Consider the following 139,048-nt stretch of genomic DNA (forward strand, 5'->3'; position numbering starts at 1 on the left):
TGTACTTTCCTTAAAAAGCTTATAGTTTAGCAATGGGAATAACAAATGTTAAATGTGTCATTAGGGTACAATGCTGTGTGCTATTAAGAGGCCCAACAGGAGGGCAAAGGGAAGCCGTTTAAGAAAATCAGAAAAGACTTCTCAAAGTACAACAGAGATATACAGGTAGAAAGAGGATAAAGGCAGAGGGAATAGCATTTATAAAGGTACATATTCATTAATGGATAAATTAACTTATTAATCACATCTGTATTGAGTGACTATGTACTTAAAACTTGGGATATATCAGTGAACAAAATAGATTTTTAAAAATTTCTGCCCTTTTGGGGTTTGCATTTTTTAGCCAGGTAAATCAATAAACATAACAAACCAGTAAATCATGTGGAATGTTAGAAGTTGAAATTTTTGGAAAAAGGCAGGGCAGGAGAGGGGTATTTGGAGGGAGGTTTCTGGCAATTTTAATTAGGATGTTTGGGGAAGCTCACACTGAAAATACTGAGTGAGGTGAGGAAGCCAGCCCTGGGAATACCTTGAGGGAGAGCATTTCAAGCTAAGTAATCAGTAGTGCTAAGGCAGGAGTTGCCTGGAGTGTTTAAAGAAGCGCAAGGGGGCCAGTGGAGCAGCATGAGAAAGAAGGTGGAGGGAGGTGAAAGCTAGATCTTGTTGGGCCTTGTAGCCTACTGTAAGCCTACTCAGATTTAGCTTTGAATCTGAGCAAGGCAGGAACCACTGAAGTGTTCTGAGCAGAGGAGTGACATAATCTGACTTACCTTTTGATAAGATCACTTTGACTGAAGTAAAGAATGGACCACAGACAGGAATCTTGGAAGTGGGAGGCCATGTATAAGGGCATTTCAGCAATCCCCATGAGAGGTCAGCACTTTGGTGTTAGCAGTGGAGGTTGTAAGAGATAGTCATATTTTGAAGGTAGGACTTCTTGAAGGATTGATGTGGAACATCAAAGACAGGAATCAGGGATGACTCCAAAGGTCTTTAGCCTGGGCAACCAGAAGGACAGAGCTGCCATCAGCTAAGAGGGAGAAAACTGTGGAGCTGGTTTGGGCTGGGAATGGGGAAGAAAATCAGGAGTTCAGTTTGGATATATTGAGTGTCTATTAAATACCCAAATGGAGGCAGAGAGGCATATAAGCCTAGAGTTCAGAGGAGAGGTATAGGCTAGAGCTATAAATTGGGGAGTTGTCAGTTAACATGTGTCAAACCCTAAGCTTAAATGAGATCTCCCTTTAAGGGAAGTTTTTAATGGAATGATTGCCGGGGGCGGGGGCAGAACTGAGCCTTATGTTTGGAATAGTTCAAAGGAAAGGAGACCAGAAAAGGAACCTAAGAAGTGAACAAAAAGCAAGGAAGGAGGAAGGCCAAAGGAAAGCTCTGGAAGTCTATCAGAGAGTGCATCAAGTAGGAGGAAATAGCTGAGGCCAATTTTACTGAAAGATCAAATGAAGTGAGGATTGAGAAGTGACCCATTTAATGTGTCAGAGCTGTTTCAGTGGAGTGGTAGGAATGAGTGCTGGATTGGAATGGGTTGAAGGGAGAAAAGGATTTGGAGACATTGAGTACTGATAACTCTTGAGGTGTTTTGCTGCAAAAGGGGGCTAATTTTGTAAAAAAAAAAAATGGGTTGGATAATATGTATATACACTCTTAGGAACAACAGAATAGGGGGAGAAACTAATGATGTAGGAAAAGGGCAGACATGATAGCAGCACAGACCTTGAATAGAGGGACTAGCTTTAAAAAGGAGCATGATCTAGGCAAGGTGGAGAATATGAGTGCAGATAGCAGTACGTGAGATGATGCTGTGGGAGTCAGTGGAAGTTCTCCAGATGTTTCGGTTTTCTTAGTTAAGAAGCAAGCCAGGTCATCAGCTGACACAAATCGTAGCCCAGAGAAACAGTGTGGTTGTCAGGTAGCGCTTAGCACTAAGCGCCTTCTCAAGGTTTTGATCATGAATATAGTGAGACTAGCCACCTTGGCTGTTTCCGCCAGCTGCACTCAGCTACATGGGTGCAAGTACAGACTAAGACTAAGCGGATTTGGCCAAGGATGTGGTTTTGGCAAATGAATACAACAAAATGAGAGGCAAAGCAGTTCAGGGTTTAAGACAGTGATCCTGATAGACTACGGAATATAAACAAACTGGGTAAGGAAGGAAAAGAGGACATCAGGTGTAAGGGAGGTGTCTGATGGTCATGGTGCCTCCAAATTAATAGTTGGGCTATTAGAGGGAATGGGCTGGAAAGATAAGGAACAGGTCGTCAGAGAAAGGGATGTGTGAAACAGAAACTGTGGAGTGGCTGAATTTCTCGGTAACGACAGGAATGAGTGCCCAAGGAAGGTGAAGACACAACCGCTGGACTTTCTAAGGGAACTGAGGATAGTTAGTTGGAAGCATCAGTTGCGTCAACAGTTCTAACTTCAGCATGCATCAGAAATTAGATCGCCAGTTGAAACAGACTGCCAGATCCCACACCTAGGTTCTAGGTAGGGCCTGAGAATTTTAAATGTTCCCTTTCTCTGAAAACTACTGATCCGTGTATATGTTGAAATTATGCAGAATTGAGACAGAAATAGTTTTGTAGAGTGACATAAAGTCAGGAGGAAAAATTTACCAAGAAATATAGAGCAGCCCGGTGAGTGGTAGAAAACTGACCATCAGGGGCAGTGGGGTACATAATCTGAAAATTAAAGCTTTGAGCCTTATGGGGACTGGTTAGAAACTGTGGCTGAAACCCTGCTTGGTGCCAGAATGAGATTAAAGCAAGGCTAAGGCATACTGTCAAGGCTAAAGGCCTGGCATGTATTTTATCAGTATTTTAATAGCATCAGGGCCTTTCATTTCGCAAACAGGCCTGGTAAGGGAATCTCTGGTGGAATTGCTATTGTATTCATCTGAAAAGTGATCATGGTCATACCAATTTATATTTCAGTAGAAATGAAAACCACACTAATTAGGAAATATTAAGTCTCATAAAACTAGGTATCACTTTACGTAAGATTAGGTAGCCTGATATCTAATGGGACAAGAAAGCTTAAGAGCTTGATAGCAGGGCAAAGGACTGGGAATATACAATACAGAATGGAACTGTGATTCAATGGAAGGAAGTATGTAAGGAGTAAAGGAGGGGCAGACTATGTGGGATCACCCCTGGAGCCCAACTGTGGTCCCACTGATTATGAGATCCTAGTCAAATCACCAACTGTTTCTGATGCTTAGTTCCTAACTTCTTAAGTGGGTCTACCATTTATGCCACATGCCTCAGAGGAAAGCTGAGGGCTAAATGAGATAGTGCTATACAAATATGAACTATTTAAAAAAGGCAAGCTATACTGAGCTATCCTTAGAAATTTGGGAAGCATATATACTTCCTTCAATGCGTTTTCATTTCCTGTCCTTAACACAGCCCAATCCTTAATGTGGCATAAAGACACTTTTTGATCTGGTCCCCACTATCTCTGTTCTCACCTCACTACTCTCCTCTGTAATTGGAGTCAGCTGTACTGTGCTCTCAGAACCCCAAATGCACCAGATCTTCTCACTCACTAGTTTTGCAAGACTGTTTTTCCTGCTCAGTATACTTGTTCCATTCTTGGTTCTTATTCTTCTGTTTTTTTTTTTAAAAATTTTAACTTCACATCTCTTTTTCTTTCTTTCTAGGTTGTTTTATCTTGAAGTCGCACAGTTGTGTCTGACTCTTTGTGACCCCATGGACTGTAGCCTACCAGGCTCCTCCGGCCATGGGATTTTCCAGGCAAGAGTACTGGAGTGGGTTGCCACTTCCTTCTCCTAGTTTACTTTAGATATTAGGTCCTCTGACAGCCTCCCTTTGTTTGGGACTCTGGGTTGAACTCTTCCATTCATACCTTGTACTTTCTTCATTACAAAACACCACGTTACCCCAACTGTATGCTTAGAGTAACCAGACCAAGCTCTGTGAAACAGTTAACAGTCTTGTTCATGAATGTTTCTACCATTTAGCATACCTGGATTTAGGAAGTGCACCATAAATATCTGAGGTACACTGAAGTTGCCAATGGCAAAAACCTGACACAAAAAACTTCAGTCAAAGACAGCCTGAACAGCTCTGTGCTAGGAGGGAAGACATTTGGGGTTTAGGAGGTCAAAATTAACAGGCCTGCAGAAATGGCTGCTTCATGGAGTCCACTGCTATTTTAACACAAGAGAATGCTCTACATACACTGTTAGCCACCATACACCAGAGGTGTGCCAGATGGCAAAGGAGGAGGAAGTAGCAGTGAAGTGAGTAGTCAATATTTATTTTGAGGACTTTCTGGTGTGACCATGTGGTCAAAATAAAATCACATTACATACCATGAATCAACTATGCTCTGTAGGTTCTTACTAGTGCCAGTGGACCACATAATACCTTTAAATTAAAAAAAGTTAATTGCACTACTCACTCACACATGCAAGAGAAACTCACGAAAATCACCGTTATTGTAGTAGGGTTTTCTCAGTCTTCTGCTATGCATATTTTAAGTTACTGAATGCTTTTGAAAAGAGGTAGTTTCAGTTTTGACCACCTGCAGTAAGCTAGGCATTATCTCACAGTTCAGAGTAGCAGTGTCTCCGTGGAGAGTTCTTGCCTATTATGAAGAAAAGCTCTGCCCTTTACTGGCTGAAGCAGCAGTGTTCTGAACCAGCTGGTGAATTTGGGATTGACTGGATAAAGGTTCAATACTGTTAAAGGATTAATACTAAATTGTGAGCCATGCTTTTCCAACATGCAATCGTTTTTTGGTTATCAACAGCTGCTATTCCATGTTGTGCAGTGGCTGCAAGAGAGTCACCACAGATGCAGAAATGTACCAGTGAGCTATTCATAGATGGTAAGAACCCTAGGAAATGCCAATGAATGATTAAACCACTCCCAATCCTCAATAAAATGGCTCCAAGATAACAGACTTATACCAATCACTTACATTTATTTCAGGACATAATATACTATTTAGGCCCAAGGAGAGTACTAAATCATAACCCTGTTAAATATCTATAGGATGTTTTATTTTTGCAAAGATAGGTCCTTAAAAACTGGACAGATTAATAATACAACAAATATCAAAATCAGATGAAAAATACGTTATTGCTTTCATTCACTCTGTCCTAATGTTAAAGATGTTACAAAGATACACAGATTATCATCATGCTGTTCTTTTGGGAGGCTATATTCAAGCTGACAAGGTGTTGTCAAAGGGATCTTTCTCTGATTTTTGCAAAGAAAAACTGCCCAAATTGTATTCTTAATGCTACGTGATTTAACTGTATCATGCTTGGCACATGGTATTATTATTTCTCCTACTGGAGCAAGTTCTCATTTTCTCAAAGCCTTCCCCCCAGCTTTTCTAGAAATAAAGCTTAAATATAATTTATTTCAAGCTTTCAGAATAAAGTTAACCTCATTTATATAGGTACCAGGTTGGTATACTCATGTATATCTTTTCCAATTGCAGGCTAAGCAAAGGCATGCATTTAGAACTGTATTAATACATTAAAGCAAAAGACAACCCGACTTAATTTCAAGACAAATTATGACCTTCCATGTAGTGTTTGATAGAGAAAACACTGATTCTGACACATTGTCTTATTTTATTCAAATAGCAGTCTGTTCACACATGGTCCAAGAACACTTGAATAATAAAGCAAATATAATCACACGTTAAAAATTGGTCTTCAAACATCATAGCCAATGATGCCACGCTTGCCTATGATCTCGCCAACATAAAACCACATCCACACCTCAGTGGCCACCAAACCATTCAGTAGAGCTTCCTGAAAAAAGAAGCACAAATTTTAATGTACTTTTTTTTTCTTATATATTTAAAACTATTCTTTTCCAGGATTAAGTGACAGAGAATATAAGGATGCTATTCAAATTAGAGGGCAGTTTTAGCCAAAGTCAAGAATTACTGATGTTAACTTTAACTGCTGAGAACCCTTGAACTTTCAATTATGTAAGGTAAGTAGTCCAGAGCTTATAAATTCTTTCAAAGCATTCTTTGAAGACCTGAACTGACTTAACCCTTTCATTATTAGTTTATGAGACACTTTATGAGCCCTGAAACAACCCACATCCTGGAAATAGCTGCCACATTTAGAAAGGGCATTCATATGAAAGGATGGCTATAGGAAGGCAAGTCTCTGAACAGACATTTCTGTCTGGCCAAAGAAAATCTGCTGCAAGATGAAGTATTCTATTTTTCCCTTTAGACATCATTTTTATTCATTTATTATTTGGTTTAATTCTTTTCAAGTATTCAGCAGTTACTCAGTTTCACAGATGAGTATTTTAATGCCATAAAAGAAAATGTACTGAGTTACAGAAAACAGTGTTTCATACAAGCACAAATATGGATCTTGAAACTCAAGTTGAAAAACAAAACCTTTCCACAACAAAATTGGGCCTTTTTCTTTTAGCACCTGGAAGTAAATTTTCCCCTTCAAATGAAACCAGAAATACTGGAAATCTCTTGAAAAACAAATATATTTTCTAGAACGCAGGTTCTAAAGCCAGCAATAATTTATTTAGGCTTTTTGTATCCTGTGCTTAGATCAAGCAAACATAAAATCCAAGTTCTAATTCTCTTTTGGCGGGGGGGTGGGGGGTCAGTCGTGGTGGGGGGGGAGTGTGCCGAGAGGCATATGGGATCTTAGTTCCCTGATCAGGAATCGACCCTGTGCATCTGACACTGGGAGTATGGAGTTTTAACCACCAGTCTGCCAGGGAAGTCTGCAGATTCTAATTTTATAGTCTTTAGGTTTTATCTCCACCCTTCATATCATATTATATGCTTCTAGGTTTTGGTGTTTTTATGTCCCATGAGTGTTAGTTACCTGATTGTGATATAGTCCAAGAAATCTTTTGGCCAAATTGGGGAAAGTTTTAGGACTACAGACAAAAAAGTACAGAATCAACAAAGCAAGTCATCCTATTTTAATGCACCAACCCCAAATAGGAAACAAAAAAAAGCTACCCAGTAAAAAAACCACTTCTTCATTATAAAATTATTAAGAATATAAGACATACAACAGTCCAATTATTTCAACCCAGATGACAAAGTTAGAAAGGTGAATATCTTTCTCCGCAGTCAAAAAAGAGATCATCTCTCATTATGCTGGTTCCAGCCTCACTGAAAAATACATATATTAATCAAAACAATCAGAGAAATCCCAAGGGAAGACATTTTCTATATGCACATACGTTTTCATTTAGCCCATAGTTACCTTAACAGTGAGCTGTTTGAAGCTACCAGTTTTAGCACTGTTGATAATTTTTTTCAAGCTCTGAATTGCTGTAGGGATCTCAGCAGGGGTTGGAGGAACCAGCTCAACCTTGGCATAGTACCAAAACGTGGCCAATCGAGGCTTCGAGTAAGTCACAGCAGCTGGAAAACAAAACAAAACAAAAAACCAGGATGAACTCACTAGAGACCGAAAGAAGCAGATGTGTGGGCTGGACACAAATATTTATTCATGCATCACATTCATTCACCGCTTATACCAAATGTGCACCCGGTGTGAAAAGTCAAAGCTGCTCCGTGGTAACCAGAGGCTTTTAAAGATACAGAACACCTGTGTCACAAGCCAGTTCAGTCAGGCAGGAAGCTATAAGCACATCCAATTATGCCAGGACCTCACCAGTGGCCAGTACCAGAGTACTGGTACTTCATTTATTAATGGCAAATCTAGTTAACTACAAAGTTACTAGAAGTTGGATTCAAAAACAAGAAAACAGCAGCAATGTAACTGTATTTTCCTGTAGAGACAAGAAATTGGGGGGGAAGTGGTGAAGGGGAGGAAAGAAACTAAGTAGAATGGCATCCTTAGGAATAAGATTAAAACTTGTCACAATATTGGCCACAAATCCAGATGGAATTATACCAATTAGTACCCATTTTGGGTATCCTCATCAATATGTGCTGGATTAACAAAAGCACAGCTGCTGTTCCTTCAAAATACCACAAATAATAAAAATAAAACCTACATGTATTGTCAGGAGCAGCCAAAACTTGAATCTGTTATTAAGCTGAAATTCTTCAGTAATAGTAAATAGTATTTACTATTGCAGGAAAAAAAAGATTTTTAATGAGGTTAGATGGGAGACTATGGTAGTGATTCAGCAGGAGAAAGGTATTTTACATAAAAAATTACAAGACAGCATAATAAAAATTGCACAAATACATAAGCATCCATCAAGTGTCTGCTGTTCAAAGACTGATAATCCAAAGCTCCTGGCACTTCCCCTGTTATTAACTGCCTGTATTTAGGTATTTCACTACTCTTAAAATTACTATCTCCATCATCCCCTGGCTTAGGGCCATGGGTAAATCTTTAAGCAGATACAAAGCTGTAATAGAGAATTCTAAATAGAACTGCCAATACCAGTAAGATGGTGTTATCAAGGAGAACAAAGTCTTAACAGTCAACAAACTGTCTTTTAAAATTATCTTCAACACACAGATATAATACTCTTAAAAATACAAACAAATCAGTACAATATATAGAAACGCTATACTTAAGTTAGTAAATTTGCTTCTCAGGGAGCACAGGTTAAAAAGTTTGAGACTGCTTTTACATGTATACAAGGGATGAACAAAGAATAAGTGAATGAGTGGTGGATGATGGCAGCTAGGTTTCTTACTAAAATAGAGGGGTTTTAGATGGGGGAAAAACATATCCAGTGGTACTGGATTAGAGTTGGAGACATTCAGTATGAATTCATGTTTAGTTGACATACAGGTGGATCGATATAGAAACTACAGTAGACCCTTCAACAACATGTGTTTGAACTGTGTGGGTCCACTTATATGTGGATGTTTTTCAATAAATATGTACTACGGTACTTCATAATCTGAGGTTAGTTGAATGAATGGATGTGCAACTGTGGATATGGAGGGCCAATTGTAAAGTTATATTAGGATTTTCAATTCCATGGGGGTCAGTGTCCCTAACCCCCACATTGTTCAATGATCAACTGGCGTTGTCTACACACCCATGGGTGAGTATACAGATGGTCCCCAATCTCCAATGGTTCAATTTACAATGAAAGTGATACACAGTCAGTAAAAATGAATCTTGAATTTTGATCTTTTCCCAGGCTAGCCACAGTGGGTACCATACTTTCTTGTAATGCTATTTCAATGGTGGGTACTGGTAGCAAGCTGCAGTTGACAAGCAGTCATGTGTCATGAGGGTAAACAACCAACACACAACCATTCTGTTTTTTCACTTTCAATACAGTACTCAATAAATTACATGAGATAATCAGATTTAAAAAAATAAAAATAAAAACAGGCCTTATGGTAGGGGATTCTGCTTAACTTTAGGCTAATGTAAGTATTCTGAGATCAAGGTAGGCTAGGCTAAGTTATGATGTTTGGTGGAATAGGTGTAACACATGCATTTTCAACTTACAATATTCTGAACTTGTGATAATTTTACTGGCATGTAATTTTCTTATTAGTAGAGGAATACCTATATACAGATACCTCCTTGTCCACTGTCAGGGCCTACAGGCAATGATATTCTAGTACAGCCATACCCCCTTATCTGTGATTTTGCTTTCTAGTTTTACTGTCTGTAAAACTTACATGGAAAATTTCAGAAATAATCTCTAAGTTTCAAATTGTATGCCTTAGTAGTATGATGAAATCTCATGCTGTCCCTGCTCCATTCTAATGTGACATCACAATGCCTACATCATGCTCCCCACCTCATCCCATCACATACACATTATAACATCTCACTCACAAGAAGGATGAGTACAGCACAGAAAGATTATTTTGAGAGAGCAAGCCCATGTCCACACTTTTATGGCAGTGTTGGTCGCTCAGTCATGTTTGACTCTTTTGCGACCCTATGCACTGTAGCCCGCCATGCTCCTCTTTCCATGCGATTTCCCAGCAATACTGGAATGGATTGCCATTTCCTTCTCCAGGGGATAATCCCGATCTAGGGATCGAACCCAGGTCTCCCACATTGCAGGTGGATTCTTTACCTCCTGTGCCACGAGGGAATTCCTGTGGCTTGAAGTCCTGAAACCCTTTATCAGAGTATTTTATTATAATTGTTCTAGTTTATTATTGTTGTTAATCTCTTACTGTGCCTAATTTATAGATTAAAATTTATCATAGGTATTCTGTGAGTAAAGGGTGATTAACACAGTCGAGTAGCAAGGAACATACCCAGTATCTAGATCTTAGCCTCAAAATGCAATTGTCAAATAAAAGGAACTAGGGGTCCTTGGAGAAAGGGCAAATTCTAAGGCTGGGGCAGGAAATACACAAGTCTGGGAAATTTCCTGGCAATCCAGATGTCAGGACCCAGTGCTTGATGGGGCCCAGGTTCAATCCCTGCAGGGGAATTAAGATCCTGCAGGTCATTTGGCATGGCAGGAGAAAAAGTCACAATTATCTCACAATACTGGAAAAGTACAGGGGGATGTCAAAGGGGCAGAGGTGCCAAACTGACAGGGTTCTCAATGGCCAAAGCTGGAACAATCTGAGCAACAAAATAAACAATGTACTACTGGAGGTACAAGGTATGAAATAAATGTACATGAGTCCATACAGTATGGACTGAACAAATATTAACAAATGGGGAACAGACATATCTTTCTCACAGAAGAAATTCTATTTAAATATATGTAAATATTCCCTCCTATAGGAGAAAGAATCCTGACTCTGCCTCCCCCAATTTAGCTACTTTCTTCTAAAGAACAGAGTATGGAAAGGAAAAAATAGTATCTTTAGGAGAAACCTAGTGAAACTGCCTTAAGTGATGAGAGCTAACTGTACTAGTGAGCACGCATGGATATCACTTGTTGATGTATCCTGATATGTGATTAGGAGGCTTCACGTCCGTGGTATTCCTTCTCAAAATCCATAGCTCCATGGAGCTTCCCTGGGGGCTCAGTGATCAAGATGCCATGTTTCCTCTGCAGGGGGCACAGATTCCCCCAGGCCACCAGGTACAGCCAAAAAAAGAAAAAGAGAAAAAAGAAAAAAATGTCCATAGCTCCAGACTCATCATGACAAAAACACCAGACAAATCCAAATCGTGGAACATCCTTATAGGATAGATACCTAGACAGAGACCTACATAAATACCTTGAGACTGTCAAGGTCATGAAAGGTAAGGAAAGACCGGGAAAGTGTCACATACACAGGAGACTAGGGAGACTGACAACTCATTGCACTGCAGTACCCTGGATTGGCTCCTGGAACATAAAGAGATTAACTGGAAAAGCTGGTGAAATCCAAATAAAGTCTCCAGTTTAGTTAAGTAGGAAAAAAAATAAAAACAAAAATCCCCAGACTCTACGATCTTTTTGGGGGAAGTCTGATGAAAAAAATCACTTATTTTTGTAAGCTTCTTTGTCCTCCAGGAGAATTAACAGATAAAATCAGTAATTTTTTTTAGATATTTAACATTGATACCACAGAGTTAAGTGACAAAGCAAAATGCAGCTCCACTTTAACATTCTGGCCCAGCTGAGTTCTCCTGAGAACTTCTGAAAGGATAACAACGTTTATCTTTACATTATTCATAATAATAGAGGAAATGGTTGATATAGTTCACAATTGAAGTTATCTTCACATTACTTTTCTTTTTGTAAATTATTATTAAAATTAGTTTGCAATTCCCCAAGACGCTCCACCAAAAAGATGTGAAAGCCATGGAAAGTGAAAGTGATGTCGCTCACTCCTGTGCGACTCTTTGGGAACCCGTGGACTGTAGCTTACCAGGCTCCTCCGTCCATGGGATTCTCCAGGCAAGAATACTGGAGTGGGTTGCCATTTCCTTCTCCAGTGAAAGCCATGGAAGGAGGGTAAAAAAATCCATCTGAAATCTGTGATTATAAATATTAGCCTCAAATCATCCATAAAGTCAAAATAATGAAGCCACTACTACTTCTTGTATTATGTAAAAAAGTAGAGCTTTATGTCAGTCAAGTTGCAAACGTAAGTTCTTTGGTAAAGTGTGTAAAATGACAGTAATAGTAGTGGACCATGGGTTTCTGTAGGAGAGGATCAAGTATTTATAGCATCTGACACTGTCAGGCCTTCGGTAACTCACTGTTCCACTGCTGATGAAGAAAAGGGAGGAGACAATGAATAAGAAAATACCGACCGCAGTAAAACAGGTTCAAAAATTTACACGTATTAAGAAATTCATTCTATTCACTTTCATAATCAAATCTGAGCGAAAGCCATTCAGAGATGTGCTTCAACCGCTTACTAGAATACAGCACTTACAGCACATCTAGCGAAGAAGCTTCCGTCTGCTTAACTGATCTCATTTGGGGGATAAAATGAATAGCTTGCAGACAAAAGAAACATTTACTGAGAAGACTACTATTCTGGGCTGTGACTATTCAGGGTTGTTCTCCAATACAGCGTTCCACCAGTGAAGGACGCATTCAGCTTTTTCAGAGTATCCCCACGAGCGCTAAGCAGTGATAATAAGTATTACTGTTTACACATATCGCTTTCTGTGTTTACCGGAGCAGGAATACTCGACCGTAATGCTCAGTTCCACCTAAAATTTTCCTTAAAGGGGAAGCATTTCAGTATCTGGTCAAAATAAAAAGCAAAGGCAATGTTTCGAAGGTCATCCATCCTTAGAAATTCTGCAGCCTTCCAAATACTCCAATGAGAAGCAGGCAAGCGGATGGGACCGTATTTCCATGCTTTCACGCGTTTCTGCCCGCCGTCTCCCTCGCTCTCGCAAAAAAGCCATCCCTTCCGTATTCCTCCTCCTGGAGGTCGAAGGGCGTCATGGCGGCTGCAGCCGGGCAACTCCGGCAGTCTGCACATTCCCTCCCCTCACGGTCGCGGTCAGAGTTCAGAACCTCTGGGTAGCAGAGAGAACCCAAGCCGCAGGCCTGGCCAGCGGAAGGGTAGAAAGAACCGCAAATCTGTCTTCTCCCTCACTCCGCCCCCCCACCCCCGCCCCAACCCCTCCACTTCAGGCCCGGCCAGCGGCGGCTCCCTCCGGTCGCTTGAGTCCTCTCCTCGGGCCCTCGCAGGCCTCCCCGCCCGCCCGGCTACCCGCGCCGGCTGGCTGACGTCTCGCTCACCGTTGACCAGCGCCGGGGCCTTCTCCGCGAGGTTACGGACAAACTGGGCCATGGTCCTAGGACGGAGAGCCCGTCACCCCGACTGGCCGGCTGAATGTCACCCGCCTGGAAGGACCTGCCACAGGACCCCGGTCCGCTTCCAAGGTCAGGCCTCTCCTTTCCGCGCCGGTCCGAGATATTTAGGTGTCCCACTGTCTTTCCAGCATCCAGTGGGCCAGTTTCTTTTCTTTAGTCACAGAGGAGAAAGTGGGTACGAAAAGATGAGATCAGAGAGCACGTAAAATACAACGGAGTTCCGCGAAGACGCAGGCATTTCTCTGGGCAGCCGCTCGCAGAGGTCCGGAAGGCCGGCGTGAGCAGGGAATGCGCATGCGCCATGCACCTCCCGGGCAGCCCGAGGCGCAGACCTGGGGTTTTTGGGGTGGGTTTGCAGCTTTTTTGAGAGAACGAGACAAGTTAGGGCCGGAAGGCATCGCTGCAGTTTTTCTAGGCCAACGTACTCGTCTTACAAAGGCAGAGAGGGTCCTAAACCAGACACGTAAAGTTAGGGGCGGAGCAGGCGCCACAACTTGCCACCTCAGCCCATTGCCTTTAGTTGACCTTTTGTAATCCCTGTCTCCCTTGACTCCCGTATCAGGATTGGAATCCAGTTCCCCTCATTCCCTAACCAGCTGCAAGGAACTGTGCAGATACAAGGGACAAAATCACATTTACTGAGGGCCTCCAGTCTGTCAGCCTTTTTGGAATTTAAAGAAAGCCTCTGTGTTAGGTAGTGACCTCACTTAAGACGGGCATTGGTAAATAAATGGCTACAGAGCTAGTGAGTGGCAGCGTTGGGATTTGAAAAGGTGGCAATGGAAACAGAAGAGGCATTAGTACAGGATTATGTGTAGTGCTGATGTGGGAAGGTTTCTTACAGAAGGGGATCCTTGGGTTGATATACAATGGAACAGCTATGTACTACAGAGCTGAACTTTGTGGTTAATATGACCGGAAGAAAAGATATACGTAGGGATGTGGCCTTCGATGAAGAAAACAATAAGTAATATACCCGGGGAAGCGTAAATAGAAGTAAAACTCTGATGGAATAGTTAGAGGTGAAATGAAAAATCACAATGAATCAGGACAGTGCTTCAGCAAAGGAGTGATTCAGTTGCCTGGTACTCCAGAGAGGTAAAATTAAGAATTAGAAAATTAATGTAGCTATATAGAAACATTAACTAAAGCAGGTTCAAACAATTAGGACAGAAGCCAGAGTGAATGAGTGAAGAAATATGGCCATAAAAGGATAATGGTCAGAAAACCAAATATGAGTGATAGGAAAATCAATGGAGATTGAAGATGGAGAAGTGGGATTGACAAGATTCTGAATGAGACCGGAAATAAAGTTGGAGTGATTAGCCTTGGAGTCTTGGGGCCTTTTCCGCAGATGGGATGATGAAGTTTGAAAGTGGAAATTCTGCAGGCTATGAAGTAGAGGCAAGGTCATCTGAGTGTGAAGGGCAAGTGGGAGGGTGGGAGAAAATTTAAGAGGTTGAAATTTGGACTAGCTGTTTAAGTTAAGGACACATAGAAGGGTTGTTAGGGAACATTAGGGACAAGTCTGCAGTTGTACCACTCCAAAGATGGTGTTATTTTTCTCCAATAGTAGTCTGTGGCTGGGATCCTGGAGCAGAGGTGAATGCTTGGGTTAATCTGGGCTGAGGTTTTGCATAGCAGGGGTACAGAAACAAGGGGCAAGAAAGTGGAACTTGATAGTGAATGATTAGAATGAAGGACCTGGGGGACTTCCCTGGTAGTCCAGTGGTTGACTCTGAGCTTCCAATCCAAGGGGCAAGGGTTCAATCCCTGGTTAGGGAGCTGAGATCCCACATGCTGCAGTGTGGCCAAGGCAAAAAAAAAAAAAGAAAAAAAAAAGACCTGGGCTTTAAGCCAGATGAAAAAAAGTGAAGCCAAAAGTGATCTGCTTAGGAAAAAACATGCCCCAAGACTCATCTGAAGATAACTCCAGGGTCCAGAGGCCTGGTAAGGCAGGTTAGGTCAGCCAGCCAGACATTTGCTACCACCTTTTTTAAAAAAGTGATGTTCAGAGCCCTGTAAGTTTTCAGAGGGATTTCTGAAACTGCTCCTAGGTTTTTAATACTATAATAAAGGAAATGATAACAAAGGTTTTAAGTCAGATGTTCATTTATTAAATACAGGCTTTGAACAAACACCCCCAGGCAAGTTTGACAAGAAGTAACCTTCCTGGAATGTTTCAAAATAGTTATGTTGATCAAGTTTTATTTCAATCAATCTTTTTGTCATTTTGTTCATTTTCTTTGTTTCCAGGTTCTTTTTCTTTTCCTGTTTACCAGTTAGAGCATGTGCATTATTTCCTCACATGACATCAACAGTGCAGCATCAGCCTCTGGCTTGTAAAGGCACCCAGTAGACTTATGCTCTGTGCAATGGCTGCTTAGCAACCAGCATCAAATAAAGTAATGAAGCTTTTGTAGAGTGTGATACCAAATAGCAACTGGCACCTTCACCTGCACCATTAAAAAAAAAAAAACCTTTGAAGTTTCTTTCGGTTTTCACATATCCATTAAAAACTATATTAAAAACAAACAAATCCAGATTGCTTGATAAAGCCTACTTAAATAATTTTCCAAGTTTAGTATTACCCTCTTAGTAAGCAATACTAGAGCTGATTAAAGAGTCTTCATTTTTCTATCATACTCTAGCAAAGTCAACACATAAAGCCAGGTATGTCAGAAAGTCTGCTCTAATAGATTTAGAGCTTGCTTCTGAGTTCTAGACACCACCACCCCTCTTTAAGCTTCCAAGTGTCCATATGCACCATGTTGTACCAAGAGAATTTTTTAGTCTCATTTTTGGGATGTTCTTGAATTATGTCAAGGAAAGGAAAAAGGCACAGAGGACACTTGGTTTCCTTACCCATAGTGGCCTTAAGCTATGCACTTGCCTTTGTGATGAGTTTAAAGATATTCAGCAGCATTCATGGTGCTATAGCCACTCATAGAAAGTTTCAGGAAAAGAGCTTTAAAAAAAAACTGCCAGAAAAGACTTACAATCTGAAGACTTAATACAGAAGTGGAATACAGACACAGATACAAGAGGCAGCATAAGGTTGTTAACTGGAAAGCTGCTGGGAACAGCTGCCTTCTGAGGTTTTGTGCCCACTTTTTCCTTCCTTTCTTCTATAAAACTCTGGTCTTTTCCTCACTTCTTTTAAAAGTAAAAATATCCTATTTGATTGGGTTTGGAAGATAAATGCAAGCAGATTGAAGCTTATTTTATACAGTTCATTCTCAGAGAAGTAGAAGATAATAAATAGGAAATGAAGCTCATTTTCAGAAAATAAATCCTGTCAACCTGTGCCTTAGAAGCCCAGGGAACACACTGAATTACTATCATACGTTCTGGTATTTTTGAGAGTCCTGGACTGCCTTTTTCACTTATAAGCACAGTGACAGGCAACATCTACTTTTTATCTAGTGTGGGATGCCCTCTAACTTCAGAGTTTCCTGCTGGAACCATCAAAAACACATCAAGGACTGCTTGTAACAACTTGAATTGGATTACCATAAAACTACCATCTTATTTCAGAGAGGCTATGGTTAACAATACTGTCCTTGAAGTGAAGCAATGACCTCTACTTCTAGATCATATCACTCTTGTTAGTTGTATTTTTGAGTTTAGAGGGATACTGGTATAGACAGTCCACAGGGGAATGAGACTTACTCAGCATGTTAAGCTGCACGATTTAGTAGGGAGCTCAAGCTCAACTTGTAAAGTGAGGGGCCCATCCACCTGCTAAATAACTATATAGGGCTAAGTGGATATTTAAAATGGCTTGTGGACACGGTTGTGCTCAAATTCCTATTCTGTTAATTGATGACCTAAGGCTGAGTTAGAAGCAGCTCTTATCAGGTCATAAGCCCAAACGAACATGAACTATATACATTTTTTGTCTAGAGTAAGTGTTAGTAAACACGGCCACATACTGCATATATCTTACCACGGAAGAGACAATATAAAGTGGTTCTCTGTATTACACTAGGCCAATATAAAAAAGTACATGGTGTGTATGTATATATATATATATATATATATACACACATACACACTGAGATACACTGCTGATATTAGTGTCTTGAAATGACATGTCTCATGGTTACAATATTTGTTGCCTAACTTTTCTACACAAGCCTGGTCCTTGATTTCCAGTAGATAAAAAGGGCCCCAACAGCCTTTTTTCACCTTGAAGTTTTCTGAATAAAGTGTCGAAACTGCAAATTTGTTCTACCAATCCTCCTAAAAATATTATAGGGCTAAGTTTTCTGTGTAATGACAACTCCATGGAGGAGTGTTTGCCCTCCAAGGTATCTCTGAGTTACAAGAGAACACAAAACTGAGAGCTACCCACCGAAGTTGCATAAGATTCCTATTTCCATCTCATCGGTCATCTTATTAAAAAAATCTACTCAAACATCAAGGTATCTGCTTTTATATAAAAAGTTATTCTGTAACAGTGTAGAGCTGTAACAAGGAAAAGGGCTGGGTCATGAAGACTAACTAGTAAAAGTACCTTGATAACACAGGACTTTCTGATATCAGCTGTCACTGAAATATGTGATATCATATACTTAAAAGCAGTGCTCACCAAAGATGCTTGAGCAGTTTTTGGAGAAGAAATAGTAAGGAGGCGGGAGGTTTTAATAGCTGAAGTTAATATAATTTAAGGTAGGAAAAGGGAGAAGGAACAGGAAGAGAGAAAAAAAGGTAAAAATTAGTGATGATTTCTAAATGTGGTGATGCTATAAGAAGTATAATTTCCTGTAAGCTAGGTGCGCTGTAAAGTTCTTAGGAATTTTAATTATCATAATTTGAGCAAGAGCAGTTCTCTAATTCAGTAAAGGGAAAAAAAATAAATAAATAAAAGGCAAGAAAAAGGAAAGGAACAGAACCAGAAAGAGAGAAACCACAATTGTTTATCTACACTCTGGGGTTGGTTTTTGGTTTGCTTAGGTCACAGTATTTATTCAAGTTGCTCCTTCTGTTGTTGTTTCCTCTCTGCGAGCCACCGTTGGATTTTTTCTTTCAGTTCTGTGTTTGGCCGGATCTGGTCCATGGTGAGGGGACTACGGTTAAAGGGATCTGTTTGGTCACTGGGACAAAGAGAAAAAGGGAGATGGGGTTATTTCTGTAAGTTCTCACATCCTCAGCCCAAAACAGAACCTCTGGGCATCTCACCCTGAGACTGAAGCTAGAGGGTATTATTATGATTCTGAATCGAGTGCTAGCTTGAGGTTAGAAAGAATGAGATAAGAGAGAGTGTGATTTAGGAGAGGTTTCTTTGCAGATTATTTACTTACTTTGTCTCTCTGCTTAACAAACATTATCTCAACATTGCTCTTCAGATGGTGTGTGTGTGTGAATGTTAGCTGCTCAGTTGTGTCTGACTCTTTGTGACCCCATGAACTGTAGCCTGTCAGGCTCCTTTGTCCATGGAATTCTCTAGGCAAGAATACTGGAGTGGGTAGCCATTCCCTTCTCCAGGGGATCCTCCTGACCCAGGGATCGAATTTGTGGCTCCTGCATTGTAGGCAAATGCTTTACCATCTGAGCCACCAGGGAAGCCCTGCTCTTCAGATGGTATTTGAGTCCATTTCCCTAAGACAGAGACCCTGGACAATCATGTCAGCATAAAGAGCTGTTTGGAGTTTTAGTGACAGACTCCTGCAACAGTATAGGATGTTAAAGGATAAAGCTTTGTAGACTGACACTTGGTTTAGTTAACTGACTGCTCTTTAACTAATGCAGATTATGGCTTCCTCCCAGGTAAGATGATTTATAACATATTTTAAAGGCTAATATATCTTCTTTCTATATTCTGAAGCCACAATAAAAATATAAATTCTCAGTGACACTTTGGAAAAGACATACTGCCCAGCACAGCATCATGCATATAGTGAGTGCTTAATCACAGACCATCAAGCAAAACATCCTTTTTTCCAATATTTAAAAAATATTATTTCCCTAGATCTGGGTCAGCTTATATAACTTCATTTTAAATAGGCAGAGTCTCCCAGTACCCATTTCTATCTAATGTACTTAGAGGAGACAGGCTGAGGAAAACTTGAAGTCACCATGGCTGAGTCTTAACAGCTGGAGCAGAATGTCGGAAAACCCATATGATGAGTGTAAAACCTGAATTAAAAAAAAAAAAAACAACAAAAAACCCCAACAATCTGTCTTTTATATTTTTACAACTAAAAGTGAAAGTGAAAGTTGCTCAGTCGTGCCTGACTCTTCGCGATCCCATGGGCTATGTAGTCCATGGAATTCTCCAGGCCAGAATACTGGAGTGGGTAGCCTTTCCCTTCTCCAGGGTAGCTTCCCAATCCAGGGATTGAACCCAGGTCTCCCACATTGCAGGAGGATTCTTTACTAGCTGAGCCACAATTTCAGGTCAACTTATACTCCAGGTTGATATATTTTATAATAAATATTGATAGGAATCATTTCCTTGAGGAAGAAGAGGTAAGGTTAGTGCCAGCATTTAACAGAGTGTCTTATATCAGATGCTGACATCCTTAACAATCATGTGATAGGCTTCTACCAAAATGCCTCCTCCACACAGCACATTAATAAACTAACAATCTGGGGTACCTACTGGGTGCACAGTACTGTAGTGGGAGAAAAAGATGACAGCAGACAAAGGTACATGTTTACTCCTGAGGCTGCTTTTGGGGGCTGGCTCACCTGAGCAAATGTCTGGCAATGGTGGATCTGTCCACAGTCACTCTGGAGGACGGCAGCACCACAGGGTCAGACATCAGTGTGCTCATGATGGGGTCCAGGAACTCATCGCAGGCATCAGCATAGGTCTCCTCTTCCTGCTGTTGGAGGTCTGCTAGGGACTGAGCATAAGAACCAGCCAGTTAGGGGGAATTAACAGAAGCAGCTGAGTTCAAAATGCTCCGTGACGATTCCCTAGTCTTAAGGGGTCATTAATAATCCTGTACAGAGACAGGAATCATTTTCAGCTTTATGGGCTAAACAAGCCAAGATGGATATTACAGGAGCGAATTTAACATTTAGCCCCAACTCTGAAACTTCAGTCAGTTTGGCTCAGCTGCTAGTGGTCATGACTGGAAAGGAGTTTAAGTGTTAACAGGGAACAAAACAAAACAAAACACCACAGACAACATCCATACTTCTGACAACAGCTCTGTTGTAAGGGGATGCGAGGTTGCAGGGGTTCTTATTTGCATAATTACAGAGTCATTCATGCAGTCTGTGTATGAAAAGCAGTTTCCAGTTTTAGGTACAAACAGGTATAGGAGTTTAAAAGTGGCTTCAGCATTTGATTCCTTCATGACTCTACGTCCTCAGGGATCCATCTGCCTAAGCTCTAGGCAAAGATGAAGCCCAATTCAATAAAAAAGTAACTCAATGAAGGGAAGACTGTTATCAATTAGGAAGGTTTTCCATTAGACTCTGCCACAATTTTTTCTTTTTCATAATTGTTAATGAAGCTGCTCCCACCAAAGGGATTAGCTGAGTACAATATAGTATTATAATCTTTAAAATGTATGGCCATTCCTATATAACCCAATTACAAGAGAACAGAGAAAAATCAACAAAAATCAATGACTAGAAGCTACTAATCCTGAATTTTATTCGAAAAAGTTGTTAATATCACAGATTTTCAAATCTATTGGTAACCCTGTACAGAATTTTCATAAAAACAACCTATTAAAAATCTGTTAATTCTTTTAGCAGAAGCTTCTTATTTTTCTGTTCTCACCTTCATATTGAAAAGAATATTACTATTAAAGAATGTGGTCGTTTTACTTATTGACTGGCCAGGAGGATTCATTATTTATATTTTCTCAACACAATGCACTTTTCCCCCATGCTGCTAAGTCGCTTCAGTCATGTCCGACTCTGTGCGACCCCAGAGATGGCAGCCCACCAGGCTCCCCTGTCCCTGGGATTCTCCAGGCAAGAACACTGGAGTGGATTGCCATTTCCTTCTCCAATGCATGAAAGTGAAAAGTGAAAGTGAAGTCGCTCAGTCATGTCTGACTCTTAGGGACCCCATGGACTGCAGCCTACCAGGGTCCTCTGTCCATGGGATTTTCCAGGCAAGAGTACTGGAGTGGGTTGCCATTGCCTTCTCCATTTCCCCCATAAAGTTGAGTAAAAAAGCAAAACAGCTGAGTTGACAATATGATTTTTATTGAACATGTTAATAAGCAAATTATCGTCCTCACCTTGATTCTCTCTGCTAAGTTGCTGAAAGCCACAATCATATTCCCAGGCTTATTTATTTTCTTCAGGACTCGGACTGTCTGTGCAAAGAGAGTTGGGGAGTAGGAACGGCCATCTTTGGGCACAGTGGCACAGAAATTCTCCTCGTCCCTGGAAGGTCAGCATCAGAGAGAAACTAAGCATCAGAGGGTAGATCAAAGAGGGCAGTAACAGAGGGCTTGAGGAACAAAGTACCCCATCACTTAGGTATCATGAATGTTCTTTTGTTATGGAATGATCTCTTCTAATTTTTAGGAAGGAAGTCTTATCAAGTATCTGGTGACCATAAAAATATACTGGTTAAAAAAAAAAAAAACTACTGCTTTTCCAAACAATGAAACAATCAGTAAAGTTTACCTTTGAACAGATTAAGGCAGAATGCTGGAAATTCTAAATAACATCCCACAGGTCACACGAAATCTAATGATTTAAAACTGCAGAAGACTACTTTGTCAGCCAACTTGAAACAAATCTTTTCTACTTCCACATAATTATCAGCTAGTTATTTCATTCTATTAGCAAAACCCCCAGTTAAAACATGAGCAACCCCTCTGGCCTGCCCCATTTAAATCTCAGGTACCCAAGATTTAAGTAGATGGTGCAGATATCTGAAACGAGCTGCTGGGGTTTGAAGTCAAATTCACTGAAATCCTTGACTTTTAAGGCCCCCATCTTGGGGCCAACCAGGTGCTGCAGGAAGTAGTTCAGCATGGAGATGATGCGCTCGGCCAGGAAAGGATGCACAAAGAGGGACTTGATCTCTGGAAAAAAGCCAAAGCCTGTGAAAACCCAATCCACTAGAAATCTTCAACTTACTGTGTCCTAGAGTTTTACTTAGAGACCTCTGGGGTCTGCTTTCTTTGAAATACATTTTCACTGCAGTAATATTAGAAAATATTAGATAAGCAAAGCAAACAAAATACAAAAACAACCACTCAGAGTAAACACTAGTTACATTTTGCTAATATGTCCTAGCTTTTCTCTCCTTATTTACACACACATACATTTTTAAAACACAGTGATTATCACATTATATATACTCTATAACTTTTCTCGTTAACAGTATCATAAATATCTTACCATTTATAGGTTCCGGTGCTGCCCAACATGGCAGCCACAGGCCACATGTGGCTATTTAAATGAACTAAAATTAAGTAGAAGACTCCAGTCTCTCGGGTACACTAGCCACACAGCAAGTGGCCACTCAGTGGCCAGTGCGGCCGACAGTGATAGTACTGGACAGTACAGATTCACTATTTCTGTCCCATAAAGTCGGCTTCCCAGGTGGCTCAGTGGAAAAGAATCTGCCTCCTAAGCAGGAGAGGTGAGTTTGATCCCTGGGTTGGGAAGATCCCCTGAAAAAGGAAATGGCAACCCACTCTAGTATTCTTGGCTGGGAAATTCCATGGACAGAGGAGCCTTGTTGGCTACACTGGGGTTAAAGAGTTGGATATGACATAGCAAGTAAACAACAATCATATACAGCACTATAGGACAGTGATGATTTATACCCTTTTTAACAACCACATATGACTGCACCATGAATTATTTATTTACTCTATCTTTGTTGTTGGATATTATGATTGTTTTAAATTTTTTCCTGTTAAAAGTATTATACTAATTGATGAACTTCAATGTGTATACATACACCTTTTAGACTTATTATATCCTATAACAAATTTGTAAGAAACTGACTGCTAGGTCACTAATTCCAAAATACACATATATGCCAAGTGCAACAAGCCAAGTAGAATACAGCTTGTTTAGCATTGCTGGTTCTTAATTTTTCCATTTTAGTCATTATATATTGACTCTACTACTGGTGACAGTTTAGTTCATATTCTTGTCCCTCTTCTCCTAATATGAATTTCCCTAATATATAAGCAGATCTTTGGAGAAATAATTTAGATTTTTTATTAAGAGCATGAAAGTATCACTTACAGCAGAGCCACACAGTATTCTAAAAATTATAAAAAGTAATAATAATAATTATATATATATCTATATACACACACACATACCTTTTTAGGGCTGACATAGCAAGATACTTTATTGGAAAGGGGTGCATGGGCGGAGAGCAGGAGTGTAAGGGAACCCAGGACGACTGCCCTGCCATGTGGCTCACAGTCTCAGGTTTTATGGTGATGAGATTAGTTCCTGGGTTTTCTCTGGCCCATCATTCTAACTCAGGGTCCTTCCTGGTGGCACATGCATTGCTGAGCCAAGATGGATGCTAGGGAGAAGGATTCTTGGAGGGGGTAGAGCAAGTGGCATCTCCTTTTGACCTTTCTCAAATTCTTCCGATTGGTGGTAGTTTAGTTCCGTGCTCCTTACCAGGACCTCCTGTCATAAAATAACTCACGCTAACTCCTACTATGGTGCCTGGACAAGGTAGGCAGATTCAGTCAATGTGTTTCCCCTAAGAACTCCCAACTCAGAGACTTCATGCTCAAGATACTTCTTGGGAATGGGGCAGAGGTCTCTTTGTTCTGTAACTGATTTCAGCTGACTGCTGCTGCTGCTAAGTCGCTGGAGTTGTGTCCGACTCTGTGCGACCCCATAGACGGCAGCCCACCAGGCTCCTCTGTCCACAGGATTCTCTAGGAAAGAATACTGGAGTGGAGTGGGTTGCCATTTCCTTCTCCAGTGAGCTGAGAGTGGGTATACTTTTAATGAAAATTTTAATCATTTTTTTGCTTACTTTCAGAGTACCTATCATTAAATCTTTCTAAATTCTCCACCAGAAATGTAGAACTCTCAAAAACAGTTTTTAGAGATGTTTTTTGGAAGTTTCCATTCATCACTGCAATCTGGACTCCAATTTTGTAGGCCTATAGTGTGGTGGTCACACAAGCTACCTCCACCATCAGCCCGGGAACTACCTTTGCATCTCTCTTATGGGATTCCACTTTCCTCCTTCATTTTGACGGAGTATGTTTATCTCTCTGTAGCTTCTCAAGAAAGCGTAAATTGGAAGTAAATTTGATACCGTCACCTCTGAAAATTCCCTTACATTTACCCTCAAACAGGATTGACAGTTTGGCTGGCTATAGAATTCTAGGCTGAAAAGATAATTTTCCATCAGAACTGTGTTACAGCTTCAAATGTCACTGTTGTGATATTTGAAGACATTTTGATGCTTAAACCATTGCACATTACCTGATTTTTCTCGGGGACCTTTTAAGATCTCTTTACCCTGATTTTCTAAAATACCTCAATGATATACCTTAGTGTGGGGTCTTGAAGATTCCCTGTGCTGGGCACTTGGGGGCTCCTTTTGATTTAGAACCTCTTAGTTTTGGGGAAATTGGAGGGTTTTATTTCTTTGCTCCCTTTCATTGTTCTGAGACTTTCTAGATTGATATTTTCTTCTTCTTTCTCTTCTAATTTCCATCTTTTTTTTTTTTTCTGTTCTGCTTTCGTTTAAGAGTTCCTTGAATTTATTTTCTAACTGTCCTACTGACTTTTCAAAATTTCTGAAGTTGTATTTTCAATATTCAAGAGCTCTTGTTCTTTGGATAATCTCTGGTATTGCCTCTTTGTTCTTGTCTTATGTATGTTGTATCTTTTTTTCATTCCTCTGAGACTTATAAAGATATTTGAAGGTGTTTTCGGCTATTATTTGTGTTAAGAGGATTTTCTCAAATTCCTGGTGATCCTTGGTTATCATTTCATGTGTGTATGTGCGTGCTTAGTCACTCAGTTGTGTCTAACTCTGTTGACCTCATGGACTGTAGCCCGCCAGGCTCCTCTGTCCACAATTTTCCAGGCAAGAATACTGGAGTGGGATTCTCCAGGGGATATTCCCAACCCAGGTCTTCTGCATTGCAGGGAGATTCTTTACCATCAGAGCCACCAGGGATGCCCCCATTTCATATATAACCAATATAAATTATTAATGGAAGTTTTTACTTTTAGATACAAAGTCTTGCAGTGTGTATTTTCTACTTACAGCACATCTCATTTCTGACTAGTTGCAGTTTAAATGCTTGACAGACTCATGTTGTGAGTGGCTACTGAACTGGACAGTGGAGCTACAGAGGGAGTAGAGATAAATGTCTCTGATCTACCGCATTTAACCAGAGTTCAAGGATATTTTTTCAAGTCAACACAAACACCCCCAAATATATTTATATGGATATGTTGTCCTCAAGAAAAATGACAGTAACTTATGCTTTCTGGCAGCTGTGTGAGGGTGACCATTTCCTCATTCCCATGTCAACAATGGGCAACATTCTTTCTGAAGCTTCTCTAGTGATTCACTTCCTCTCAGACTGTGGAGGAGGATACTGTCACCAGAGCCTTAGTGGGGCTGATCCCTCAACTGAAGCAGATCTTAACCACTGCATTTTTGGGGAAAGTAGTGTGTTGTGTCTTTACCTGATGTCAGAAATGCAAGGGTACCGATTGTTTCATTGGACATGATGTTATGGAAACGTGCTAACTGTCCAAACATCTGTAGGCCAGCCTCCTTCTCTCGGCGGGCTTCTGGAGTCAGACTATCCCATTCACCTCGGTCCTTCTCAATTTGCTGAATCTTTATCTTGCTCAAATACTACAGAAAGCAGAGGTGGAATGGATCAGAGGACAAAGTGTATTGAAAGGAAGATGATATTTAAGAGGTCCTATTTAAAATCTAGTCCACTACGCTGGGAAAGCCAAGGACTACATAAGGGACAGGAGGCTTTATTAAGTTTAAAAAGAAATTGTGGAGAGATTTCCCTGGTGGTCCATTGTTTAAGGCTCTGTGCTTCCAATGCAGGGGGCATGGGTTCCTGGTTTGGGAACTAAGATCCTACATGCAGCATGGTACAGCCTTTAAAGAACTTTTTAAAAAAGAAACTGTGGAAACATTGTTTCAGTCTGGGGAGAGTAATAGGCTATTCCCCTGGAAATATTATAGTCTATGAAAGAGAAAGGAGGATAAACAGTATATGAAACATTGATAAAAGCAAATAGGCTACAGGGAAAAAAGGCTGACCCCTTCCTGAGAGAAGGAAAACAAAACCACCCCCCAAAACTGCTTATCTAAAAACAAAGCTCTATCAAATATGCAAGATGTCTGGAAGGAGAACCATAAATATTTAAAGCCCTCTATTTCTCATCACTCTTGCTGTTGCAGCAAGCATGTTATGCTTATAGCCCATGGAGATGCCATCTGTGTCATTCATTCTGTCATACAGCTTTTGCTGAGAAAGGTCTATTTATTACAGGACTTGTTTTCTAAGGCAACAGATCTAAAAATCTTCAAGTATGGGATTATGATCAAAGCAGAAGCATTTTTTTACAAATTAAATACAAGTTACTGGGAGACTGCTAATCAACACGAGGTGTGTGGGGGCTATCTGACAGGCTACCCTCATGACTTACCTGCTCTGTCTCCCTCTGGGTCACTGCCCTGTCTTATATCTGTTGCAGATAAAGGGAATTTTTATAGGAGCAAGAAGCAGCTCCACAAGAGATGGTTAAGCTGAAGGAGCTGAGTGGCCTCTGGTGTATGTAGTAAAACTCATGTTTCAGATAGAGCTAAAGATTCGGGAAGCAGTGCACAAATGAAAAATACTGATGATCTGGAGTCTCTATGTGAAAAAAATTACCCAAACCAGATACTTTTTTCAAATAGTGGCATAAAAGTCAGTCTTTTAGGAAAGAGGGGTAAGGATCATTGCTTTGGTTGGTCACTGTTACCAATGTCTTGCAATGGAAGAAAGCTGAAAGTCACTAACTGAATGACAATTCTCTGATTTCTTTTTGTAGTGCTAGACTGATTAGTTGAGCCAGTCTGGCCTTTCTTTCACACTTCGTTTTCCACTCTGCCAAAATCTCATCCTAGCTCATAAGGCTTCAGTGACCCTTGATCTTGGTCTCTAATGGAAGAATATCTATCAAATTAAAACGGCAAGGTTGGCAGTACATTACTACTTGCAAAATTTTGGTGTCTAAGACAGGTACTTGGGGCATATGGATTGCTCTGTCATGACTAAGAGGTAAAAAGTATGTATGATGGTATAAGAGCAGTTAAATCTGTTTGTTTTACCTGTATGGCTTCATCCAGAAGGAAAATGGCATCATTCATTAGCAGGTTAAGAAAACGGAGGAAAAGCGGGGGATTCATGGCTTCTAAATTCTTAGAGGCATAGTCAGCCAAATCCTGTAAGACCCAACCCAAGAGAAAACCAGTTTAGTCTTGAATCACAACCCACTGGGGCTTATCTGCAGTGAAGATAACTCAGTTTTGGTTTCACCAAAAACATTCTCACCTTAATGCTCTCTCGATAGGTATCTGTTCCCCACATGTACTTGAGGATGGGATACATGGGACGGCGGTAATTAAACTTCTGCTCAAACTGATGGGGGTCTCCTGGAGTAAGGCAGAGCAAAGAATCAGCAAAGCCAGTGGCGTTAGAGAAAGAATATGAGCTTGTGTCCATCTGCAGACAGATGGCTATCAATCCTGTCTAACTCTTTGTGACCCCACAGACTGTAGCCCACCAGGCTCTTCTGTCCATGGGATTTCCCAGGCAAGAAAGATGGAGTGGGTTGACATTTCTCTCTCCAAGGGATCTTCCTGACCCAGGGATTGAACCTGTGTATCCTGCATTGGCAGGTGGATTCTTTATCTCTGAGCCACTGGGGAAGCCCAATGTCTATGTGTAGCCATTTTTAGAAAATTCTGAATGTGTTAAGGATACTGGTAAAGCCAGTCCTGGGAGTTTATAAAGATCTAGAGTTGTAGCCAAGTGTTTACTTATTTCCTTATCGACAGAACAAGAGGGAGACAGATATAAAGGATACAGACCTCAGAAAAGGATGAGGTCTGAGCTGCAAAATAAAAGCCAAGGGAAACAAATGCTTTCACATCCAAACATAGAGTGCTTATCTGACTCTGAATGAGGCCTCTGAGCTAGCCATTGTGGCAGTGACAGCCACGTGCAGCATCGGCCACTAAGTAATCCCCACATTCTTCACGGATAACATCCCAACTGTGGGGCCAACTGGGTCCTGATTACTCTGAAAAATCAGGCCAGGAGCTGAAAACCTGAGGCTTGTACAGCTTTTGACATGCCAAAGGTACCACTAGAGCTCTATAGGTTGGGTCATATAATAAAGGAGGAGTGTGGGATTTGGAGTCAGAAGACTTTGGTTTTCCTTCTGGGTCCATTTAATCCAAGTCTCTTAAATCTTTTTCAACTTCTACTTTCTCAGAAAATAAAAATTATTATAATTCACCCTTGGGACTTCCCTGGTGGCCCACTGCTAAGACTCTGCATTCCCAAGGCAGGGGGCCCAAGTTCATCCCCTGGTCAGGGAACTAGATCCCACATGTCTCAATTAAGAGTTTGCATGTTGCAACTAAAGATTCCACACACCACAACAAAGACTGAAGATCCTGAAAGCCACAACTAAGACCCTGAGCAGCCAAATAAATAATTATTTTATAATTCAAACTGTAGGAGAATTAAGACTGTCTGGACAAGATAAAAGAATATGTCAATCAGCACACTGTCTTACTCTTCACCATTCTATAATTTTGAGGCAAGAAAAATATAAAGACGCAGGTTTTAATTGGACAGCCTAATTTATTTGAATATGAGTCTATCAAAAAATATAGTAAAGTTATTAAGAGTATATGTCTTTCTTTTTTAAAGTGAGATAGATCTGATTCTCCCACTTAGTTGTATGACATAAACAAATAATCTTTTTTGAGCATCCACGTCTTCACAGGGAAACGGGAATAATACAGTAAAACTTTCCTGTACTTTTGACAAGGAAATTTTGACAAGGTGGTGACCAGGAAACAATGTGAAAAACGCACTTAGCATCAAGGTAGCACATGGTAGATATTCAGTAAATGATGGCTTATGGTATTTTCCATTTAAAAACTGATTAAGCGATGCATTAACTTCTTGGTTCTAGATTGCTTTACCTGTAAACTCAATGTCCACAAAGACCTTGATGAGAGCTTCTGCAAGGTGGGATGCATAGGGAAAGTTGCAGAACACACGTTTCCGGTGGAAGACACTGGATACTAAAGGATTTGGGGTCTGATCCATGTGGGGCATCACTGCTTCCAACACCTCAGCCAGTTTGGCCCTTAGGTGGGGATTCTTCATCCTATGAATAGGGCAGAAAGCAAACTGAGCAAGCAGAAAACTTTACTCCCAAATTTGTAACTGTTTTTCTCCACATGAGGAATCAAAACAGCATATCATCAATAATATCTGTACAGAGAGTTATAGGAGAAAACACTACTGAGCAGTTTTGAGTCTGTCAATTTCTTGGGGATATGCAGAGTATATCATTCAGTTCTTAAGATCACAGCTTATCAATAATGAGGGTGAGCATTTAAGTTTCTATTTAATGCTCTGCCATTCTGTTTATTTCTCTTTAATAATGCATTACTTACTGTTTACTATTCTCTGACAGCTTCACCTGGAATAAACTTGCCTTTCCAGGCTTTCTGGGGTAAGGACCAGGATATAATTAATTATTCTACATTACTTACAATGCATCCCAGGTGTGCCTAACACTTGTTGGTTCAGAACTTCTCACTAGGCCCATGCAGTTCAGTGGAGGAGTGGGTTCTGTCTACGTCTCAGTGACATATCTCAGGGGACTGTGGCTCTGCAGAAAATTCTCACTTACGTACACATTGCTTCCTTTGGTCTACTACCACCAGGAGATCAGAGGAGCAACGCTACAGGTCAGTGAGCAACTCCCTCTGGGAAAGAGGACTAGAAGCTGTGAATGGTAAGCCTTGAGATCATAGAGCATTTACCCAAGTTTACTGCTCATCCAATTCAGGACCGTACAGCAAACTTTGTTATCAGACATTAGAAGATCATTAGCACCTGGCAAGTTCTCTGGCATGAAGGTTAAGTATTTTAACCAGGGACTAGCAGGGGAATTCCCATCTGGTACCTTATATGCAGGTTCAAATTCTCTGTGGGCAAAGTCCTTTGTTTATTATGCCTCTCAAGTATGGGATTTTGGGCTACTCATAAGGATAGTCAGGTGATTCATTAATGTTAACACACTTCTGAAGGCAACCCCTTATGATTCAGGCTTGTTTATTTCTTGGCTTAGAAGTCTTCTGAATGTTTCACAGTTCTGTACTGTGACAGAACCATGCTTTCAGCACTTCACCTTTCTATGCTTCCAGTGAAAATGGTGATAAAATGAAGGACATGTTCCAAGGAATCTGCCGATGTCTCCAAGATGTCATCGGCAAAGCGACGAAGAAAAATGAGGAAATCGCCCAAGTTATCTGCAAAAAATTCTGAGAAAGAAAATTTTCACTGGAATTAGCCAAACATCTGACTCTCTGTATTAAGCAATATTTAAATTCTTCTCTTTTTCTCTACTTAGTGAAGGTTTACAAGAACCCCAAATGTCTTGCAGGTACTAGGAAGGATGACAAGTTTAAAAAATGCAGAACCTCCTTTGAATGTAAGGCAATTTTTAGTTTTATCCAAGTAAATGGAAGAACAGTAGAGATATAAAATGCTGTTAACACACCAGTGCAGTTTAAGTACACCGATGGATATAGATCCACACTCAAGGTTAACTGTGAGTTAAAATAACCCTTTAGGTGAAGAATCTTGAATAAAGATGAAAACATTAGATGACTATGGTCATCAGTCTCTGGGGTGCTCCACTGATCCTAGCCCTCTTGTATTTATGCCCTTGTATATCTCCTCCTCCACTACTCCAGAGATGATGGCATGTCATTTCCATAATTAGGTTATAAAAGCCTACAGCTTCCATTTTTGTCCCCTGATCTGAGAGACGCCAGCTGCCATACCATGAATAGTTACTAAAGAGAGTCCTGTGTGGCCTGGAAAAGAAGCCAGCAAGCAACTGTGATCTGCCAGCAACCACATGACTAGGCTTGTAAGCAGATCCTCCAGCCCTGGTCGAGTCTTCAGATTCCTATGGCCCTGGTGGATAGCCTGACTGCAACTTCATGAGAGACCAAAGTCAGGACCATGCAGCTAAGCTGATCCTGGATTGCTGACCTGAGGGAATTGTGTGTAATAATGTTTGTTGTTTGAAGTTGCTATGTTTGGGGTAATCTGTTACTCAGCAATCAATGACTAGTACAGGGATTAAGAGCATGTAACCTGTACCAAGGGGAAAAGAAGTACAGGGGGATAAATTAGGAGTTTGGGATTAACACATACATACTACTATATATAAAATAGGTAATCAACAAGGACCTATTGTATAGCACAGGAAATTTCTCAAATTTCCCAATTATATGGAAAAAAAAATCTGAAAAAGAATGTATGTATGTATATATATAACTGAATCACTTTGCTGTACACCTGGAACCAACATAATATTGTAAATCAACTCTATTCCAAGATAAAATAAAAATTAAAGAAAAAAAATGTAACCTAAATTTGATGGAGAGTATCTGCTGACCCCGCAACCAATATAACAGACATACACACTCTCCGTTCTGGGTTAACCAAGAAGAGATGACTTTTTTCCCCTAAGGACTAGCACAGGGGGAGGGTTAGACAGATAAACTTATAAGTTGAATGACAAACTATATTAATGATAGAAACTAACAGCTCTGAAAACCCTGACTGCACTTCACCCTCTTAAGACTATTTTCTGATCTGCAGAGCAGTGGCAACATAACTGAGGAACCAGCTGTCAGTTCTCCCAGGCTCTGACCAACAGACATTATCTACGAGTTTGAGTTGTTTCTCCAAAAACAGCTGAATGATAGCTAAGGTAGGTTATTTTGCGTATTATACTTCCAGAATGACCCAGTTAAACTCAGATGCCTATAAATAGGAAGTTCCTAAGGGAGAGCCAGCTCACCTGGCACGTAAGCCAAAGAACTATAGCCATCTGGCAAAGGAAAAGTCAGCTCCATCAGCTGTGAGCCCTCGTTGCCTATGGCCAGCTGAACCAGGAGAACAGCCACGGACACCTGCAAGTTTAGGCAGTTTTGTAGCATCTGTGGCTCACTCATGGCCGTCTTGGTAGAAAGATAGATGGTCATCAGTCGTTCAAACTGCTCCCGGAGGTTGTCAGCAGCAGGGCTGGAACTTTGCTGAGCGTCCCGCCAGGCTACCTGCAGCCGATGCAGATTCTGATTGATTTTTACCATCTGATCATGCAACCTGCCCTCAAGAAAGCAGAAGAGACTGGGTCAGAAGGCTCACATACAGATGGTTTGAGTACAGACTGTTTCTGAAAAACAAATCCTCATATATTTAGGATGTAGGGCTGCAGTTGTGATGACACAGATATCACAAAAGTTACTGACAGGATGGGGCTGGGAGCAGAGCACCGGGAAAATGTTATTCAACATATAGTTAGTTGCCTTTGGCCGAAATGCACTATCGAAAGAACAGTGGCTTGGCTGAGCAGGGTGTAGACTGGGCTTTTATTATGTACGCTATATAATGATTAGGCAAAGTACAAGATAGTCTGACACCACCCAAGGGCAATGATTGTACTTGGATGTGGGTATATGGACAGTCTTTTCATGGTTAGTAGAGAACTAAAGCTGGTGAGAATGGAGTCCAGATTAGCAATGGTGGTGATGGTAGTGGTGGTTTAGTCACTAAGTTGTGTCCGACTTCTGCAACCCCATGGAATGAGGCCTGCAGGGCTTCTCTGTCCTTGGGATTTCCCAGGCAAGAATACTGGAGCGGGTTACCATTTCCTTCTCCAGGGGATCTTTCTAACCCAGGGATCAAACCCAGGTCTCCTGCACTGCAGGCAGATTCTTGACAGAATCTGGGCACTTCCCAGATTAGCAATGACCACATATAAACCAGAAGCCACCTGGAATGCAACCTAACAGCAGCTTTCAGTCCTCGGATGGTCAATAAAAATTAAATGATTCTTCAAAAAGGGTCATCCAAATGTTCTCAATGAAAGGAAGACCCAGAGTTCAATGTCATGGAGAGTTGTGTCTGTGTGTACAGTCCAAACTCATTCTCTCTTGCCCTGTGGACGATGTCTAGTGTTAACTAGCCAATAATGAGAAACTAGATGACTTTCATTTTGTGTTTTAATAGGTTAATAAATACATTGTAAGTTGTTATCTACTGTCTCATTTAAAATATCAATGACAGAGAAAGTATCTCTTGTAAAGATGTAATTTCATTTTTTGAAAAATCTGATGAGCTTTGAAAAATGCTGTGTCATTTTAAGTTTCCCAAAAAGGCATTAAAAATTGCTGTCCTCAATATGCCTTCCTATAATATGAGTGAGTAGCTATTTTCCCCCTTATTTATAAAATGCTTCTCACAATCAGCTAAATCAGAGGGGGAGAAAAATCATAGAATGACATGTGGTTAGCCAGAACCAAAACATTTTTGGAAGTTACACACCTTAGCTTTCAAATTTTCACACATCCAGAATCCTCTTTGATACACAGATTTTTATGATCGTTCTGAAATCTCTTAAAACATTTCTTTTTGTCAATTTTGTCTCTCTATACCATAGAATAAAGCTTTCTCTTTTTTCATCAGGCATAATAAGTAATGAAAATTGAAGAGCAGAATGTGAAATATTAAATGAAAATTCCACTTGTGTGGAAGACAAAAGGAAGATAGTGATTTAAAAAATGTGCAGATCAAGAGAAATATATAGTGTATCTTTACACTATATTTATATAATATAGTGTATCTTTAATTTTTAAAAAAGTTTAAGAGGTCAAAAATGCAAAATAAATTCAAGGTACATGGATAAAGCCAGTTGATCTAGACACAGATTAATGCGTGTAATGCCCTTTTCCTATTAGATCCTAATGTAAGCCTTCACAATAAAGTGAGATTGTTATGCTTCTAAGTCGCTTCAGTTGTGTTCGACTCTGTGTGACCCCAGAGATGGCAGTCCACCAGACTCCCCTATCCCTGGGATTCTCCAGGCAAGAACACTGGAGTGGGTTGCCATTTCCTTCTCCAATGAGATTGTTATAATACTCACTTTTAACCTTCTGATATCAACACAAGCAAACAGTTCTTTCCTAATGACATCAGAGGAGCTACCTGTGAAATCCCAAGTACAAGGTGTACTCTGTCAGGACAAGGTTCTCTGTTACAAGGTTGTAGTTCTGGGGAAACTTTGGCTCCTGTACAGCTGGAATCAAACAGGTCTCTTTGTCCAAACCTCAAAGAAATGAAAAGGAAGAGTAAATGTCTTGCCATAGACATCTATCTTGGCTCCAGTGTCCCCTTATTTTAGTTCAACTTCCATCCTGCTTCCAGGTAATTGAGTAATATCTTCTAAAAAACAGATCTTGTAACATTCCTACTCTATTGGTCTAAAAATGTCTTTTAGCTTCTGTCTATAGAAATGCAGTTAAATCTCTTTAGCTTGGTCATGAAATCACCAAAAATGAAAAGGAATGATAGACAGCACTGTAGAATTTTCCAGGAGATAGGTAATCATTTGTTACTATTCTGTGCTTTTCTGTATATAAGATTATTTGCTTTTGAGCATGTGTTACTTTTATAATTAGAAGAGTTAAAAAACTGGGAGAAAGTACATAATAATTAAGAGTGATTCATTTTGAGTGGTAGAACTAAGAGTGGTTTATTTCCTTGTTTTCACTTCTCTGTATTGAGTTTTCTCCAACTTGGCTTCAACATTCTCCCTCCCTAGGCTTATTTTCTGCCAGTTTCCATACCCTTTCCCCCAGCTACCCCATGTTTTAGCCATGTGGAGCGTCCCACTGCTCCTTAGTTGTTTCACAGCTCTGTACCTTCATAGTTATTTCCTCTATAAAAGGGACTCCTTTGCTTGATAAACCCAACACATTTTTCAAGACTCAGCTATGAAGACCTCCACCTTCTGCAGAATTCATCATTTACTCACTTCTCTGGATTCCTATAGCTTAGCCCTAGACCGTATTATGATGATCTGTTAACATATCTGCCTCCTTTTGGAGCCTTTGAGTTCAAAAAGGACAGGGACTGTCCTTTATTCATTTTCCTAAGAATGAATGAATGAGTGAATATCCAAGTCTGCCAAATTCAGAGAGAAGGTCTCAGTAAAGCATAACATCTAAAACTATCAGTTTTTAAAAGTCTGTCTTTTAAAAATTTATAATAGCTTTTCCTTTTGCCTTATCTTCTTTGAGAAAGAGGGACCTCTGTGGAACAGGATATGGAAGTGAAGGCCTTATGTTACACACACACAGTTTTGAGAGACCAGCTTCCCCCTACCTCTCATGTGTACATTTTTTATTTTTCGTTCTTCATCATTCAACTCCTTCAGGGCACAGTAAGTAGGATTAAAGGTGAGGATCCGAGAGGATCTGGGTTTGCAAAATGGCTGGCATAGCTTCAGGAGAGCAGCACCCAGATTCAGAAAGAAGGCATCCGAGGCATACATTTGGAAGAAGATTTCTGGCATCTGATTGGCCCAAATCTTGGTGCGGCCTGCGTTTGCATGCAAACAGTTTCCGAGCCAGGACAAGATACAGTGTTTGGTTTCTGGAGAGAGCTGGAGTAGGTTCTTCAGCATCTGGTAGATCTTTTCATGGAACCGAGCCATGAACTGTTTAACCAGAAAACACAACCACAGAACATTCCAGTTGCACAATCCTAATATTTGTTACTCTCAAACCTTAGCCACGGGTGATTTCCAAAAATACATGAATCCTGATCTTTCCCTTACTCTCCCTGTGCCTTACCCTGCCCCCCTATTTCTGATTTAAAAAAATAATAACAATTCTGGGCACGTGTAAGTCTTCCAGATGAGCTGCCAAACTACAGCTAGCATTTACATAGCTTTAGAGTAGGGGCAGTAGCAGCAGCAGAGTCGGGGCTGGTCAAGTTTCTCTTCTGAAGGCCAGATGGTAATTATTTTTGGCTTTGCATGCCATATGGTTTCTGTTGCACCTATTCAGCTCTACCACTGTGGCATAAAGTCAAGCCATAAACAATACACAGAAGTATGGCTAGGTTCAATACAACTACTTACAAAATAGGGCAGCAGGCTGGATTTGACCACTGCTATAATTTGCCAACCTCTGCTTTAGAAAGGTGTGATGATGGGAGATTTAAACTGCCCCCAATTCAACCACTGATTGCCGTATGTTGGCCAGACTTCTACCATATAATTTATGCTAGGAAGCCCAAACAGAGATGACATAGGGGAAAGGAGGAAAAGGAAAACAATTTGGCTTTTAAGCTGGAGTTCATTCAGAAGATTTTAGGAGCTGAAGTTTTAAGAAATACCTTGGTGAGGAAAATGAGAATTGAGAGCAGGTGACTGTGCTACAACACGGGGCAAAGAATAGTAGCAGCTTATTCTGAACCAAACAAGGGTCTGTCCTCTGCTCTTAGCACATGCTAAAAAGAGGACCATTGTTTTACACAATTACGGTAGAGAGTCACCCAGATCAATATGCTGTCCCAAAAGGCTCAAGCAGCCTTGTCTGCATTTGCTTCCTGAGGAAGCAATACTTAAGAGATTGGGGACAGGAATGCACCAGGAAACAGCTCCACCTGATGAATGTTGGCCTCTTGTACTTTGATCTCCTGGGGACTGGAACGAGATGGGTTCAGGAAGTAGCCATGATTTTCTATGACTCCCGGTGTCTTTAATAAGCAGGAGATATTCAAGATTACTCCTAGCAAGGTCTTCTGGTACATCTGTCCATTACTTGGATCCTTGGGCTGAATGTAGTCTACAAAAACCTGTAGGAAAAGACAAGTCCTAGTCAATTGTCTGTATGATGAGGTAAGTGATCGGGTGAGAGAGCTTCAAAGAGTTAAGACTATACAACAACCGGGACTTCCCTAGTGGTCCAGTGGTTAAGGATCTACCAATGCAGGGGATGTGGGTTCGATCCCTGATTGGGGAACCAAGATCCCACAAGCCACACAGCATAGTCAAAAAAACAAAACAGAACAAAAAAAGACTATGTAATAACCAATGTACCTTTCTTATACAATAGGTAATGTTACACTGCCCTCAGGACAGGGAAGCATAAGCTTCCAACTCAACTGAACACATGTGAACTTTCAGACCTACCTTGGCCATATCCTTCTGCTTAGTGAAATAGAGAAGAATGTCCAGATACGCGTACAGCAGAATCTGGCAGAGTTCTAGATCTTTGATTCGGCCCAATAAAATGTCAAACACTGGAATCATGACTTCTGGAAATGTTCGAACTTCCTCATCTAATATCAAGGCTCCAATGACCTCATCCAGAAACTCAGCTACACCTTCAAAATCTGATGGAAGACAAACGAGACAAGGCCAAAGGAATTTCTATATGCCTTTACACACAGCTCTTTACTTTGCTGAACTTTTGATAATTCTACTGGTATTGAAACCCATTTTATTCATTTATGCTGGAACCATAGTGGCTCTGAGGCCTTTTAATGCAATCAGAGGAATGTTACAGAAATCAAATGCAGATGCTCACAGATCTTGCTTATATACTCACGGCCTCCTAGGGTGGCTTCTACCATCAAATCTACCAGCTGCTCGTGGATGTTTTGGTCAACATAGATCTCTGGGGTGAGAAGGACTGTTCGGGTATTGGACACAGTGAGGTTCCTGCACTGTACTGCAAAGGGTAGTAGGTTCTCTGGAACTTTGGTAATCTGGAAACAGCAACAAAGAGAGGGAAGATGCTAGCTCTGTGACCTGGCACAAGGGCAGATACAGCAAACAGAAGGGGAAAGACACTGTGTCTCAAAACAGTAGGGCTTTGCTATGGATGCTTGGAAAGCCATGAGTTCATTCCTTGGGTTAAGGAATCACCTCTTAGAAATTCTATTGCTGGAAGTGATCAAGCTTAGTCTACTCTGTTATACACACCTCAGTAGAAATGAATTTATCAGATCTTTTTTTTTTATAAAGGTGTGATTTTTTTTTAAGACGTTTGTAGAAAGAATAAGAGGCATCTGTTAACTGGGGAAGGGGAAGACCCCAAGCCACAGAAAAGGAGAGATTAAAACTTCAGAAAACAAACTTAACAGGACCTCTGATACCCAGTTCCAGATACACTATGATGTATACATCATAGTACATCATAGTGTATACATCATATATTAAACTAATATAACAGACACTGATCCAATCCTCTGGGTTACGTCATAGCCAAGAGTACTTAATGGCAATGATTTCTTTACCTCCTCCTTGGCTCTTTGAAAGCAGGAATAAAGGTAACAAAAACTGTGCCTCTCCCCTGCATCTCGATCAGCAGAGAGATTCAATGTTGTAGAAGAAGTCATGTTAATCAAGTGGTTGCCTGGATCTTGAAGTAATAAGCGAGTGAAGACAGCCTATTAGGAAAAACAAAGAACCAAGAATACTAAATCACTGCAAAGTTAATGTAACTTTGCATGACATTTTTATTTATTTTACATAAATAAATACATTTAAAAATTTTAACTTATTTTTACATTTTATTTTTTTTACTGAAGTATAGTTGATTTACAATGTTGTGTTAGTTTCAGGTGTACAGGAAAGTGATTTAGGTACACACACACACACACACACACATCTATTCTTTTTCAGATTCTTTTCTATTATAGGTATTATAAGATATTGAATGTAGTTCCCTGTGCTATGCAGTTGGTCTCTGTTGTTTATCTATTTTGTATACAGTAGTGTGTATCTGTTAATTCCAAACTCCTGATTTATCTACCTCCATCCCTGTCCACTGCAAAGTTAGTTTTAGAGCATCAAGACATAAAAGATAATTTTGACGCAGGTAATTACGAGAATCACAGAATGTAAAAGGGAAAAAAGCGCAGGAATATAGATGCAGACACAGAGAATGAACTTGTGGACACAGAGAAGGGAAGGGGAAAGCGGGGTGAATTGACAGAGTAGCACTCACATATATACTACCATGTGAGAAATAAAACACCAGTGGGAAGTTGCTGTATAACACAGGCAGTTCAGCTCAGTTTCAGAGAGGTGGGATGGGGAGGGTTGGTGAGAAGGCTCAAGAGGAAGGGGATTTATGTATATTAATACTTACAGATGATTCATACTGTTGTATAGCAGAAACCAACGCAACATTGTAAGGCAATTATCCCTCAATTAAAAAAAATTATGTATACAAATTTAATTGTTTATATTGTTATCCTAAAGCAAGCTTAAGTGTCTAGCATAGTCCCAAGCACAGAGTAAGCATTAAAAGAATATTTGTTGAATAGTGTGGAGAATGAGAGATTAAACTTATTTGTGAAATCTACTACTCTTCATGACTGCTGATTTCACTCCGACTTTATATAGACAGTTTAAATGTATGAAGTTAAACTACAAGTTGTCAAGTGTCTTCCCTACCAAACTTTCATCCGTTTAATATTAATTAAGCACTTGTAAGGTAGAATGTAGTTTTGATTTTGAAAAAGATATAAAGAAAGAGAGGGGCCTTGGCCTCAATAAGTTAAATGTCTATGGGAGAGAGAAGAGAGGTACACAGAAAAGCCACTACATGGGATGGAAAGAGACAACTCTTGTAAGAGATGCAAGAGATTACTGTAAGTGCCCAGAGAGAAAATAACAACTTTCACCTGGTGAAACTTTGTAAATGGGATGACTTGTTAACTGTGTCTTGCAGGATGGGTAGATTTGGACATGGGACCATGGGTAGATGAGCAGATCCAAAAGAGGGACAACACAGACGGTTTAAGAGACAGAGCTACGAAAGCCATGGTTGGAGAATGGGGAGCAGAATTCAGCTGCATGGCTGATTTTTACTGAAGGCACATGTAAGGAATGGAAGAATGGTACCTGCTCTACGTTGTTCATATCAAGCCAGTCTTGATCTTCCAGGTCTACTGCCATTTCTTCCAAATACACACACCGGCTGGGGATGCCATTCCCACTTTTCAGGCTCGGGTCACCTGAGAAATGGTTTTAGTCTGATAGGTTAAGAATAATGCTTCTGCCTTACACAGACAACTGATCTTGACAGCACTTCTCTCGAATCCGAAGTTTGACTCAGGTAATATCAGAGTGATCTTGACACACAGAACAGTATCTACAGATTTAAACCCCCCACCCCCACCCCAAAGAGCACGTGCTTTGTTATAAACCTAACATCATAACATTTTAAGCGTAAATCCCAGACATCAGCAGTAGTTTGGGGGTTTAACTACAGACAGGGCACAGAGGGGAAACACTATCTAATTCTTCTTGGGGCTTGCATCAAAATGTTTAGATCACCTCTGAGAAGAAAACAGACTTGGCTACCACTCCCACAGCCCTTTCAAAGTAGAAAAGGCAGCAGAAGCTACACAGTCCAGTCAGAATCAAAACAGAAATGAAAGTTGAATGTGTGTCAAAATACTGCTTTAACAAAAGCTTCCTTGAAAATATAAAATAACCCTGTGTTCCTGGGAGTTTGGTGGGTTTGTTTAACCATCAGATACAGTAAGTTTCTAAGAGTCAATCCTTAGCCCAAGCAGGAAAGACAGAGTAGTGAATCCATTGGCTGCAAATCTGTAACTCACTGTTGTCCAGAGTGATGAGGAAGATCCTTTGGATCATGTGATTGATGTTGAGTTGCTCACATATTTCCTGCTGTGAACGGAATGAGCGGCTGATCTCAGCCACAGAGTAATCAAATTCATCCAGGCTCTCTGACACACTATTATCCGAGTCATCTGGGCTGGCTGGGAGTTCATCTGTCAGAAAATGTAAGTCATTAACAGTTACAATCCTCTCTTTAAGAGAAAACCAAGTATGCATGATAAACGTCACCAAGTGGGGGAGGTTAATTTTGGATGTTAACTTATTAGTGAACATCTCAAGTCAGTGAACATCTTGTTTTTTTTTAAATTAAGGTATCATTGGCATATATTTGTTTCAGGTGTACAACATGACAATATTTGTATATATTGTTAAATGATCACCACAATAAATCAGGTTAACATCTGTCACGGTACGTGTGTGTGCTAAGTCACTTCAGTTGTGTCCAACTCTTTGCGACCCCATGGACTGTGTAGCCCGTCAGGCTCCTCTGTCTATGTGATTCTGCAGACAAGAATACTGGAGTGGGTTGCTATGCCCTCCCTCAGGAGATCTTCCCAACCCAGGGACTGACCCACACGCTCTTCTATCTCCTGAGTTGGCAGGTAGATTTTTTACCACTAGCGCCACCTGGGAAGCCCCTATGTCACCATAAATAGCTACAATTCTTTTTCTTGTGGTAAGAACTTTTAAGGGCTACTTTCTTAGCAACATTCAAATACACATGCAACACAGTGTTGTTAACTACAGTCACCATGCTGTTCACTGCATCCTTATGCCTATTACTGGAAGTTTGTACCTTTTGGAACTCTTCACCCATTTTGTCACCCCCAACCCCTGCCTCTGGCAACTCCAAATCTAGTCTGCTTGTTTTTTTTGTTTTTTTTTTTAAATATTCCAGTGTAGGTGAGATCATATGGTATTTGTCTTTCTCTGACTTATTTGCCTCAGCACAGTGCCCTCAAGGCCCATCTACTGTCCACCTGAATAATGCTGCAATGAACATGGGGGTGCATATATCTTCTCCAATTAGTGTTTCTGTTTTCTTTGGATAAATACCCAGAGGTAGAATTGCTGGATCATATGGTAGCTTTATATTTAATTTTTTTAGGAACCTCCATGCTGATATTTTCCATAGTGGCTGAACCAACTTACAATCCCACCAACAGTGCACAAGAGTGCCCTTTGCTCCACATCCACAACCCTGCCAACACTTATTATTTCTTGTCTTTTTGATAATAACCATTCTAACAAGCATGTAGTGGTTTTGATTTATATTGCTCCAATTAATGATGTTGAGCACTTTTTCATGCAGATGTTGACCATCTATATGTCATCTTTGGAAAAATATTAATTCAGATCCTCTGCCCATTTTTAAATTGATTTGGGGTTTTTTGTTATTGAGTTATATCAGGAAACATCTTAAGTACAGAATTCTGAAATCCCTGGTTATAAAATCTACCATATTTCAAAAACAAAGTTTTATTTTTTCTACTCATAATTAATTGTATTCCATAATGCCAAAAGTAGCAACACTATCTTCCCTACAGAATCCTAGTGAGCAAAGAATTATCTAATAGATCAACAGGCCTTTAATTATATTAAATACATGGCTTTTCCCTGATTTTAAGAGAACACATTTTTGTTACTTTTAAATTTTTATTTATTTATTTTTGGCTTTTATTTATTTATTTTATTTATTTTGTTACTTTTAAATTTTTATTTATTTATTTTTGGCTTTTATTTATTTATTTTATTTATTTTGTTACTTTTAAATTTTTATTTATTTATTTTTGGCTTTTATTTATTTATTTTTGGCTGTGATGCTTGGGCAAAATTCTGTGATTTATTTTTGGCTGTGATGCAGAGTTGCTTCAGTGTGGTGAACTGAGCAAAAGTGAAGCTCAATACAGGAGGTCAAAGGTTTTGTGACAGTACTAACTGCTGGAGGAAAACAGGTTAGACCTGGTGACCTGGCAAACTCAGTGTAAACAAACTAAGACGATGAGGTGCCAAAATAGTAACAGAAGGGCATGCACCTGACTTGTTCCCACTGCAATGCTCCCAGTCCTAGCCAGCCTTATGTCTGTTTATGGCCAGAGGGATGAGTGTTCAGTTGCTCTATTCCTATACCATTAAGGTCTCCTCTGAACTCCAAGAGTGACAGGTGCTGATTAGCAAAATTTCCCTCAACCACATACTCAAAAATTTTTTTCTCATTTCCTTATTTTTCCAATTCTACACTCTTCAATCTCCTACAATCTCCTAATCCAAGGGTTCCCATTCTGAGCCTATATTTTAGAAATCTGGGAAAGTTTTCAGAGACTGAGACTCAGAGCTTCCTCTTTCCATCATGTTAAGAAGGTCAGCATTACATGTGTTTCTTCTGTTTCATCTGTCTCTGTCTACTACTCATCTGTCTTGCTCTCACTTCTTTTTTATTCAATCCTAATCAGAGAGTAAGGCCATATGTACACAGAAGTGTACATATCTGAACGCTTCTGAAATAAACAAAATAAAGGCAAAGTATAACTGTTTCTCCTTTCCTAAAAATAAAAACACATTTTTTTGGAGGGAGGAGAAAGGGAGCAATTTCTGGCTTGAAAGTTTGTGCATATGCTCAGAAAACTAATATATTTGGGAAACAGCATCCTAATTCTTCTAATTCATATATTACCTATAGGGAGGAAGCTAGACTTGATCTTTACTTTGGTCCCAGATGAGGAAAATCACTTTTCTGATTAGTAAGATGTCCTAATTTTTTTCACATGAAGGATAAGGGTCAGATTTTCCTAGAACTCTGTTCTAAAAGCAGTAAGCTATGAAAGAAGCATTTTGCTTGAGATAAGGCTCTGAAGCACTGGGCTTAAGAACAAATCTCATTTCTCTATAGGCTGGAAGGCTCTAAGTCTTCCTTTAACACACCTGCTGTCTACAGCTGCATGTGACTTGTTTCCCGCACCTACCACTATAACCTCAGTTTCCTATGTTTTTAGCATCTTTGTTAAGTATCTTTCGCTAGATGATTTGTAAAACAAGAAAGCTTGACAGCTTTGGGAGCATGATGGGCATCTGTTACTCCAGAACCACCTGTTCTCTGGTCTTTTTAAGCCAGGGATAGGACAAGAAGTCCCCCAAACCAAACAAACAACAAATACGAACAAAATACCAACTTCTGCCCTAAATATAAATGCCAGTTGCAATTAAGGACCCAAAGAATACTTAATTTGGGAAGACCCCATTCTAGGTCATCTCATCCGCTGCTATTGGCTCCTCCACTTACCAGATTGCTGCTTCAGCTGCTCTTTTTGGATTGCTGCAAACTGTTTGGCATCAGCCAAGGAGCCAAAAAGAGCAGCAAAGGGGTTACTTGAGATGTTGTTGTTATTCTCCTGGTCTGTCATTTCACTTTAAAGTATCCTCCATCCAGACCTAGGGGGAGGGGCTATAGAAAGGACAGGTATTAAGACGTGGAAGGGCAGATAACACAACAGTTGTGATAAAATCATAGTTGTTTCTTTTCCCATTCCTTGACTATGGTGTATTTTAAAAGGCTTTGAGTAAGACTTGCCAACTTTTGTTCCAAGATTAAGGCGTTTTTGGCAAAATGGTTACAAACTGACCAACTGGAGAAGCTGGCCTGATTTGGGGGTGGTTAAAACCAAGAAACTTAAAAGATGCTCAGGAATGCATTTATCTGTTGACATGTTCTATTTGCTATACCTTTTTAAAAAATAGGTTAAATAGGATTATTTAAGTCAAAGAGGAAACTGAGCTACTAGTGTAACAACAAAGTGGCACTTAAACATGACAGAAACTATGGATTTCTCACAAATCTCTAGGCTGGTTGACTAGTTCTCATTCAGGATGAGCATAAAGTGGTGCTTGTGCTTGCTCAGGCTTCTGTGACTTGCGGGTTGGAGCCAGGAACTCTTCAGCTACACAGAAACTAAATGGAAGCCTATATGTCAGAGGTGGAATTGCAAACCAGGATAGGAATCAGATTAGGAGCATACCATGGGTTTTAAATCTATATTAAGCCATCCATCTCTACTTCCTGGCTTATGACTACTGATGTTTCTTCCTCCAAGAACGAAATGGTCTTTGCTTAATTCTACATTTAATCTTCCCTGTTTTTCTGGTTTTTACAATACTGAAGAAACACAATTCCTGGTGTGTAATATGAAATAGATATATACCTCAAAGGTATTTAGAGGAGCTGACTGAGCCTGCATTTGCACTCTTCTGATAACATTTCCTCATCCAAGCGCCAAGGGGACTCAGGGGTATAGCGGGATGAGCAGAGCTCCCTGAAAGGCTTTCTCCCCTTTTGAAATTTTAAGGCCACAGCATAGAAATACAACCCTGAAAAGGGTGAGAAGAGACAAAGGGTATGAATATTCTGCTTACGAGGATGCTGAACTGCTACAAGGACAGAGGTTCTTAGAAGCAGTGGGGTCAGGGATACAAGACAGGAGGCAAAAAGAACATTTGGTTTACCTTTAATTGAGGTAAGACTCCTTATGGAATCACACTAACAAAAGCTAATACAAGTCAGAAAAGTTACTCTTTTTTGGAGAGAGACTATAACACTTCTTGACAGTTCTGAGGCATCTCTACCTGTTGCTTCGTGCTCCTCTGTTGAGCTTTCTGCCTAAAAGCTAATGATTACTGAGCTGTAATGACAGTCTAGTCTCGTCTCAGCATGCTGCTGGCCTTGACTACTTCAAAGAACTGAAAGGTTAGATGTTGCTCTATGTATTTTACTTTTTATTATGTATAGTTTAATTTAGCTTAATCATGCAAAAAAGAAAGATAGCATACTTAAAGTTGGAATTAACAATCCTTACGAGGTCTTTCCTTCTCTTTAAACATTGTACTGTTGTTCAGTCGCTAGGTTGTGTCTGATTCTGTGACTCCAGGGACTGCAGCACACCAGGCTTCCCTGTCCATCACTATCTCCTGGTGTTTGCTCAAACTCATGTCCATTGATTCCATGACGCCGTCCATCCAGATCGTCCTCTGTTGCACCCTTATCCTCCTGTTCTTAATCTTTCCTAGCAACAGAGTGTTTTCCAATGAGTTGATTCTTTCCATCAGGTGGCCAAAGTATTGGAGTTTCAGCTTCAGCATCAACCCTTCCAATGAAAATTCAGGGATGAACTCGTTTAAGGTTGCCTGGTTTATCTCCCTGTTATCCAAGAGACCCTCAAGAGTCTTCTCCAGCACCACAGTTTGAAAACATCAATTCTTTGGTGCTCAGCCTTCTTTATAGTCTAACTCTCACATCCATACATTGCTACTGGAATAATCACAGCTTTGAGTATATGGACCTTTGTCAGCAAAGTGATATCTCTGCTTTTTAATATGCTGTCTAGGTTTGTCATAGTTTTTCTTCCAAGGAGCAAGTGTCATTTAATTTCACGGCTGCAGTCACCATCCACAGTGATTTTGGAGCCCAGGAAAATAAAATCTGTCACTGTTTCCAATTTTCCCTCATCTATTTGCCATGAAGTAGTGGGATCAGATGCCATGATCTTCGTTTTTTGAATGCTGAGTTTTAAGCCAGCTTTCTTACCCTCCTTGTTCACCTTAATCAAGACGCTCTTCAATTCCCCTTCACTTTCTGCCATTAGGGTGGTGTCATCTGCATATCTGAGGTTCCTGATATTTCTCCCGGCAATCTTGATTCCAGCTTGTGGTTCATCCAGCCTGGTGTTTCCCATGATGTGCTCTGCATAGCAGTAAAATAAGCAGGGTGACAATATACAGCTTTCATGTACTCCTTTCCCAATCTTGACGTCCTTTGTTCCACGTCTGGTTCTAACTGTTGCTTCTTGACCTGCACACAGGTTTTGCAGGAGACAGGTAAGGTCGTCTGGTATTCCCATCTCTTGAAGACTTTTCCACAGTTTGTTGTGATCCACACAGTCAAAGGCTTTAGCACAGTCAATGAAACAGATGTTTTTCTGGAATTCCCTTGCTTCTTCTATGATCCAAAGCAAGTTGGCAATTTGATCTGTTTCCTCTGCCTTTTCTAAATCCAGCTTGTACTTCTGGAAGTTCTCGGTTCACATTCTGTTGAAGCCTAGCTTGAAGGATTTGAGCATTACCTTGCTAGCATGTGAAATGAGCGCAACTGTATGACAGTTTGAACATTCTTTGGCATTGCCCTTACTTACTTCCCTTAATTCATGTAGAAGCACCAAGAATTGTGTCACTGTTAGCTAACCACCACCCTACCTCTATCCTGAGGTACCCAGAGGAATGCAAAAAGTGTAATGAGCTCTTTTTATTTTTCTGTCTCCAAAATATCAATTTCTTTTTTCAACATGACACCCCCAGTTTTCCTTTGAGGATCCACTCTGCTCCCAGTTCATGTGTTCAGAAGGGATGACCTCACCCACTAGCTCTAGGAATGGGCATATGAATCTGGCTTGGCCAAAAAGAATACAGCAGTCTCTAGCCAAAGGGACTGATTCAGGAGTGGGCAATGATTCTCTAGCAAGGCCTGTTGTTAGATTGGTGCAAACCTAATTGTGGTTTCAGACCATGAATTTTGTATCATTATAACTAGGCTCTAATACATCTTTATTAATTGAAATAGGAACCATTACAATCAACACATTTTTGCCAACAAGAAATAAATGTTTGTTCCTATGGCATAAACGCTTCAGGATTTGATGAACTCTTGGAAAGCATTTTCTGCATCCTGCAGGTTGTGGACATATTTTCCTTGCAAAAAGTTGTTGAGATGCTTGAAGAAGTGCTAGTAGGTTGGTGTGAGGTCAGGTGAATACGGTGGATGAGGCAAAACTTCTTGCAATGTTGATGGGAATGTAAATTGATACAGCTACTACAGAAGACAGTATGGAGATTCCTTAAAAAGCTAGGAATAAAACCACCCTATGACCCAGCAATCCCACTCCTAGGCATATACCCTGAGGAAACCAAAACTGAAAAAGACACATGTACCCCAATGTTCACTGCAGCACTATTTACAATAGCTAGAACATGGAAGCAACCTAGATGTCCACTGACAGATGAATGGGTAAAGAAGTTGTTATACATATACACAATGGACTATTACTCAGCCATAAAAAAGAACACATTGGAGTCAGTTCCAATGAGGTGAATGAACCTAGAGCCTATTATACAGAGTGAAGTAAATCAGAAAAAGAAAGATAAATATTGTATACTAATGCATATATATGGAATCTAGAAGGATGGTCAGAGAAGGCAATGGCACCCCACTCCAGTACTCTTGCCTGGAAAATTCCATGGATGGAGGAGCCTGGTAGGCTGCAGTCCATGAGGTTGCTAAGAGTCAGACATGACTGAGCAACTTCACTTTCCCTTTTATGCATTGGAGAAGGAAATGGCAACCCACTCCAATGTTCTTGCCTGGAGAATCCCAGGGACGGGGGAGCCTGATGGGAGGCTGTCTATGTCGCAGAGTCGGACATGACTGAAGTGACTTAGCAGCAGCAGCAGGATGGTACCGAATAATTTATTTGCAGGGCAGCAATGGAGAAACAGACATAGAGAACAGACTTTTGGACATGGGGAGAAGGGAAGAGAGAGTAACGTGGAAACTTAATTACCATATGTAAAATAAGATGGCCAATGGGAAATTGCTGTATGTCTCAGGGAACTCAAACAGGGGCTCTGCATCAACCTAGAAGGGTGGGATAGGAAGGGAGATGGGAGGGAGGTTCAAGAGGGAGGGGACATATGTATACCTATGGCTGATTCATGTTAAGGTTTGACAGAAAACAACACAATTCTGTAAAGCAATTATCCTTCAATTAAAAAAACAAAACAAAAACTTCATAGCCCAGTTCATTTAACTCTCGAATCGTTGGTTGTGTGATGTGTTGTTGGGAGCTATTGTGGAGAATTGGGCCCTTTCTGTTGACCAATGCCAGCTGCAGGCATTGCAGGTTTTGGTGTATCTCATCAATTTGCTGAGCATACTTCTCAGATGTAATGGTTTCTCCAGAATTCAAAAAGCTGTAGTGGATCAGGCTGGCAGCAGACCACCAGACCACAGTGACCATGACCTTTTTTGGGGTGCAGGTTTGGCTTTGGGAAGTGCTTTGGAGCTTCTTCTCAGTGCAACCCCTGAGCTGGATGTCACTGGTTGTCATATAAAATCCACTTTTTGTTGCATGTCACAATCTGATCGAGAAATGGTTCGTTTTTGTTGCATAGAATAAGAGAAGACGACATTCCAAAAGGACGACTTTTTTGATTTGCGGTCAGTGCATGAGGCACCTACTTATCGAGCCTTTTCAACTTTCCAATTTGTTTCAAATGCCGAATGAAAATAGTCAGCACTGAGCTCTTTGGCAACTTCTTAAAACATGCAGTTGTAAGAGGATCAGCTTTGATGATTCTCTCAATAGGCTGCTGTCAACTTCTGATGGCTGGCCACTACGCTCATCTTCAAGGCTCTCAATTCCTTTGCAAAACTTGAACCACCACTGTATTGTACATTCATTAGTTCCTGGGCCAAATGAGTTTGATGTTTCGAGTTGTCTCCACTGCTTTACGACCTATTTTGAACTTGCATAAGAAAATCGCTCAAATTTGCTTTTGTCTAACATCATTTACATAGTCTAAAATAAATATAAAATAAATAGCAAGTAATAAGTCATTAGCAAAAAAAATTAAGGGAGAAATGCACATTAAAATGATGTATAACGTAACCATATTTAAGAATGTATTCCAATATCAAGTGGTAAACTTCAACAATGCAGAAACCGCAATTACTTTTGCACCAACCTAAAAGAATCAGTGAACACTAGCTTCAGGCCTTTGGCTAAACCAACAAAAAAGGAAACTTTTTTTTCTCCTGCTTTGGTCACTAGGCTGGTAAGACAGGAACCTGGAGTTGCCGTCTTTCCACCATCTAGTGAAGGCCTAGCCTAAAACTAAACCAACATGTAGGAAAAGACATGTGAGATGGAAAGAGAGCCTTCTCAGGTATAAAAAAGCCAATAGATTTCCCTACACTGTGGGAGCCAGTTCAAATGAGTTTTTAAAAATACAACTGAAAAGAGTTCAGATTAGTACAAAGGAGATGCATCACTTGCACCATCTATGCAAAAAGGAAGGAAATCAAAAGCCAAGAATTGGAACATAGAACATATATGGGCTCTAAGACTATCAAGAAACATAAAGAGGATTTATCATCATAAATGGCATTATTTCCTCCTTTCTCAATAATACACTGTCACATTACATAAAGCTAGCTTAAGACTTCCCTGGTAACCCAGTGGTTAGGACTTCACCTCCCAGTGCAGGGGGTGTAGGTTCAATTCCTTGTCCTCCCTGGTCTGGGAGCTAAGACCCCACATGCCTCACAGTAAAACACAAAAAACAAAACATAAAACAGAAGCAATATTGCAACAAATTCCATAAAGACTTGAAATGGTCCACAAAAAGTTAGCTTCCCATGACATTTTATCTATATCAACAGGACTTATAACTTTCTACATTGTATTCCTAATGTAGATCTTCTTTCTTACTAGAAGGTAAGCAGTATGAGTACAGGCTCATACCTAATTATTTTTTTTCTTGTGTCTGGTATATTCCATAAACACAAAATCCAAAACATGCATCAAATGAGTCAATCTTACATGTAATTACTCCTGACCTTCTTGTAATCAATAGCAGCACCCACAGTCCTACTTTAAGGTAAGGGTTTTACTGTTTGTCTTGGGTTGCAGTGGAAGGTCAAGGTATCAGGCCAGACACTTGTGGCCCTTTGGTATCTCAGTATGTGTAGAACAGAGAATGGAAATAAAGCTCTGTTGTCATCCATGATGAAAGACAAAAAGGGCTTTGCCTACCTCATTAAGCTCATCTTTCTCATATGTACTTCAAATCTGTGCAACAACTATTTTCATGGACAAAGAGCTAACTGTGCAACCAGGAAAATTTTACATGAAAAGGGAGGATCATTTGATGAAACCTTTGTAGGGATGTCAGTTTAGATTTGGTCAAGGATCTCACAAATGTAAAAAGAGCACCCAGATGTGACCCACTCCAAAAGAAAAGTCTGATAAAATGGAACCTTGATATTGTTTAATATTCAGTATCACTGGGAATTTATAATCTCCTTTCAACTACCATACCATAAAGCACTATCCTGTCATCAGCCTTTGGCATGACACATCTGCCAATTCTTAGAAGTTTTTGGATTTGATTTTTAAAATGCATCCTCTTTATTTATTTACTTTTGGCCGTGAGGCTTGCAGGATCTTAATTCTCCAACCAGGGATTGAATCTGGGCCCTTGGCAATGAAAGTGCAGAGTCCTAATACGGGACTGCCAGGGAATTCCCCCAGTACATCCCCTTTAAAAACACATTTCTGATAGATGTGCTGCAAGGCTCTATATTTATAAAAGTTGTCTACCTCCAGTCCTATACAATCTTCTTGCCCTCCCGTGAGTTAATCTTTTGTTTATAAAGAATATGGCTAATCCTCTTAAGGGGGCACTTTCAGCCTTTAAAGACATGACCACATAAATGTTTTAACATCAAACTTGGTATTGCTTTTAAACAGAAATACTTGGAATACTTCACAAAAATGAGACTGTCATAATCAAGCTTTATTAAATCATACTCCACAAGGTTTCTTTCCTGGAGAGTAATACGTGTGTGTGCATGCACCCGCACGGTTGCCCAGCTGTGTCTCACTCTGGGACCCCGTGGCCTGTAGCCCACCCAGATCCTCTGTCCATGGAACTTCCCAGGCAAGAATATTGGAGTGGGTTGCCATTTCCTACTCCAGAAGACCTTCCCAAGGCACGGATGGAACCCGAGTCTTCTGAGCCTGCCTGCATTAGCAGGTGGGTTCTTTACCATGGCACCACTTGGGAAGCCCAGAGTAATACATAGATCAAACAGAAAAAGAAATTAAAAAAATTATTTCACTGTTACATTCTCCACCCAATAACCCTTTCAGGCCTCTACATGCCAACAGATCCTTCCATTACATCAAACTAGAAGGATCTCATCAAGTTGCAAAGCAGACAGCATTCCTTCCTGGGTCCCATTTTATATGAGGGCTCCCATGTGAGACCAAAACAGCCTATGGCAGTGAGACTAAACGTACATATCCTTGTTCTTGGAGTGAAAAGCTGATTCCAAAGAGAATACCCATCAAACAAGCTTCTGAGCTCGGTTACTTAATTTTAGAAGTGTCCTCTAAACCCAAATGCTGAGGGAGCAAGAAGCAGAGTAACAGGAGAGTTTTGAGGGGTGAATGATCACTTGCCTTAACAAATGTCAACACCTTGCCATATGGATTCAACTGGTTTGACTACAGGGACCCAAGTTTAATTTTCTCTTCTTTGGCACCAGGGTGTCTGTTGTCTACTCTTTATATTTTATCGCCCCAGGTTCCATAAGGGATTCGCGGCACACAGGGAGACCTACCCACTAGGGGCACGTTCTAGAGAAGGAAAGCCAAAGATAATGCAAGGCCAGGATTCTGGCCTTTTCCAGGAGCGGAATGGCAAAGAGGGGCAGAAATGCCAGAAACAGGAGCACTGTAAGGGGTTCCCAAACCAGACAGGGTCGAAGTTCTTGAAGGAGAGCCAGTGTTCAGGAAAGGACAGGAGAATTTGGAGGAGGTAAGCGTGCAAAGATTTGGACTGGCATCCGACTAGGAGAAAAAAAAAAAAATCACACTGCAGACTCAACGATCCCCTCCCCTCCAGCTATATCCTCTCTTACCAGAGCCTGAAAGGCCAGCAGCGACGACACGACAGAGTCTCAGTGGCCGAAGAGCTCCCACTTCCGAGTCAGCAAGGCAACCGGAACTGACGTCATGACTAGGCGCCAAGCCGTGTGCAATTTCATCCGGGCGCCGGAAGCTGGGTGTGTCGCCCTGTGCTGGGAGCGGGCGCGCAAACATTCCCACAGCGCATGCACTAACTGGCTGCGGACGGGCGGAAGTGGCCGGAAGCGGCCTAGGGGTTGGTTGTGTTGGGGGCGGGTCGCGTTGAGCAGGGAGAGCGGTGTTTCGGAGGTCGGTAGGAGTAAACGGGCCTGGGAAACCCATGTATCGGCAGTAGCTATGAGGGGGTGAACACTGGCGCTGCTTAGGCATCTACGGACTTATGCTTTCTATTTTTCCCACCGATGTGCCTTACTGAAACAGCTTCTATGATTCTTCATAGATCATTTTTGTCTGTGAAGCAACAGTAGCATTAACAATAACTGAAACTTGTGAGCTCTTATTAGGTGCCAGGCAGTGTGTTCAAATATGCTGTCTTTGATTGGGTTGCAGTTTTTTTGTCAGGTGAAGAGGATGCAGATCCTCAAGGGTACTCTGAAGTTACACAGAGGGAAAAAATGGAGCATACTTTTCAAGTGCAAGTGAAAAGACAATACCTAGAGTGATGGAAAGTATTTGTAAATCACATTACTGATTTAAAAAATTATATCGTTATATTAAAAAGTCTATAACTCAATAAAACCTCAAACAACTTGATTAAAGAATGCACAATGGGCTTGAATAAATAGTGTTCTATAGAAGATATGCAAATAGCCAATAAGCGCATGAAGAGGTGCTCAATGTCACTAATCATGAGAGAAGTGCAAGTCAAGACTACAATGAAGTACCACCTCATCCCTCTTAGGAAGGTGATTATGAAAAAGTAAAAAGAAAATAAGTCTTGGTGGGACGTGGTGAGATAGGGGCCCTTGTGAATGTAAACTACTGGAGTACTTCAGAAAAAGTTTAGTGTTCCTTAAAGAGCTAAACGGAATTATCATATGATGCTGCAATTCTACTTCTGGCTAAATACGTCAAAGAAATAGTTATTTGTACAGCACTGTTCGTAGCAACATCATTTGTAGTAGGCAGAAGGTGCTGCTGCTGCTGCTCCTGCTGCTAAGTCGCTTCAGTCGTGTCTGACTGTGTGACTCCCATAGACGGCAGCCCACCAGGCTCCCCCGTCCCTGGGATTCTCCAGGCAAGAACACTGGAGTGGGTGGGAGAAGGTGGAAACAACCCAAATGTCCATTGACAGATGAATGGACATACAGAATGTGGCATATACATACAGAAGGTTATTATTAAACCTTAAAAGGGAAGGAAATTTTGATACATGCTACAACATGAATGAACCTTGAGAACATCATGCCAAGTGAAATAAGCCAGACACAAAAGGACAAATACTATATGCCTCTACTTATATGTGGTACCTAGAGTAGGCAAATTCATAAAGACAGAAAGTTAAATAGAGGTTACCAGGGACTGGGGCGGAGAAGGCAATGGCACCCCACTCCAGTACTCTTGCCTGGAAAATCCCATGGACGGAGGAGCCTGATAGGCTGCAGTCCATGGGGTCGCTGAGGGTTGGACACAACCTAGCGACTTCACTTTCACTTTTCACTTTCATGCATTGGAGAAGGAAATGGCAACCCACTCCAGTGTTCTTGCCTGGAGAATCTCAGGGACGGGGGAGCCTGGTGGGCTGCCGTCTATGAGGTCACACAGAGTCGGACATGACTGAAGTGACTTAGCAGCAGCAGCAGCAGGGACTGGGGAGAGGGAGGAATAGGGAATTATCTTTTAATAGGTAGAGTGTTTCTTCAGAATAATGAAAAAGTTATGCAAATGAGAGTGCTGATGGTTGCGCAACATTGTGGGTGTATTTAATGCCACTGAATAGTACACTTAAAAATGGTTAAAATGGTGTTTTACTTTATTTTAACGCACACACACAGACATGAATATGTACATACCAAATGCTGAGCAATCTTAGAGTGCCTATTATGTTCTAGCATTGTTTTAGCTCCTCAAGCTACAGTAGTGGAAAAAAAAATACAAGTCTTCCTTTTTGGAGTTTACAATCTGGTGAGAGTGGAGCATTTAAAATCAATGTGCATAAGGTGGGTTTTTCAATAAATAGTTCCAGATTAAGTGGGTAGCTGTGTGATTTAAAAGTTAGCCAATATATTAGACCTTTACACCTTGGATTAAATTAGTCTAAGATGGATCAGAGATTTAAATATATAAACCAGGAAAATGCTAGAGGAATTAATGGAAGAAAAGTTTTAAAAGAATAATCTTAGAATGGGAGAAGGCATTTTAAAATATGAAACAACCTAGAAACCGTAAAAGAACAGTGAATTCTACTACATGCAAATGTTTGTAAAATGTGTGTAGAAAACCAACCATAAGTAAAGTCAAAACCCAAAACTGAAAATATTTGCAGTTAATATTGTAAACAAAAGATATAGTTTCCCAAATATGTAAAGGATTGTTGCAAGTCAATAAGACAATCAAAGGATATGAGCCTATATTTCATGAGCAGGAAAAGTAAATGATTCACTCTCATTTTTAATTAGGAAAATGCAAATTAAAATTAAGCCAAGATGCCATTTTAACTTATCTGATTTACAAAGTTGAAAAAGCTTAGTAGTGCACTTTTGGATTGTGTATGAAACAATAGGCACTCGTTAGAATTATGTATTGGTCCAAGCTCTATGAAGTGCAATTTGGCAATATTTCATTAAATGACAGGTGAAAATACATTATGGTCCTGCAATTGCATTTATTTGTATTTTTACAAATAGTCTTAATTTTCAAAATAACATTTATCGTTAGAACTAAAACTATAAAAACATCTTTGTGATCTTGGGTTTGGCAAGGATTTCTTAGTCATGACACCAAGAGCACAATCCATAAAAGAAAAAAAAAGAGTAAAACAGATTTCAGCAAAATTAAAAACCTTTGCATTTCAAAAGACACCATTAAGAAAATGAAAAGACAAATCACAAACTGGTAGATATATTTGCAAATCATATATCTGCTAAAAGACTTGTATTTGAAAATATATAAAAATGTTTACAATTCAATAGTAAGAAGAAAAACAAATAACTGAATTTTAAAAGTTGTGAATACACACATCACTAAAGATATGATGAGAATAGCCAATAAGCACATGAAAAGATGTTCAACATCATTAGTCATTTGAGAATGCAAATTAAAGCCATAATAAGATACTGTTTTACATCCCCTAGAATGGCTATACTAAAAAAGATAGTAACGAACTTTTGTGAGGATGAGGAGAAAGAGGAACCCCAATCACTTATTGCTGCTGGGAATGTAAAATGGAACAGCCAGTTTTGGCAAACACTTTGGCAGTTTCTTAAACTGATATAAATTTACCATACCACCCAGCAATCCTTCCCTCCTAGGTAGCAACCCAGAGAAATGAAAACATATGTCCACATGAAGACTTGGCACGAGAATGTCCAGAACATCCATATGATTCCATTTTTCCAGAAAAGGCAAATCTAAAGGGACAGAAAAGAGATTAGTGATTGCCGACTGAGCTATGAGGGAAGCCCCCCAAAACAGCACAAGAAACTTTAAGAGACTGATGGAAGTAGTCTAAATCTGGATTATGGTGATGGTTGTACAACTGGGAAAATTTGATAAAAATTACTGAGAACAGGTGAAATCCTGTAAGGTGAGTGATTTTATAGCATGTAAATTATACCTCAATACAATTTTTAAGAGCTTCCTTGGTGGCTCAGATGGTAAAGAATCTGCCTGCAAAGAAGGAGACCCTATTTGATCCCTGGGTCTGGAAGATACCCTGGAGAAGGGAATGGCTACCCATTCCAATATTCTTGCCTGGAGAATTCCATGGACAGAGGAGCCTGGAGGGCTGGAGTCTATGGGATCACAAAGAGTTGGACATGACTGAGCAACTACAACTACTACAATTTAAAAAAATAACATTTCTACAGTCATTGTGGCATTGTAAGAGCAAAAGAACCAGCTTAAACATCCATTAGTAAAGGACTAGTTGAGAAAATTATAGGTGATCTGTACAAAGTGTCTATATTTTTTAAAAAGGAGCTCCTTTATATGTTGGTATGAAGTATTCAGATTTTATTGAATAGAATAAAATCTTGAAAAGTGCGAGATGTATAAGACAACATTTGTGTTAAAAATATGGGGAGAATAATGCACACTTGGAATTTGCTTATATATGCCGAGAATATCTCCAACATAGAGTATTTTATATATCTTGTAAGACTGTATTGTTATTGTTCAGATGCTCAGTCACGTCTGACTCTTTGCAACTCCATGGACTGCAGCACGCCAGGCTTCCCTGTCCTTCACCATCTCTCAGAGCTTGTTCAAAATCATGTCTGTTGATTCCATGAAGCCATCCAACCATCTCATCCTCTGTCATCTCATTCTCCTCCTGCCTTCAATCTTTCCCAGCATAGGGTCTTTTCTAATGAGTTGGCTCTTTGCATCAGGTGCCAAACTATTGGAACTTCAGCTTCAGCATCAGTCCTTCCAATGAATATTCAGGATTGATTTCCTTTAAGATTGACTGGTTTGATCTCCATGCAGGCCAAGGGACTCTCAAAGTCTTCTTCAACATCACAATTCAAAAGCATCAATTCTTTGGTGCTCAGCCTTCTTTATGGTCCAACTCTCACATCCATACTTGACTACTGGAAAAACCATAGCTTTGCTGGACCTTTGTTGGTAAAGGTCTTTGCTTTGTCTCTGCTTTTTAACATGCTGTCTAGGTTTGTCATAGCTTTCCTTCTAAGGAGCTAGTGTCTTTTAATTTCATGGCCTTAGTCAACATCTACAGTGATTTTGGAGCCCAAGAAAATACAGTCTATCACTGTTTCCATTGTTTCTCCATCTATTTGCCACGAAGTGATGGGATTGGATGCCATGATCTTAATTTTTTGAATGTTGAGTTCTAAGCCAGTTTTTTTGCTCTCCTCTTTCACTTTCATCAAGAGGCTCTTCAATTCCTCTTGCTTTCTGCCACAAGGGTGGTGTCATCTGCATATCTGAGGTTATTGATATCTCCTTGCAATCATGAATTCTGGCTTGTACTTCATCCAGCCCAGCTTTTCATATGATGTACTCTGCATAGAAGTTAAATAAACAGGGTGACAATATTCAGCCTTGACGTACTCCTTCCTAATTTTGAACCAGTCCTTTGTTCCATGTCTGGTTCTAACTGTTGCTTCTTGACCTGCATACAGGTTTTGCAGGAGGCAGGTAAGGTCGTCTGGTATTCCCATCTCTTGAAGAGTTTTCCACAGTTTGTTGTGATCCACACAGTCAAAGGCTTTAGCAAAGTCAATGAAGCAGAAGTAGATTTTTTTTTTTTCTGGAACTCTCTTGCTTTTTCTATGATCTACTGGAAGCTGGCAATTTGATCTCTGTTTCCTCTGCCTTGTCTAAATCCAGCTTGAACATCTGGAAGTTCTCAGTTCATGTACAGTTGAAGCCTTGCTTGGAGAATTTTGAGCATTACTTCAATAGCATATGAAATGAGTGCAGTTGTGCTGTATTTTGAACATTCTTTGGCATTACCTTTCTTTGGGATTGGAATGAACACTGATCTTTTCCAGTCCTGTGACCACTGCTGAGTTTTCCATATTTTCTGGCATACTGAGTGCAGTACTTTAACAGCGTCATCTTCTAGGATTTGAAATAGCTCAACTGGAATTCCATCACCTCCACTAGCTTTGTTCATAGTGATGCTTCCTTAGGACCACTTGAGTTCACATTCCAAGATGTCTGGCTCTAGGTGAGTGATCACACCATCGTGATTATCTGAATCATGAAGATCTTTTTTGTATAGTTCTTCTGCATATTCTTGCCACCTCTTCTTAATATCTTCTGCTTCTGTTAGGTCCACACTAATTTCTGGAAACTAGTATTATTGTTTGCCTCTGGAGAAGGCAACTGGGTGGCTGGGTAGAGAGTGAGAGGGAGACCTTTCACTGCGTATTTAAACTATGTGAATTATGACTTACACCGAAAGTAAATAAAAATGTAAAAAAGATATTCAAATAAAGGAGGTTGTTTGCCCTTTCCATTTTTCTTTTCTAGAAAAATTACTTCCAATAGGTGGCGCTCCTGAAACACCATACGAGTTTTGTTGTTCAGTCGCTGAGTTGTGTCCGACTCTATGGACTGCAGCAAGGCAGGCTTCCCTGTCCTCCACCATCTCCCCCAGAGTTTGCTCAAGTTCATGTCCATTGAGTTGGAGATGCTATCTAACCATCTTATCCTCTGCTGCCTTCTCCAGGCACCTAGTTACCCAGTTAATACAAGTTTTGCTTTATTTTGAGAGAAACACAAATTTGCTCTGATGGCCTTTCTTCTCCATTTGTCACCTTTGTGAAGTCTAGATTTAGGGCTGAAAATTTCTCTGCTAGGTTTGCTCCAAAATGTATTGCTTTGTTTCTGAGAACTGGATAGAAGGGAAAGCACCTGGATTTTAAAAAATGCAACTGGTTCAGAAAATCAAATATTGCTTGGGCCCTGTTTCCCTGACTGGAGTTTCTGTTTGATTGAATCAGAACTTCGGATCAATTGGAAGATTAATATAGGTCAGTGATTCTTTTTTTTCCCCTAATATATATATATTTCACTGAAGTATAGTTGCCTTGCAATGTTTAAGGTGCACAGCAAGGTGATTCAGTTATACATATACACAAACATTACTTTTGAAATTATTTTCCATTATAGCTTATTACTATTACTTGGGCTTCCCTTGTGGCTCAGACGGTAAAGAATCTGCCTGCAGTGTGGGAGACCTGGGTTCAATCCCTGGGTTGGGAAGATCCTCTGGAGGAGGGCATGGCAACCCACTCCAGTATTTTTGTCTGGAGAATCCATTGGACAGAGAAGCCAGGTGGGCTACAGTCTACGGGGTTGCAAAGAGTTGGACACGACTGAGCAACTAAGCACCTACAGCACAAACATATTATTTATATATATGTATACAAAAGTTTTCTACTATGCTTAATAAAGGCTTGAGAATTATAGATCAGTGATTCTTAACTAAGGGCGACTTTGCTCCCGAGGGGATATTTGCAGTATGTGGAGATATTTTTGTTGTCAGACTTGGGGGTGCTACTGGCATCTGGTGGAGAGAGGCCAGGGATGCTGCTATAAATCCTACAATGCGCAGGAGAGTCATCCCCCTCCCCCCACGGAATGATCAATCAACTCTCCTTACCCTCCCGTCCTTATAGCTGCTTGGGGAAAGGAGATAGGCTTGGCAGTAGTTGGGAGGGCAGGTAGTGCAAAGGCACTTCCTTAGAATTAGTGTAGAAAGACATACCTAGTCTGAGTCTTAGGTTCACTTCTTCCTCAGGTGGCTGTATTGGTCATCTTCCCGTTCCTTAAGGGGCTACAAAGGACATTTTATCATCATCCTCTATGAATTAATTTATAGGTATTTATTTTTTAACTTAAAAAATTTATAAAATTTTTTAGCTTTTACTTCCAATGTCTTTAATTTTTTTCACCTTTCTTCAGGTATATATATTTATGCTTTTGTCACTTCTATATATTTAAGTTTTATTGGAGTATAGTTGATTTGCAATGTTGTGTTAGTTTCAGGCATCAGCAAAGTGAGTCAGTTATGCACATATCCACTTTTCTTTTTTTAAGATTCTTTCCCATTTGGCCATCGCAGAGTACTGAGTAGAGTTCCCTGTGTTATACAGGAAGTTCTTATTAGTTGTCTATTTGAGATACAGCAGTGTGTAAATGTCAATCCCAATATTCCAGTTTATTCCGCCCCACTTTACTCCCTGGTAACCATAAGTTGTTTTCTACTGATGCATACTTATTGAGCGCTTTTTATGTTCAAGGTTTTGGAGTCGTTTCCTCATGGTCCTGGGGGCAGAAGCGGACAAGGATGGAGGAAGGTGCTGCGCCTAGTTTCTCTGTGTGGCCCTCTCAATATGTTCTTCAGCTTGTCTTACTAGATCCTTACCTCAGTCTCTCTCGATCGTTCTCTTTGTTTCATCCATTCCACCCAAAGGGATAACCATGCCATTGTCTGTTATGTCCTAAGCGGTTTTTGTGTACACAGTAACTTCCAAATAACTTGCCCACCCGACCCCCATTTCAAAATTTTACCGCCACTAACTAGCAGTGTCTCTTTCATTTCATAGTCACTTACCTGGTAGAGCTGGTCATTGTTCAACAGCGTCTGCTTGTCTGAAGCTGCACAAAAAAATAAACAGAATGCGCACACAAACAAGACGGAATGAATAATTAACTGGGTTATGTTCTCGCAACGGAGCACCGAATAGCAGTGAGAATTAGTGAAATACATCTACACACAACATTATGGATGGATCTCACAAGCATACTGTTGAGTGAAAGAAGCCACACACAAGAGTACTTGATGTGTGAGTCTATCTACATAAGGATCAAAACCAGGGAGAATGAATCAATGTTGTTAGAAATTAGGAGAATGGTTGCTTTGGGGACTAGGTAGAGGCTGGAAGTGACCCCAAGGATTAATTTACTTTCTTTAACTGGGTGCTGAATGCATGTGTGTGTTTGCTTCGTTAAAAATTTTTTTTGAGCTGTATATATGTGATTCATGCACTTTTGTGAATGCAGGTTTTACTTATATAAAGAGATTTTTTTTTTAAAGTACAGAGGACAGGGACTTCCCTGGTCGTCCAGTGGTTAAGAATCCATCTGTTAAGTGCTGGGGACACAGTTTTGATCCCTGCTCTGGGAAGATCACACATGCCACTGAGCAACTAAGCCTTCAAGCCTCTGTGCCCAGAGCCCAGGCTCTGCAACTAGAGAAACCACCGCAATGAGAAGCCCTGCACTGCAACGAAGAGTAGCCCTGCTTGCCACAACTACCAAAAGCCTGCATGCAGCAATGAAGACCCACAGCCAAAAATAAACAGATAAAATTAAATAAACAGTGAGTAATTTTTTTAAAAAAGAACGGAGGACAAGTCAGAGAGAGTTGTATCTTGAAACAAGCAAATATGCTATGAAAACACCAAGTGTCCTTTTCCTCCTGCCTTCAGAGTCAGAGCCTCACTGGACCATGCTCATCAGGAACACTTACTAACCCAGCCTCTTCTATTGGGTCTCTTTTGGTAGGAAGGAGGCTGGGGGTCCCAGATAGCCTCAGCTCTCATCTAAGAACATTATTTTGTTTTGTTTCTTGATTTATTTGGCTGCGCCGGGTCTTACTTGTGGCATACAGGATCTAGTTGCCTGACTGTGGATCAAACTCTGGCCACCTACACTGGGAGCTAGGAGTCTTAGCTACTGGACCACCAGGGAAGTCCCTAAGAACATTCTTTTACCTCTTGACTGGCGAACTCCTTCCTGTCCAGCAATGAAGTAGACCCCAACAGCAAGGAGGAAAATGCTGACGATTTCAGTGAAGATAAAGCCAGCCACAGTGGCTGGATTCAGTTCAATGCAGTTCTGACACACTGTGGGGAGAGGGAAGGACAAGAATTCCTTCAACCCTGGATTTTTTTTCTCTTGAGATAATATTTCTGTCCAGGGCAGCAGGCCTCTCTGTGGGTGGTATGGCTAGGGAATTGCCTGGAAGATCCTTGGACTAAGAACTCAGTGCTTTTTGATGTTCCTTTATTGTGCAGGAGTCTGGGGGAAATCCATGTGGTTTTACTACCAGCAACTATTGAAATAAACTGCTAAGTCACTTCAGTTGTGTCCGACTCTTAGCGACCCCATGGACTGTAGCCCACCAGGCTCCTCCGTCCATGGGATTTTCCAGGCAAGAGTACTGGAGTGGGGTGCCATTTCCTTCTCTGTTTGAAATAAAAGGAAGACCATATCCCATTCTCCATGCTACAGTCGCTCAACTTGTAATCTCCCCTGTCTCCTTTACCTGTCTTAACTTGGTTTGTATAAACTGCTGACTCCTCCAAGCAGTGGGGCCTACCCAAAGGTGAGCCAGGCTTTATAAGACAAGCTATGCTTTTTCAAAATGTTGGGGAACTGCTTTGTTAAATTTAAAAAAATATAAGCTGAGATTAAGAAAGCTGACTCTTACATTACTGTTTAGCATCTATGTCTACACCCACCCCAGACAAGAAGCTCACCAGAGCAGCCGGTACTGCTTAATTTCACATAAGCAAACCAAAAGGGATACGTACTTCTATAATATATTTGGAGTGATTTTGATTCGTTACTTGACCCTTTACATTCATATATTCCTCGAGGGTCTTTGGTACTACTTCCAAGATCCCAGGTAAGTTTATCTGTGTCTCCAGAACTTATTTCTTCCATATCTTTAAGCCATGTGATCTTTTTTTCATCCGTGACACAAATCAGAATTACAGAACCATCTTCTCGATTGTCATCCACTTTTACTGAAAAAGGAAATGCATGTTAAGATCTTGCCTCTGAAATTCTCCCTGTCTCGGGGCACACATGATTCACAGGGGAATCTGTTTAGAATTCCAGATTCTATTCAATAGTTCTGGGGAAGCACTGACAGTTGGCATTTCTAACACACTCCCAGGTGAAGCCAGTGCTGTTGATTCATAGGTGGTGCTTTGAGTAATGCCTAGCTGCTAGGGCCCAGTTTCTCCTCCAAGCACCAGACAATTAATTGTTTAGCTCCAGGAAACCCAGGGAGGTCTAGACTGGCCACTGATTTGGTTAACAATGGAAGGATTTGCTCTCTATCCTTTATCATCCCATCCCTTCTAAGCTGTGCACTTGCTCCTATAGGACTGCCGTTGTGAGAGGCCATATTTCCATGAATTTCCCCAGTCTGATGACAGAAAGAAGACATTTCCCTTACCTTCTCTCACATAGGCCATAGTACCTGCAGAGACAGAAGACAGAGGATTAGCTGCGCATGGAGTCCTTCAGATCTCCTGATGCATCATTTCCACAGTCATTTGAGGCCAAGATGAAGAGAGAGAGCCTAATCCATGTGAGTGACAATATCTGTACTTATTTCCCTGGATGGTAGCCTAAACCACCAAACTGAATTTAGGGTGTTGTATAACAAAAATTTGTCTAGTCTTTGTTCTGGGCTTCTGGGAGGGAGTTTCTCAACCCTTGGAATTTTGTGAATGATAGGATTGCCTTTGTGTTTCTTGGTGGACCCTTGGATCATACATGAATTTATGTTAAAGAGATGACTCAGGATGGGACAGGTCAAGACTAAACATGTGATTAGAGAATCGGGACTTTGAGCTCTCAGAGGTGGAGGAGGGACTGGATATTGAGTTCAGTCACATGATCAATGATTCAATCAATCATGCCTATGTGATGAAATCCCAAGAAAAACTCAGTGGCACTTCCTGGTTGGTAAACATATCAACAGGCCAGGAGGTTGATGTATTTTAATTCTGGAAGGAAAAAGCATGGAACCTCTGTGATCAGGACCCTCCCAGACTTCACTCTATGTGTCTCTTCATTTGTCTAGATCTGATTTTTTTTTTTTTGTAATAATGAAACTGTACTAGCAGTACAGGGCTTTCCTGAGTTCTGTGAGCTGTTCTAGCAGATTCTGAGGGGGTTCTTGGGAACTCTCCAGATTTGTAGGCAGTTCATCAGAAGTGCGGGTGGTCTGGGGATCCCTGAACCAGTGCCTCCCTTTTTAAGTGAGGGGAGTCTTTTTGGGGACTGTGCCCTTCACCTTTGGGGTCTGATCCCAACTCTGGATGGTTGTGCACTGAGCAATTGTATTGCACTGTATGTAAGGGTATTGCCTGTACATTGTGGAATGCTCTGCTCCTTTAGCAGCTAAAGCCTTGGAAAAGATTGGGTGTGTATTAGCTAAAGTCTTTTAGAGCAGAATTACTTCTATAATGTTCAGCTTTGGTGACCCACTTTTTGTGTGTGTGTGTAAATCCTGAATGTCCCGAAGGAGTTAGCCACTAAATAGCCCTCAAATCTGTCTCAAAACTCAGAGTAGTAAAGTTGCATGCTAGACATACTATAGAGAACCAACACTGGAGTTCAGTTCAATCGGATTTAATCCAAACACTCACCGATCACTATTATGTGCCTGACATGAAGAAGGAGTATGGAAGAAAAGGGTGGTGATACAAATAACTAGTTGTTGCTTCTGAAGAGTTTACAACGAAGTGGAAAATAACCCACAAATGTAATAAATGTAATAGTACTTATAAATTATCATTTAGTACTTGCATAAATGCATATGAAAAGGGGTAGAAACTATTGATTTTGGCCAAGGAGGAGGGACAGGAAAAGCTTGACAGAGAAGATAGCAGTCTTAGAACTTCACACAGAGCTGAACTGAACTGTTTATGAATACCACTTAGCACAGTGCCTGAAACATGGTAGGAGCATTATATGTTTTGAATGAAAGTATGAATGGATAAATGAAAAAAAAAAAAGGCAAGACAAAGAGTTAAACAGATTTCTAACTAGCTCTTCTCCCCAGCAACCTGGTCACTGTGAAAGAAACAAAGAGTCCTCTCATTCTAACCCTGATACCATAGAAAAGACAGTATAATTGATTGCTGACATTTAAATTTTTGATTATCTGAATTCTAGTTCCTTCTAGGACTTGAGAACTCATGTAGCCAAATTTCCTAGGTTGATGGCTGAGAGAACTGAACCCAGAGGGAGGAGGCATCGCCAAGTTCACCTGGCTCATTGGTGACTGAGCTGCACACAGAACTCAGGTTTCTACGGCTCAGTCCAGGGCTTCTTTTTGCTCTACAGAAATAGCTGCCACACAGGCTTTCAGCACTGCCCCTCACCCTGTGTTGTCTTCAGTTGGCTCTTTCTCTGTTCCTCTCAGAAATAATTCTAAACTCCACCGTCTCTTCTAGTCCCCTACTCAGTCATCATCCAGCTCAATTTTAGCAGGTTACATTGCTGCCCACTTCAGTTCAGTTCAGTTGCTCAGTCGTGTCCGACTCTGCGACCCCATGAATTGCAGCACGCCAGGCCTCCCTGTCCATCACCAACTCCCGGAGTTCACTCAGACTCACGTCCATCGAGTCAGTGATGCCATCCAGCCATCTCATCCTCTGTTGTCCCCTTCTCCTCCTGCCCCAGTCCCTCCCAGCATCAGAGTCTTTTCCATTGAGTCAACTCTTCCCACTTAGTTGATTGAAAACATGGATGCTGTAACGGCTCTTTCTTCTTCAGCTTCTTTTCCACCCACAAGCGTCTCTAAGGCTGGAGCCATCTGCGCTTCCTCTCTTCTAGTCTCAGAGGGGGAGATTGCCTTGTTCTCTGTGCCCTTGATCCCACCCGTGACTGCAGCCTTCAGTATCAGTTCCAGGGCCTCCCTCTACTCACCGTCTTCTCCTTTAGCTCAGAAATGTGCTCAAGTTTCTTTCACACACAAACACATTTCTTCTTAGAGTCTGCTACTTCTCCACTTACCACTCAACCTCTCCAGCCTTCTCATCCAAACTTCTTTAAAGAACATTTTACACTTGCTGCTCTTTCGCCCCCTTGCCCTCCACCTTCTACTCATTTCCATTTGTCTTCCACTCACACTACCTCACTTAAACTCCTTTACGTCATCTATGATCTTTGTTTTGCCAAATCCCACAGACTTAAACTTTTAAATATATTCTTCTATCAGTGGATGTATCTTTAGCATTTCATACTCTTGGCGATTCTCTCCTGGAAGTTCTCTACTCCCTCGGTTTCTATGGAATTGCACTCACCTGATTATTTCAGCTCTTTGATCATTCCTTTATCTCTTTCCTGACATTTTTTTCCTCTAACTTTCCTTAACAGCGATATCCTCACAGTTCCATCCTCAGCCTCCTTTTCCTCACATCTCGCATAATGCTTGAATGATGTCAACAACTTTCAATGTCTAGAGTCCATATTCCAGGCATCGACCCAGTTCATCCACTTCCTACTGAATTCCCAAATGAATATTCATACAAGTACCCTATATTGTGCTTTATACTCAGTCTGGAAATGTTGAAACTTATCACTTCAATCAGACTATGAGCCCATGGAGGGCAGAAGGTTATTATTCACCTTTATATTCTCCTAGCCTGATACATACTAGGATCGACCTCACACATATTTGTTGACCAGCTGACCGACCGAGTAAGCGAATGCTCTATAAATCTACTCCTAGCCGGAGCTCTGAGTTAAGGAATACAACCTGTTTCTTTTCAGGCTCCTGGCCTGTGCCCTTTGGGCTACATTCAAACCTAAGATGGCGGCATCCGGGTCCTCTCTCAAGTCCCTCTGTTTTGATTTCTTAAGGGACAAGCACTCCACCTCTCCCATGGAACACTGCTTCTCTCTAGCACAGAAACTTCTTTTTTGCCCTTCCTTCTTTGAACTTCAGGGTGACATCTCAAGGTTAGGGGATCCCAGTACTCTTGTCCCCCCGGTGATGGGCTTCTTCCCTTGAGCCCTTCTCCGGGCTGTCAGACCCCCTAGTGGGCCCTTACCTTGAAGAAGAGTGACAGCCAGGATGAGGCCAGCCAGACGCTTCCTCTGCTGCATATCCATCTCTGTTCTCCGCAGAAGCACTGAGCAACCCGCAGCAGCCAGCCAGCCAGCCTGTGCTAGCAGCTAGCCTGGCCCCGCCCAGCATCCTTAGGGCTGGGGCCCCTGTGAGCCTCCACCCTGGGCTGCTAGTGTGGGCAGTGGGTGGGGGCAGGGCTCAGGAGGGCTGCAGGTGCAGATGGCTCTGACTTTCCGTTGGGGAGAGGAGCGTGGGAGGTGGAGGGGAGGGAGCGGGACAGAGTGCTGGATTTCCATCTCAGAGACTCGGCTTATACAGAAAGCGCCCTTGGGTGCTGGGTGGGAGGTGGCCTGGGCCCCTTTCTTCACGAGGAGGATAAACACTTCCGCCATTATCTGTTACTCGGAGCTCAGCCAGTTGTTGCCTGTTGCTAGCTGTTGTTAGAACTGATGAACTTCACTGGGAACCCTTAGGTGCTTAGGGCTGGAGCTCTGAACAGAGAGCCACCTCAGTCCAGGGATTTTTTTTTCACTGCTCTTTGAAGATGAGATCGTCAAAGTGGTGCCTGCCTGGAAAGGAATAGATAGGATTATTCCTCCAGGACAGGATATGCATTTCCAGGGACAGGGGCCTCAGCTGAACTCCCAGGATCTCAGGCCCCTCAGCGAGTTAGCCAGTGAATCAACGAAAACATACAGAGCTCTCTTCAGGTGTTTGGAAAACAGAAGCCAGCAAGGCATGTACAATCTCTACCCTCGGGTAAAGTATAGTCTAACTGCAGCAGTGTAGACAGTTTTGGATCTCCATATCCCAAAGGGAAAAACTCCATTTGTCTCCTGGGGAAGCTCAGTTGTGCTTGCGAGTTAATCATATTGCTATTATTATTTTTAATATTCATTTACTTATTTGGCTGTGCAGGTCTTAGTTGCAGCACGTGGAATCTTTGGTCTTCTTTGTGGCACGTGAACTCTTAGCTGTGGTGTGTGGGATTTAGTTTCCTGACAAGGGACCAAACCCAGGGCCCCTGCATTGAGAGTCTTAGCCACTGGACCATAAGGGAAGTCCTGATCATATTGTTACTAATAACTCTTACTTACACATGTAAAGTGTCAGTATTAAGTGTTAGTTAATAGTTAGTCAGTCATGTCCAACTCTTTGCAACCCCATGAACTGTTGTCCTCCATGCTTCTCTGTCTATGAGGTTCTCCAAGCAAGAATGCCGGAATGGATTACCATTCCCTTCTCCGGAGGATCTTCCCGACCCAGGGATCAAACCCAGGTCTCCTGCATTGCAGGCAGATTCTTTACCGTTTGAGCTACAGGGAAGACCTATGAAGTGTCAGGCACCATACAAACATTCTGTTTGAATTCTTTTCATGATACTGAGGGAATTAGTCTCTGGAGAATTCTGTGACTGGTGCAGACCCAGCAGGTAGACAGTATTGGAGCCAGGATGCAAATCTCTCATTAGGGGGCCCCCAAAGGCCAACCTCCCACTGATAAGAAGCTACTTAGTCTGGTACCCCAGGAGGCCAAAGAAGGAGCTTGGGCAGGGTCCCAAGCAAGACCAGAAAAGGAAGGAACCTAGCTGGTATGGCTTATAGAATAGGATTCACAGCTTCTATCAAGGGTTTTGAGAAGTGGCAGTTTTCAGATGGTGAGTAAATGTAATGATGTTGCTGACAGGAACTTAGTTTCTTATTTTTCATCAGCAACTCAAGAAAGGACACCCTGAATCTCCTTCTATTTCCTAGAAGTCTCGGCGTCCTTTTCCATAGCCTCTGCTTCCAGCTTCTACCCCACCTCCACACTCCATACTCTGAGAGAGAGCTATTTGCAGCTGCTTCTTTCCTACCCCACCCCCAGCCTACCTCTACCCCAGCTGCTCCTGTCACCAAGAACAGACAGAGAAATAGGCGTTTTCTAGTTCCTCCCCCACCCTTTACTTTTTCCGGGTACCCGTGAATCAGTTGGGGAAAGGCGGCTTTAACCCCGGCTGATAGTCTCTGACCTGTGTCTGTCTCCTGGATGAATTCTGCTGGGAGATGGAGCACAGCAGATGTCTCTCTTGCCTGATACTGGCTGCCCTTCTCTCCCAAGGTAAGGCTTCTCCGACGTCCCCCCACCGGGACGTCGTGGGGAAGGGACCTGAGAGGGACATTACCGCCTGGAAAAAGGTCCATTTGAAAGTGCCTCAGTACACCAGTGTTGTCAAGGAGGGTTGTGTTGGGATGTAGCACAGGGTCTGGGAAGCACAGGCTCTTGGCTCTGACTGACTCTAACTAGGGCGGCATCTTGGCCTTCAATGTCTCTCTGAAGACCTCAGGCCAGAGGAAGTTTTGTAGTAGATGTGCGCCTGAGCCTAGGGCTGGTACTGGGAGCTTTGTTCCGCCTAGGGTAGATAGCCTCCGGGGTCCAGGACTCAAGGTCATGTGGACACCATACATCACCACCTGGGGCCATGGCCCAGCACTCAGGGGAATGCTTTAAGAGAGAAGTTCAATCGCGCCTGAGCAAGAGCAAGGGCAGATTTGGGGTGATAGAATGACGCACTCAGCCCAGCATGGTTTTAAAACTGATAGCCTGATGTTCCAGGAATTCCCTCAGTTCCAGGCAAACTGGGATGAGTGGTTACCCTAGTAGTCAGCTTCTTTAGGAGATCCAGGATTTCCACTGGAAATGGATCCCCAAGGAAGACATGAGTGTATGAGGTGAGCATCTGATGTACGTGTGTCTCCCTGAGAATATATGCATGCTTTCTTCACAAGCACAAGGAATGGCTCTGTGGGGGATTTTCTAAAAGATGCTCTTCTATCCAAACTGGTAACTGACTATGAATCTCAGGGACAATGTAGATTCCACTTTTCCCTGGGATTGGAGAGATACATTCCAGTGCTTCTGTGGGCTGTGGAGTTGTTCTCAGTCATAGCAACTCAGTGGTCCTAAAAAGATGCTGTGCATACATCCAGCCCTTAAACTCCCCACAAGACTTGACTCGTGTGGAGACCCAAGAAAGGATTCAATAAAAAATTTTTTTTTCTGACCCTCTCCCCCAAGCATGGGTAGAACAACTAAAAATCTTTACATGGGATTTGCCTTAGGTCCCCTTTTGGACCACTGGAATGGTAATTCATATTAGCTTCCCTCTTACCCCCAGCCATCACTGGCCCTGGGAAAGGCTTTGGTAGTACCATTCCCTGGGCAGTGGTTGACCATGAGTGAGGAGGAGGGAAAGAGGATGAGAAGTTGATGTTGGAGTGTGGCAGGTGACTGGGAAGTAGAATTAGATGTTTTCTTGGAGAAAAAAATATGTGGACATCTCCAATGGAGAACCATTCTTCTGCCTTTCAATATCTCTTGGGTGTTTTAGCATTCTGGGCTCCCTTCCTACTTCTATTCAATGATCTGAACACATTTCCATGAAGGTTTTAGATTAACCCAACTCCATGATTTCCTTTTTCGCTCTGTGTTCATCAGGGCCTGTCCTCTGTTTGGATTACATCATCATGTCCTTCTCTCTTTTTTTAAATGGAGTATAATTTCTTTACAATGCTGTGTTAGTTTCTGTTGCACGATGAAGTGAATCAGCTATATGCATATATGTCCCCTCCCTCTTGGACCTCCCTACCACCCCCTTCTGTGTCCTTCTTGGCCTCTGCAGTTTGTGGGATGCCTGCTGAAGCCTTTCTCTTGTGACTTCCGTCTCTCTCAGCAGAAACCTCGAACTGTTCTAGACTTGGATAGTGGTCCTTCTTAAGTAATGAGCCTCAGCAGAACAGTGGTCTGGTGCAGACTAAAGAGCTGGCTCCAATCGTGGTGTTTTTTTTTTTTTTTTTTTTCCTTAGTGAATCCCCGTGTTCTAGAAGTGCAGGAACCTGAGGACAAAGTAATTTTGAAATGCAATTCCAGCATCACATTGCTACAAGGAACAGCAGGACAAGAAGTGTCAGACAATAAAACTCTGGATTTAGGAAAACGTATTGAGGACCCAAGAGGAATGTATCAGTGCGGTGAAAACGCCAAATCATTTACTCTGCAAGTATACTATCGAAGTATGTGCTTCCAGGATCCTTTGGGGGTGGAATAGGTGGGGGCTTCTGGACATGAGAACTTCCTAGCTGGAGAGAGCTCCAGTGTACCAGTCTGTGCTCTCAACAAACTGGCTTGCTCTTGTAAAGATATGAACCAGATTTTGAAGCCTTGAGTGGGAAAGAGCTTAATGGTAAATGAGCAATAGTAGTCTTGTGACCCAAGCAGTAGGGGCTTGGTCTGGAGCATGGTTGGCCTACTGCCTTTTTTAAGTTCCTACAAACCTGAGACTACTTCTTGGACTGAAGGTTAAAGTTGGATGTAGCAAGGCTCTTGGCAGGCCTTTTTCCAAGTTTGGGTCTTGACCTGAAAGCTCTTGTGGCTGCCCTAAGAGGCATGGTTCCCTGATCTTGAAGACCCTCCCCTTCTCTTCCGGCCTCCCTTCCCCCACAGTGTGCCAGAACTGTGTGGAGCTGGACTCAGCCACCTTGGCAGGCCTCATCATCACCGACATCATTGCCACTGTGCTCCTTGCTTTGGGTGTCTACTGCTTTGCTGGACATGAGACTGGAAGATTCTCCAGGGGTAGGTAGAAGGGACAGAGCATGTGCATGTTATAGCTGTGTGTGCGTACCTGCTAAGGAATGGGGCTGGCATTGGGTTGTGCCTCATCTGGGTGTCACCATTGCAATCTCCTAAGAACTCCTACAACTGGTTACTGACATAACTTGGGTGCCCACAAAGCTCATGCAAACTTCTGAGGGTGTTTGTAGCTGTGGTCCCCCGGCAGCGTTCATGGGCCTCCCTGTGCCACCTCCTTGGCCCTTGCTGACCCTCTTTCTCCGGTTCTTCTAGCTGCTGACACTCAAGTTCTGATGGGGAATGACCAGCTCTATCAGGTGAGGCCTGAGGGGAGAAAGATGAGACTGGGGGGAGGAGCGAGTAGGGATGGAGAGCCTGACACTAAGTTTAATGTGCGTGCGTGCGTGTGTGTGTGTGTGTGTGTGTGTGTGTGTGAAGGTCCTAGTGGGGAATTCATCACTGGGGAGTCCCATGAACTCTCATCTCTGGGGTCTGCTGGGGTTCCCCATGGGAGAGTTCTGACCCTGCCTCCCTGTTCCCCCTTCTCATCTCTTAGCCCCTTCGAGAGCGCAATGATGCTCAGTACAGTCGTCTTGGTGATAAGTGGGCTCGGAACAAATGAACCCGATGCTGGTGGCTTCTAGGCCCATCAGTTATCAACTGGATCTTCTCTCCTTGCTCAGCCAAGAAAGATGTCCTCCTCTGCTTAGCAGGCGCCTGGATTTTTGAAGGTTCCTGGGCATGCCATGGGGGCGGCCCTGCCTGGCTGGGCCCCTGCCCTTACTGCCCACCTGTGTCCTTCCTTCATGACTTCCGTCCTCTGCCCCCATGGACTGTGTGACTCTCACCATATCCTGGCCCGCTGGTGTTTCTGTCCCACTGGTGGGCTCCCTGGATGCAGGACCGGCCCTGCTGCACTCTCTTGGCTCCAGTCCCGTTACAATCCTTCTACAGCTTTGACTTCCTCACCACAGGCAAGGACGGGCTGCTGTCTTTATGTACACAGGCCACATAGAAGTTTCCATGACATCACAAGCAGAGGTAGCAGACACCAAGGGCCCTGGGGAATCACTTCTAATCAAGGCTCTGAGAATGTGTATGATAAAGTCCCACTTCTGCTAACGGGCTGGCCCTGGCTTTATGACCCCTGTGGACTGGTAGCCACCAACTATGAGGGAGTTTCAGTCAAGGCCTCTTTAGTACCCATTTCCCTGTATAGAAGGTACCATTCTGTTTTCTTTCCCCAGAACCTGTCCCTGCTCCACCCTGCCTTCTGCATAATAAACTGGCATCAGAAACTCTTCATCATTTAAAACATATGATCTTTTTCCACCCACTTGGCAAGCTGGAGTCTGAGACTGGGTGGGGAATCGGGAAATTTTCAATAGATGTCATCTTTAGCCATTGGGTTAGTAGTCATTCTGAAACTTCGGGATTTATTTTAAAAATACAGTGACTTCCCTGGCAGTACAGTGGTTAAGATTTTGCACTTCCAATGCAGGGGGCCTGGGTTCAATCCCTGGTTGGGAACTAAGATCCTGCATACTGCACAGCCAAAAAAAAAAAAAAGTAAGCACAACTTGGGAAAAAAAAAAATACACACTTGGGTCCCATTTGGGAACATGCTTGGGTCCCCAGGTAATTCTGAAGAAGCTCCAATTCAAAGACTCTCTGGTTTAGGGAAGAATTGAAGCCACTTCTTCTTTTGTGTCCTTTATGCCCGTTCCTGTCTACCATGGGTGGGAAACCCTCTTTCTATTCTCTGTGTAAGAGTAATTCAAGGAACTTCAGGGCAGTTTAATGAGAGTGGGAGTTGCTTAGGCCAGGGTTCCCAAAAGAGAAAATTATTAACAACCATATAGCTAGAGATCTGGATAATTCTTCCCTATAGCCTTGAGATACATACAGACTCTGACTTTGTTAGAGACAGAATGAACTTCCCATTTACACTGCTTCATTCATGGTTATGAGTTATTCCCTCCTTTTATGCCCTCTGCTGCAGTCCTAGCCCTAGATCCCTCTGTTACACAGGATCCGTCCTCCCTGGGCAAGGCTTCATGGCTCACCCTGCACCGATGCTCACGTCCTTCCCATGTGCTACACACCTCCCGTGACCCTATGTGCCTCATATACCCTTACATCCCCCTCTATTACTCACCAGTTCTCAACATTTGCTGTACGTTGGATCTCCTGGGGAGCTTTCGAAGTCCTGATGCCTGCGTACCACCCTCAGAGAGTCTGATTATACTGTGCCTCAGGTGATTCAGATGTGAAGTCAGGGTTGAGAAACACTGACCTTCACCTGAGCCCTTCTGGAAACTTGGGTCCCTTCAGCTCCCTCCCTTTTTTGTGTGCTTTTAAAACATAGCTTTATTGAAGTAAAGTGCGATGAATAAACTACATATATTTAAACTGTGAAATTTCGTAAGCTTTGGCATATGTAGACATTTGTGAAACATCATCACGCTTGCTAAGCATGAACCTACCCGACACTCCAGACAGTTTTCTTGTGACCTTTTGCTCAGATTTTCCCTTAGCCGTTTATCCTCCAGGCAACTACTGAATAGCTTTCTATCATTATAAATCAGTTTCCAATTTTCTAGAGTTTTATGTTAAGTGAAATAGTATAATATATACCCCTTTTTGGTCTGGCTCCTTACATTCAGCATAATTATTTTGAGGCTCATCATCTTGTTGCATCTATTAATAGCTCATTCCTTTCTAACATCAGTAGTATTCCATTGAATGGATATACCACAAGCTGTTCATCCATTCACCCCTTGATTGTCTTTTGAGTGGTTCTTTGTTTTGGCTATTACAAATTAATTTTCTATGAACATTCATATATGTCATTATATAGGTCATACATACAAGGACATACACTCTTATTTCTATTGGATAAATACTCAGGAGTGGAATGGTTGGGATAAAATTTTTCAAGAAAATGGTCTAACTCTTCTTTTTCCAGTCCCATATGAATTGGCTTCTCAGTTACTACAAAATGCCTACTGAGAATTTGATCGGGATTGGTTTGAATTTATTGATCAGTTTGGTGCGAACAGATATCCTAGTGATATGGAGTCTTCCAATCCATGAACACATCTGTTTTATAAATTAGAAGGCAGAGCTCCTTTTTAAAAATAATTTTTTTTCGGCTGTCCTGGGTCTTTGTTGCTGCAGGGGTTTTTCTCTAGTTCTCTAGTGATGTTGAGCAGGGGCTACTCTAGTTGCAGCGGCTTCTCTTGGTGCAGAGCACAGGCTGTAGGGCGCGAAGACTTCAGTAGCTGTGGCTCCTGGGCTCTAAAGCACAGGCTCAAGAGTTGTGGTGGACGGGCTTTGTTGCTCCGAGGCACATGGAATCTTCCTGGATCAGGGATCGAAGCCCTGTCTCCTGCATTGGCAGGCTGATTCTTCACCACTGAGCCACAAGGGAAGCCCCCGTGAACACGTTTTTTGGTCAGATTTATCCCTAAGTGTTTTAATCTAAGTTCAATTTATTTACTAGCTAAAGGGCTATTTCGGTTCTCTATTTCCTCCTCAGTGGGTGGAATGCCTTCTCTTTTGTCTTCAGATTCTATCTATCCTTCCCTTCAAGACCCAGCTCAAGTCTCTCCTTCTCTGTGGAGCTTTCGCCGACCTCCTCAATTCTCCTAGTACCTCTTAGGAACACTGATAATACTATCTATAGGACTCCTATGCATACTCACATTTGTTCTGTTGTTTTTTGCATAGTTGGGCCTCTCTTACATAACTGTAAGCTCCCTAAAAACAGAATCTGTTTGTACTTAGCAGAGTGCTGGTCTGTCACATGAATGATTAGAAAAGCACTCATAGGAGGAATACCTAAGCAATTCAATACAGAATTTTTAAGTCAGGAAAATGGAGAGTGTTTCTAATGATCAGAGTCCGCACTGGGTACCTGTTCAGAGCAAAGGAGTTGGACAGCCTGGGTTGCTAATTCCAGCTCTGTCCCTGACTATGCACTTTGGGTGAGTAACTTCACCTCTTTGAGCCCCATATCCCCATCTGTAAAATAAGGACAACATCTATCTTCTCAGTTGTCACAGGATGAAACGAGGTAACTCTTGTAAAGTGCTAAGCACGATTTTTCTTGTTGTTTCATCACAAAGTTGTGCCCAACTCTTTCGTGACCCCATGGACTGTAGCTCGTCAAGCTCCTCTGTCCATGGGATTTTCCAGGCAAGAATACCTGGGTGGGTTGCCATTTCCTTCTCCAGCGGATCTTCCTGACCCAGGGATTGAACCTCGGTCTCCCACATTGGCAGGTGGATTCTTTACCACTGAGACACCAGAGAAGCCCTCAAGCACAATTTCTGCTGCTGCTGCTGCTGCTAAGTCGCGTCAGTCGTGTCCGACTCTGTGCGACCCCATAGACAGCAGCCCACCAGGCTCCACCGTCCCTGGGATTCTCCAGGCAATAACACTGGAGTGGGTTGCCATTTCCTTCTGCAATGCATGAAAGTGAAAAGTGAAAGTGAAGTCGCTCAGTCGTGTTAGATTCTTTGTGACCTCATTGACTGCAGCCTACCAGGCTTCTCTGTCCATGGGATTTTCCAGGCAAGAGTACTGGAGTGGGGTGCCATTGCCTTCTCCTAGAGCAGAGTAAATGCTTCCTAAATGTTCGCTATTATTGCATTCATTATGCTGAGCCACACCTCCCTTTCCTGGGCACCATCATATACACCTGGGACGGAACTGCTACCCTTGGGCCAGCCTGCTGATCAGCAGCTAGTCACGGTCAACGTCATGGAGATTCCTTTTGAGCCTAAGTGCTGCTTACAGGGACAGAAGTAACTTCAATTCAGGCCAGTAAACAGAAACAGCAGCCACAAGACCGAGGCTGAATGTGTACAGTATATGGGGGACTGCAAACCACAGAGGACTTTTCTGAGTCGTGGTCACACTCTTAAATAGTCCTGTGGTCAGCAGGGTTTTCTGAATGCAGAGAGCCGGCTGATTTGAACTCGGTTGAGAGAGCCTCAGGGCTCCTGTGAAGGCTCTCTGCAAGCTGAGCATGTGCCCTGGAAGGCCGAGAAGGAAGCCCTCCCACACCGGCCCTGCTGCTCCGCGCCCATCACCCTCACTCAGAGCGCAGCCCACATCCGGGCGGCTAAACCACAGCCGGCTTCTGGCTGCCTTGCGCTACCTCTCGCAGCGGAGGCGGAGACCCCTGCTCTGCCGCACCTCCACCTCCTCCCCCCCCCTCCCCCCCTCCCCCAGCCCCGGCGGCTCCTCCTCTCCTCGGAGGGGCTTCCTTCTCGAGGCAGCGTGGAAATCTGTATCCCTCCCTCCCCGACATCCCAACCCCTGCCGACACACACCCCTTCACCTCTTCTTTTCTTTCTGCTGCCTTCATCTGCCTTTTAAGACCTCTGTTTCTGTCTCACCCGTTTTCTGAACGGACCATTCATCAGGCACTCTTTGTCATCCTTGCTGTTTTTCTCCAAAAGGGGTTGGTTAAATGATTCTTTTTCTCCCTTTCTTTCTTTCTCTCTTCCCTCCTTCCCTTCCTTTCCTCCCTTCTTTTTCTTTTCCTTCTTCATTCCTTTCCTCTCTCCCTCCTTCCCTTTCTCTATATCCACCCCCCACTCCCTGCCCCTCTTTGATTTATTCCCCGATGCCCTTTTCAAAGAGAGCTTCAGGTAAGGCCTGTTCCAGCTGCGGAAACAGGTAGTACTTGCATTTGAGGTCATAGCTGGGAATACAGTCAAAGGTAGGGAGGACCTGTGTTGTCCAGGAAACAAGACAGCCTCTGAGGGCTTCCCAGAAAAGAGGGACAGCAACTCTTTCAGCCAGATACACTTTATTTCTTTTCTTTATCAGCTGACAAGGAATTTAGCACATTCATGGAGCTACAAATGACCATCTAGGAGTCTGCAGTGGAGACAGGGAGGGAAGGGACACAGAATGAGCTCTGGGTTGGGGTCTGTGAACAGGGTAGGACATATGCCAGCATTTACCCAGTCCATTTCCACCAAGGCTTTCCAAAGAGAGAGCTAGAAACAGAGAAAGGTAGGTGGAATAGTTCGGGATGGGGCAATTTCTCTGCAGGAGAAAGAGGGAACCCAAGGGAATAGTAATATCCACTGGGGAAGGAACGAATGGGGGCAAGGTGTCGTGAAAAACAGAAATAAATATCTTGACAAGAAGGCCACCCAGGTGTGAAGGGGTGAGTGGCTGTGATGTTTCAAAGGATAATAAGGCAGCAATATCCTTGGACTGGGTGCCAGCAGAGAAGGCAGGAAGGAGGCCGTGGGGACAAGGCTGAGGGTGGAAGCTCCCCACAAGGCAGAGGAACTTCTCCTGTGGGTCCAAGATTTGCCCAGGGAACAAACAGGGAGTGGCAGGCCTGGAGAGGAGTCAGACCCGGGTCAGTGGGAGATGGTGTCAGGAGTTGTCAGACGCCTCTCTGATTCAAGCCAGCGTACAGGTCCCGCTGGCCTTTCCGGATGGGCTAGGGGTGGAATAGAGAGCAGGTGGTCAGCAGGGTGGGAGGAAGTCATTCCTGAGAAAGAAGGGCTTCTGCAGAAATAACTTTAGAGCAATGGGAAGATCCTAGGCTAGGAGGCAGGAGGTGGGCTCAACTGGTCATCTCCTGTGAACCTTAGTTTTCCCATCTCAAAAACAGGAAACTAAAGGACCACTTCTCAGGGCTTTTGTCAGAATTAAGTGAAGTCGCTCATGCAAAAGTAAATGCCACATGCTTGACTGGTGCTCAGTAAATATTTGTTGAGTTTGTCCAGGTGTGATATGCAAAATATTTAACCATTGGTGGTGCATACACAACGATCAATCAGAACAGTCCTGATGATTCTCTGCCATGCCAGGCAGTAACTCTTTACTTGCCAAATCAGCTGGTAGGTACATGCTGGTGGGATGGCAGTCATGAGTTTATGGTGTTTGGGTGTATGCTATTCCCCATGGCTGCTCCTGAGCTAATTAATGAATAAACCAGAGAAAGAGGAGTGATACCGCCACCCCCACTGCTTGTGGTTGTGGGAACCCTGCAGCCTTTGAGATGACCGCATTCTACCATGATAGATGCAGAGGTGGGCACTTGGTGGGTTGTCCTGGAGCCCTGAAGGAGGGGTTTTGAAGTGTCTGACAGGCCAGGTGGACAGTCCCACCTGTCCCCTTCTCCCCTAGAAAGACCCCTCCCCCCACTCTGTCCCTCATTACCTCATAGTCTGGGTTGGGTACAGGGGGTGGCCTCTCTCTGTTTTGTCCTGCAAAGGAGGGAAGGGAAAACGATTCATTTCCAAGAGGACACACCAATCTCGTGAAAATGAGATCCAAATCCAGGATGGCAAACTCCCCTCTACTTCTCAGTTTTTTCTGTTCCAGCTGCTATTTTTCTTTGCCTTTTTTTCACCCCATCTCTAATGACCCTACACAGTTCTTATCATTTTGTGACCTCAGCTCAAGGTCCTTCCATGGTTTCTGAGTAATCTGAGATGGGACATTCTGTGTCAAGATCTTGGCCATACCATGACTGTTCTAGAGAAGCTGTCTTGACCTGGTCTGGGCCAGACATCCCCCCCTTGGTGGACATCTCCTCCGTGATCTTACCCCGGGGCCTGCCGCCAGCACCCGCTCCTCTCGTCATAGGCGTGGCCTTGGCCTTTCGGCTCTTGCTCCAGTAATACACCAGCAGCAGCAAGCCCAGAGTGACACAGATGTCAACCACGATGATTGTGGCCACCTCCAACAGATTCACCTCTATGCAGTTCTTACACACTGTGAGGCAGAGGTCGGGGGAGAGGAAGAGAAATCCCCCAGAAAGGAAGACACGGGACACAGGATGAGGAAGGAACAAATGAAGCTCGTTTCCCCTTTAGTACTCACGAACCTGCCATGGCCAGACACCCCTCCCTCTGCCCCCAGGCTGTTTCAGCACCTTTATAACAACAAACGAAGCGTGGTGTTCATGGGTAGAGACTCTGGAGTCAGTCAGACAGTCCTGGGTTCAAATCCCAGCTACGTGACTCACTAGTTGTGAGAGTTCAGAAATGTGTGTTGAGCCCACAAAGCTTCTGTTTCCTCATATATAAAATGGAAGTAAGATAGCACTGAACCCACATAGTTGGTAAGAGGATTGTATGAAACACCCGGGCAAGTGTTTGGTATAGTGCTTGAAACTTAATAAGCATTCATTGATTGTTAGCTGTCATTATTGTTTATGATTATGCCTTAGTTTATGACATTTTCATAGAGTAGCTTTGAGTCCTTTTTGCAAATCCTGAAGAATTCGTGTCTGGATAAAGCATCAGATAAACTAATATTGGGGCTCCATATTTTCTGGACAGGATATAATGCAGACAGGATACCCAGTCTGTCTCTTGGGAAGTTGTTTTGGATCTAGTGCTAAGGTTACCCTAACAGCCCTATATTGATGTTTAATCTATATTTCAGAAAATACTGATGATGTGTGGCCCCAGATAGTCTTGGATTGAGTGTAGGAGAAGCACAAAGTTGCCAGGGAACTGTTAAGTTGAGTAAGGGGAAATCCTGAGAATGCTCTTTTAAACTATCCTCCCTAAAGAGCTTAGTAGTGCTTGCTCTGAAGACCTGTATTACCTCTTGCTTTCAGGTACAGCGTATGTGCCGCCTCTGTGTTGCCTTCGGTTGCGAGGCACTGATAATAACCACTGTTCTCCATTTCTGAAAAATTATCCAGGAACAGGTATTTCTCATTATGACCTTTCATTTTTTCATTATTTCTTTTCCATTGTATTCCATTTTCAAAATCTCTAGGGCACGTCAGCTCAACAGAGTTTCCAGAGATGGAGACTTCATATGCTGGGGAATGGGAGAGAAGAGAAGGGAAATTTAAAAAGAGAAACAAGTAAGATTTAAGGCAAGTTAGTAGCCAAAGAACCAACCAAATGCAGAAAGTCATTGACATCCTAGATCTCAGATTTTCTTGTCAAAAGGTGACTCTGTTGGCTAAAGGGTATGAAAGAGGAGAGACACAGGAGAAGGAGCCCTAGAGAACCTCTTGAAGATGACTTCAGAGTTTAGGCATGGACATGGGGACTTGGAAGGAGAGGGTGAAAATAAAGAAAATCTATAGAAGTCGTTATTTGTAACGTTTCTAAAATGGGGAGTTAGAAGTGTTGGGAGGACCTCAGTTCTTGGGGTTAATCTCCCTCAATCAAATGCTTTTTCCCAACCACAGATCTGCATCGTTGATAGGGCAGGTATAAAAGACTGATAAACTTACGTTTCTGTTCAGTATCATCTGAAAATGAAAAAAGGAAAGAATGGTAAGAAAATAACCATGGTTGAAGTTTAAACTGTAGGTAAAAAATTTCAAGTGGAGCTAGACACTGTCCCTAAGAATCCCCAGAGAATTCTTTGGGAGCCCCATGTCTTGAAGATGAGTTATGTACCTGGCCTAAGAGATATGCTCATAGACACAACTCAGGTATATCAAACTGAGAGTATATCAGCATGTACTTCTAGACTGAGATCCACTAAAGCTCAAAAAGTCTTAGAATCCTAAAGCTGAAAAATTCTAGACGTCTTGCATTAGCAAGAGCCATATTCCAGATAGATATGAAAGGGATATCATATCCTTCTCAGAGATAAACACCTTCATTTCTTTGAATCACTGATTCTTATACTCATCTGTTTTTCATTATTCAGAAGTTCTTTCTTATAACTAACAGAAACCCTCATAGTAGATATCAAATATCTTTCTTCTTATTCCATGCCACTTTCACGTTATTACCCTTAAATTATGTGAAATTCTATATATGTTTTAAAGAAATAATTCTTCTAATAAAAAGTGACATTGTTTTAAATTATATCTCAGTGCAATCAACTCTTATATATGTTGGAACTATTGGTGTGGACAACTGAAATCCACTAATAAAATTTGGGGATCCAGCCAAATTCCCCAGAGTAGGTAATTTTGCCCTAGGAAATAGGGATGGGGAGCACCCTGGTTTCCTGGAAGACCTGTGGCTGGGACCTTAGGCAGCACTGGGCTATGCTTGAGCCTGAATATATAACAGCTGGAAGAGCAGAGCGTGATGCTCAGAGACACCCCTCTGTCTACTGGGAGTGTTTTGCTACAGTGTGCTATGGGGACAGAACACTGGACTGAGTCAGAAACCCTGTGTTTGAATCCCAGATCTGCTTTAGGCTGTGTGACCAAGGGAAAATCATTTAACTTCTCTGAGCTTCAGTTTCTTCATCTGGGAAACAGATAAAACATCCACCTTCCAAGGTATTTGTGAGAACTAAATGGATTATGAAACTGAAAATGGATGGTGCATTGCAGATGCTCAAGAAAAGTGTTTTTTACTTTCTTTCTTTCCTTCTGGGGGTCCTGCTAATGAAGAACAGAGCAGAGTACTGAGCCAGTTGCTTAGTCAGCACTCCAGCTGAGATCATATGGAATGTAAGCAAGTCATTCTGCCGGTTTACCTATCTACTAACAGTGGGGAGCTGAGCATAACGACAGTAGATCATCTGTAATATCTTGGCTTGGAAATAATTTTTCAGCATTGGTATTTCTTAGAAATAGTAAACGAGAAATCATAAATAAAATAATTTAGAAGTAAATAGAAGTTTCACACTGCATGACATGTTTGTTTGGAAAAGCAATGTGAAAGAAATTGCTCACAACTCTTTTTGGCATAAATTCAGTAGTGAAGCGCAGACCGATACATTCTCAGACGAGGGCCTAGATGTCTATGCTTAGAAGCACGTGTTTTATTATTATTATTTGGCTGTGCTCCATGGCATGTGGGATTTCAGTTCCTCAACCAGGGATCGAACCCAGGGTCCCTGCAGGGGAAGCAAAGAGTCTTAACCACTGGACCAACAGGAAATTCCCTTAGATGTCTATACTTAGAAACAGGACATATGCTCACAAAAATTTTGTACATGTTCATTATGATTAAAAAAATGAGTTTCAGGGACTTTCCTGGTGGTCCAGTGGCTAAGACTCTGTGCTCCCTATGCAGGGGGCTGGGTTAGACCCCTGGTCAGGGAACTAGATCCCACAAGCCGCAACTAAGACCTGGTGTAGCCAAATAAATATTTTAAAAAAATGAGTTTCAGCATCAGATAAATATGCATTTATATTTTTATCCCTGATTGGACTATATATTTATTTTCTAAGTCTTGGTTTTCTTATCTGTAGAGTGGGGATGTTAGGAGAATTACGTGACGAAATTCAGATAGAATATTAAGGGCAATACCTAGAACATGTATGCTCAGTAAACTATAATGCTTATTTTTAGTCTGCATATTTCCCATATAATGATAGCTAAACTCTACCAACTGCTTTCCGCCCATCAGATGATATTCTAAGTAAATCAATCAATCCTCATAACAACTCTACAAGCTAGGTATCATTATTATTTATATTTCACATGTAATAATGCTTTGGCACAGAGAAGTTAAGAAAATTATTCAGACACTCAGCAAGTAAGAAGTTGAGCCAGGATACGATGGTCTAGTTTCAGAGTTAGATTCTTAGCCTCACACTCCACAAGCTTCTCCACTGCCTGAGATATTGTTCCTTATAATATAAGGTCATTCTTTAAAACTCAACTCAAGAATCACCTCCCCTGGGGAGCTTTCCCCAACTATATCCTTTGTAGAGTTGGCCGCTCTTCTCTTTATATTTTATTTTACTCTTTACTCATAGCAGGAAACAGACTATATTATCAATAATTTAGCTTTCTTTTTTTTTTTTTTTTCCGAACCATGTGGCTTGTGGGATCTTAGTTCCTTGACCAGGGATTGAACCCAGGCCCTCAGCAGTGAAAGTAAGAAGTTCTAACTGCTGGGCTTCCAGGGAATTCCGAAGACCTTCAGCTTCTTGAGGGGAAGGAACTAGTGATGCAGTCATATGCATGATCATTTATTCATTTAAAAAACAGGTATTGAGCACCTGTTCACACACACACACACACACACACACACACACACACACATTGAGCACCTACCATGTGTATTAGAAGTAAAAGCAAAGTGTTAGTGGCTCAGTCGTGTCCAACTCTGTGATCCCATGGACTGTAGCCCACTGGGCTCCTCTGTCCATGGGATTCTCCAGGCAAGAATACTGGAATGGGTTACCATGCCCTTCTCCAGGGGATCTTCCTGACCCAGGGATCAAAACCAGGTCTCCGGCATTGCGGGTGGATTCTTTACCGTTTGAGCCACCTGGGAAGCCCATGTGTATTTGGCCAAGTAAATAAAGTGTTGTTTTGGCCTTCAATGAATTCATGATATACACAAAAATTCCAACCCACACCCGCGTATATATTCTTTCCTGAATGGATGCTCAGGAATACACATCACTCAGCTATAATCGGATCTAACGGTTAGCAACAAACATAGGCACATCTCATACAGATTCTATTGAAAGATAATTATATTTTCTCTCTAATGGTTCTGGTTCTTAGTATTTATTACTGTGATATGTCATGATCATTTTGATCCACATTTGAAAGGAAGTCGTGCAGAGTGAAAATCCTCTTACCAATTTCTTCTGAATCTGAAAAAGAAACTATTTGAAACACTTCTATCAGCTAATAAGATCAGACCCTTCCACCCTGGGTTAGGACTCTTCCCTCAGTCTTCAGAAAACAATGGCTATTTAAATTTCTCATGGCTGCATATGAAAAACTCTTTCGTATTCTACATTAAAAAAACTGGTGGCTAATTAGTTATAAAAAAAGGGTCCTAAGTAATCATTTTGAATATAATGTCTATTCGATACATAAATATAAAATATACTTATAAAATTAAAAATATAATTGGCACTAGTGGTAAAGAACCCGCCTGCCAATACAGGAGACATAAGAGATACGGGTCTGTTCCTGGGTCGGGAAGATCCCTTTGAGGAGGAAATGGCAACCCACTCCAGTATTCTTGCTTGGAGAATCCCATGGATAGAGGAGCCTGGCAGGCTACAGCGCATAGGGTTGCAAAGAGTTGGACATGACTGAAGCGACTTAGCAGGCAGGCATAAAATTATTACATTGTACACCTTAAACTTATACCATGTTATATGTCAACTATATTCCAATAAAGTTGGCAAAAAAAGGAAGATCTGTATTGAGCATAAATTAAATGATAAAAACCAACCCCAAATGACCAATAGCATGCAGAAGAGATTAGTTTTTCTGGAGTTTATCAGGGCTCTCAACATATCCCATCTGTCAGTAAGGTAACATTAACACATTCTCCATGATATATTTCTTAAAAAGGATTCTAAGGACACTACAATTAAGGCAGATTAAGGGTATGTAATGGAGACTGGCCCAGTGCCTGCCTTTTAATACAAAATTGGTTCACTCAATTTGGAGGAGCTGACTAAAGAGAAAGCCTTTCAATATTGGGATATTCCTGCCTCTCTGCTATGACTGAGGAGGTAAGTCCAGGCCAGGCACACTCAAATGCATGTGCACACATGAAAACACATGCAGGCACACACACACACTTTCAGAGTATTTGGACATGTAATTCTTCTTCTTCTTCTTCTTCTTCTTCTTCTTTTTTACTTTTTGGTCATACCCCACAGCATGTGGACTCTTATTGCCCTGACCAGGAATGGAACCTATGCCCCCACACATTGAAAGTGCAGAGTCTTAACCACTGGACCACCAGGGAAGTCCCTGGACATGTAATACTGAATGTGGGCTCAAATGCTGCCCCAGAGGCCTATTTAGTGCATCCCTAGGCATGCATTCAAACCACAAATCCTCTATAAAAAACTCACATCAAATAGGAGATGAAAACTTGGCATTGGTTTAGTTCGCTCAATTCTTTTCTCCTGAATAGTTAACACTCATTGTTTCCTATGATCTCTGTTGCATTCCTCTTCTTGGCTAGAACTATCCCTAGACTTATGAGGAAAAGGCAAAGGAGAAGATGAGAGAAACCCCTTTTATTGGTCTCTGTAGGAGGTCTAGTGAAAACATTTATAAACATAAAACAGATGGGCTGATTTGATAACAAGGAAAGAAAAAGCATAACTCACCTTGTGCCCAAGCACCAACTAGAAAATAAATAAGAAGAAAAGAATTAGTAAATGTTGTGAGTGACTGAAATTCCAAGCAGAGAAAGTTCTGTAGTCTAGTCTGACCATTTCTGAGCATCTGCGGTCCTTCCCACCCATTTCTGGATCACAGTTAACCCTATACCCAGTGAGTGATATGAACTTCTGGGTACTGACCCGGGGTTTCTGGTCCATTTGGGATGAGACAGAAGAAGGAAGCACCTAGCGTTAAACATGAACACACAGCATTTGACAAACAGACGTTAGAAAATGTTTATGGGTGCTTCTGGGGAGATGGAGAAATAGCGAGAGAGTTTTGCAGCCCAGCCTCCATTTTGAAAAGAAATCTCTTGACTGTGGAAGAAAAACAAGCTCTGGGTTAGGTACAAAGATTGAGATTCTTGTTCCGTCTGACTCCTGCTGGTCTGATGGTTTGGTTTTTCCACTTGTTTTCTACTTGAGACAGAGATGGGAATACTTGAAACCAATTACTCATTAGCTAGAGCCTGGGCATTGAAGAGTCCAATCGTATTTCCACTGGGTCCTCCAGAGTCCCTGCACTCAGATTCTCTGTAATGACCAGTTTCCCTGACATCGCCTTCAAGTTTCATGTGTACCTCTTTTATCAACAGCCTCTATACTAGATGAGACACCCTTCCCAATCACCATAACCAGAGCAGCCTGGGCACATTCTCATGAGGCCAAACCTCTAGGGGTGTTTGGGTCTTTGGTATTCCCTCTCTCTCCCTCTGCAGAGCACAGTTTATACTATGGGGCTGTAACCCAATGCCTTGAGGAATCACACTCTGCCCCTTGATACTCCAAACATGTTCCCTGGACCAGTAGGAGACAAATGAGCCAGAGAGCTCATCATAAAGGCAGAAGAGCAGTCCCACTCCAGACCCACTGAAGCAGAAGTTGAAATTTAACAAGATTCCCCGGTGACTCGTGTGCACGCTCAAGCTAGAGAAACCCAAGATGAAGCAGGAAGTGGAGACGCCATGGCTGTGGCTCTGAGATGCAAGCCCCAGCTGTGATAGTGTTTTCTAGATTTCTAAAATAAAACCCTCATGAACTATTTGGCCTCACATCGTGCCATCATTAAGAGCACAGGCTGTAGGCAGTTCTGAGTTCCCAGATCAGCTTCAGCACTTACTAACTGTGGTTTTAAACAAGCTATTGAACTTCTTTGAGTACTAGTTTTTTACATCTGTAAAATAGGGCAGAGGTCCCCAACCTCTGGGCCACAGATGGGTAACTTCTGTCAGATCAGTGGCAGCATTAGATTAGAAACAAAGTGCACAATAAATAAATGGGATGTGCTTGAAACATCCTGAAATGAACCCCCCACCCCAGTCCATGACAAAATTGTCTTCTATGAGACTGGTCCCTGGTGCCAAAAAGGCTGGGGACTGCTGAAACGGGATACATATAATGTTTACCTTCCAAAGTGGAGGTAAAGATTAAATTAGTTAACACAGGTAAAGACCTTTTTGTAGCACAGTATCTGGCACTCTTACTGAGTGCTGTTTACTACAGCAACCTTAAAAAAAAAATCTTTGTCTGATATGAGCTATGGAAAGCCTCTTAGTTACTTATCAATTTATATTCCACCTTCCTTCCAACAGGACTAAAGTAATTGAAAGCACTTGGTCAACTGAAAAGGACTGGAAATTATGAGGTGCTTCATTGTCTCAGCTACTAAGCTTGCTGTATACTTGGTGCAGAGTTTGGGATCAACCATCTACTCTCCTCGCAATAAACAGCGAAGGTTAACTCCTCTAATCTCCTTTGCGTTAGCTCATAAGGGCTGGGCTGTTCACTGACAGAACAAGGTTTTTCTCGGAGGCACAAAGATCTTGCTTTCAGTAGATATGATCACCTCAACTGCTTTCCTTTAGCTGTTCTCTGAAAGGTCTTCTGGGAACATGCTAGCCTAGCCCTAGTTCCCTGTGCTAACACCGCACAAATACTTCCTTACATTTTCTAGAAAATAAGGCTCCTTGATACCCTGGGCAGTACCAGGTTAGGCAGTGAGCCTTCCATGGTCTGGAGAAACACCCATCTTTTCATTTCATCGTACTCACCTAATAAGAGGCAGAGTCCCAGAACTTGCCAGAGGTTCCCCGACTGCATCCTTCCCTCACTGGACGCTCACTCTACCTAAGATGGCGGAGGCCAGTTGGCTCACAACTTCTGAAAAAGAAACCAGAGGACTTTTTCAAAACCCCTGCTGGAGTTGAGGACCCTGGGGCCATTGCTCCCAATGTTGGGATGAAAAAGGGGGCTTTGTAAGAGAGAGACTCACCATTTTCCGAAGCAGGCACCTACGGCTGGGAGGGGAGGCGGGTTTCTGAACCCCACACAGGAAGTGTGAAGGGGCCTCTGGGCCTGAAGGGTTCTACGTTTGAGACGGAGGCAGCCACCTGGGTTGGCTGGGGAGAGTTGGGCCCTGTGTCCTCCCATTGGATGAGGGAGACCTGAGGTGCTGTGAAAAAATATCTGCAACTTAGCTGCCCAGGCCTTACACAATGCACCCCCCACATTGGGGGATCCCTTCTCAGATACCCGTCCTCACCACACAAGCTGTGATAGGAAGAGAGAGGAACACCAAAGAGTGGCTTTCTTTATGGCATACGTGGCTTGGGGCAAGGTGTTGGTTTGAAAATATATGTTTATTTAAAACCATGAGATGCCATTCTTTTTTGCCTATAAAATTTACAAAAATATTTTTTAAATGTAATATTCAGCATTGGAAAGGGTAAAGAGTGACAGTCTTAGAATCTGCTGATGTGAGTGTAAACGGTTATGGTCTTTCTTAATTTTTGAGCATGCATCAATCAAATGCTTACCCAGTGCCAGGTACTGTGCTAAGGGCTTTAACCAACAGTTCTCTAAGGACTTCCTTGGCAGTCCAGTGCTTAAGACTCTGTACTCCCAATACAGGGGCACAGAGTTGATCCCTGGTCAGGAGCTAAGATTCCACATCCTGAGTGACATGGCCGCCAAGCAAACAGACACAAAGAAACAAAAAACAAACTTCTACAGTAGATATTAGGGTTTCCCTGATGGCTCAGTGGTAAAGAATCTGCTTGCCAGTACAGAAGATGTGGGTTCCATCCCTGGGTCAGAAAGAGCTCTTGAAGAAAGAATTGGCAACCCATTCTAGTATTCTTGCCTGGGAATTCCCATGGACAGAGGAGCCTGGCCAGCTATAGTCCATGGGGTCGCCAAGCGTCGGATGCGACTTATCAACTAAACAATAACCACAAGGTAGACATGAGGGTTAGGGTGTGGCCTCAACACAAGAAAAATGACCCTCTAAGACAGGTATTATTTTCATCCTCATTTTATGCTTGAGTAAACTGAGGCTCAGATAGGTTATCTAAGTTGTCACAGATTACAGAGCTGGAATCCTCAAAAATATTTTGGTGAAATTCATCGACTTAGTAAATATTTGGAGGGAATGAGGCTGAAGCTGAAACTCCAGTACTTTGGCCACCTCATGCAAAGAGTTGACTCATTGGAAAAGACTCTGATGCTGGGAGGAATTGGGGGCAGGAGGAGAAGGGAACGACAGAGGATGAGATGGCTGGATGGCATCACTGACTCGATGGACGTTGAATCTGAGTGATCTCCGGGAGTTGGTGATGGACAGGGAGGCCTGGCGTGCTGCGATTCATGGGGTCGCAGAGTCGGACACGACTGAGCGACTGAACTGAACTGAACTGAGCTGATATCTACTTGGCTGTAGTATGTGCTGGGTGCTAGTAATAGAGCAGTCACAAGATAGATAGTTCCATGGAGGAAGGAAATGTGGACTTAAGCTGATTATTTCAGGAGACTGATGCTGAGAAAGAGGAAATACAGGGGCGGTGGGAGTGATAGAAGGAAGGCCTAATGTAGTCTCGGGGTAGGGAAGGTCTCCCTTCTGAGGGTGTCATCTAAGCTGAAACCTGCTGGAGGCCTGGAGTGAACCAGGAGTTGGGGAGGATAAGGAAAGTATTCCAGACAGAGGGAGCAGCATGTTTGGGGCCTGGGGATGAGGAAGAGAGACCCATTCAAGAAACTGGAAACTCAGAAAGGCAAGTAGCAGAGGTAAGAAATGGAACTGAAAACTCAGCAGGGGCCAGATGGAGAGGGATTTGCAAGCCTTGTTAAAGATTCTTTTTTAAAAAAATTTTAATTGGAGGATGATCGCTTACAATGTTGTGTTAGTTTCTGCTGTACAATGAAGTGAATCAGCTATGTGTATACAAACAGCCCCTCCTTCTGGGACCTCCCTCCCACCTCCCATCCCACTCCTCTGGGTCATCACAGAGTGCCAGGCTGCCCTGCGCTCTACAGCAGCTTCCCACTAGCTATCTATTTTACATATAGAATCCCACGGGTGGAGGAGCCTGGTGGGCTGCAGTCCATGGGGTCACTGAGGGTTGGACACGACTGAGAGACTTCACTTTCACTTTTCACTTTCATGCATTGGAGAAGGAAATGGCAACCCACTCCAGTGTTCTTGCCTGGAGAATCTCAGGGACGGGGGAGCCTGGTGGGCTGCCGTCTCTGGGGTCGCAGAGAGTCGGACACGACTGATGTGACTTAGCAGCAGCAACAGCAGTGTATACATGCCAATGCTACTCTCCCAATTCATCCCAATAGATTCTTAAGGATTATTGTAAGGGTAATGGGAAGTGATTGAAGAGTTTAAAACAGGAGGATGACAGCATCAAATTCTTTAAACATTTTTAAATGAAAAAGTTAATTGTGGAAGTAATATATGCATGTTACGAACAAAGGATGAGCACAGAAGAGTACATACAACCGTCTCCTGACTCACCTTGCCTTGGCCCTATTCCTCTCCCTAGAGAAAACCACTTTCAACTTTGTAAACTGTTTTTCTGGTGGTTACCTTCTTATCTCTAAATGTGAGTTGTCATCATTCGGGTTCTCTGGGAAACAAACTGAGATAGAGATTTGTGTGCAGGTGGCTCACAGAGGGAAGCACAGGAACAGCTCTGGTCAGAGAAGAAAGTGGGATTGGCCAAGGGAGAAGGGAAGCTACAATGAGAGTTCAGCCAAACCAAGGGGAGATACCAGGCTAGGACTGTGTTGTAATAGGGAAGAGCCTCATATTCTATAATGAGGTAATCACTAAAGGGATGTTACCTATAAGTTAAACTATACATAACGGCTCATCGTCGGGAACCCTGCCTCCCAAGTAATGAGAGTTAACATGAAATACCTTTGTTCAGCTCATAGGAAACATCCCGAGCAGGTTCACCTGTGAATGACTGCAGGAAGGAAGAAATTAACACAATCTCTCCCAACTCTGGCTGGAACCAGGACTTTACACCCTCCTCTTTCAGTATAAAAGAAGCCTGAATTCTAACTTTGGGAAGATGGTTCTTTGGGATGCTAACCCACCATCTTCTCAGTCTTATGGCTTTTCCAATGAAATATCTATTCCTTGCCTCCATAACTCCTCTCTTGATTTATTGGTCTGTCATGAGGAGGCTTTCTGGTATCTCTCTGGTGGCTCAGAATCTGCCTGCAATGCACGAGAACCAGGTTCAATCCCTGGGTTGGGAAGTTCCCTTGGAGAAATAAATGGCAACCCACTTCAGTAGTCTTGCCTGGAGAATTTCATGGACAGACGAACCTGGCAGCTACAGTCCATGGAGTCCCAAAGAGTTGGACACAACTAAGCAACTAACACATACACACATGAGGTGGCACTAGTGGTAAAGAACCCGCTTGCCAGTGTAGGAGACTTAAGAGATGTGGGTTCAATCCCTGGGTCAGGAAGATCCCTTGGAGGAGGGCATGGCAACCCACTCTGTATTCTTGCCTGGAGAAGCCCATGGACAGAGAAACCTACAGTCCATAGTGTTGCAGAGAGTTCGAAGTGACTTAGCATGCATGCGTGAGCAGTACAAGCTTGGACTTGTTAACAGGGTGACCCATCAGAGCAGTCCTGAATTAAGGCCATAGGCATATCATCTAGTTTTCAGTATGAACTGTTTCCAGAGAGGTGTGAACTCGGGTGTTGCAGCTGCTTCCGCTGAGAACAAGGGCTGTGAGAGGGCTCCACTGTGAGCTCTCAGAGGACACAATCCCAGCAGATGGGTGAGTAAGTGGTCCTCAAGGGGGAATGTGGGCAGCATCACGTGGCATCCATGCAGGTCCCCCCTTGGCCTTCCTATCCACTTTCTGTATAGTAATTTCATGCCATTTTTTAATCAACCTTTTCAGGATTCTGGTTGATATCTTTTTCTGGAGAAGCTTATGAAAGAAGAGTTGTGGCCCCACTATAGCTGTTCTGGGGGCCCCATCTGATCATCATAATCTCCCTTCTTTGTTACTCATTCTAGACTGCTCCTGGCCTTAGATGTTAATAGCACTTTTGCTGACCTAAGGGAAGACATAGCTTGGGGAGCCTGAACCCTTGGTTGGCATGGCCTTCTCAGGCTGTGAGCCCTTGGTTTCTTCATGTATTCTCTCTGCTCCCTGCAGCCCTGACTCCTCCTGATGGTAAGGAGAGATTCATCCTGCTGGGACAGTGAATTATATTTTTGCCTACTGCCAACTGCTACATCCCTTGGGCCATTGGAAAGTCATATGTAGGACAATTTTTTTGTTTTGCTGACCTGTTCTCCACACGGCAAGATGCCAGCATTTGGTTGGCTAAAGGCCTCTAGCATCCCACACAAACAACCACACACATTTCGAGAATACCTTCTAAAGAACAGTACCATCTTAATTGAGAATTACCATTTAAGAGCTTTCTTCCATCTGTGTTTATAGAACCCCAGTCTCCAGTTCCCTCTCAAACTGAACAGAAGGCAGCAGTTGACCAGGAAATCAGCAATGTGGTCACATGAATGCTCCAGAATCACTGCAGATGGTGACTGCGGCCATGAAATTAAAAGATGCTTACTCCTTGGAAGTAAAGTTATGACCAACTTAGACAGCATATTAAAAAGCAGAGACATTACTTTGCCAGCAAAGGTCTGTCTAGTCAAGGCTATTGTTTTTCCAGTAGTAATGTATGGGTGTGAGAGTTGGACTATAAAGAAAGCTGAGCGCCGAAGAATTGATACTTTAGATCTGTGGTGTTGGAGAAGACTCTTGAGAGTCCCTTGGACTGCAAGGAGATCCAACCAGGATCCTTCCTCATCCTAAAGGAAATCAACCCTGAATATTCATTGGAAGGACTGATGCTGAAGCTGAAACTCCAATACTTTGGCCACCTGATGCCAAGAACTGACTCATTTGAAATGATGCAGGGAAAGATTGAAGGTGGGAGGAGAAGGGGACGACAGAGGATGAGATGGTTGGATGGCATCACCAACTCAATGGTCATGAGCCTGAGTAAACTCTGGGAGTTGGTGATGGACAGGGAGGACTGGAGTGTGCAGTCCATGTAGTTGCAGAGAGTTGGGCACGACTGAGCGACTGAACTGAACTGAATGCTCGGCATGAAACGTCTCGACTTTTCTGAACTTTGCCCTCACTCAGCCTGCGCTACAGCCACTAGACCGGCCTAGGACTCCACTCTGTTTCCTGGGAGTCTCTTAGGTCTGTTCTTCTGTTCTCTGGCTTCCCAAATGGTCTCCACCTCTGTTCTAGCCAATTTGCAGTCCCTAAGCAGTGTTCTCATTTTTTATTTTTGAGGATTAATTTAAAAATTTATGGTAAACACACATAACATAAAATTTACCAGCTTAACTTTTTTTTGGGGGGTTGGGGATGAGGCATGCAGGATCTTAGTTCCCTGACCAGAGACTGAATCCATACCCCTTTCAGTGGAAGCACCGAAATGGAGTTGTAACCTACTGGACTACCAGGGAAGTCCCCATCTTAGCTACTTTTAAGTGAAGAGTTCACTAGTGTTAAGTACATTTGTATTGTACAGCCAGTCCCCAAAGTCTTTCCATCTTGCAAAACAGAAACTCTATATTCATTAAACAACAACACCCCATTTCCTCCTCTCTTCAGCCCATGACAACCACCATTCTGTTGTCTGTCTCTATGAATTTGGCTTTATCATTTAGGTGAAATCACATAGTATTTGCTTCTTTGGAACTAGCTTAATTCATTAGCATAACATCCTCAAGATTTAGACTGAATAATTATTCTATGTATATACTATGTTTTGTGTATCTATTCATCTGCTGATGGTCTCTTGGGTTGCTTTCACCCTTTTGGCTACTACGAATAATGCTGCTATGAACATGGGTATTCAAATCTCTCTTCAAGACACTGCTTTCAATTCTTTTGTGTCTGTACCTAGAAGTGGAATCGATGGATCATATGGTAACTCTATATTTAATTTTTTTGAAGACCTCATATACTATTTTCCCCAGCAATTGCACCATTTTACATTCTCTCCACCAGTGCATAAGGTTCCAATTTCTCTACCTCTTTATCAGCATTTGTTTTCTGTTCTTTTGATAATAGTCATCCTAATGTCTATTGTAGTAGGAATTCCTAATAATGTACTTTCCCAGCCTTGAGAAATTTCATAGAAGTTGAGTCTGGAAAAACAGCATACATTAAGAAACTATGCTAATGATTATCTTTCATGTTTTTCTTAGGATAATATCCTTGTTACAAACCCCAAGGCCAGATCCAGAAGGGAGTATGACTGGGATCATGAAGGTATGGACTTTGGAACACCAGGTCAGTGCCAGGCAGGAATGCTGCCTACGCACTTGCTGATTGCTCCTGAGACTAGCCGGGAAGGGAACAGCCTGGGGTGAAAACCAAGGGGATCTGGACTATGTCAGTGTAATCCATGACATTTAGGAGTACATGATTAAAACAGCGTATGTCTTGAGAAAGATAAGATTAAATGAATTCTTGTAGTCTGCACTTAGGAATAAAAGCTGGACTCAGAGTGGGCTCTGCACCTCTGTCCAAGAGCGGCTGCATGTCTCCTGAACCATTGCACCAGATTTCATGTTTTGTCTTCATTCTCGTCACTTGCTCCCAGACCACTAAGGCAATAGGGTATGAAGTGGTATCTCCTTGTAGTTTTGATTTACCTTTCCTTGATAATTAGTGATGTTGAGTATCTTTTCACGGGCTTGTTGGCCATTTTATATCTTCTTGGGAGCCATGTCCATTCAAGTCCTTTGCTCATTTTTAAAAAGCTATTTTATTATAAATTTTATTTATTTATTTTTGGCTGTGCTGGGTCTTTGTTGCTGTGCAGGCTTTCTCGAGCTGTGGCGAGTGGGGGCTACTCTGTAGTTTCAGTGCTCCGGCTTCTCATTGCTGTGGGTTGTCTTGCTGCAGAGCACCAGCTCTAGGGCATGCAGGCTTCAGTAGTTGTGACACGTGGGCTCAGCAGTTGTAGCTTCCAGGCTCTAGAGCACAAGTTCAATAGTTGTGGTGCGTGGGCTTAGTTACTCTGTGACATATGGGATCTTCCCGGACTAGGGATTGAAACCGTGTTCCCTGCATTGCCAGGCAATTCTTAACCAAGGGACCACCAGGGAAGTCTGTTTGCTCATTTTTTAATTGGGCTTTTGAAAAAAGCTATAGTTGTTTATAGATTCTAGATGTTAAGCCCTTATCAGACATCGGATTTGCAAATATTTTCTCCCATTCCATGGGCTGCGTTTTCCTGCTATTGTGAAACTGGATGCACAGTTTAGATTTTGATATAGTCCAATTTATCTATTTTTTTACTTTTATTGTCTATGTTTTTGAAGTCATTCAGACTTCACTTTCACTTTTCACTTTCATGCATTGGAGAAGGAAATGGCAACCCACTCTAGTGTTCTTGCCTGGAGAGTCCCAGGGACGGCGGAGCCTGGTGGGCTGCCGTCTATGGGGTCGCACAGAGTCGGACGCGACTGACATGACTTAGCAGCAGCAGCAGCAGTGGCCTCCTTTCATTGTCAGTCTAGAGAACCCTTCAGGCTGGGGAACAGGAGGAGGAGGATTGGATTAATCTTTTGAGTCTTACTCAGTTATTGCAATGGTGGTCTTTCTGCCTCCATGCTTGATCCCACCAATCCATTCTCTGTAAGACGGTGAGAGTGAAGTTAAAACATACTAAAAAGCGTGATTTTGTCACACTGCTTCTTGAAGTTTGAAACACCTATCATTCTCAGGAAAATTATAAAGCCCAGGGATGGTGGTGGAAGTGGGGAAGGAATTTTGTCCCTGATTCTCTTTCCAGCTTTATCTAGCCCTCTATTTCTTTCTCCTCCTTTTTCATGCTTTTGCTGTACTAAATTATTAATAGACGCCTAACCACTTCATGCCTTTTATTTTTCTTACTTCCAAACCACTATGTACTCTTGGGTTTTTTGCCTAGAAAATTCACCCTTATCTAGGTCAGCTCATACTCAGACTTCAGATTTCAACAAGATGCATCAGCCTCTGGGAAGTGTGCCCTGAACCCCAAACAAAAAATTAGGTTAGACAATACTCCTCAACACAGCACTCATTATAACTGCCATTTACTTGTCTTCTCTCCTCTAGACCACTGTAAAATACTGTGTCCTGTAAAATAGTGTTTCCCTGTCCAACACTTTGCTGAAGGAATAAGTAGGCAGCTGGTGTAACAAAGGTTACTGAATCAAACTTGTGTCTGCTTGCCCATGCTGAGTGGAGCCAGCTTATTGACACTGAGTTGTGGTGAAGTAAAGTACAGTGTTTGTTGCACAGGGTCAAGCAAGAAGTCAGGCAGCTAATGCTTAAAAGACCTGAACTCCCTGATGGCTTTCATGGACAGGTTGTAAAAGACGAGGTGAAGGAGTGAGATTGTGGGGTATGTGATCAGGTTGTGGACATTCTCCTGTTTCGCTGGTGGTGAGGTTACTAAGAGTCAACATCATCAACCTTCTGGTTTCAACCAGTCTGGGTCTATGTGCTGTGGGTAACATACGGTTAACTCTTTCCACCTGGTGGGGGTTTCAGTATCTGCAAAACAGCTCAAAGGATATGGTACAGAATATTATCTATAGCCCTTGAAGAGGAACTAAAGGTCCTTGACTTTGTTTAGTGGCTAAACTATCATCGTTTTGCTTGACTATTTTCCTTTATTTCTGAATATTCTGACTTCTCTGATTGAACCCCAGTCCTCTGCATTAGAATTACCAAGTCTTAGCACTGGACCACCAGCGAAGTCCCAAGCTCCATATTTTAAAAAAATGTATTGATTGATTGATTTTGGCTGCGCTGGGTTGTCATTGCTGCATGCAGGCTTTCTCTAGTTGTGGTGAGTGGGGGTTACTCTCTAGTTGTGATGCTCAGGCTTCTCAATGTGGTGGCTTCTCTTATTGCAGAGCACAGGTTCTAGGGCCCACAGGCTCAGTAGTTGTGGTACATGGGCTTAGTTGCCCTGCGTCAGTGTGAGATCTTCCCAGACCAGGGACTGAACTGGTGCCCCTTGCTTTGAAAGGCAGATTCTTAACCACTGGACCACCAGGGAAGCCCAAGCTCCACGTTTTTAATAGTCTGCCCTTTCCCCACCTTTTTGACATGTTACCTGTATTATATACCAAAGTTTCATATGTGTGAAGGTCTAACTAATGGGCTATGATTGTTTCACCAGTTAATTTTTCCATCCCTACATCAACACCACATCATCGTTATTGTTTTCTCTCTTTTTTCAAAATTGAGGTAGAGTTGACTAACAATAGTACATAAATTTTAGCTGGGCAACACAGTGATTCACAATTTTTAAAGGTTATATTCCATTCACAGTTATTATAAAATATCGGCTATATGCCCTCCGTTCTGTGGTATACCCTTGTGGCTTATTTACTTTACACGTAGTAGTTTGCACTGCTTTATCCCCTATCCGTATCATGCCTCTCTACCCTTCCCCTTCCTAGTAGCCACTAGTTTGTTTTCTATACCTGTGAACCTGCTTCTTGTTTGTTATATTCACTAGTTTGTTTTAGTTTTTAGATTCCACGTGTAAGTGATAACATATTATTTGTCTTTCTCTGACTTTTTTTCACTGAGCATAATACCCTCCATGTCCATCCATGTTGTTGCAAACGGCAAAATTTCATCCTTTTTTAGGTCTGAGCAGTATTCCATTGCATACGTATGTTACGTCTCTTTTATCCATTCATCCATTGATGGACACTTAGGTTGCTTCCCTATCTTGGCTATTGTAAATAATGCTGCTATGAACACTGGGGTGCATGTATCTTTTCAAATTAATGTTTTCATTTTCTTCAATATATACCCAGGAGTGGAATTTCTGGATTATATTGTAGTTTTATTTTTAGTTTTTTGAGGAACCTCCATACTTTTCCCCACAGTGGCTGCACCAATATGTATTCCCATCAACAGTGTAAAAGAGTTCTTTTTTCTCCACATCCTCTCCAACATTTGTCACCTGTGGTCTTTCTGATGATAGCCATCCTGACGGATGTGAGGTGATATCTCATTGTGGTTTTGACATTTCTCCAACCACATTATCTTACTTTTTATAACTTTATTATAAATCCTGGCAACTGATAGAGTAAGTTCTAAGCCCTGTTCTTTTCAAGTGTCCTGTTTTGGGCCTTTTAGTTTTTTGTATAAATTTGGAGTCATTAATAGTTTCATGAAAAACCCTTCCAGAATTTTGTTAGAAAATGAAATAGATTTGTAGATCAGTTTGGGGAGAATTGGTATTTTTATAATATTAAGGCTTTGAATACATGAACATGGTATAGCTTTCCATTTATTTATTTTGAAATGTCTCTTGGTGGTGGTGGTTTAGTCGCTAAGGCATGTCCAACTCTTACAACCCCATAGACTGTAGCCCACCAGTCTCACTTGTCCATGGGATTTCCCAGGCAAGAATACTGAAGTGAATGAGTGAGTACATTTCCTTCTCTAGGGATTCTTCCCAACCTAGGGATCAAACCCATGTCTCCTGTGTTGCAGGCGTATTCTTTACTGCTGAGCCACCAGGAAAGCCCCAAATTGCCTCTTAAGAATGTTTTAAAATTTCCTCTATCTAGGTTATATTTTTGGGGGAGTTATATATGTTATATTTTGGGGGGAGTTATATTTTTGTTGAATATACTCTGAGACTATGGTAAGTGGTATCTTTTTAAAAATTTTTTAAATTGAAATATAGTTGATTTAAAATACTAGTTTCAGGTGTATGATATAGTATTCAATATTTTTAGAGATTATACTCTAAAGTCTTTTTAAAGCTGTTTTTAGTTAATTGTTGGGGGTATATGTGTTTCCTAATAGTATATATATTAATCTTACATCTGTTTCATTGCTAAATTCTGTTATTCCTAATCATTTGTTTATATTTTGTTTTGGCATTGTGGAAAATTGTGTCATCTTCAAACAATCACAGCTTTAGTTCTTTTTTTTGCTCTGTAAGCTTCTAATTTGTTTTCCTTGTTGTACTCTGCTGGGTAGGGTCTCTGATACAACATGGAATAAGAATAGGGACACTGGGCAGTCTTCTCAGTTCTTAATTTGGAAATGAATCTGCTGTTAGGATAATATTTGTTGAAGGATTTTAGTAGTTACTGTTTACCAGGTTAAGGAATTCCTATCTTGTTCCAATTTATGAAGTTTTTATCCTGCATAGGCATGGGATTTTATTCATGCTTTTTCTGCTTCTATTGAGCTGCTCATGTGGTTTTTCTCTTAACCTGTTTTTATGGTGAATTACATTTGCAGATTTTCTAATATTAAGCCATTGTTATATAACTGATGTTGGGCTGCACCCCACAGGCCGGTAAACCTTGTAGTTGCCTGGCCTTGAGACCAAAGAAATAGCCTGGAGACAGTGACAGAGACATCAGGGGTTTATTGGACAGGGGATCTTATGAAAACAGACTTGGAGCCACACCCACCATGTGCAGCAAATGGTGAGAAGAACACAGCCGTTTTTACTGCTTGCAGGGGTGAGGAGGGTAGTGGGAGAAGGAGGCTACCATTTATAGAGAAACTGACACTAGGTGGGCTCAGTTACCAGGGACTAATTAAGCCCTATAAGTAAGAGGATTGGATAGTCATGACGGTGAAGCAGGGACTGGTCGAACAGATGGACAGAGAGCAAGAGAACAGCCATCTTGAATGGTCTGCCATATGACTAGATAAATCCTATTTTGCAGCAGTTCCCTCCTTCCTCCTTTCCTCCCTCTTTCTCTCTCTTCTTTTTTTAACTCGGTTGGATTCAATTTGCTAATATTTTGTTTAGGATTTTTCCTCTATTTTCATTAGTGAATTAGGCTTGAAGTTTCTTTGTTGTAGTGTCTTTGATTTTTGTATGGGGGTTATGCTGGCCTCAGTGAATGACTTAAGTAGTATTTTATTTCTTCAATATTTTGGGAGAAATTTAATTTTGAGGGGGCATGATAAGTGATTTGCCACCCATTTACTGGTTTTTCGGCTTCTAAACTTTTTTTCTGCTTCCTATCTGGTGTTATCTTCATATTCTCCTTGTCTTTTATGGGTATATGCCATTTTAGCAGGGTTTCAGAAGTTAAAGGGGATAAGTACCACATATGTGTTAAGTTTGTAATGTTTAACCCCATTTATTTGTAAAATTGAACTAATTGAGAGTTGATGGTATAAAAAGTAGACTCAGATATGAGCTTGCATATGTAACCTTAAATTATTCATTTTAATGGAAGGACTGAGAAGCCTGTATAACATAAAACAGAACATAATTCAAAACAATTTAGCAATCCAGTAGCAATAAGTACCATTAATGCCTAGGTTCAGTTCAGTTGAGTTTAGCCGCTCAGTCGTGTCTGACCACCTGCAAGCCCATGAATTGCAGCACGCCAGGCCTCCCTGTCTATCACCAACTCCCGAAGTTTACCCAAACTCATGTCCATTGAGTTGGTGATGCCATCTAGCCATCTCATCCTCTGTCGTCCCCTTCTCCTCCTGCCCTCAGTCGCTCCCAGCATCAAGGTCTTTTCCAATGAGTCAAATCTTCGCATGAGGTGGCCAGAGTACTGGAGTTTCAGCTTCAGCATCAATCCTTCCAATGAACACCCAGGACTGATCTCCTTTAGGATGGACTGGTTGGATCTCCTTGCAGTCCAAGGGACTCTCAAGAGTCTTCTCCAACACCACAGTTCAAAACCATCAATTCTTCAGCGCTCAGCCTTCTTCACAGTCCAACTCTTGCATCCATACATGACCACTGGAAAAACCATAGCCTTGACCTTTGTTGGCAAAGTAATTTCTCTGCTTTTGAATATGCTGTCTAGGTTGGTCATAACTTTCCTTCCAAGGAGTAAGCGTCTTTTAATTTCATGGCTGCAGTCACCATCTGCAGTGATTTTGGAGCAAAAATAAATAAATAAAGTCTGACACTGTTTCCACTGTTTCCCCATCTATTTCCCATGAAGTGATGGGACCAGTTGCCATGATGTTCGTTTTCTGAATGTTGAGCTTTAAGCCAACTTTTTCACTCTCCTCTTTCACTTTCATCAAAAGGCTCTTTAGTTCCTCTTCACTTTCTGCCATAAGGGTGGTGTCATCTGCATATCTGAGGTTGTTGATATTTCTCCCGGCAATCTTGATTCCAGCTTGAGCTTCTTCCAGCCCAGCATTTCTCATGATGTAATCTGCATATGTTAAATAAGCAGGATGACAATATACAGCCTTGACATACTCCTTTTCCTATTTGGAACCAGTCTGTTGTTCCATGTCCAGTTCTTCCTGACCTGCATATAGGTTTCTCAAGAGGCAGGTCAGGTGGTCTGGTATTCCCATCTCTTTCAGAATTTTCCACAGTTCATTGTGATCCACACAGTCAAAGGCTTTGGCATAGTCAATAAAGCAGAAATAGATGTTTTTCTGGAACTCTCTTGCTTTTTCGATGGTCCAGTGGATGTTGGCAATTTGATCTCTGGTTCCTCTTCCTTTTCTAAAACAAGCTTGAACATCTGGAAGTTCACGGTTCACGTATTGCTGAAGCCTGGCTTGGAGAATTTTGAGCATTATTTTATTAGCGTGAATCCCAGGGACAGGGGAGACTGGTGGGCTGCTGTCTGTGGGGTTGAACAGAGTTGGACACGACTGAAGCAACTTAGCAGCTGTAGCAGACCTAAAAAATGATTTCCCACTAGAAGTAATCAAGGATACATGAAGATTTGTGGATGATTTCAGATTTGGGCAAGAAATAGACAAGATGAGGCTGGAACATCTTGTCATATGTGTCAGAAAGAGTGCCATGTAAGAAATTACTCTAATGTTATCCTGGCCTCCTGATACGTGCGTGCTCTGTCTCTCAGTCGTGTCCGACTCTGCAATTCCTTGGACTGTAGCTGGCCAGGCTCCTCTGTCCATGGGATTCTCCAGGCAAGAATACTGGAGTGGGTTGCCATTTCCTCCTCCAGGAGATCTTCTGGACCCAGGGATTAAACCTGCATCTCCTGTGTCTCCTGCATTGGCAGGCAGATTCTTTACCATGAGCGCCACCTAGGAAGTCCTAATATAGGATATACAAACAATCCCAGAGATCACAGAGCACAATGGCTTACAGATAAAATGAATACCCTTGATTCATTTGGTGTATTAAATCAATTTAAAACATTTCATGGAAAAGAATCTAAAAAAGAGTAGATATACATACATGTATAACTGATTCACTTTGCTGTACAGTAGAAACTAGTACTTTTTTTTTTTTTTTTTTTTTAGAGAACAATTTCTTGTTACAATGAACCAGAAACAAAAGATACTATTGAAACTGAAGAGTTGACAGACTATGGTTGAACTTAAACCTTCAAGGGGAATAAGAAGAGGGTCAACAAAGTCGATGAAAGGAGAAGCCCAAGACTAGTCTGGGGTAAATAAAAGGAAAACAGCACTCCAGCAAGGTTATCTTCTGACCGCTCCCACCAGGATCTGTCATCAATTTTCAGCCCTTTTCCTTCTGAGGCATCTGCCAAACCAAATGGCTTTCTCTTCTTTTGTAGGGTTGAACACGCCAACCCAAAAACATCCCTTAGAGCATGATGCAAAACCAAGAAGAAAAGTTTATAAATCTCATTCCAGGGTAGAAAGTGCACATATCCAATCCAGCACAATGGTTATGTGGTGCAAATGTACACGGTAATAACTTGAATCAAATCAGAGCTGCTACACATGTTAGGTGGCCCAGTAGATATGTCAATGCTCCCAGTTTACTAAAGCATCAGTGTGGCAGAATGCATTTATGAGCTCCAGATTTTCTGAACACTTTAAAAAGGCTATTAAAAATGACGTAAAACAGAATTCTATCTCAGAAACCTAGACATTAAGGTGGAACACTGGCGGGCTATTTCTGGGTGCCTGCCCACTGCCTGGAGGAAGGGAACATTCTTATCTCCAAAGATTCAGAAAGTTTCCCCCAGTGTAGTATACAATGACCTTATACTCCTCAAAATATTATTCCCCCACAATGGTCCACTCTTTCCTTTAGTATTAAAACTTTTACTTATTTAGCTGCCTCGAGTCTTAGTTGTGGCATGAGAGATCTTTCATTGAGGCATGTGAACTCTCTAATTATGAGGTGCAGGCTTAGTTGCTCTGTAGCATATGGGAGCTTAGATTTCCAATCAGAGATTGAACCCATGCCCCTTGCACTACAAAGTGGTTTCTCAACCACTGAACCAATAGCGAAGTCCCCACAATGGACCACTCTTCATCAAACTCAGCAAAAAATACTCAGGTCTATTTCTTTGAGTCTTCATTTCATTATGAAATCTCCCATGTAGTGCAAAAGTTGCATTAAATCAATATGTAGGTTTTCCTCCTATGAGTCTTTGTTAGTTTAATTTTCAGACCTAGCCAGGGAACCTGAGTATCAAGGATGCCTTTTTGTTGTTCAGTCGCTCAGTCCTGTCTGACTCTGCGACCCCATGGACTGCAGCATGCCAATCTTCCCTGTCTTTTATCATCTCCTAGAGTTTGCTCAAATTCATGTCTATTGAGTCGATGATGCCACCCAACCAACTTGTCCTCTGTTGTCCCCTTCTCCTCCTGCCTTCAATCTTTCCCAGCATCAGGGTCTTTTCCAATGAGTCAGTTCTTCGCATCAAGTGGCCAAAGTATTGGACTTTCAGCTTCAGCATCAGTCCTTCAGCAATATTCCCATGAATATTCAGGGTTGATTTCTTTCAGGATTGACTGGTTTGATCTCCTAGCTGTCCAAGTGACTCTAAAGAGTCTTTTCCAGCACCACAGTTTGAAGGTGTCAATTCTTTGGCACTAAGCCTTTTTTATTGTCCAGATCTCACATTCCCATATGAGTACTAGAAAAACCATAGCTTTGACTATACAGACCTTTGTTGGCAAAGTAATGTCTCTTCTTTTTAATACACTGTCAAAATTTGTTTGTTTCCAAGGCAAACCATTCAATATCACAGTAATCCAAGTCTATGCCTCGACCAATAATGCTGAAGAAGCTGAAGTTGAACAGTTCTATGAAGACCTACAAGACCTTCTAGAACTAGCACCCAAAAAAGATGTCCTTTTCATTACAGGGGACTGGAATGCAAAAGTAGGAAGTCAAGAAATACCTGGAGTAACAGGCAAATTTGGCCTTGGAGTACAGAATGAAGCAGGGCAAAAGCTAACAGAGTTTTGCCAAGAGAACGCATTGGTCATAGCAAACACCCTCTTAAATATAAGAGAAGACTCTACACATGGACATCACTAGGTGGTCAATACCAAAATCAGATTGATTATATTCTTTGCAGCCAAAGATGGACTGTTTATACAGTCAGCAAAAACAAGACCAGGAACTGACTGTGGCTCAGATCATGAACTCTTTATTGCCAAATTCAGACTTAAATTGAAGAAAGTAGGGAAAAACCACTAGACCATTCAGGTATGCTCTAAATCAAATCCCTTAGGACTATACAGTGAAAGTGACAAATAGATTCAAGGGATTAGATCTGATAGAGTGCCTGAAGAACTATGGATGGAGGTTCGTGACATTGTACAGGAGGCAGGGATCAAGACCATCCCCAAGAAAAAGAAATGTAAAAAGGCAAAATGGTTGTCTGAGGAGGCCTTACAAACACCTATGAAAAGAGAAGCGAAAGGCAAAGGAAAAAGGAAAGATATATCCATTTGAATGCAGAGTTCCAAAGAACAAGGAGAGATAAGAAAGCCTTCCTTAGTGATCAATGGAAAGAAATACAAGAAAACAATAGAACGGGAAAGGCTAGAGATCTCTTCAAGAAAATTAGAGATACCAAGGGAACATTTCAGGCAAAGATGGCACAATAACGGACAGAAATGGTAGGGACCTAACAGAAGCAGAAGATGTTAAGAAGAGGTGGCAAGAATACACGGAAGAACTATACAAAAAAGAGCTTCACAACCCAGATAATCACAATGGTCTGATCACTCACCTAGAGCCAGACATCCTGGAATGGAAGTCAAGTGGGCCTTAGGGAGCATCACTACAAACAAAGCTAATGGAGGTGATGGAATTCCAGTTGAGCTATTTCAAATCCTAAAAGATGATGCTGTGAACGTGCCGCACTCAATATGCCAGCAAATCTGGAGAACTCAGCAGTGGCCATAGGACTGGAAAAGGTCAGTTTTCATTCCAATTCCTAAGAAAGGCAATGCCAAAGAATGCTCAAAGTACCGCACAACCGCAACTCATCTCACATGCTAGCAAAGCAATGCTCAAAAATCTCTAAGCCAGGCTTCAACAGTATGTGAACCGTGAATTTTCAGATGTTCAAACTGGATTTATAAAAGGCAGAGGAACCAGAGGTCAAATTGCCAACATCCGTTGGATCATGGAAAAAGCAAGAGAGTTCCAGAAAAACATCTATTTCTGCTTTATTGACTATGCCAAAGCCTTTGACTATGTGGATCACAACAAACTGTGGAAAATTCTTCCAGAGATGGGAATACCAGACTACCTGACCTGCTCCTGAGAAATCTGTTTGCAGGTCAAGAAGCAACAGTTAGAACTGGACATGGAAAAATGGACTGGTTCCAAATAGGAAAAGGAGTATGTCAAGGCTGTATATTGTCACCCTGCTTATTTAACTTATATGCAGCATACATTATGAGAAATGCTGAGGTGGAGGAAGCACAAGGTGGAATCAAGATTGCTGGGAGAAATATCAATAACCTCAGATATGCAAATGACACCACCCTTATGGCAGAAAGTGAAGAAGAACTAAAGAGCCTCTGATGAAAGTGAAAGAGGAAAGTGAAAAAGTTGGCTTAAAGCTCAACATTCAGAAAACTAAGATCATGGCAACTGGTCCCATCACTTCATGGGAAATAGATGGGGAAACAGTGGAAACAGTGACAGACTATTTTCTTGGGCTCCAAAATCACTGCAGATGGTGATTACAGACATGAAATTACAGGACACTTGCTCCTTGGAAGAAAAGTAATGACCAACCTAGACAGCTTATTAAAAAGCAGAGACATTACTTTGCCAACCAAGGTCTGTCTAGTCAAGGGTATGGTTTTTCCCGTGGTCATGTATGGATGTGAGAGTTGGACTGTGAAGAAAGCTGAGCGCCGAAGAATTGATGCTTTTGAACTGTGGTGCTGGAGAAGGCTGTTGAGAGTCCCTTGGACTGCAAGGAGATCCAACCAGTCCATCCTAACGGAGATCAGTCCTGGGTGTTCATTGGAAGGACTGATGCTGAAGCTGAAACTCCAATACTTTGGCCACCTGATGTGAAGAACTGACTCATTTGAAAAGACCCTGATGCTGGGAAAGGTTGAAGGCAGGAGGAAAAGGGGACGACAGAAGATGAGATGGTTGGATAGCATCACCAACTCAATGGACATGAGTTTGAGTAAACTCTGGGAGTTGGTGATGGACAGGGAGGCCTGGTGTGCTGCAGTCCATGAGGTCGCAAAGAGTCGGACATGACTTAGTGACTGGACTGAACTGAGGTTTGTCATAGTTTTTCTTCCAAAGAGTAAGCATCTTTTAATTTCATGACTGCAGTCACCATCCAGAGTGATTTTGGAGCCCAAGAAAATAAAGTCCATCACTGTTTTCATTGTTTCCCCATCTATTTGCCATGAAGTGATGAGACCACATGCCGTGATCATAGTTTTATGAATGTTGAGTTGTAAGCCAGCTTTTTCACTCTCTTCTTTCAATTTCATCAAGAGGCTCTTTAATTTCTATTCACTTTCTGTCATTAGAGTGGTATCATCTACATATCTGAGGTTATTGATATATCCCCCTGCAATCCTGATTCCAGTTTGGTGCTTCAAGGAAGACTTTTCCTTCTCCTATATTCCTTTGGAGGATTCCCAGGTGGCATAGTGGTAAAGAACCTGGCTGTCAATGCAAGAGACATAAGAGATGGGTCGATCCCTGGGTGGGGAAGATCCCCTGGAGAAGGGCATGGCAACCCAGTCCAGGATTCTTGCCTGGAATCCCATGGACAGAGGAGTCTGGCGAGTTACAGTCCATAATGTCGCAAAGAGTTGGACATGACTGAAGCGACTTCACACACAGACACACACACACAGAGACGCACACGCACATGCACACACACACGCACATGCACACGCAGACACATACTCTGCTGCAGAAACATGAGGGCAAGAATTCCAGGCTGCAGCTGTAGTGTGCCAATTACCATAATAGGCAGCCATGGGTTCTACCTGCATATCTTTTCACTCTCCTCTTTCACCCTCATCTAGAGGTTCTTTAGTTTCTCTCCACTGGAGTGGTATCATCTGCATATCTGAGGTTGTTGATGTTTGTACCTGCATGCAAAGTCGCTTGGGTCATTTCTGACTCTTTGTGACCCTATGGACTGTAGCCCGCCAGTCTCCTCTGTCCGTGGGATTCTCCGGGCAAGAATACCAGAGTGGGTTTCTGTGCCTGCCTCCAGGGGATCTTCCTGACCCAGGGATCAAACCCCTGTCTCTTATGTCTCCTGCACTGGCTAGCGGGCAACCTGGGAATGATTATTTGCAATGCATTGAATACGTTTAACGCCATGAGTTTATAATGACCTACAAGCAAACAAACGCATACACAGAAAATCCCTAAGTGGTAACCATTGGACGACACTAGTGAACTAGCTGGGTAACCATTTTGTAGATGAGGGAAATTCTCTTCCTAGAAGTAGCCAGGCTAGTAACTGAAGCAGGAATGATAGAATTAGAACTCATTGTTTTGTAACACCTAATGAAGGAGTAGTTCTAGACACTGAGTATCAAAGACTGCTGCTGCTGCTGCTAAGTCCCTTCAGTCGTGTCTGACTCTGTGCGACCCCATAGACGGCAGCCCACCAGGCTCCCCTGTCCCTGGGATTCTCCAGGCAAGAACACTGGAGTGGGTTGCCATTTCCTTCTCCATCAAAGACTGCTAACATCACCCAAAAAAGACAGGAAGAACACCACATCACCCATGAGGAAGAATCAACTATGAATCTGACTGAGGCTTGGCCAAGTCTACAGCCTGACTCGTAGGTGTGGTCAGTATCACCTGACAACCTGTTAGAAATGTAAAATTTCAGGACTCGCCTCAGACCAGAAACAGAAGTGCTCAAGGTGAGGTCCAGCAATCTGTTTTGACAAACCATTCAGAAGAGACTCTGATGCCCACTAAAGACTGAGAATCATTGCTCTAAATCCGATAGCAATTTATAGGAAATACAGAGGAATATATTATGTAACATCCTACCAATGCAAGCCAAAAATTCAGACTGTGGAAAAATCCAGAGACAAGTGACCCAGTTTCTTTACATGTAGTTTGCAAGGAAATAAAAAAAGGGATGAAGAGGAACATATAGATTAAAAAAGACTTAGGAAATATATAGATCAATTGCAAATTTTGCACATTATTTTGATCATAATTCAAATATATAAACTGAAGGGACTCCCCTGGTAGTCTAGTGGTTAAAACTCTGCACTTCCACTTGAGGGGCAGTTTCGATCCCTGGATGGGGAATTAAGATCCCACAAGCCATGTGGCACAGCCAAGGAAAAAAAAAAAGATAAGCTGTAAAAACATTTAAAACATTTATGATATAATTGTGAATTTTAACACTAGATACTTAATATTTAGGAAATGTTCATTCTTTTTATGTGTGACAATGGCATTGAAATTACATTTATGGGTGAAATGGTATGATTTCTTCAATTTGTTCAAAATAAGATTGGATGGGTAGGTCAAGGTATAAATGTGAAAAAGTTGACTGTGGGTTGCTTATAGTTGGAGCTGGGTGATAGGTACCTAGGGGTCATTATACCATTTTGTATACTGTTGTATGTGTTTGAAATTCTCTATAGTAAAAAGCTAGAAAAGAAATTGCCTTTGACTCTGTGGGGCTTTGTGAAAAACCCATGGGAAAAGTTTTGGATTTAAATACAGAATTCCCAGGCTGGGCCCCGATTCTTCCATATACTTTATAGGGAGACTGAGCTGGATAGCAAGGGAAATCACTTCATATCACCATTCTCATTTTCTTCATCTGTTAAAAAGAATATTGATAGGAGAGGACAAAAAAAAATTTTTAAAAATAAAAAGAATATTGAGAATTAAAGGATGCAATGTCTTCAAATGCTTTGCACAGTGCTTTGAAGATGGAAGGTTCTAATATCAATGATCTGAATTTCTTAAAGCTGGCTAAGGCATCTTCTAACGTTTCTTCAGCACAGTGTGGGACATATATCAGGTGATTCTTAAGTGTAGACTTAATTTCTTTAATCAAATCATTATTATTTATTAAATAAATGAGTGACAGAGTACATTCCGAATTCTATTACAGAACTCTAGGTTGAATCATTCATTCCATAATTAAGACCTAGAATGACTGAATAAATGTAGGAGACATATCCTGACAATTATAAGTTAATATATTATATTATCCATTTTCAAATAGAATCTGCTATATATTATAGACTATAGTTGCTCCCCGCCTTTCATGATCGCTCCTAGGCTGAAAAGAGTGTAAGGTGGAAACCTGTTGATCAGTGTGCAACGTTCAGTCATGAATGATCTTTGCATGGGTGTGTGCTCAGCTGTGTTCCACTCTTTGGACTCTATGGTCTGGAGCCCATCAGGCTCCTCTGTCCATGAGATTTCCCAGGCAAGAATACCGGAGCGGGTTGCCATTTCCTTCTCCAGGGGATCTTCCCGACCCAGGGATCTTTGTGTGCTAAGTCGCTTCAGTGGTGTCCGACTCTTTGAGACCCTATGGACTGTAGCCCACCAGGTTCCTCTGTCCATGGGATCCTGCAGGCAAGAATACTGGAGTGGGTTGCTATTTACTTCTCCAGGGGATCTTCCCGACCCAGGGATCGAACCTGCATCTCTCGCATCTCCTGCACTGGCAGTCGGGTTCTTTGTGACTAGCGCCACCTGGGATCTTTGCTGAGATACAAAAATAAGCAAAGTTAAAACTGGAACTCAGTTTTAGGTCTTTACCCTGGAGCTTCTTTGGGTTCCACCAGAGGGCGCTCCATATTGCATGCCTTTGCTGAGATGTGGAGCCCACTGGAACCTGTCCTGTAAGCATGCAGTCACCCCTTTAGCAAATGTACATTGAGAGTCTACCATGTGCCTAGAAGTTGTAGGTGCTGAGGATACAGAGGTGAAAAGACCTGGACCTGTCCTCAAGGGACTCAGACTAGAGTGGAAACAGACATGTAAACAAGAAATGATGGCACAGTGCAGCAAGGGCTATAATAAAGGTATTACAGGGTGTAAGGAACTATTAATTCTGGCTCCAGAAGTTAGGGAAGCCTTCATACAATGTGAGATTAAATTTGAAAGGCAAGTAAGAATTCATCAGGCGGACAAAGTAGACAGAATAGCAAGTACAGATACATGTGTGTGTTTATGTGTTTGTTGCTCAGCGTGTCCAAATTTGCAACCCCATAGACTATATCCCAGGCAAGATTACTGGAGTGGGGTGCCATTTCCTTCTCCAGGGGATCTTCTCTACCCAGAGATCGAACTTGTGTCTCTTGCATTGCAGATTCTTTACTGCCTGAGCCACCAGGGAAGCCCACAGATATATATACATGAAGGTAAGAACACACATATAGTTAGTTTGCCATGGCCAAGAATAAGTTTCAAGGAACCTGAAAAGTGGGGAGGTGGGGCTGGATAGTTGGTGGGGCCAGATCATAAAAGGCCTTATTCTGTGAAAAGGAACGCATCCCTTAGCATTATTTTATTTTATTTTTATTTTTAGGCCTTGTGCATGCAGCATGTGGGATCCTAATCGCCTAATCAGGGATCAAACCTGCAGCCCCTCTATTTGAACGGTGGAGTTCTAACCACTGGACCGCCAGGGAAGTCCTCCCCTTTATGGTCTGTGTTCAGCTCAGTAACTATAGGGGCAATGTTAAACTCTAGGAGAGATTATCTCCTCATCATAGTTGTGCACAAAATGGTTCCAGAGTTTTTTGTCTTTGAAAGGATCCTTAGGGAGCACATACCCTTCACAAGATATTCATTCTCCCAATTTTATAATTAGAGGCATTTGGTTGCTCATTTTCTCATGATTTTTAGATTTGATTAATGTGTTAGAGAATCAAACTAGCTCTCAAAAGTGTGATGATTTGCCATTATTAAGGATCTAAAGAAATTGTGGTTCAAGATGCTAAGAATCATTCTAGAAATGTTTGGAGTAATGTTAGCATCCTTAGAGTAAGAGCTTGCACTTGACAGTTTTAAACAGTCATTTTTTGCTGTTTTTCTTTGAAAATCTCGTTTCCTTTAGTTCCTGCTACAATAACTCAGCAGACGCTGACGCTAGTTTAGTCGCTGAGTCGTGTCCGACTCTGTGCGACCCCATGGACTGTACCCTACCAGGCTCCTCTGTCCATGGGGTTTCCTAGGCAAGAGTGGGAACTGACACTGAGAGACTGTAAACACAGGGACATTTGGGAAGAAAAAAACAGCAACGTTGCTGAGACTTTTCTCCAGTCTTCTGGGGGAAGCTGGGGTTGGGGCTGGGGGGCTGGGGGGCTGGGGGGCTGGGAGGCTGGGGGGCTGGGGGACTGGGGGGCAAGGGGCCGGTGGTGGTGCGTGGGGCGGGGAATCCCCCAAGGGACTGGGCAGGTGTGCTTTCTCTCTTAGTCTCTTACTTAGCAGGAAAGACTCATACCCTGTTTGCCTGGACAAGCAGCAGGTCTGCCCTTTTTACCCAGAAACACTTCTGAGCAAACGAGTCCAACCTGCTCGTTCCCTTGCAGGCATCAGACCGCCATGGGAAGTGGAGGGGAGGGCAGAGAGGCTGAACTGCCTTCGCTAAGTCAGCACCTTGGCCGCTTCTCAGCATTCAGCGAATCTGTGATGGGAAAGAGTAGTTCTGAGACCTTGTGGCATCTGAGGTTTTCTGAGCAAGACTGAACTTCATGGATGAAGCACTTTAAATCAGAACAGTAGACTCTTCGAAGGTTAAGACTGGAAGGGTCAGGACTTCCCTGGTGGTCTAGTGGCCAAGACTCTAGACTTCCAATGCAGGGGGCTGGGGTTTAACCCCTGGTCAAGAAACGAGATCCTGAATGCTGCAACTAAGACCTGAAGCAGCTAAAAAAAAGGAAGAGGAGACTGGAAGAGTCCTTAAAAATCACTTGTTCCAAACCCCTCATTTTATTAACGTGGAAACTGAGGACATGAGAGTTTAAAACAGGGTGATACTATGTTTTAGTGTCCCTGGAAAAGTTCTGGTTTATGCCTGTCTTTCCAGTGAAAATATCAATCATGCCAGTTTCACTCTCAAAACTGTTCCAGTTTGGACAATAAATTATATGATCACTCACATCCACCCTAAAAGAGAAGAAAGGGTGTGAATAGGTGAGAAGCAGTGAAGAAGGAATGTTAGAGGAAAGAAACAGTTTGGAAAAGGTATAGAGATGAACATAAGAATGAGTCTAGTACAGCAGAGTTCTTTTTCAGTTTTTCTTCTAAATTACATTTTCTTTCATAGAGGTTTTGCTTCCCCAGATAAAACTGAGAGGAATAAATATTAAAGTCTTGGTCATTTGCAGTTTCTTGTTACTAGTACTATGGTTAAATTCTGTTTGGCTGTTATAAACAAATTACATAAATTGGTCATATAAAAATACCAAAGAAATAAACGAGGTCAGGGGAAAATCTCAAAGTGCTAGTGTTTTTTTTTTTTTTTTTTTTTTGGTGAAAGAACACCTTGATTTTGGTTTTGTGAAGAAGAAAGAATTTTTAGTCAAAATTTATGCTTCTTCTCTGAGAAGGCAATGGCACCCCACTCCAGTACTCTTGCCTGGAAAATCCCATGGATGGAGGAGCCTGGTGGGCTGCAGTCCATGGGGTTGCTAAGAGTCAGACATGACTGAGAGACTTCACTTTCACTTTTCACTTTCATGCATTGGAGAAGGAAATGGCAACCCACTCCAGTGTTCTTGCCTGGAGAATCCCAGGGACGAGGGAGCCTGGTGGGCTGCCATCTATGGGGTCGCACAGAGTCGGACACGACTGAAGTGACTTAGCAGCAGCAGCAGCATGCTTCCTCTGTTATCCTAAAAGTACTTGTTTCTGCTAATCTGAGATCAGTTTACTCAAATCACCAGTGTTTACTGAACACCTACAGTGTCCTAAGAACTGTGTTTGATCAGTAAGACAGAGCATGTTCTTCCCCAAGGAGCCGGTAAACTTTTTTTTTTAATTGAAGTATATTTGATTTACAATATTGTTTTAGTTTCAGGTATACAGCATAGTGATTTCGTTTTTTGTATTTTTTTGCAGATTATATTTTATTTGGAAAACTCAGCAGTGGCCACAGGACTGGAAAAGGTAAGTTTTCATTCTAATTCCTAAGAAAGGCAATGCCAAAAAATGCTCAAACTACTGCACAATTGCACTCATCTCACATGCTAGTGAAGTAATGCTCAAAATTCTCCAAGCCAGGCTTCAGCAATACGTGAACCGTGAACTCCCTGATGTCAAGGTGGTTTTTGAAAAGGCAGAGGAACCAGAGATCAAATTGCCAACATCCGCTGGATCATGGAAAAGGCAAGAAAGTTCCAGAAAAACATCTATTTCTGCTTTATTGACTATGCCAAAGCCTTTGACTGTGTGGATCACAATAAACTGTGGAAAATTCTGAAAGAGATGGGAATACCAGACCACCTGATCTGCCCCTTGAGAAATCTGTATGCAGGCCAGGAAGGAACAGTTAGAACTGGACATGGAACAACAGACTGGTTCCAAATAGGAAAAGGAGTACGTCAAGGCTGTATATTGTCACCCTGCTTATTTAACTTCTATGCAGAGTACATCATGAGAAACGCTGGATTGGAAGAAGCACAAGCTGGAATCAAGATTGCCGGGAGAAATATCAATAACCTCAGATATGCAGATGACACCACCCTTATGGCAGAAAGTGAAGAAGAACTAAAAAGCCTCTTGATGAAAGTGAAAGAGGAGAGTGAAAAAGTTGGCTTAAAGCTCAACATTCAGAAAACGAACATCATGGCAACTGGTCCCATCACTCCATGGGAAATAGATGGGGAAACAGTGGAAACAGTGTCAGATTTAATTTTTTGGGGCTCCAAAATCACTGCAGATGGTGATGGCAGCAATGAAATTATAAGACGCTTACTCCTTGGAAGAAAAGTTGTGACCAACCTAGATAGTATATTCAAAAGCAGAGACATTACTTTGCCGACTAAGGTCCGTCTAGTCAAGGGTATAGTTTTTCCAGTGGTCATGTATGGATGTGAGAGTTGGACTGTGAAGAAGGCTGAGCGCCGAAGAATTGATGCTTTTGAACTGTGGTGTTGGAGAAGACTCTTGAGAGTCCCTTGGACTGCAAGGAGATCCAACCAGTCCATTCTGAAGGAGATCAACCCTGGGATTTCTTTGGAAGGAATGATGCTAAAGCTGAAACTCCAGTACTTTGGCCACCTCATGCGAAGAGTCGACTCATTGGAAAAGACTTTGATGTTGGGAGGGATTGGGGGCAGGAGAAGAAGGGGACGACAGAGGATGAGATGGCTGGATGGCATCACTGACTCGATGGACATGAGTCTGAGTGAACTCTGGGAGTTGGTGATGGACAGGGAGGCCTGGCATGCTGCGATTCATGGGGTTGCAAAGAGTCGGACACAACTGAGCAACTGAACTGAACTGAACTGATAGGTTATTTTAACTTATTAAAATAATTTCCTGTTCTATACAGTAAATCTGTTGCTTATCTCTTTTAAGTATTATAGTTTGTATCTGCTAATCTCATACTCCTAGTTTATTTATTCCTACCTCCCTCTTCCATTCAGTAAACATAAATTTGTTTTCTATGTCGATGAGTCTGTTTCTGTTTTGTATACAGATTAATTTGTATAATTTTTTAGATTCTACATATAAGTAATATCATATGATATTTGTCTTTCTCTGTCTTGAGTTTCTTCATGTAGTATGATAATCTCTAAGTCAATCCATGTAGCTGCAAATGGCAAAATTTAATTCTTTTTTGTGGCTAATATTCCATTGTGTATATATATATATCTAAATATATATATAAAACATCTAAATATATATAAAACATATATATATAAAACATCATATTATATATATATGTGTGTATGTGTATATATATATATATGAAACATTCATCTATCAATGGACATTTAGGTTGCTTCCAAGCAGTGACTATTGTAAATAGTGCTGCTATGAACACTGGGGTGTATGTGTCTTCTCAAATTAGATTTTTTGTTTTTCCCATGTCCAGGAGTGGGATTGCTGAATCACGGGGTTTTTCGTTTTTTAAGGAACCTCCATACCATTTTCCATAGTGGCTGCACCAGTTGACATTGCTACCAACAGTATAGGAGGATTCCCCTTTCTCCATGCCCTCTCTAGCATCTGTTATTTGTAGACTTTTTAATGATGGCCATTCTGACTCACTGTTCTTTTGCTTTGCATTCCTCTAAAAATTAATGATGTTGAGTATCTGTGTGTTTTTGGAGAAATATCAATTTAGGTCTTCTGCCTATCTCTTGGTTGGGTTATTTGTTTATTTATTTATTTAGATATTGAATTGTATGAGCTGTTAGTATATTTTGGAGATTAACCTCTTGTTGGTTGCATCATTTGCAAATATTTCCTCCCAGTCCATAGGTTGTCTTTGTTTTGTTGGTGGCTTCCTTTGCTGTGCAAAAGCTTATACATTTAACTAGGTCCCATTTATTTCTTTTTGCTTTCATTTCTTTTGTCTTGGAAGACTTATTTGTGAAAAGATTGCTATAGGAATTCCCTGGCAGTCCAGTGATTAAGGCTCCGTGCTTCCACTGCAGGAAGCATGGGTTTGATCCCTGGCTGGGGAACTAAGATCCTATATGCTGTATTAAAGAAAAAAATGTTTTAATGTAAATTCATTGTCAATATTTATAGAACGAATATTTTCACCAAAAACCCAGATTTTCTGTTTCTTTTCAAAAAATGATGTGACAGGATCCTTGTGGTGATGGAAATGCTCTGCATTTTGACTGAATCTGTATCAGTATCCTGTTGTGATATTGCACTGAAAGAAAGTGAAAGTGTTAGTTGCTCAGTCTTGGCCCACTCTTTTCAACCCCAAAGACTGTAGCCCACCTGGCTCCTCTGTCCATGGGGTTCTCCAGGCAAGAATGGGTTGTCATGCCCTTCTCCAGGGGATCTTTCTGACCCAGGAAACAAACCTGGGCCTCCTGCATTGTAGGTGGATTCTTTACTGTCTGAGGATATTGCACCAGAACCTGGCAATATGTTATCATTGGGGGAAACTGAGTAAAAGGTACAGCTATCTGTATTACTTTTGAGACAGACTGGGACCTGGGACCCTTTGCTGCAGTGCTTTGCACCTGGACAAACATCTCAACAACAGAATACAAAGAAACTATAAGGGATTCAAAATAACTGCATGTGCAGTTGGGGCAAATTATGAATAAGATACAAAAAGACCCAAAACCCACATAACACCACCAAGGCAGACCACCTGAGCCACCCCCTCAGGCCCCACCCCTGGACCCAACCTTACCCTTATCCCATATAAGGAACCAGCTCGCCCCTCCTTAGGGAGTGAACAAGGAAACCAGTTCTTTGTTTTGGCTCCCTCCTTGTAAAGTCCCTGTAAAGCCTTGTCTGAATTTCTTATCTGGCCTCCTATCAATTTCTAATGATTAAGGAGGCCAAGAACCCTGGTGGGTAACACTTTTTACAGCTACATGTGCATATCTGTAAGTATCTCAAAACAAAAAGTCAAAGATGAAAATAATATACTAAAGATGTGATAGTGCTAGGCCTGCATTTCTCATGGCGGCAACTGGCTAGAGCTGAGGAGCAGAGGTGCCTGTGGACAAGGTCACCTTCTCTCTGGTTGGCCGCAGTCCCTGCTCGCCTCCTCCTACCTGTCCCTTGGCCAGCTTCACTCATTCGTTACCTGCCTGCTCCTGAGTCTGGGTCAATGCCAGACAAAGGAAGGAGCTACACCCTGTTCTCCCACTGTTTCCAGGTATGAACTATTTCAAGACTGAATTTCCTCAGTCCTGCTTATCATGGAGGTTCTTAGCAGATTTCAGCATTAGCTTTGTCTAGCTGACTGAATTTTCATTTTCTTTGTAGGGATCCTGGGAAGGGCTGCATGGAGACCTGCTAGATAAATGCCACTTAAAAATCAGAACCACTGTCATGAAATCATTTTCAAGTGGCATTTTTCTTCTATTTTTAATTTTTCCTTCCATCTGGCTCCCCTGGTGGGCAATCCTTAGAGTCAGCCCTTTGCTACTGACCTTCATGACCTTGAACAAGTCACTTTATGTCTCTGGGTGTCAACACCCAGTGTGTACAACAGAGATTGGGCTCATCAGTGTTTCTTAAACCAGTGATCGGCAAACTCTGCTGTGCAATCTGTTTGTGATTCGGCTGCACGTGACTAGGACAAGGCTAACACCCTATGCCACCTGCCCTGCAACCTGCAACACCCACACTGTTCTGTACCTTATACAACAAGCCCTCTGATCATGGCCTTGGATATTGTGGCAATCAGATTACTTATAATAGCTTTGAACGCTTTGTCTCCGGTTGTTTGTTTGCTTGTTGTTTATCTCCTGGAGGATCTGTGAGAGTTTTGGGGATTCTGCAGATCGCACTTTGAGAAGCACTGTCCCCAAGTTTTTCAGTGAACAGAGTTCTAGAAGGATTAACAGATGATGTGTAAGAAAACTGGCTTCATGCTAGCATTTTAAAAGCCCTGAGAAATATTGTAGCGAAAACCAAAAATAAACCAGTATCTGTTTAGTTTAATTGAGCATTTCCCCATGAGTACAGAATCTTCTTTTCATTCAGTACCTACTCACATCTTGGGGAGTGGTCTTTGTCTGAATGCCAATTAAGGGGCGTGTGGCTCAGTGGTAAAGAATCGACCTGCCAATGAGGGAGACGTGGGTTCCATCCCTGGGTTGGGAAGATCTTGTACGGAAGGAAATGGCAACCCACTCCAGCACTTTTGCCTGGAAAACTCCATGAACAGAGGAGCCTGGAGGGCTACAGTCCATGGGGTTGCAAAGAGTCAGACACGACAGAGTGACTACATGCATGCGTGCATAGTGTAACAGGTCTCCAGACTTCTTGCAGTGCTTAGAATTTGACCTTTGATCCTGTGCTCTCTTCTCGGCTACCCTAGGATCAGACCACTGCTTCCCATTGCCTCAGTTACAGATTCCATACTGTTCCTGCTTATGACATCACCACAAACCTAGTGTGACTGAACTCCTCTTTTTCTCTGAGATGGTTGCTGCAAAAAGAGTAAAGAGCAAGAGGTGGTGTTACAATATATCAAGGACTCTGGACAGAAAATTGCTAGCGCTAAACAATAAAGTCCTACTATATAGCACAGAGAACTATAATCAAAATCTTATGATAAACCATAATGGCAAAGATATAAAGAAGTATATATATATATATATAACTGAATCACTTTGCTGTGCAGCAGAAACTAACACAATACTATTTTAAAAACAATCAAGTTTTTTTTTCAGTTGCTAAGTTGTATCTGACTCTTTGAGACTCCATGGACTGTAATCCACCAGGCTCCTCTGTCCATGGGATTTCCCAGGCAATAATACTCCAGTGGGTTGCCATTTCCTTCTCTAGGGGATCTTTCTGACCGAGGGATCCAACTTGTGTCTCCTGCATTGGCAGGTGGATTCTTTACCACTGAGCCACCAGGGAAGCCTGTATATCAACTATATTTCAATTAAAAACAAAAATCCTATAGAGGAAAAAATAAGTTGTTGATAATGAGACCAGAGAACAGAATTGATGATTTGGATTATAAGTCACTTAAAATCAAAAGTTGCAAGTTTCTTTAGTCAGCTTCTACTTGCTGTTATTCTGTAAGCAGGCTAATTGCAAGGTCAGCTTCCTCCAGGAAGCTCAAGTCTCTTTCTAAAGGTAAGTGCACAGTCTCAGTGATACTTATGGAGCAAAATATATGAAGGTGTTAGAAAAGGTGAAGCTTTTTCCCACCCTACCTGGCACAGTGTTGCACATTTGGAGACTCCATCTTTTAGTGAACTAACAGATTATTCTCTTACTGTTATAATTCACTGAGTGCTTGATGCAACTACTTTTAAAAAAATTAATTAATTTTTAAATTGAAGGATAAATGTTTTACAGAATTGTGTTGGTTTCTGCCAAGCATTAACATAAGTCAGCCATAGGTATGTATATGTCCCCTCCTTCTTGAACCTCCCTCCCACCTCCCACCCCTCTAGGTTGCTACAGAGCCCCAGTTTGAGTTCCCTGAGTCATACAGCAAATTTCCATTGGCTATCTATTTTACATAGGGTAATGTAATCAGCCCTGGGATTTCTTTGGAAGGAATGATGCTAAAGCTGAAACTTCAGTACTTTGGCCACCTCATGGGAAGAGTTGACTCATTGGAAAAGATTCTGATGCTGGGAGGGATTGGGGGCAGGAGAAGAAGGGGACGACCGAGGATGAGATGGCTGGATGGCATCACTGACTCGATGGACATGAGTCTGAGTGAACTCCGGGAGTTGGTGATGGACAGGGAGGCCTGGCGTGCTGCAATTCATGGGGTCGCAGAGTCGGACACGACTAAGCTACTGAACTGAACTGAACTGAGTGTAAGTTTCCATGTTACTCTCTCCATACATCCCAACCTCTCCTTCCTTCTCCCCACCCCTGTGTCCATAAGTCTGTTCTCTATGTCTGTGTCTCCCTGCAAATAATTTCATCAGTACCATCTTTCGGGTTCCATATATACGTGTTAGTATATGATATTTATCTTTCTCTTTCTGACTTACTTCACTCTGTATAATAGGCTCTAGGTTCATCTGCCTCAATAGAACTGACTCAAATGTGTTCCTTTTTATGGCTGAGTCATATCCCATTGTGTGTATGTACCACAACTTCTTTATCCATTTATTTGTCAATGGACATCTAGGCTGCTTCCATGTTCTAGCTACTGTAAATAGTGCTGCAGTGAACACTGGGGGTACATGTGTCCTTTTCAACTTTGGTTTCCGCAGGGTATATGCCTAGTAGTGGGATTCTTGGGTCATATGGTGGTTTTATTCCTATTTTATAAAGGAATCTCCACACTGTCTTCCATAGTGGCTCTGTCAATTTACATTCCCAACAACGGTGCAAGAGGGTTCCCTTTTCTCTACATTCTTTCCATCTTTTGTGGAGACTCCATCTTTCAATTAACTAACATATTATTGTCCATCCCACTTACTGTTATACTTCATGGAATGCTTGATGCAACGACTTTAGAAAATTATTTATTTATGGCTGTGCTGGGTCTTCGTTGCTGAGCAAGGGCTTTCTCTAGTTGCAGTGGGCAGGTGCTACTCTTCATTGTGGTGTATGGGCTTCTCACTGCGGTGGCTTCTTTTATTGTAGAGCAGAGGCTCTAGAGTGAGCAGGCTTCAGTAGTTGTGGCACACGGGCTTAGTTGCCGCACTGTATGTGGAATCATCCTGGGCCAAGGATAGAACCTGTGTTCCCTTCATTGACTTCTCCTGCATCAGCAGGCAGATTCTTGTCCACTGGACCACCAGTGGTATTTTGATTATCTATGCTTAAATCCTTAAATGTGTGTAAAACCCTTTAATATCTTTCCCTTTAGAAAAAACTAAAACCTCTTTAGCATACTGTCAAGTTGCCATTGCCTTACTCTTTTAAAAGTTTCATTACTCATTAGAATTTCCCTTACTTTATTAGAGTTTAACTGAAAACCCTTGTAATGCAATGCAGATGAAAGAATCTCACCTTCAAATAGCTCCTTTCCTGCTGTTTTCCCTCTTGTTTTTCTGAACTTGTTTTATAGAGGAACAAACCTAGAGTCCAGAGTTCAAGGCCAGCTGATACCGTTTCCTAGCTACATGACTTTGGGCAAGTTACTAATCTCCCAGCCTCATTTTACTCATCTGTATAATGAGATTAATGAAGTACTTTCAAGGGTTGTTGTGGATGTGAAGATACTAAAACTAAGTTATGTAACAGATGGTGATTATTAGTACTATGAGCAAGCCCTAGCATCCTCCTTGGAGTTCCTACACAAGCCATGCTGGTCCACCCCTAACTCAAGGCCTTAGCCCAGAGTGCCCTCCTCTTTTGTCAACTGGTCTTCCTTTTTCAGGATGCCTTATATATTTAACCCTTTCAGAGAAGGTTCCCTAGTGCTCCCAAGCAGAGTTTATCCTTATTCTTGTGTGATCACTGGTATCTGGTATGTACTTCTGCACTGCTTCTCAGCCTGTATTGTGACTATTTTTTTTGTTGTTATTAGCCTGATCATGCCTTGAGGGCTACGATCTTATCTCTTTTTTTTGTTCCTGAGTTCCTGAGGACAGTGTCTGATGCCTGGTAGCTGCTCAAAACTATTAAAAAAAAAAAAAGAAGAAGAATAAAACCACCAACAATAAACAAATGAGTAACAAGACACAGAAGGAACAACATGGTGATATTTGGGCACAATCCAAACTGCATTTTTGACAAAATTTCCAAGTAATTTCCCACCAAATCTTTTCTTTTAGGAGACATGCCAAGAAGAGGATGCCTAATGTTTATTTCATTTACTTGTGCTTGGAAAGTCTTCCAGAATGGTGGTGATGGTTGTGATGGGGAGAGGAGAAAGGCACCCCTGCACAGAGAGTGGCCTGAACATACAATAGAGGGCTGACAGCAGACATGATAGATACATTCTAATGAGGAGGGGAGACTGGTATTATAGAAAGAGTGCAAATTATCTCTGGAGTTGACTTCAGAGCTGGGCAGGCCTGGTTTTGAATTCTGACCATGTCACCAGGTAGGTGACCTTGGAGATGCCACTTGACTTTGGCCAGTTTCTCCTCTCATTCCTGTCATAAACTGTACGAATCCATCTCTCTTTCTGGCTTCTGCTCCTCCATCTCTAACAGCAGGGAAAGGGGCAGGGCACAATTTTGAAAGAATGACATAGTCCATTACTTCATGGCAAATAGACAGGGAAACAATGGAAACAGTGAGAGACTTTATTTTCTTCAGCTCCAAAATCACTGCAGATGGTGATTGCAGCCATGAAATTAAAAGGTGCTCCTTGAAAGAAAAGCTACAACCAACCCAGACAGCATATTAAAAAGCAGAGACATTACTTTGCCGGCAAGGGTCCGTCTAGTCAAAGCTATGGTTTTTCCAGTAGTCACGTAGAGTTGGACCATAAAGAAAGCTGAGTGCCGAAGAATTGATGCTTTTGAACTGTGGTGTTGGAACAGACTCTTGAGAATCCCTTGGACTGCAAGGAGGTCAAACCAGTCAGCGTCAAAGGAAATCAGTCCTGAATATTCATTGGAAGGACTGATGCCAAAGCTGAAGCTCCAATACTTTGACCACCTGATGCAAAGAACTGACTCATTAGGAAAGACCCTGATTGGGGGAAAGACTGAGGGCAGGAGAAGGGGATGACAGAGAATGAGATGGTTGGATGGCATCACTGACTCAATGGACATGAGTTTAAGCAAGCTCTGGAAGTTGGTGATGGACAGGGAAGCCTGGGGTGCTGCAGTCCATTGGGTCACAAAGAGCTGGACACAACTGAGTGAATGAACTGAACTGAAGGACACAACATAGGCCAGTTAGAACCAAATGGGACCAAGATGGGCAGACAAGACCAGACCTTGATCCTCAATCAGCAAGTGAAATGACAGACCCAGAGGTGCCATGACAGTTCCATGCACTGTCAAAAGACCAAGGAGTGGGTGGTGGCCCAAATCCTGGAAATCTCCACTTTCCCCCAAAATAGTTGGAATAATCCTCCCACTCTTTAGCATAGGAAATTACCCAGCCTATAGAAACTAACCAGGCCACATTTCATGGCTGCACTTGCTCTCTGCGATGGCCCACACTCTGTCTGTGGAGTGTGCTTCTCTCTAAGTCTGAATAATTAAATTTCTTACCTATCACTTTGTCTCTCACTGAATTCTTTCTGTGATGAGACATCAAGAACCTGAGCTTTATTAGGCCCTAAAACCAGGTACCATTGGTTTTGGCTGGGTTTGAGTCCCAGCCATGTGGGTTCAAGTCCCAAACTGGGTTTTGACTGGGTTCAAGTCCCAGGCAGGGTTTTGGCTGAGTTTGAGTCCCAGCTACTGGGTTTGAGTCCCAAAGTGGGTTTTGGCTGGGCTTGAGTCCCTATCTGAGATAAATGGTTTCACATCTCCCTAAGACTGGGACATTTCTTCCCTAGTACACACAGGAAGTAGAAACCACTAGATGAGAACTCTCTCAGGAGGGGGAAAAAAAAAACAAACCAAAAAACTAAATACACACAGATGAAAACTTCAATTTTGGGGCCCAATTCTTTCATTTTCAACATTAGCCAAATCTGGACCCATCCTGGGCTTCCCCCTTGTCTAGGCTGACCATAAAAATTATCTCCCACATTGTCACAGTGTGAAGTGTGAAAGAGGTACTGTTAACCATTACAGTGGGACAGCAAGTATAAACCAGGGCTGTCCTGAGCATTCCAAACATTCTTAACCTCTTGTTAATAATGAGGGAGGTACAATTTTTCCTGTTTACTGGCTCATTTTAACATGCTAATACTTTACCTTCTTAAAACCAACAAATGAAGTGAAGTGACAGTCACGTCCCACTCTTTGCCAGAATACTGGAGTGGGTGGCCTTTCCCTTCTCCAGGGGATCTTCCTGACCCAGGGATCAAACTCAGGTCTACCTGCATTGCAAGGCAGATGCTTTACCAGTTGAGCCACAAGGGAAGCCCAAGAATACTGTAGTGGGTAGCCTATCCCTTCTCCAGTGAATCTTCCTGACCCAGGAATCCAACCAGGGCCTCCTGCATTGCATGCTAACACTTTATCTTCTTAAAACCAACAAATGAACCCCAAACTAAAAAACTTCTTTCTCCCTTCCAACTATGAGCTTCCCAGGGAAAAGGGAACACGGGTTCAATCACTGGTCAGGGAAGATCCCACATGCCTCAGGACAACTAAGCCCGTGTACCACAGCTACTGAGCCCACATACTGCAACTAGAGAGTAGCCTGCCCGCAGCAATGAGGGCCCAGCACAGCCAAAAATAAATGAATATGAAAAAAAAGTATTCAATAAATGACAAGACCAAACTTAGAAATACAATGTTTGAGTCATTATTTTATATCACTTGAGTTTAGACATCATTTCTTAGAATATTGGTTATATTTTAACAAAAGTTACCATTAGTTTAAAAGTTCCCATTTATTAGGTGCCTACTATGCACCCAGCAATGCAGCAGGCATGTCACAGATAATTATTTCTGATTATCATAATTGCAAGAGAAGCAGATGTCTCCATCTTACAGATGAGAAAATTGAGGCACAAAGAAACTCATTCATTCTAATACCTATTGAACCTATTCATTCTAATACCTAGTGGAGAGAAAAAGGGAAAAAGGAGAGTGAATGACCAGGGATGGGACTGAAACTCTAATCAGGGTCCAGACCCTAAAGATCCTTGATAAGGGCTAAAGAGTGTGGACTTTATCTAGAGGGCAATGGGGCAACATTGAAAACTTTTCAGGGGAAAGGGACCTGATCAGATTTGTGTAATTAAAAGAGCATGGGGATTTCCCCGGTGCTCCAGTGGCTAAGATGCCGTGCTCTCAATGCAGGGGGCCCAGGTTCAATCCCTAGTTAGGGAATGAGATCCCACAGGCCACAAAGAAGATCCAGCCCAACCAGATAAAGAAAATGAATAAGTATTTTTAAAAAATAATAATAAATAAAAGAGCACACAAATACAATTTGGAGAAAGACAATGCAGTGAAACAAGGCCGGAAGCAAGAAGCTGCTTCTGGGAACAGTAATCCAGATGGATGATTTGACCGGAACTGAAACAATGGCGGAGGGAATGGAGAGAAGTTAGGATCTGAGAGCTATGCAGGAGGTAGAATGCAAGAAGACTGGTTTACCACTGAGCCACCAGAGAAGCCCCTATTCAATACTTAATGCTAAGGAAACTTGGTAAATGAGGAAGCGGATTTTTGCCAACATTTTATTATGAAAATTTTCAAACATGCAGAAAAGTTGGAAGAACTTTATAGTGAACACCTATATTCCCTACCTAGGTTCTTCAGTTAACATTTTACTATGTACATGCTTTATTGCATATCTATTCAATCTTTTTCATCCTTCAATCCACCTATCCATTAATATGTTATTTATTTATTTTTTTGATGCATTTTAAAATTGCAGACAAGGGAGGTGGGAGGGGGGTTCAGGTTGTGGGGACACCTGTACACCAGTGGCTGATACATGTTGATGTATGGCAAAAAACCACCACAATATTGTAAAGTAATTAGCTTCCAATTAAAATTAATTAATTAATTTAAAAAATGAAATTGCAGACAGTGGGACACATCTCCCTATATATTTCACCATTAGTGAAAGTTCAATATTTATTTACAATTCTTTTTAAGAATATACTGAAATAAAATTTGAATACAATGTAACACACAAGACTTAAGCATATACATTCAAATAACTTTGGCAAATTCAAAGCCTGTGTAACACAAATCCATATCAAGATGCAGAACATAAATATCACTCTAGAAATTCCCCTCATGCCTGTCCAGTCACTCGCCCAAGGGAAACACCATTAGGATATTTTTCCACCAAACATTAGTTTTGCCTGTTCTAGAACTTCATATAAATAGAATCAAAGAGTAATACTGCTTTATGTCTGGCTAATTTTGTTCAGCATAATGTATTTGAGATTCATCAATGTTGCTGTATGTATAAGAAGTTTACTCCTTTTTATTGTTGGAGAAGACTCTTGAGAGTCCCTTGGACTGCAAGGAGATCAAACCAGTCCATCCTAAAGGAAATCAGTCTTGAATATTCATTGGATGTACTGATGCTGAAAATGAAGCTCCAATAATTTGGCCACCTGATGCGAAGAACTGACTCATTGGAAAAGACCCTGATGCTGGGAAAGATTGAAGGCAAGAGAAGAAGGGGACGACAGAGGATGAGATAGTTGGATGGCATCACCGACTCAGTGGACATAGGTTTGGGTGGACTTGGGGAATTGGTGATGGACAGGGAAGCCTGACGTGCTGCAGTCCATGGGGTCACAAAGAGTTGGATGCTACTGAGCAACTGAACTGAACTGAACTGATTGTTGAGTAGTATCCCAAGGCATGAGTACTCTACAGAGTATTTATCTGTTGATGGACCTTGGGCTATTTCCAGTTTGGGCTTAATATGAATGAAGCTTCTTCAAATATTCTTATACAAACCTTTTTGTGGGTATATTACTTCATCTCTCATGGATAAATACTAAGGGTTAGGGAGTGGAATTGCTAAGGTGATCAGCTTTGTGGAGGAGCTGGAAGGTTTTAAGCAAATACTGAAAATGTATTTGCTCCACTCATGAGGAAGGTTGAAAGCTGAAACAAACATAACAAAGGGTTATGAGCGTTCACCGAGTGCCTGAGGCTGGGAACAGATAACAAAGGGTTATATGCCCGGTCTTGAGGCGTTCAAAGGCTTCTTCTGACCACCTGTTTCTGGGAGCAAGGACTGTTGTTTCTAGAGAAGACTCCCTTTAGAGTTTCACCAAAGCTATGTTATGGCTTGGGCGGTGGGAACTGTATTTTATGCTTAAATGCTTTGATGTTTATCTAAAATGGATATGTGCAAGTCTGTCTTATGCTCTATTCCCTAAAAATCATAAAACTACACAATTAGATAATAAACTTTGTCAGTCCACTAGAAAGTGAAAGTAAAGTCGCTCAGTCGTGTCCGACTCTTTGCGACCCCGTGGACTGTAGCCCACCAGGCTCCTCCGTCCATGGGATTCTCCAGGCAAGAGTACTGGAGTGGGTTGCCATTTCCTTCTCCAGGGGATCTTCTCCACCCATGGATCAAACCCAGGTCTCCTGCATTGCAGGCGGATGCTTTAACCTCTGAGCCATCTGAAGGTCCACTAGAGGTGATCCCTAAATGTCCTTTTCAGAGCGCGGTTCTCCGAGCCTTACAAATGGCGCCCAACGTGGGGCTCAAAGCAACTGACTGATTTTAAAAAAGGGCCGCACTCCTGCAGAAGCGAGGTAAGCAGGATGGGACATCAGACAAGTAAAATTCCTTTTGTTCATCTCATGCATCATTTCTTGAAACAATACGGGGTTAATCTGCCTAAAGAGCAGTTAACTAGCTGTTACCAGACAGTGGTTGAATATAATCCATGGTTCCCGGAGGAAGGATCCTTAGATTTACAAACTTAGACTAGAGTAAAAAATAATGTTTTAAAAGCTTATAGACAGGGGGTAAAAATTCCCCCACAATGGTGGGTAACTTGGTCTCTTTTACGGGCTGTTATGGAACAATTAGATGGCTCAGGAAGAGATTTAGAGGTTAAAACTGTTCCATCCCTGCATAAATGTGAATTAAAAGAAAAAGATCTATCAGAGGTTTTAAATAAAAAAAATGTCATGCTAGAATAGATTACAGACAAACAAGGGTCACAGATGCTGAAAGCAGTTAAACAATCAATTTTGCCAGAGGCCCCTGAACCGCCTTTACCTTGCTTTTCGTGAACTCATATTCAGTTCAGTTCAGTTGCTCAGTCGTGTCCGACTCTTTGCGACCCCATGAATCGCAGCACGCCAGGCCTCCCTGTCCATCACCATCTCCCGGAGTTCACTCAGACTCATGTCCATCGAGTCCGTGATGCCATCCAGCCATCTCATCCTCTGTCGTCCCCTTCTCCTCCTGCCCCCAATCCCTCCCAGCATCAGAGTCTTTTCCAATGAGTCAACTCTTCGCATGAGGTGGCCAAAGTACTGGAGCTTCAGCTTTAGCATCATTCCTTCCAAAGAAATCCCAGGGTTGATCTCCTTCAGAATGGACTGGTTGGATCTCCTTGCAGTCCAAGGGACTCTCAAGAGTCTTCTCCAACACCACAGTTCAAAAGCATCAATTCTCTCTCCGGCGCTCAGCCTTCTTCACAGTCCAACTCTCACATCCATACATGACCACAGGAAAAACCATAGCCTTGACTAGACGGACCTTAGTCGGCAAAGTAATGTCTCTGCTTTTGAATATACTATCTAGGTTGGTCATAACTTTTCTTCCAAAGAGTAAGCTCATATTAACAAGCCTCTAACACTGGCCTTTCCACCCGCTGCAACGCTGTCCGCTGCTGCTACTGCTCCCCTATTTCCTAGCATTCCTCCTCGGGACATGCCTCTTGGTGCGTGGGTTTTTCCAGTCCAATTTAATAATCCTCAACCTGGACATAATCAATGGCAATCACCTGATTTTGGTTTGCTCATGCAATTCAAAAAGGCATGTACGCTATATGGACCTACCTCACCCTACTGTATGGAATTTCTTAGGGGCCAGGCGGATCAGTGGCTTCATGCAGATTTTTTTACAGGTGCTAAAATGGTTATGACTCTACAACAGCTATTACAATGGCAAATATGGGTCACAGATAAAGCCAAATTAATCTTGCAAGAACAACAAAGCAGGGAAAACCCTGCTAAACTAAATTTAAAAATTCTCACCGGCGCCAAAACTATAGCTAAAACTGCTGTGCAATTACAATTTGTGCAGCCGCCCATGTTATACTAGATTAAAAAAGTAGCTATCAGAACATGGGCTACAGTTCCACCTCTGATAGATCTTTTGTAAAAATATTGCAGAGACCAACTAAAAAATATGTTCAATTTATTGATAAATTAAAGGAGGCCATTGGTCACAGTCTTTAAGATACATCTTTGCAAAAAATCATTTTAAAACAATTAGCCTTTGATAATGCTAATAAAGATTGTCAGGCCATTATCAGACCTATTAAGGAGCAAGAATGAGTTATAAAATACTTAAAAGCCTGCAAAAATATGGGGACGATTCAACATAAAGCTAAAATAGCCTCTTTAAAAACCTTAAATGTTTCCCAAAAGTCTAACGTTAAATGTTTTAACTGCGGCAAGCCGGGACACATGCAAAAGCAGTGTCACTTGCCTCGGCAAACAGGTCTTTCTCCTGACAAAGGAGGGGCTATTAAAACTAAGCCCCCCGGGGTCTGCCCAAGATATAAAAAAATCATTGGCTGAGTAAATACCGCTCTAGATTTGATAAACAAGATAATGCTTTACCCATTCAGACACCTCCTTCGAAAAACTAAAACAGGGGCTCTCCTCTAGCCCCATTAAACAAAGAAGACGACCAAATTTTACTAAATTAACAGCGGCTACCAGACATAGCGCATGTATAGACATTCCTGCTCCACGAGATATAAAATTATTAATGGTAAATAATCCTATGAAAATCTTAACTTGATATTTTGGTCCTATACCAAAAAATACTATAGGCCTCCTGTTAAAACGAAGCAACAGCACCATGCACAAGATAATTGTTCATACTGAGATCATTGATAAAGATTACACAGGTAAAATTGCAATAGTGTTACATGTGACTCGAAACTTGTATTTACAAAAGGGTAACAGATTTGCTCAGCTATTGCTATTACCTTATGTGCCCCCACTTAATAAAAAAACAGATACCAGAACAGGTGGCTTTGAGAGTACTACTGCAGCCCTTTCTACTGTTATTAAAAAAAAATCAATAGGCCCATGTTAAAATTGAAAAAAAAAAAACTTAAAAAAAAAATGTTAGACACTGGGACAAATATCTCCATCATTAAAAAAAAAAAAAAAAAAAGGCCTTCAGATTGGCCTACGGTTTTAGCCTCCCACCAGCTGGTGGAAATAAAAACTACAGATACAGCTCAAACTTCGGTTAGTTCATCTTACTTACAAGCCCTGGGCCCTGATCAATTAATTAGTCGTTTAGATTAAACCATATTTTGCCCCATTACCATTAAATCTGTGAGAAAAAGACTTTCTACAACAAACTCAGGCGACTATACAATTAAATGAACATTTTTTTTAGGGGTCACGAGATAAAGCCACTAAAGTTAAAATAAAAGTCTGATAAACCTATCTAGACAACTAAGTGGCCCCTATCAAAAAAAAAACTGTCCACTTTGCATACTTTGGTGGCTAAACTACTACAACAAACTAAAATAAAAACTACTCAATCACCATGAAACTTACCCGTTTTTGTCGTTAAAAAAAAATCAGATAAATAAAAAATGCTAACAAATTTAAAAAATGTTAACACTATAATGATTCCTATAAAAACATTACAATCAAGACTCCCAAGCCCTGCTATGGTCCCTAAAGACTGGGCCATTATGATCATTGATTTAAAAGATTGCTTTTTCACTATACCTTTACATCCAGATGACAGGCAATGCTTTACCTTCTCAATACCTTCTATTGATAATCAATCCCCTGTTCAGCGATATCAACAGAAGGTCCTGCCCCAAGGTATGATAAACTCCCCTACGGTCTATCAATTCGTTGTTGATAAAATTTTGCAGCCCATCAGACAACAATTCCCTTAGGCATATCTCATTCATTACATAGAAGACATTTTATTGGCTTCTCCCTCAAAATCTCAATTAAGTTTATTAAATAATGAGGTCATAACTAATTTAACTAATCATGGGTTGCTAATAACAAAAGATAAATTGCAACACCATTCCCCTTTTAAATATCTTAGATATCTTATGGACCGCTCCACTGTAAAGCCACAAAAACTTTCTATTAAAAAAAATAATTTACAAACACTTAATGATTTCCAAAAACTTCTTGGAAATATTAACTGGCTATGACCTACCTTAAAAATTCCCACATATGCTTTACAAAACTTATTCAAATTATTAAAAGTTTCCTCTGATTTAAATAGTCCCTGACAACTTACCCCTAAAGCTAAAAAAAAAATTATAATTGATAAAACAAAAAATTCAACAAACATTTGTTTACCATATTAATTACAATTCCCCTTTTCAGATATATGTCTTTGGTACTAAGATATCTCCTACTGCCATTATAGTACAAGATAATCACCCTATTAAATGGGTATATCTCCATTCCAAACAGACTAAACACATTGTTTCCCATAGAGACTTAACAAAAAAATCATTTTTCTTACATGCTCTCGCTTGTGCGCTATAGCTAGATATGACCCTACTCAAACTTACCTACCTTTGACAAAAACAAAAATTGATAATGCTCTCCAGGTGTCCACTACCATTCAGATAGCCCTTGCTGATTATTCAAGAGAGTTATTGGCCAACCCACCTAAAAAAAAAATCATAAAATTTCTTACAAAATACTTCTTTTATCATCAACAATATTGTTTCTAAACACCCTCTCATAAATACACCTAATTATTTTATAGATAAAAATAAGGCAAGATGGACAGCCATAATAGGTCCCAACCTACAAAAAAAACATTAAAAGTCCTTATCAATCCGTTCAAAAAACAAAATTATTCACATTATATTGTTTACTTATTCTAATAAAAACCCCACTAAAAGTTTTAACTGATTCTCGCTACATGACACATCTTTTTCCATCCTTTATAATGGCTCATTTTATACCCAATAAAAGTGATCTTATACATTTGTTCTTATTGATTCAGCAAAAAATAAAAGCTAGACTCCATCCCTTCTTTATTACTCACATTCGTGCCCATTCCCATTTACCAAGATCCCTCAGTTTAGACAATGATTTGGCTGATCGCCTCATCGCCCCTATATTTTCTTCCCCCAAACAAAAACATCAGCTCTTCCATACTAACACTAATAGACTACACGTTCAATATAAAATACTGTTGCTGCTGCTGCTGCTGCTAAGTTGCTTCAGTCGTGTCCGACTCTGTGCGACCCCATAGATGGTAGCCGTTATAAACGGCTAAAAAAATTGTTCCAGACTGTGCTACGTGTTCCCCCTTTCATTTGACCACTAATCTCCAAAGGACTAATCCTAGAGGCTTACAAGCAAATATTTTATGGCAAGCTGATTTTACACATTACAAACTGCCCCCTTTTAAATTGTTGTTTATAGTCATAAATACCTTTTCCGGCTTCATTTGTGCAGTTCCTTCCACTGCCGAGACTACTAAAGCTGCCATCACAGCTCTTCTACAATGTTTTTCAGTGATGGAGATCCCTGCCTCCATCAAAACAGACAATGGTCCTGCTTTTACAGCCAATGCTTTTCATGATTTCATACATCAATGCGGTATTTCCCATCTTACTGGCATCCCGTAGAACCCTCAAGGTCAAGCCATCATTAAACGGGCCCACCATACACTCAAGCTCGTTCTTAATAAACAAAACAGAGAAAATAAGCTAAGAGACCCCTATAGACCTAAAGCCATTTTGCCTATAGTCCTTCTAACAATCAATTATTTTAATTTGCCTCTACACAGTCAAGAGACACAGGGTTAAATGTCTTAATCAATGGCGGCCAAAAACACTTAAGTTCCTAGACAAGAGATATTATCTTGTCAGTTTAGATGATAAAACCAAACAGTGGGTCCCACTCAAAAGAGTCAAAAGACAGATCTTGCTTCACACCCCCCGACCGGTCACAACACTAAACAAAAATTACAACAGATGCCTTCTGAGCCTCCTTGTGACAGCATATCTTAAAAAAAAAAAATCATCTGAGCCAGAGATGGACTGGTCCACCTATAAAAAAAGATTTAAAAAAGTCTCTGTTCACGCCAACATGACTTTTGTCGATTGGGGGCCTCATAGACTCTTTGTAAATTGCTCAAAATCACAAAAAAATAATAACACCTGCCAATAATATAATGTTTCAACATCACATTTTAACAAAACACAAACAAGACTTTGACATCAACGCGATAAACTTTTAAACTGGTACAACAAAGGTCTTTCACCTCCCAGACCCCAGATAATCAGTCCAGTCCTGGGGTCCAAACACTGACATCTTTAAAAAATCCCTACTTGTTTGTCTCGATTTAGCGTCTCATATACTTATACACGTTTCCACCCTACAAAATTATACTATTAAATATAATTATACCGGTTATGTCTGTGCTTGTATAAATGCGCCCTATCTTTTTGCTATTAGACAATTTAAAAATAATGGCTCAATTCTGTCCTACACTAAGTGTCATTTATATACTTGTTTAAATCATACTGTGCCAATTAATGTTACTAAAGACTGTTTTTTTTTTTAGTCCGACAAAAGACTAATTTGCGGGTTCCAGTTAAAATTTCTAAACCCTGGTCAAATTCCATGTTATTGTCTTTTGTTCTAAAAAAATCCCTAAAAAAACCCAAACGCTTTATTGGCTAGATTATAGCTGCCATAGTGAATATTATTTCAGTTGTAACTGTTGGTACAGTTTCTAAAATGGCATTATAAAATTCTATTCAAAATCATAATTTCATTACTTCTTTAAAAAAAAGATTCTCATGATCTCTGGGCCCGACAAGCTCAAACAGATCAACAAATACAAATCACGTCTACCTTCAACAACATTCCCCCTGTGTGATATAACACTGACTTCTATGATACACTATCCGCTAATACTTCCTTTCTAAATCCAAAAAATTGGGTATCCCATACGATGGCTTCTTATGCGCTGCTCTGTTTATTGTTTGTTATTGTTCTTATAAAATTCCAAACGTTATGTGCTCAAGCCACCGCTGCTCAAAAAACAAAAATAGCCATGGCTGCAGCAGTCCTTGCTCTTAAAAAAAAAAAAGAAAAAATGTGGAGGAGCTGAAAGGTTTTAAGCAAATACTGAAAATGTATTTGCTCCACGCATGACAAAGGTTGAAAGCTGAAACAAACATAACAAAGGGTTAACAAGGGGTTATACGCCCAGCCTTGAGGCATTCAAAGGCTTCCTTCTGACCACCTGTTTCTGGGAGCAAGGACTGTTGTTTCTTGAGAAGACTCCCTTTAGAGTTTCGCCAAAGCTATGTTATGGCTTGGGCGGTGGGAACTGTATTTTATGCTTAAATGCTTTGATGTTTATCTAAAATGGCTACGTGCAAGTCTGTCTTATGCTCTATTCCCTAAAAATTATAAAACTACACAATTAGATAATAAACTTTCAGTCCTCTAGAGACTGTCCCTAAATGTTCTTTTCAGAGCGCGGTTCTCCAAGCCTTACAAGCTTTATATGAAGCTTAGCTTTATGAGAAACTGCTAGATCTTTTGGACTTCACCTTTGTGGTCCAGTGGTTAAGAATCCACCTGCCAACATAGGGGGCATGGGTTCAATCCCTGGCCTGGGCAGATCCCACATGCCTTGGGAAAACTAAGCCCCAGCACCACAACTACTGAAGCCCATGCGCCTAGAGCCAGTGCTCTGCAACAAGAGAAGCCACTGTAATGAGAAGCCCGCACGTCACGGCTAGGAAGTAGCCCCCACTTGCCACGGCTAGAGAAAGCATGCCTGCAGCAAGACCCAGCACAGCTAAAAAACAAACAAAAGACTGCTAGACCTCTTTTCAACACGGTCCTGGGAACAGCTTTCAAAAGCCAACTAAGTATAACCACAAACAACTAAATCTACTGAGTGTAAATTTCTATGGGAACTGAGCATAGAGCTTTACTTAAATATAGCATTTCATCTGATTCTTACAGCAAGCGTATGGGGAAGAAATTATTATTCTCATTTCTCATGTAAGATAATTGAGGCACAGAGAATTAAATATCTGCCCAAGGTCACACAGCTAGTAAGTGGCCAAGGTTGGATCAGGACTCCAGCTCCTCTGTCTCATGATTCTAGCAAAACAGAAGAAAAGAAGAAGGAAGTGGCTATTTCTTTTCTTAAGGGTGAAAATTGGTCCTGGTAAACAAGAGATACTGAATTCATCAATAAACACTATACAAATGTAAATTGTCCTCAGTTAGTTAAATGTGGTATATGATTAACAGGGAGATAGGCAGATACATCCATTGAGGATTCTTTATCTTCCTGGGAGACTCTTCAAGGTTATCTTAAAAACACCCCATCTATCCAGCTCTGCGCAAATCCATCTAATGTCTCTTTAGAATATGAAGGGTTAAACTTCAGAGTCTCTTCCTTGGGCTGATTAACTAGATTATGATGCCTCCTCTATAATTAAGAAAAGAGTCTGAGGTTTTACTGGGGAAGTGTTCACATCAGCTGCCAAAAGACGGAGAGACAGGAGCACATTCCTGCCCACGGTTTTACTAAGTAGAGCTCAGTTTCAGATACCAACTTGCCCTGGACCATCTGTAGGAAATTTGAGGCAAGGAGGAGGACCCAAGCGAACACATGTCTCCCTTGGGCTGAGAGCCCACCTCTCATCTAGGACTTTGACATCCTCTCTCATCTTTGAGAGACCATCCCCATGGAAAAGAAATGCAAAAAAGCAAAATGGCTGTCTGGGGAGGCCTTACAAATAGCTGTGAAAAGAAGAGAAGAGAAAAGCAAAGGAGAAAAGGAAAGATATAACTATCTGAATGCAGAGTTCCAAAGAATAGCAAGAAGAGGTAAGAAAGCCTTCCTCAGCAATCAATGCAAAGAAATAGAGGAAAACAACAGAATGGGAGACTAGAGATCTCTTCAAGAAAATTAGAGATACCAAGGGAACATTTCATGCAAAGATGAGCACAATAAAGGACAGAAATGGTATGGACATAACAGAAGCAAAAGATATTAAGAAGAGGTGGCAAGAATACACAGAAGAACTGTACAAAAAAGATCTTCACGACCAAGATAATCACGATGGTGTGATCACTCACCTAGAGCCAGACATCCTGGAATGTGAAGTCAAGTGGGCCTTAGAAAGCATTACTATGAACAAAGCAGGTGGAGGTGATGGAATCCCAGTTGAGCTATTTCAAATCCTAAAAGATGATGCTGTGAAAGTGCTGCACTCGATATGTCAGCAAATTGGAAAACTCAGCAGTGGCCATAAGACTGGAAAAAAGGTCAGTTTATATTCCAATCCCAAAGAAAGGCAATGCCAAAAATGCTCAAACTACCGCACAATTGCACTCATCTTACACGCTAGTAAAGTAATGCTCAAAATTCTCCAAGCCAGGCTTCAGCAATACATGAACCGTGAACTTCCTGATGTACAAGCTGGTTTTCGAAAAGGAAGAGGAACCAGAGATCAAATTGCCAACATCCGCTGGATCATGGAAAAAGCAAGAGAGTTCCAGGAAAACATCTATTTCTGCTTTATTGACTATTCCAAAGCCTTTGACTGTGTGGATCACGATAAACTGTGGAAAATTCTTCAAGAGATGGGAATACCAGACAACCTGACCTGCCTCTTGAGAAACCTATAGGCAGGTCAGGAAGCAACAGTTCGAACTGGACATGGAACAACAGACTGGTTCCAAATAGGAAAAGGAGTACTTCAAGGCTGTATGTTGTCACCCTGCTTATTTAACTTCTATGCAGAGTACATCATGAGAAACGCTGGGCTGGAAGAAGCACGAGCTGGAATCAAGATTGCTGGGAGAAATATCAATAACCTCAGATATGCAGATGACACCATGCTTATGGCAGAAAGTGAAGAGGAACTAAAAAGCCTCTTGATGAAAGTGAAAGAGGAGAGTGAAAAAGTTGGCTTAAAGCTCAACATTCAGAAAACGAAGATCATGGCATCTGGTCCCATCACTTCATGGGAAATAGATGGGGAAACAGTGGAAACAGCATCAGACTTCATTTTTGGGGGGCTCCAAAATCACTGCAGATGGTGATGGCAGCCGTGAAATTAAAAGACGCTTACTCCTTGGAAGAAAAGTTATGACCAACCTAGATAGCATATTCAAAAGCAGAGACATTATTTTGCCAACAAAGGTCTGTCTAGTCAAGGCTATGGTTTTTCCAGTGGTCATGTATGGATGTGAGAGTTGGACTGTAAAGAAAGCTGAGCACCAAAGAATTGATGCTTTTGAACTGTGATGTTGGAGAAGACTCTTGAGAGTCCCTTGGACTGCAAGGAGATTCAACCAGTCCAGTTTGAAGATCAGCCCTGGGATTTCTTTGGAGGGAATGATGCTAAAGCTGAAACTGCAGTACTTTGGCCACCTCATGGAAAGAGTTGATTCATTGGAAAAGACTCTGATGCTGGGAGGGATTGGAGGCAGGAGGAGAAGGTGACGACAGAGGATGAGATGGCTCGAACTCTGGGGTTGGTGATGGACAGGGAGGCCTGGCGTGCTGCGATTCATGGGGTCGCGAAGAGTAGGACACGACTGAGTGACTGAACTGAACTAAGTAAGAAAAAAGTAAGAAGGCAAAGCTTTGAGTCATCAACCAGCACATACTCTACCAACTGTCTCATAGGCCCCCGGCCTAGGAGCCACAATGAAAGGTAAACTTTTTACTTGTTTTCTGAAGACTCAGACTTCTAGCCTTCCCTAATCAGCAAATCCAATCTACAGCTCCTTTTCCTTTTTAACTTTTTCTGGTTTAGAAGGTCTTCTGCGTGCAATGTAGGAGTCTGGGGTTCAGTCTCTAGGTCAGTAAGATCCCCTGGAGAAGGAATGGCAACCCACTCCAGAATTCTGGCCTGGGAAATCCCAGGGACAGAGGAACCTGGTGGGCTACAGTCCATGGGGTTGCAAAGACACGACTTAGCGTCTAAAGTGAAAGTGAAGTCGCTCAGTCATGTCTGACTCTTTGGGACCCCATGGACTGTAGCCTACCAGGCTCCTACCTCCATGGGATTCTCCAGAGTACTGGAGTTGGTTGCCATTTCCTTCTCCTGGGATCTTCTTGACCCGGGGATCGAACCTGGGTCTCCTGAATTCCAGGCAGACGCTTTAACTTCTGAGCCACCAGGGAAGAAACAACAACCCTGTGGATACCACATTCCACCCATCTGCTTCTTCTCTCTATTCATCCTTTTAGGGCTGGGTCAAAAGTCACAAAAATGGTGATTACTTGTTTACATCCACCCTCCACCTTTCAATCCTCTTTGGACTGATTCCTCCCTGCCCCAGACCCAGGCAGAAATGTCTAATTCTACTTTGCGTTTCTAGCCTAGCAACACAGTAATAAAAATTTCATAAAGCTTTTCTAGTAAGAAAGACATATGGACCAAAACTTTTGAGTAAATACTTTATTTGAATCACCCTAAGAGCTAAATTATCTGTTTCCCTTGTTTCACAGAATGTTATCTTCATCTTGTAGTGAAAAAAAATTTTTTTTCCTAGGATGCTAAGATAACAAATTTTACATATACTGATACAGGTCAATTAACCTTTTTGTCTTCTGAGCCCCCAGTGAGTTTCCTCCTGACCAGAGCCTAGGTATCCATTAGAAATATTTTTAGGAGGGACTTCCCTAGCAGTCCAGTGGCTAAGAGTCTGGGCTCCTAATGCAGGGGGCCTGGGTTTGACACCAGTTGGGGAACTAGATTCCACATGCCACACAACTAAGACCCAGGTATCAGTTCAGTTCAGTTCAGTGGCTCAGTCATGTCTGACTCTTCGCGACCCCATGAATCTCAGCACGCCAGGCCTCCCTGTCCATCACCAACTTCTGGAGTTTATCCAAACTCATGTCCATCGAGTCTGTGATGCCATCCAACCATCTCATCCTCTGTTGTCCCCTTCTCCTCCTGCCCTCAATCTTTCCCAGCATCAGGGTCTTTTCAAATGAGTCAGCTCTTCACATCAGGTGGCCAAAGTATTGGAGTTTCAGCTTCAGCATCAGTCCTTCCAATGAACACCCAGGACTGATCTCCTTTAGGATGGACTGGTTGGATCTCCTTGCAGTCCAAGGGACTCTCAAGAGTCTTCTCCAACACCACAGTTCAAAAGACCCAGGTATAGCCAAATGAAGTCGTGTCCGACTCTATGCAACCCCATAGTCAGCAGCCCA

The 139,048-nt window shown here is 41.8% G+C and overlaps 5 protein-coding genes across 6 annotated transcripts; 1 reads left to right on the top strand and 4 right to left on the bottom strand.

The window, feature by feature from the left end:
- Nucleotides 4,950-13,432, bottom strand: ATP5L (ATP synthase, H+ transporting, mitochondrial Fo complex subunit G). Its single transcript, XM_005689515.3, has 3 exons — nt 13,119-13,432; nt 7,262-7,422; nt 4,950-5,809 (listed from the first exon to the last, which is right to left on the bottom strand). The coding sequence occupies exons 1-3, from the start codon at nt 13,168-13,170 to the stop codon at nt 5,711-5,713; spliced, it is 312 nt and encodes a 103-aa protein (XP_005689572.1). The 5' UTR covers nt 13,171-13,432; the 3' UTR covers nt 4,950-5,710.
- Nucleotides 15,288-52,780, bottom strand: UBE4A (ubiquitination factor E4A). 2 transcript variants are annotated; one of them, XM_013969509.2, is made up of 21 exons: nt 52,675-52,772; nt 45,125-45,290; nt 44,209-44,370; nt 40,907-41,080; nt 40,185-40,297; nt 38,570-38,722; nt 37,879-38,038; nt 37,461-37,663; nt 36,932-37,123; nt 35,645-35,978; nt 34,466-34,586; nt 32,280-32,584; nt 30,591-30,723; nt 29,371-29,558; nt 27,704-27,804; nt 27,481-27,594; nt 25,824-25,998; nt 22,024-22,204; nt 21,407-21,554; nt 19,890-20,047; nt 18,133-18,292 (listed from the first exon to the last, which is right to left on the bottom strand). In XM_013969509.2, exons 3-21 carry the CDS (start codon nt 44,327-44,329, stop codon nt 18,163-18,165), a joined length of 3,204 nt encoding a protein of 1,067 aa, XP_013824963.1. In that variant the 5' UTR covers nt 44,330-44,370; nt 45,125-45,290; nt 52,675-52,772; the 3' UTR covers nt 18,133-18,162. The 2 variants fall into 2 exon arrangements, with proteins under 2 accessions (XP_005689570.1, XP_013824963.1); XM_005689513.3 differs by lacking the exon at nt 45,125-45,290 and having other exon boundaries at nt 15,288-18,292; nt 52,675-52,780.
- On the bottom strand, nt 54,631-67,512 carry CD3G (CD3g molecule). Its single transcript, XM_005689511.3, has 7 exons — nt 67,180-67,512; nt 63,567-63,590; nt 62,914-63,129; nt 62,092-62,223; nt 60,930-60,973; nt 60,081-60,149; nt 54,631-56,250 (listed from the first exon to the last, which is right to left on the bottom strand). Exons 1-6 carry the CDS (start codon nt 67,238-67,240, stop codon nt 60,099-60,101), a joined length of 528 nt encoding a protein of 175 aa, XP_005689568.1. The 5' UTR covers nt 67,241-67,512; the 3' UTR covers nt 54,631-56,250; nt 60,081-60,098.
- On the top strand, nt 69,055-74,227 carry CD3D (CD3d molecule). Its single transcript, XM_005689510.3, has 5 exons — nt 69,055-69,296; nt 71,042-71,248; nt 71,679-71,810; nt 72,081-72,124; nt 72,364-74,227. Exons 1-5 carry the CDS (start codon nt 69,242-69,244, stop codon nt 72,427-72,429), a joined length of 504 nt encoding a protein of 167 aa, XP_005689567.2. The 5' UTR covers nt 69,055-69,241; the 3' UTR covers nt 72,430-74,227.
- On the bottom strand, nt 77,615-88,267 carry CD3E (CD3e molecule). Its single transcript, XM_005689508.3, has 8 exons — nt 88,160-88,267; nt 87,939-88,047; nt 85,834-85,851; nt 81,052-81,069; nt 80,406-80,627; nt 79,398-79,565; nt 79,008-79,054; nt 77,615-78,282 (listed from the first exon to the last, which is right to left on the bottom strand). Exons 2-8 carry the CDS (start codon nt 87,985-87,987, stop codon nt 78,226-78,228), a joined length of 579 nt encoding a protein of 192 aa, XP_005689565.1. The 5' UTR covers nt 87,988-88,047; nt 88,160-88,267; the 3' UTR covers nt 77,615-78,225.

The sequence above is a fragment of the Capra hircus genome, chromosome 15 (assembly GCF_001704415.2).
Source record: "Capra hircus breed San Clemente chromosome 15, ASM170441v1, whole genome shotgun sequence".
Lineage (NCBI taxonomy): Eukaryota > Metazoa > Chordata > Mammalia > Artiodactyla > Bovidae > Capra > Capra hircus.

Excerpts from the sequence above, each read along its gene's own strand:
- CD3G (XM_005689511.3), bottom strand. The coding sequence starts at position 67,240 with ATGGATATGCAGCAGAGGAAGCGTCTGGCTGGCCTCATCCTGGCTGTC. Across the intron at positions 63,591-67,179 it reads GGCTGTCACTCTTCTTCAAG|GTACTATGGCCTATGTGAGA; the intron begins GTAAGGGCCCAC and ends CTGTCTCTGCAG. Across the intron at positions 60,974-62,091 it reads AGGAGTTCGCCAGTCAAGAG|CTTCAGACAAGCAGACGCTG; the intron begins GTAAAAGAATGT and ends TTTTTTGTGCAG.
- CD3E (XM_005689508.3), bottom strand. The coding sequence starts at position 87,987 with ATGCAGTCGGGGAACCTCTGGCAAGTTCTGGGACTCTGCCTCTTATTA. Across the intron at positions 79,566-80,405 it reads GCTGTACCTGAAAGCAAGAG|TGTGTAAGAACTGCATAGAG; the intron begins GTAATACAGGTC and ends TCTGCCTCACAG. Across the intron at positions 78,283-79,007 it reads TACCCAACCCAGACTATGAG|CCCATCCGGAAAGGCCAGCG; the intron begins GTAATGAGGGAC and ends TTCCACCCCTAG.
- UBE4A (XM_005689513.3), bottom strand. The coding sequence starts at position 44,329 with ATGACAGACCAGGAGAATAACAACAACATCTCAAGTAACCCCTTTGCT. Across the intron at positions 38,723-40,184 it reads ATATGAACAACGTAGAGCAG|GCTGTCTTCACTCGCTTATT; the intron begins GTACCATTCTTC and ends TTTTCCTAATAG. Across the intron at positions 35,979-36,931 it reads AAGAGGCCAACATTCATCAG|TTCATGGCTCGGTTCCATGA; the intron begins GTGGAGCTGTTT and ends CTGGTTAAACAG.
- ATP5L (XM_005689515.3), bottom strand. The coding sequence starts at position 13,170 with ATGGCCCAGTTTGTCCGTAACCTCGCGGAGAAGGCCCCGGCGCTGGTC. Across the intron at positions 7,423-13,118 it reads GGCCCCGGCGCTGGTCAACG|CTGCTGTGACTTACTCGAAG; the intron begins GTGAGCGAGACG and ends TTTGTTTTCCAG. Across the intron at positions 5,810-7,261 it reads TCAAACAGCTCACTGTTAAG|GAAGCTCTACTGAATGGTTT; the intron begins GTAACTATGGGC and ends TTCTTTTTTCAG.
- CD3D (XM_005689510.3), top strand. The coding sequence starts at position 69,242 with ATGGAGCACAGCAGATGTCTCTCTTGCCTGATACTGGCTGCCCTTCTC. Across the intron at positions 69,297-71,041 it reads GGCTGCCCTTCTCTCCCAAG|TGAATCCCCGTGTTCTAGAA; the intron begins GTAAGGCTTCTC and ends TTTTTTCCTTAG. Across the intron at positions 72,125-72,363 it reads GGAATGACCAGCTCTATCAG|CCCCTTCGAGAGCGCAATGA; the intron begins GTGAGGCCTGAG and ends CTCATCTCTTAG.